This window comes from Brienomyrus brachyistius, chromosome 7, assembly GCF_023856365.1.
Source record: "Brienomyrus brachyistius isolate T26 chromosome 7, BBRACH_0.4, whole genome shotgun sequence".
Taxonomy (NCBI): Eukaryota; Metazoa; Chordata; class Actinopteri; order Osteoglossiformes; family Mormyridae; genus Brienomyrus; species Brienomyrus brachyistius.
This window is the reverse complement of record NC_064539.1, coordinates 15332857-15454752: the sequence shown is the minus strand read 5'-3', so window position 1 is coordinate 15454752 and position 121896 is coordinate 15332857. Positions and strand designations below refer to the sequence as shown.

Below are 121896 nucleotides of genomic sequence, written 5' to 3'. Positions count from 1 at the left end.
TACACGTCTCTTGCAGAAAAGTTAATCATTTTTGCTTGCAAGTTACAGTCAGTCCTGCTTCAGTGCTCTCACACTGCAAGTCTGTTCTAACATGATTGTATTAGTATGTATGTATTAGCACCCAAGTACAACTGGTCTTTGACAGATGACGTTTCACTGAAGTGCATTTTTGTGGTATTGTGTAGTCGTATCTTTTCTGCCTCCCGTGTACCTTTTCATGTCTGAGTATGTCACAATCTTGTGTTAATGCCTTGTCAAAATGTCTGACTCCCTCCGTATTGTTCCTGCTTCAGGGTGTAGCAAGGCATATGCCTTGTCTCTGGATAAATTACAGTCCAATTAAGAGCTCAGAATAAAAGAGTGTTTTGGCAAACCCAGCTGTTGTTAGCTTCATGTCTCTGGCACATCAATGCTACAGTGGTGTCTGGAGCAAGATGGCTGAGGAAATCACTCCAGCAAACATCCGAAGACTCGACTGGGACCTGGAAGAAGAAATCGCAGTGCTCCAGTTGGAGATAGAGAGGAGGAGCAGGTTTTTTCTTACTGAGCCGGACCAGCTGAGAACAGACTGAGCAAGTACTCCCAGACAACCCAAGTTGGAAAGGCGGGCCACAGCCCCCAATGCATGCAGTGTCGTCATTGCCCCTGCCATCCAGGAAGCACTGGATAGGCTGATGAAATCCAGTGGGGAGCAACTGTAGGAGCCCTATGAGGTCCAGCTCTATTTAGCAGCCAAGCAGAATGCTTGGAATGAAGAGACCATAGCTGTCCACATGGGTCTCTCTCTTGAAGGCAAGGTGCTTCAGATCCTTCTTGGTGTGCTTCACAAGTGCATCCTCCTCCAGTAGGAAATGCAGTTCCTGGGCATCGCCATAGACCCAGGGAAGGAGGCAGCAGTGGAGTATTGGTCTGTCTCACAGCCACAGACAGAACTGTGTAGCTTCTTGGCATTTGCTGTCTACTATCGGTACTTCATCTGCGGGTTCGCAGGCTTTGCGGCCCTTCTTCACCAGCTGACTCACAACGTTTGCCTGTCTGCTGCAGACAGTTTGTGTGTTTGGCATCGTATGTGAAATTCAGAGAGAGGTGCAGCTTATTTTTAAATTCCCAGAGAGATGCAGTTTACTGTAGGGGATTCTGTTTGGGGTAAGTTCAGTAACCTCTGTGTTAAACTATCTGTAAATAATTTACTCATGAAGTTGAAGTGCTCTTCTAATGCCATGGAATGATGATCAAGGGAATTTTCAGTTTTGCTTTCTGCAGTATTCAGTTACTCAGAGGAGAGTTTATTCTCTCAGGTTACACTTTAGAAATATGATTTGTATCACTTATTGCTAAAAAAATACTGCAGAATTTCAGCAGCATGTTGATTTATTGAGAAGTCCGTCTCTGTTAATGAACATAGTGAAAAATGTATTTATAGTAGATACATTATTATAATGATATCAGCTTTTGTCCCTGCGCTTTTGTCCCTGTGCCCTGTGCTGCCAGGAATATGCTCCAGGCCCCTGGGGTCCCACTGACCCTGACCAGCTTTAGCAGTTGGAAATGCATGTTGGGTGGATATCTACTTGGGGGGGCTAAGTGTTCAGCAATCCAAAATAAGCTGTCTGAGACACCATGGATAAGAACCAAATCTTGTCATAGATCAGCATGGTCTGAGACAATGGAATGGGAGAATTGTAGTCACTGTCTATGGTAAATTCTACTCTTTGAATGTGAAGCTGCAGTACACACAGATGTATGTGTGGCTTGTGTATTTGTGCGCCCTGTGGTGGTGTGGCACCCATTAAACGGGTGTCTTATGCTCACCACTGTGCTCCCTGGGATTAGACCCAAGCACCGACCCGTCTAGGATACTGTAAGTCATCAGAAGACAGACATATGCTGCATACATATCACAACAAATAAAGCAGTAGTTACAGTATTGCATTTTGTATAATACTGCTAACAGAACCTGACTCTTACCACCTTTTGAACTGCTTCCCTCTATCGTATATTTAAAGTTATAAAATTCCATGAACCTGACTCGGATAAGCAGTTAAAAAGTGGTTATATAATAAAACAGTGATTAAACAATGGTGCAGTACACTTTTATAAACTTCATCGGGCAATTCAGATAGCCTAAATAACATACCTCCTCAAATGGAGACTTCTAACAGGGACTGTTTACACTAATGTCATTATGTTTAATTTTGCTTCCCCAGTTTAAACAAATATTGAGTCATTTATTCTGGAGCAAGAGGACATCTGCAGCAAAAGAATTCTGAAATACATAAAAAATACATTGTTTATGAAACACTATTGTAGTAAAAACTCCTAGATAGTCCTAATCTCCCCACCTGATGGACCTAAACCTAAAATTTTGGAAATTTTGCAGGTCATTATGTACCACAAAAGTAACAGTTTCAATGATGTGTATCAACAAAATTTGGAGAAAATTTCCCTGTTACATGGACAAGATTAATCACTGTCCTGAGCGTATATGTGCTTGTTGCTAATTGACAGCATCACGCACTTCTCCATAGTTGTAAATAAATATTCCCATTTTCTACTATTTCCAGTTTGTCAGCTTCTCAGAGGGCACTTCCAACATTCCTCACCGATGAGGAATGAGATGAGAATTGTGCAGACTGACCTCTTAGTACCCAACTCCCTCCCCATTAGCAAAACTTAAGTTCTGCTTCAAACAGTCACTCTCAGGTGCTTCTTGTCCTTAACCCCTCTAATCTCAGGTTAAATAGTGTCCACATTTAACAATGGCAACCCATTAAGACACAATTCAGACACAGCACATTCTTATGAAATCAAGAAAGTGAGAATTTGTTCAAAGGTATATAGAAGAATAGTTTATTTTTACCACTCTTGCAGGATTTTATTTATTTCTCCCTCTGAAGAGACTGTCCCTTTAGCTCTATAAACCATGAATGCTGTCAGTGATTAGCTGACTTGGGGAGTTTTGTAGTTGCCCATTATTGCCAACAGAGGGAGATGTGCTCTTCAGTTTAAAATCTCCTTTAAAGAAAAATACTATTTTTGTTGCCCTTACCTTTAAAGTCTTTTGGTTTGACTAATATTGTATCAATTTTCTTAAAAATACCTAAGGGTAAAATAATCTGTAAATATTATTGCATTATTGACTCATTTAGTTTATGACCAAAAGTCACATCACATTTTTTTAAATCAAAACAAAATGACCTTGGTTCACACCAAAACAAACCAGAAAAGCAATGTGTTTGCACAATTGATCTCTAAGACTAGTTAAAGATCATTTCCTTAAAAAAATAATTGAAAAACACATAAACAACATGGATGTTTTACTTCTAAACAGTTAGATGGCATACAGTTAGATGTTTTACATGATAAAACAGACTATATGTGAGCTTAAAAGGAAATTTTGGAGGCAACATATAAGAGATGATTTAATTTTCAGCTTGAGCATATTGCATGTACTAATTCTAACAAAAACTTAACTCAGTAAGGTAATTCATAAAGAGGCATATTGCAACAGTAATCATTAAAACAATTAAAACTAAGTTAGGTTACTCATTTAACTATTTAAATGGCAAGTTTAAATATTTTCAAGGATCAGCACATTAAAAACATTTTTCTTTAATTACACCTAAAAGGAATTTTGGTCATTTGGATACAATTATCCCTCAACTACACTGGGTGTCTGAATACTAAAATATAAATTGCTGTTAATACTAATAATTGACTAACTGTTACAACGCTATAGTTTAAGTGAATGTAGCTGTGAATTGGAGGGCATGGTTGTCATATAACAGGCCATCCTTCACTTGTACGATATGTTCAAAAGTAACACTAAGAAAGAAGGAATAGAAACCGCAGAGAACGTAGTTTCTTCTGAGGAACTGAGAATGCAACAGAAAGCAGCACTGATGTTCTTCCAGGCTTTGTCCATCCTCACATAGAACCAGGGGAATCCATGTGCTTCATTTATATATATATATATATATATATATATATATATATATATATATATACACACACACACTCCCCTACTTACGAACTTTCAGACATACTAATGAAAAGGATTGTAAGTGCAAATTGTGTTCATTGGGCTCCCATTTCCTGTCTGTAACATGCATTTTCTTTCTGCCTGCATTACACAGAATATGTCAGCAGAATAAGCAATGGGAAGACTTGAATGATCAACAGCCTCCAGTGACCTGATATCACCAGTGATCCTTTCACATTGAGCTCACAGATTGAACATGAAAGTCAAACATTCTAAGTTACTCTTGTTTTGTATCCTTTTAATAGCGAGTATATTCACAGTCGTGTTAGACTGTCAGTGCCTCACTACTGCCTTCCCCCTTCACAATAAAGGGGCAATTCTACTGATCCTGGGTCATTGCTAAAATTGAATTAAGGAGATCATCTCTGCTTATTCAGCGACAGTGATACCAAGATTACGTCCGTGATTTGACTTATTTGCTTGTAAAGCAGGCTTAACATCTGGGAATCCACACAATTCACAGTGAAGCTTAACTGTTGTATTACCAAGCCCTAGGGTGTTTCTAGCTATCAAAAATATCAGGGGCTAAGTGAACTTTACCCAGGGCTTGACTTGAAAGAGTAGCATCGGGGATATTGCCCCAGGTGATTGGACCTAACGAGGCCCACGCCCTGCCCTTGGCCGCGAGGCGAGGAAGCTGCAGATCCTGGCTTCATCGCATTTTCAGCAACAAATTATTACATGAATAAAGAAAATTGTTCACAAAATCACAAATGTAACAGCTGGATATCTTTCCGTCATGATGATTTACGATGATTTTTTCGCACGCCTTCTCCAGCATATAGATGTAGAGGGCTCATTTTATCCACTGACGATGAGTTTTGTGGAAATGCTATATAGGGTGGGTGCTTAAAAGATCAGTAATTTCATATTCAGGTACTTCTATCATCTCACATTACCACAAAAAAAGCCCAAAAATAAGAACTAGACATGAGGCCCATTTCCTGTCTCTAATCTTCATCACTTCCTGCAATGTCCCCAATGGTTTTTTACACACACCATAAGGTGGTCTCTTCTGTTGACATAAAGTACAAAATAAGGAGAAAATAGCCAATGGGGCTCAGACAGCTTTGAAGGAAATGGCTCTGACAGCTTTGCATTAGAACTCCTGAGGGGGGTTAGGAAGCGGCAAAGGGAGAGAAAAATGTTTACGTTGTGTGTCAGTGGTTTGACACCTGGGCTCCATCTCCACAGTAAAATAAATACAGTGAACATCAGTGGTTTGACACCTGGGCTCCATCTCCACAGTAAAATTAATACAGTGAACATCAGTGGTTTGACACCTGGGCTCCATCTCCACAGTAAAATTAATACAGTGAACATCAGTGGTTTGACACCTGGGCTCCATCTCCACAGTAAAATTAATACAGTGAACATCAGTGGTTTGACACCTGGGCTCCATCTCCACAGTAAAATTAATACAGTGAACATCTGTGGTTTGACACCTGGGCTCCATCTCCACTGTAAAATTAATACAGTGAACATCAGTGGTTTGACACCTGGGCTCTATCTCCACAGTAAAATTAATACAGTGAACATCTGTGGTTTGACACCTGGGCTCCATCTCCACTGTAAAATTAATACAGTGAACATCAGTGGTTTGACACCTGGGCTCTATCTCCACAGTAAAATTAATACAGTGAACATCAGTGGTTTGACACCTGGGCTCCATCTCCACAGTAAAATTAATACAGTGAACATCAATGGTTTCACACCTGGGCTCCATCTCCACAGTAAAATTAATACAGTGAACATATTACAGAATACAGGGGATTAACTACAAGCAACAAGATTGTCCTCTAAAGCTGCCGTTTGCTTCTGTTCCCTCATTTCACTGCTGCTTCATTTTTGGTGCAATTTGTCTAAAAATGAAAACAGATGTAGATCTTCATCCATATAATGTTTTTGTGACACTGTAATAAGATGCATCAAATACTTTTTGTGATCTGCTTTCACCCTTCCCTACACTGTCAATAAGCGTCACTAAGTTTGAGAAAGATCCATTCAATGGTTTTTGAGTTATGAGCTGGCATACCAAAGTTTCTGTGGCAGTGGTAGAGACAACGGTGGTAGACTGGGGCTGACACCATATAGCCTGAGGAATACAATGCAAACTGCGTCATGCAGTGCAACCAGAGTTAATTCTTCAAATGTTTTTTCACTCGCTCTTTTTGAAGTCCTGGGTATGATGTTAAACTGCATCCGGCCCTGCAATGGTCCTTCAACTTGCAGTGAAACATTTTGGGGGTTGGTAGTGGGATTGGCACTCCAGCCACCGTAAAACAACTCACAGCAGCTCGATCTAGCCAGGCCGGACACCCTTCTGCTCTCTGTGGGAGAAGCTCTGCTGCAGCCACTCACAGGAAGGTTCAGCTGGTTTGACTTTATGATGAACGAGTGGTTGCTAGAAGCATGTGCGGAGCGTCAGTTACGGCACTACAGCCATGTGGCGCGTTTCCCTGAGGGTGATCCAGCTCGCTGGATCCTCATTACTGAGGACCTGAGTGGCTGGACCAGGCCGAGGGGACGCCCACGTAACACCTGGCTGCAGCAGATGGATAGCCATTTCCGGAGGGTGGGACTGGACTGTGTATCTTCCTGGGACGTGGCCAGCCGGGATCCCGAGGAGTTTCGCTATGTGGTGGGGGCGACAACGTGCTGCTTCAGTGCATGCTCCCCAACTGGACCTGACCATTTTCAGTTGGCAACCTAGGCAATGGCTTATCTCGCCTATGGGGGGGGCAGCCTAGGCAATGGCTTATCTCACGTATTGGGGGGGGGGGGGCAGCCTTAACTTCCAGCAATGTGGGAATAGAGTCTTTGCTATTCACTTTTTGCTAGTTCAGCATAATTAGCAGCAGAACAACAAACAAAATAGTTTGAATGAGGGTCATAAAGAGTGAACTTGTTTGCCTTAATTGCAAACAAGATTAAACTTAATGACCCTTCAAAAGTAATTTTGTCCTACAAATGCTTAGACTTTGCTGTTGTGTCAAGATCTTGTTCAATATGACCAGTGGCATCATCTATGCTCAGAGAGAGTTGAAATATCCAGCTACTGCCGTGTGGTAAAAATTACACAGCTTTTTTTTTTTCAAGTTTAAAGTTGCTTTCAGCTATTTCCTTGTTGTCAGTGAGGGGATATAAATGATGTACATTCCCATGGTGAAAACCTTTGGTAACGGGTTATATAGTCACACTACTTGTGTTAGATTAGTCTTATTAACTAAACTATTTCAAGGATTAAAATAACCACCATTCTTATAAGATGACCATTCTTAATATATTAAATATTGATATCAGATATGGAGATAAGGGAAGGTATATAGTTGCCTTCAATTATCTACTGCCCTTTAGAGTGATTCTGGGCCAGAAGCTAAGCTTGTAATCTATGAAGCAGCGTGGTGAAAGAAAACAAAGAGCTATGAACAGGAAGAGTGAAGCAAGTTGCTAAAAAATACACCTAGAAGCAGCTGAGAAACTCGGGGCTTCAATGGGAACCCCAGGCTTCAGACATCAGCTCAGAGTCAACATCAGAATCAGCTGGGTTTTTTTGTGGATTTTCACCAAAAGACCTCATGCTTTTTGGTCATACTTCTAGGTCATTACAATATCCATAAATCCTACTCAATATTTGAAAATCCAGAATACATTGCAAATGTTTTATTCTGCTCCTTCACAATCTGAATATCATACCATCTGCTGTCAATAACCGTTGAACCCAGTATGTATTAAAAGCTGAAAGACAGCTCCTATTTGATCATAGTGAAACTGTTGACAACTTAATAGCCTGAAGTCCAAGGCTGTAAGAACCTAAAATCCTGATGTAATGGAAAAGGGATGTGAAGGGGTGAAGGGACCATTAATGCTCATGGGAGGGGCTTTCTCCCGCTCTGAGGCACATCTAAATAAATAATGGATTTATCTCTAAGTGTTTACCTTTGTGTGCTAGTATCCAACAAACACTAAGAACTACAACATGTTTCCCATGGAGATGTAGGGAAAACACAGTCCATGTGAAATGGATGGTTGGTGAAAATGTACGATAATCATCATGAGTATAGCTGTATAATGATAATCATCATGAGTATAGCTGTTTGTCATTATCATGCACTAAATTTGTACTTTGTTCAAAATATTTACAGCATGCTAATTAGTCAAACAACTATTTTTCTTAACACTCATTATCAGGGATGAAGGATTTGCATTGTTACATACTGTATGTTACTTGTGCTTATAAGACTTATGAAACCTCAGTAATGGTGATACATACATCAGTCACCTGTGAGATCCATCTATGAATAATTACATGAATAGAAATGCGAACGATTTTTCTAAATAATCCACGATGACTGATTGTGTGGTTAATACCAAAAACAAGAGTCTCCCAGTACATAGAGGATAATTAAGTCAAGCTGGTGGACCAAACGTGAATTTAATGTGCAATCATTCTTGCATCTGCAAGAGTTATGTTTTCAGCAGATCAGATTAGTCTTTTTGGGAAGTGGCCAGCCTGAAATGAATTATGGTATTTATTTTATACCATGTGATCTCCAGATATACCATGAGTGCCCTGGCAAAAGCTCTGAATCATTTCAGTCAGGGATCAGCAATTCATTTTCATGACTTACTAATCACAACACAAATGAACTGCCGTCTTTTACAATCACCTTCATGCTTCCTAATTAAGCTTAATAAGAAAAGTATCCTAAGAGCAGGTAAGAAATGTGATTTAACATACCTATGAACAAGCTGAATATCACACCAGTATACTGTACAACTTATTCATTTTATAGTCAGGTATTTTCTGTTATTAGTAACCTCAAGTACTGAAGTAGCTGTTACATACTGAGGAAAAACTCTTGAGGTGGAAGATTGAGGTCTGTGTAGGAGAGAATGCAAGCACCATCAAATATGTATAACTTAGAAATAAGTGTCTATTTAAGACTACAGCTGATGGATTGGGCAGTGAATAGGGGAGTTGTGTCATCATTTAAAAAAATGCATGGAATGGAATGTTTTGCACGTCACCCCGAGTACAGTATGTTTTGAACTTCAAAATGAATGATTAATAAGTAATTCTTCTTCAAGCACTGTTCTTAAGCCAGAAATACACTTGGGGAAAAAGAAACTCACTTGCACACCCCAAACACATTGGAAATTAAGAATCAACATTTTACATCATCGGTCTTATTATTGGTAAAGCGGTTACATAGTATATCATTCTAAAATGGATTGCACAATATTTTTGGCAGCTACTGTAGTAAGCAGTTGTTATAAGTCATTACTTCATCACTTCAGTTTTTAGCCAAGGCCTTTGGTTAACACAAAATAATACTCATTCTAATATCACTTCAACCTAATCTTATCTTTCTGGTGTGGATAACTCCTACATTGTTGGCATTTCTTACTCAGCTATACCACGTTATGTTTCCAGTGAAGTTTTCATATTACACATATTAGTCTCAGACGTACTAGCCATTTCTTCCTTGGAGTTCAACCTAAGGAATGTAGTCAAAAGTCCTTAAAACAGAGGAAGTTTACTGGGACTGACCACTCTCTTCCTGGGAATGACATAAGACTGGTGCAAGGAAGATGTTTAAATGTGATGACTTGGGAGGAACTTTGCCAAAATGTTGTATTGGTATTTTAGCAGTAAATTTAAGAGTGCAATAAGGCCATTTTTACTTATAAAACTAAATATTTATTATACATTTCAAATTCATTACCTTGTGTACAATTTCTGAGTGAACTTTCATAATTTATTTATTAATGATTGAAATAATATGAAAACACTTTTAAGAAAGTGATCATCTGTTTTCTTTATTTTCATTTGTTAAAAAGGAAGTTTGATTTGGTTATTTGAGTTATACGTATGTGGAAAATGATATGTGAAAGGCTCCTTTAAAAAGCCACTATATAGCCGGCGATCTGTGGACTCCATAAATCCACACGCAGTGTAAAATGGGCCTGCATTAGGACCTTATTAACTACATTAGCACCTTATTGACATTTATTTGGCATTCAAAGGTCCAGTTTCTTTATTTCTGGGATTATTTTTGACTGTTTATATATTCATGAACAAGTTATCGCTACACATTTTCATTTCTATCTGCCATAGCCTTCTGAAGTATTTCGAATATGCCTGTTATGCTATTGCAACAATCAGACATTTTAGCCAATTTTCTGCTTTTGTTGTGATTATTAAAAATCTTAATGACCTGTCTCCAGAAGGCTGTTTAAAACAGTCAGAATTTAATCTCTCTAGTGAAGGGGTTATTACGCTGGAGTCCGTGCCCCGCTAAGGGATCTGCAGATAGGTTTAAGGGGGTCCCTGTACTTGGAATGGGAAGAAATTACTTCTTTATTTTCCCTTACCCATAACTGCAATTTAGGGGTGAAGCGACCCAGGGACACCACCATCTGCCGGAGGGGGGCATGGCACAAAACAGACCAATAACCTTTGCTCTACTGAAATAGAATCCAGAGACCCACTGACCCTCGGCCCTTCTCAGCACCTTAAAAAACAACTCTGGGGTATGAGAGAATTAAAGACAACCTATTAAAATCAGTTTTAATTGAGGCCACCAGCGAATGACCATTTAATATGACTTCGGGTCCAGACACCGGCACACGTGTTATTGTTCATAATTATCATAATTATTAATAGTAATTATTGTTCTTATTAGAAATAGTTTTTCCACCCATCTACCTTCCAGTCACTAATCCTCATTATGGTTGTTGTTTTTTAGGGGGGTGGGGGGGACTGGAGTCTATGCCATACAGGACACAAGCCAGCAGAACACCCTGGATGAGATGAGCACAGAACATTACAGAAGTGTCTTTTTTCCTTTACGATCACCAGCATAAAGTGAAGAAAACTATTATGTTCTGATCACCCACACTAAATATGCAGCTCATCCAGGGCACTGTATGCAGAAAGCGAGTCATCTTAAACACAGCAGCTTCTCCTTGCCCCAGTGATCCACTCTTAAGTCTGCTAGCCTGGAACAGATGATGCTCCACAGTCTGCTGGGCCAGAATGGGTGCTCTGCTCTTCCTCTGTGGGAATCCTGGAGAGAGTATCATCCTCATCGGGGCAGCTTGTTATCAAAATAAAGTATACATACTCATAGTCTAGTATGTACTTGTGTTGTCTTGACGTAATCATACTAAAAAGGTCATTTCAGTTTTTATTTAGCCTTGTATACATATCTTTCTTAATCTTCACTGTATGACCAGAGTCTTTCTGTCACCCATAGCAAAAATACGTCTTGTTAGCAAACTATTAGCTGTATCCGATAAAACCCTCCCATTGTGTTTAGCAGCTATTTAGAGCGAAATTAGTCCTTTATCTGCCAATAGCTTTTCAGTGAGTTTGAATCAAAGGGAATGTGCAAACATGTGCATGAGCACACATTTCACTCACCAGATAACTGGCGCACCCAGAGCAATCATGAGCTTCTGACAAAATGGTATTTACCCTGACTTACAAACACATATGCATGTTGCTAGGTGTTAGAATTTTAAAGTTATATAAGCTAGATCAGGAAGCTCTTGGAAATTTTCCCCACTAACTGGCAGAAGAAAGAGGGGAATCTGAGAACATTGTGCTCATGGAGAAGGTCTAAAAAGGTATGGGGTAGGAGGGAGGAGTGCGTTCGCTCTGAGAAGACTGTGCCGCTGAGATAAATGCAGGGGGGGCTTACATCACATCCGCCCTTTGTTCTGGACTTTATTTCCAAAGGCTTGGAATGCAATTCCTGTCAAGGGTGAAGGAATTCAAAACAAGCCCATTGACTCCATGCAGCGTGAGCAGGAAAGCGTATTTGTGATGTCGTGTTTGCTGGTAAGAATGTGAAGGTTCCCGCACCACACCCTCCGTGCATCCTGTACCGACCCCGTCCACTGTCTTTGAGAGCTCGACAATACCTCCGAAAGACCCCCCTCCCCGGTCACATGGGGCCTCTTTCAAATAAACGCCTCTCAGAAAAACACCACTTGATCCGTTTCATATTAGATTATGGTATTTATGCCACATTTATTATAATACAGTAGTTTTGTTATAATGTCTGCAGTTGGTTAACAAGGTGGGTAAACCTTCATTTAAATTCAGCTATATTATCCCAGGCCGTATTTACTAGCACTATCTAAACATTTATGAGTAATCTAAAATCTAACTTATACACAATCTATAAATAACTAATAGGTCACATATACCCTGTAATTTAACTAACCTGTTGTTTTATCATGAATGACGATGCAAACCACATGTCCATCAATAATTCATGGCTGTACGTGTGACACTTACTGATCCTCTCCTGAGCACTGCCAGCCTGTTTTAATCCTATAATTTATTAGGGACAGTAACACCTTAAAAAGGACATCACTGCCTTGGAAAGGGTGCAGCGTAGGGCTACAAGAATGATTTCTGGTCTTAGAGGAATGTCTTATGAGGAGAGGTTAGCTGAGCTGAGTCTGTTCAGCCTTCAGCAAAGGAGACTAAGGGGGGACATGATCCAGGTATATAAGATTCTAACAGGTCTGGATGCTGTTCAGCCAAATGGCTACTTCAGTATTAATTTAAATACTAGAAGTCGTGGCAATAAGTGTAAATTGGCGGGAGAACATTTAAAAATGAATTTGAGGAAGCACTTCTTTACACAGCATGTGGTTAGAGTATGGAATAATCTTCCTGTTTATGTAATGCTGACTAAAACCATGGGTTCCTTTAAATCAGAGCTAGATAAGATTTCACCAACTCTGAAATATTAGTTAAGTTCTCCCCAGATGAGCTTGATGGGCCAAATGGCCTCCTCTCCTTTGTAAATTTCTTATGTTCTTATCTGTCAATTTAAAGAAATTGTCAGTTTCTATTAACTATTAGCAAACGTATAGTTATTGTCTGACACTGACAAAACATAATCACAAGCACAGGCGCTTGAGGAGTTTCCCCTTGTGCGCTTAAAGACTTCGGAAGTTAAATATTGATATTGACATGATATTGATATGATGTCTATCTTCTGAGAGGTAAAAAGGAGAACTGTGCACACGTGTTTAGTATTATCCATCGCTCCACCAAAGCACATTGTAACTGTTGTTAAAACTTCTGGCAACTTTAAACTAGCAGCTTTATTGTCAGGCCAGTGGGACTGATAGAATTTCTGAGCCTGTATGATAACGGCTATGATGCAGACACCCAGTCTGACAAAGCTGCTTCCCCCATTCTCCTGTTCGTAAGTCAGCAAATTGAAATCTTCTGTAATTTCTGATAGTGCCCCAACCACACACATCTCCAGAATCACTAGGTCCTGTTTTCTTCACGGCAATTTGCAGAAGAGCAGATCTGTCTGTGCTGCACTAACTGTTGGCTTGATGGGCAACATTAACGGTACAGCTCAGAAAAGTCATCACAGGCAGTCTGCAGAGTTCTCTGGCGGGCTGCCACTACTGAAGCATATAATCATGTACATTTGAAAGAACGAGCTCTAAGCCTCTCATGAGCTGTGCTTCCTGCCCCCTCAATCGAGTTGTCAGTCTAGACTCCTCATGTTTTACCGTGGTTTCCAGCCACCGGTCTCACCCCAGCCCACCCCACAACAGCGATGCTACATTAACGCAACGTAATGCAGAAGATGCTGCCGCATGATACAAAGAAACACTGCATATTGCCTGACGTCACCTTGGAATTTGGGTTTGAGCCACGTCTTAATCTAACTCAGGGATTTAATCAGATGCTGTTGAGTATAAAACAATGCTGGTTAATGTCGGTTTTTTTCTGATAGTCAAAGCAGGTAAGAATTATATACTGTATGGCCCCCATCTTTGAAACTTGGAGTCTCTCGTGTTTCCTTTAGAAAAATCATTAGGCCTTAGACTGTAATAACCAAAATGTAAAACTTATGGTTACATTTAGTGGTAACAACAGAGCACCAGACATTATAACTGATGTCCCTAATTTAGAAAACCATTTATTTAAATTTAATTCTTTCCATTTGGTCAAGCTACTCAAGACTAAATGTAAGAAAGAGTGTGACTGCGTAGTTTGACAGTAACAGTCAGAATGAAGATTTAATAATTTAGCTTCATTAATTATATAATGAATTGAAAAAGGACAGTAAGCTACCCGATGGCAATTATCGCTATAATTATCCTGTTTCGAAGTAGAAACATTAAATTTGGCATAAAATTACTGAACCGTTGTTCCAAATATAACACACAGTGAATTTGATTACGATGCTAAACAAGCCAACGTCTGTCATATCTTTTCGGTGATTTTCAACAGAATGCCCGTGAGAGATCTTATTCTGTCCTTGGTGACAGTCCATGACAAATATTCAGTGTTTGGCAGCAAAAAAGAATTTTCTCTTTGCTCACATTGCAGAAATATATGCTTTTGCCACTAAAACAGCCAAGAACTATTTTTTTGGTTTGGATCTGACTTAGACTAGAGCAACTAGCAGCTGTACAGCAGTTGTTTACAACTGTGAAAAAATTATTGTACAGATTTTCATTTTGAAAGTGAACTTTATTTCAGCATCATGGAATTAAACCAGGGAATTATGTATTTGTGTTATGTAGAAGAAAATAACTTTTATCCTGTTCTAGTCGTCATCCTCGTCATCGCTGGTATCACGGTGCTTCTCCTGACCGGGGGTGCAATGGCAGTTTACCAAATTGTTCCCATCAGATTTCTCTGTCTAAGGCGCCTGACTCTGGCTCGTTCACTGTGCTGCCCAGATGTTCCTAAGCTAGCTGGGAGGTATAATCCTCCAGGATGTCCTGGGTCTGCTCTTAGTCCTCCGCCCAGTGAGAGGTGTCTGCAACAGTTCACTTGGAATCTGACCAGTTCGCTTCCTTATACTGGCTCCTGTTTGCTCCTCTACATCCTCCATTTCATGTTCCCTTTGGATTTTCAAACTACTCACCCATTTATGGAGAGTGAGTCCAACTACCCTACAGAGAAACAGACAATTTTTGTCCCAGGTTATTAGACAGAGCTGATGACTACAGAAGTGGACAGAGACTGACTAGTAAACCAAAGGCCTCATCTGACAGCTTCCTGTTTCACCACCAAGGACCAGAAAAATAAGGCATGAAACTAACCTGCCTGTCGATCTCATTCTCCTTGTACCATCATCATGAACAAGACCCTGAAGTACATAAACTTCTTTATTAAGGGCAGAATCTCCCCCCATTCCTGACTGCAACAGCCAACTCTTTTTGGAGGGATTACTATGGCCTAGGACAGAGGTCACTAACAGGCGGACCGCGGTCCGGGTCCAGACCCAGACCGATAACCAAAACCAGACAGTTATGATTTAAAACCTGATGGAGTGCTTTGATTTTAACGGATGGAGTGCTTGATAAGCTTTCTTGAGGTCCACAATGTCTAGCGCTTCCCCTCAACAGCAGCTTGAAACATTCAATAAGTTTGAGTCGACTTGTAAGTGGAGGTAGTAAAGGTATTCGAATTTGGTGATCATTGGTCATTGTTGACACACCACAGCACACAGTGCATAACAACGAAATGTGTTCTCTGCATTTAACCCATATGTGACATAGCAGGGGGCAGCTAATTCAGTGCCCAGGGAGCAGTGCTTGGGGGCGGGACCTTGTTCAGGGTACCTCAGTGGTACCTTGTTGGTCGAGGATTTGAACCTGCAATCTTTTGATTACAAGTGTGTGTCCGTGAGCTTATGTAAATCTATTAATGTCATTCTTTTGCAAAGACAGAAAGAACTGGGCTAAGGTTTTGATTGTACTGGATAAAAGAGTTCCACTCTTATTGTTGGATATCTAAATGAAATTACATGCATTTGAACCCAGTGCCCTACTTTTAAGTCTGAGTCTGATTTTTTTCATGGCAGAGAGGTGGATGGGGGAGGAGTCACTGATGTCCTCTCTGGTGCCTTAAAAAGAAAAAGATTCATTTGGGTCTTTTTGGTTAGGGAGTCCTGTTTATACCACTGTGGCAACAATTGTGTCTGCACTGTGGCTGAGTGGAGGACGTGGGCGTGGCAGTGCAGTGACGGCAGCTCACTGCAGTCCAAGAGTTAAGGCACAGATGCCGCCTATAATCTCTGAGGATGTCGAAGCAGATGTGTGACTTAAAGCTTGTGCTAACAAATGCAGTTAAGGTGAAGGAAACAGTAGGTGTGTCTGTAAAGATGCCTAAATTCTGGCAGACATATCAACCAGTTTCTGAAAATTTCAACAAAAAAAAACAATTCTTAAAAATACTAGAAAGAAGGTACTGTGGTTTTACAGCCATTATTATCATTGCCGTTTTTTTGCATGTGTCACAGATGTTCCACCTGAGAGCCAGTTAAGCTCGGCTAAGCGTGGCCCAGACGTTAGATTGGGGATTATGATGAATCCTTTATTTGCCATTTGCAGATGTATCAGTACCGATACACTGGAGTTCATCTGATCACGATCACAGAGAATACAGGGATATTATCATCACCTGGGCAAAGGTCACGTAAAATGCTAAAATTCAGAGATATTAGTCCACACCGTGAAGAGAACCAAAAAAGTAACACAGAAGCAGCCTATATGTATCTTGCGAGTCTCGTTGGACAAAGAGAACCTTTCAGGCCTCAGTCCCACAGGAGGTTTCCGCAGGCAAACTGCTCACAAGACCAGAAACCGCTTCATTCATGTGGGACAGTTTTGGAGTGGAGAAGAATGAGTCTGGAGCATTGTCTCCCACAATGTTCACTGCACACTGACACGCGTATTTGCTCGGACAGAATGAAATGCTCAGCTTTAGCACTAAGTATTGCTGGCAGCGCCGACATGGCATGGGGTATGACTCTCTGACTCTCTGGCTCCGCCTACAGCCACTCATTCAATCAGAACGGAGTGTGCATTACAATAAATCACTCACATTGTGGCATCCATGCTGGGAACGATGACTTGAAGGGAAGCCAGTGCTTCAATCCACAAGCAAAACCTTCTCAACTTGTGGTTACAAAAGTGCAGACGCCTTGCCAGTTATTGAACCTTAGTCCTAAAGAACATTTGTGGGACTTTCCAGCTGGACCAGAGGATCTCCTAGAAGAGAACTGATGCCAGAGTCAGAGCAATCAGAGTCTTTGTCGACTCCTAGTCTCAGCACAGCTTCGGCATGCCGGCCACATGTGCTGAGCCAGAAACCTTGTGGGTCCATACTTTTCTGAAAACGTTTGTTCTTATATTTCAGAATTACTATTAACTGGCTTAACAAATCCCTTACTAAACTAAAAGGTATTTAGGTCCACTATCTCTGAACTTTCTTGAAAGAAGTTACAGACAAATACGTGCTAGAAAGCACACACATTTTCACAATGGGAAGATGCCATATTTAAAATTTATTTCTTACCAAAAATAAAATATTCCAATAATGTAAACCTTACAACAAATCTCCTTTTGCAGTGGCTATTGTTTTTAAATGACAGAAGTGGTCTTTGTGCTCTGTGGGAGTGCAGAGAGCTGGACTAAAGACTTCAGGCAAACAATCATATGCTCATGTGCCCGCTGGGTCATTGCTGCCGGCCTTTCAAACACTCTGTCAGGTCCCCTTTGACGCAGGTCCGTTTCCTTCACAAGTAAGATTTTTATTGTTTTGAGGGAGCAGACTCCAGAATCTCCCTCCACCAGCCACTTCCTTCTTCCTCTCTCACAGGAAACACTGCAGCAACTCACTTTTTTTCCTTCTACTTCCTTTTTTTCTCGGCCAGATCTGCAGAATAGAGTTCAGAATTACCCCACACGGGTTCAGCTTAATGGAAAGAAAAGATTCCTTGAGAAGAAAGATAGCAAAGCCACTAGTGACAGCAAACAGCTTGACCCGAGTGAATTTTTACCACGGCCCAAGGACAGTGCGTCCCCCCAGTGCTGGGTCACACACACAGCCCAACACAAACAGCAGCCAGGAAGCCAAAGACACTGAATGGCTACAAATGTCTTTGGGAAATATATGTGCACATAACCAAGCATATCCTCACTCATTCAATTCATTAAAAGCATAACATTTAAATACCTTCCAAAATAAAACACAAAATGGTAACATTTAAAACATTAAAGATAATGCCAAACTTGTATGCATCATTACAGTACATGCAGAGTGGCACGCTGGCTGGGGGCTGCTGTCTCGCTCCTTGAGCTTTACTTTAATTCCTGCCTCTGCTTTGGCTGTGGAGTTTACATATTCAGCTTGTTCTCCTTCTGTTGTGTGGATTCCCACTCGGCTCTGCTCTCTTTCCTCCCAAAGTCCAAAGACATGCAGTTAGGCTAATTGATGTCTCTAAATTGCTCATAGTGTGTGTGCGTGTCGGTGTGTGTGTGCATTATGTTTTTATTACATTGTGGGGACCAAATGCCCCCCACAACATGATAAAGAACAGTTATTTTGACATCGTAGGAACCATTTTCAGGTCCCCACAAGGATCTGTGACTGCAATCAAAAAATTAAAAATCAAAAGACTAAAAACATTTTGTTTGGTTAGGGCTGGGTTGTCATGTTGGGATTAGGGTTTTCCCAATAGAAATTAATGGAAAGTCCCCACAAAGATATAATTACAAACCTGTGTGTGTGTGTGTATGCACACTGTGATAAACTGGCATTCCATTCAGGGTGTCCCCTGCCTTGTGTCCTGTGATGGACTGGTATCCCATCCAGAGTGTCTCCTGCCTTGTGCCCTGTGATGCCTGGCATAAGCCTCAGCCTCCATTTGACAATGTATAGGAAGAAAGCTGGAAATGTTCTGGGTAGATAAGCACAAAATGTCAAGGTTTTTCAGGTGGCCTGTTAACAAGCCCTTTAATAAACACACTTAGACCATATCCTGTACTAAATGCCTTAGCGAATAAAAAACAAATTTGGTTGATTATTTATGCTAACTCCTCTGGTACGTTGGTTTGCATGAAAGAATAATGTGGATAAAATGTAATGGTACATAAAACATAGATTGTAAGTAAAGAAAATGTGAATTGTACTTTTGGATTAATGCAGGGGTGTCAAACTCCTGGGGGGTCGGAGCCCCGTGTAGCTTAGCTCTTTCCCTGTTCCCACGCAAATGATTCAGCTCAAGAGCTGTGTGATAATTAACGCAAAGAGTCGAATCAGGTGACTTAAATGAGGGAAAACCCAAAACTGTGCAGGGCTCCGGCCCCCCAGGACTGGAGTCTGACACCCCTGGGATAATACCATGCATTGCTAGCAAACTTGTTGACTGTAACCTTGGTAACAGCACATTGTTGTGATTACTAATTGGCAGCATAAATAGCATTTTGTCACACCAATAGACTATGAAACAGATGTTTTTGCAAAGGTATGTAAAAGCTTCAAACTAATCAGATTCTTCCCTGCTGAAGTTCACCTGCTTTGGCAAACCAGCAACTGGAATGTTTGCAGCTTGACTGCAAAAATGAACAATCATTCACCTTCTCCCCCCCTTTCAGGGACCTACGATAAGTAAGCTGTGCGTCCGTCAGGTCACTGTGACAAATGGATGACAGCTATATTTTAACCTCCTTCACTGATTGTCAAAAATAAGGCCTTATACATGTCTATTAGTAAAGGCTTGTGCAGATAGTAAAACTTCGGCCTGTAGTTCACAAGGGCGATTGTGCCCTCAAGCACATTTCCTAACTTTAAAAGGTAAAAGAAATAAAACTGCATTCTGTCGATAGTACCCTTAATTGTTTATGCATATTTTATTTTTTATTTAAAAAATATTTTAGTTGGTAAAAACATTAAAACGGTCTTGTCGTGATGCTTAATTGCCAAAGTATTCAGTTCCATTATCGCGCTTCTCCGTAAGATAACTGTCTGGAAGACTCCGTATCTCTCCATAACTTCACAGACAGACATATACAGTTTTCATCCTTGCTTCCTTTGAGAGGCAACCAACTTCCCTTTACTTGCATTTATGAAATCTAAGGACTAAACACATAAAACATTGCATACAGAATAAGCTGTTCCTAAAGGGGGTAATACGCTAGACCATCACGACTGGAAATGTAATCCTTTTCCTAGGGAATTTTAAAGTCGTATATTCACTTGTTTTTCTTCAAGTCATATTACGGTTTCGTAGCTGCGTAAAAAATAACATTGTCCTTAAATAATTTATAAACGGTTGTACTAAGTAGTACAGATATTTCTGCATAGAAAGCCCACGCTGGCAAACGGCATTTTTAATGGTGAAATTTTGATTCATTAAGCAGTTTGAGCAGGATGGGGCTTGTTTGTTCTGTAAAGACGGTTTTATCAGCTCGAAACACACACAGGAATTCCGGTTTGGGATTGTCCGTCCAATTCCTGACTTCCACAGGAAAGCTTGCATAAAAAGCAACTGAAAAACGCCCAAAGGCATTTCATTTCTTTCCAGGCGGTTCACGGGGCACATCAAGCAATTTACCCGTCGTCCGTATCATAATAAAAAACTTTGGGATGAGATTAAAAGAAACTGAAAGCATGGAAGAAGAGGGCAAATGGCCCGTCAGACGCTACGGCTGCTGTCAATGGCAGCTGCTTTTGGCAGGACGTGAAGCTCCTGCAAGCTGGGGGTGAGAGACGGTAGGCGTGCTTTTATACTGGGGTAAATGACTATTACAGGTTATTTCTTATGTGCATGCCTCTTAAATTAACGAAGTTCTCAATAATCATACAGTTGTATCTATTTGATGTGACTGATTCCTCTTTGCTTCATGATTTGTAGTGTTTTTTATTCTATAAATACTCTTGTAAAATACCGACACAACCGATTTAAAAGAGATATATTAGTATGAAGTACTGAAAGGATTTCGTACTTTCTCCATCCAGTGGTGTTCGTAACCATAAGTCAGCTATAGTTGTGTTTATGAGAGATAACTAGTAATTATTTTCATTTGGTTTCATCTTACAAGGCGGTACTCGAATTAAACTGTCGTTAAATAAATGTGGAAAAATATATATTGCGTGGAAGTTGCGCGGTTGTTTATGAGTCGGGCCCCGATTAAAACTGCTGTAAAGAGGAGATCATATACGGTCCGTTCTGTAGATATTCTAATGGGACTCAGATGATGGAGGTGGCCGTCATCTTTATTATAGCAAAATGTTCGCCACATTAAGACAGCGCTTGGGCTGCGATAAGGGTAAAGTATACAAAAGCCATAGGATCACGCCCAGATAGGCTTCCTGAAGGCGGTAAATGGTCAGGGGATTGGGGGGGGGGGGGGGGGGTGCAGGACCGACTTCTAAGCTTCAACTGATAAGGAAACGAGTAGCCGAAACAAGCCTAAACTTTTCGAATCGACTGCTGAATCTGTGCGGTAACCAGCCATAAAACAGTATAATATCATAACCTGGGTGTCAGACTCAGTTACTGTGAAGATTTGGCAGAAGCGCATCCTGTCCGCGATCCGCTGCGTTTTATAAATGCACTACCAACAGTACACATTTCAGCATGGAAAGGCTCATTAAAACACAAATAGTGTGTAGACTAATGCGTGACTCCTTTACAAGCATCAAAGAACTGCCATACTTAACTGTCAATAATGTAAAGATACATTTTACGAATATTTAGGCTAATTTAAGCACGCGTAAGGTATCTCTTCCCCAGTTTGCATTAAATTGCTGTATAGTCATCAATTGTATAAATAACGAATCCTTTATATATTGTGTAGATCCTTCGAAGAGTTTATTTTGCGTAAAGTATACACTTACCTGAAAGGTAACTAGATGGTGGACGGTAATATCCGTAGCTGTTTATTCTTTAAGCAATGGATGGTATCGGTTTATTTTTTTTGTAACAAAAACTGCTGTTAATAGACAGGATTGTCGCCGTACACTGATCTCGCTTTAACGTTGGGGTGTTTCTTTGACCTGTTGCTCAATCATAGCGCTTTAAAGCTGATTCGGTGGGAGGGAGATGGAGGTGCGGGTCCAGGGTGCCCCCCTGCGAGCTCTGATATTTTTCAGCAAAAGTCTTCCGAGAACGACAAGCTGCAAACGGGAACGCAAAACAGCAGGTTTACTAAAGAAAATATTCCAACTTGGGAATTCATTACTTCATTCTAGATTCGTTGGTGCTCATCAATTTTCCGAGATTTTCGCATTTAACACATTACAGTGGGAGTGTTTTATTGCTTGCTTTGCTGGGGATCGTAGGATCAAAGAAATACCAGCAACCTCACAGAGAAGAGCGCTCCCCAAGTGAGTTTGAAATAATCTTTTTTTTGCAATGCACTATGCCCGAATGTATTATCTGTAAGTTCATTTATATCATCAGACTTCTGTCGCCGATTTAATTATGTCACAGTTTGTGCTTGAAAAAGCAGAACACATGGATATACAGTGTCCTTGATAGTCATAAAGACGTAACTGTAAAACCTGGCACTTAGAGTCAGTAATGTGCTATTGTGGTTTTTACTACCTCCCAAGATGACAAACTTCATTCATTCTTTTTTTTGTAGTGTCCCGCACGGTAAAATAACAAAGGGATGCACAAAGATGTGCACGTAACTTACAGAAAGTGGCTTGTGAAATAGCGCCCACTGTCGACCGCTGTTTTTCATAAGCAGCCTACAGTTCAAAGGGCGGCGAATTTGATCTGAAATAATAGTGACAATCGTATTTATAGATTTCTGGTTTAGGCACATGGTTCAGGCACACACAGATATTTATGTGTGTTGCTTATTACAGTACAACTGCTATAGTTTAAACAAAAACAGTTTTAAAAATGTGTTTTCATGTTTGATAACCATGTATTTTACAGAAGTGTTCAGCAGCTGTTTAGAAGTGCTACATATTTCTGTCACTCTGATCTTGTACTGAATTTAACAGTATGTCATATCAATGGATATTCCTATAATTACTATAATTTTTTTCTATTCTTGGGAGATTCATTATGCATCTCTATAATATATATATAATATAATTTTACTTTTGATAGAAATTTAAAACTTTAACTTTATCCATCCATGTTCTAACCGTTTAGACGGCTGCATGCTTCAAATGAAATCGAAGGAATTGTTTTAGCAGTACGAAGTCATATGACCGGCAATCACTACGGCGATCACCACGGTGATCACCATTTCAGAGCATCACCTGTGTAGCCTCCCCCCCAGAAGCAAACTTTTCTGCTTGTTCTGATCCCACCCACTGTACGGGATTGGCTAGACAAAACGAGCACTCCCCCGCGTCACTAGTGCCTCGTAATGCTCAGGAACTAACAGGCTTTGCAATGGCGAATGCCTTGGAAGGAAGGAAGACTTGCTGAACATGTGCAAAATTATCACCATTTATATGACGGGCCATGTCAAGGTTTTAAAGATGTCCAGACAACCTGCAGTACATGGGAAGGAATTGCTCATTCTGTATGTGGATCTGCTGTATGAGAAATATTTTGCTCCTTCTAGTGTTGTGGCATGACATAGAACGGTCAAGGCGGTGTGGCCTTAAGATCGCTCACACCTGGGGGGGCTGGAACCTATTCTAGGCAATAGGAGTACAGAAGGCATGACTACGCCCTGGACAGGATGCCAGTCTATCACAGGGCACTTACTCATGCACACACACATAATTGCATACTGCGAGTACTCCAGAGATACCAGTTACAGGGCACTTACTCATGCACACACACATAATTGTATACTGCGAGTACTCCAGAGATACCAGTTACAGGGCACTTACTCATGCACACACACATAATTGTATACTGCGAGTACTTCAGAGATACCAGTTACAGGGCACTTACTCATGCACACACACATAATTGTATACTGCGAGTACTTCAGAGATACCAGTTACAGGGCACTTACTCATGCACACACACATAATTGTATACTGCGAGTACTCCAGAGATACCAGTTACAGGGCACTTACTCATGCATGCACACATAATTGCATACTGCGAGTACTTCAGAGATACCAGTTAGCAAAACTGCATTTTTTTGGACTCTGGGAAGAAACAAAAGTGCATGGAGAACTTGGGCAGAACCTGCAAACTCCACACAAGCAGAGCTGAGATGGAATTTCTGCTCCCAGTGTTGGCGGTGTGAGGCGGTGGTGCTGTCCGGTCATGCCATAACCTTCACACTAACATCGGCAGCACGCCTTCACGCTAACATCGGCAGCACGCCTTCACGCTAACATCGGCAGCACGCCTTCACGCTAACATCGACAGCACGCCTTCACGCTAACGTCGGCAGCACGCCTTCACGCTAACGTCGACAGCACGCCTTCACGCTAACGTCGGCAGCACGCCTTCACGCTAACGTCGACAGCATGCCTTCACGCTAACATCAGCAGCACGCCTTCACGCTAACGTTGGCAGCACGCCTTCACGCTAACGTCGGCAGCACGCCTTCACGCTAACGTCGACAGCACGCCTTCACGCTAACGTCGGCAGCACGCCTTCACGCTAACATCGGCAGCACGCCTTCACGCTAACATCGACAGCACGCCTTCACGCTAACATCGGCAGCACGCCTTCACGCTAACATCGACAGCACGCCTTCATGCTAAGCAGTCAGCTTTAGCTAATTCGCCTGGAAGTGGCAGCCGCATTCCTGTTGTAGCCGCTCTTGCCTACATTTCATTGTATGAAAAATATGTTTAATATAAAATTGATGTTGCCAGACTCTGTCTATAATACTTTCTGTAGCCTCCTTTTGTGGCTGATGTGATGTTGCTAACCCCCATCTTGAGTCAGACCCCACCCCCATGGTGTTCCCGGGAGTATCACGTCTCATGCAATAAGTGCTGATAACTGCCTCAGAAAAAATACTCACTTTGGGAGGCTTTCCCTGAACAACTTCTCTTTGCCAGATTTGTAGCTTAACCTCTCTATTGGGCCATGCTGCACTGATTACCCCAGCTGTCCCTGTCACAGTTGCAGTTATATTTTCCCTGTCATTTTATCACCTCCATTCGCCCCCTTAAAGCTGACGGCTCTACCAACACTATTGTGAATAATTGGGTCCAATATCACTGCAATGGCAGTGAGTGGTGAGCTTGGAGCGCAACGCGGAGCCTGTTTTCTACTGGCTGATCTGGAATCCGCTATTTCAGCAGCCCGAGGCTATCCCTCCCCCAAACCACCGCACGCCCCATGGCCCCTGCTTGGACCTCCATTGGGGAGACCATTTATTTATGGCTCTGTGTCTGTGTGAAATGAAAAAGAGAGGAACATAAGCAGTGGATCCAGAACAAGACATGGCAATCCTTCACAGTTAGCCTGTAGCCGTACCAGACTTGTGAAATATGCAGAAGACCACCTACCCAGCAAAAGCAGCCTTGGGTTAAAGTAAACAGGTTTGTTGTGCAAATACCAGGCAGTATTGCAGTTTGCAAATATGATGTATGTTAACTAGATTTTGATGTTTTATTTCATGTTAGTCCATTAGCAAAAACAACATTTATCTTTCAGAGGTATTCAGTAGAACTTTAGCATCATGATGAGTTTATTGCCTCCTTCAGCCAGCCTATTTTTGGCTGATATAGAAAGCAGACTCAGCAGTCTGCACACTAACCCGCATGACAGTACGCCTTCACGCTAACATCAACAGCACACCTTCACGCTAACATCGACCATCGACAACACGCCTTCACGCTAACCCACACAACAACACGCCTTCACACTAACCCGCATGACAGCATGCTTTCACGCTATCATCGACAACACGCCTTCACACTAACCCGCATGACAGCATGCCTTCACGCTATCATCGACAGCACGCCTTCACACTAACCTGCATGACAGCATGCCTTCACTCTAACCTGTGCCTTTCCATGTCATGCAGCTTTTTATGGGATGGAATCAGGTTCACACTTTTAGGATTACTGCTGTGTCACCTCCAGTTCCAGTACTCAGCAGATCTGTTCCATCCAGTTAGGAACCAATAACAGGTTCCTAACTGTGAATAGGAGCTGATCGATTAACTGGCGCCATTCCAGGTAGAGGACCACCACAAACTGAAGAGGCACGCTGTCTGTCCTCTGGTGCTCAGCTTTTGCTGAGGGGAAACAGGTTGAGGCAGCTGCCAAAACCTCTCAGGGGGCCTCTCTCTCTCTCTCTCTCTTTCACTCTCTCTCCATCCCACCATCTCCTTGCTGTGGTAGTGTACCATGCTGAAGGGCTTGCAATGTGGGAGACTAGGGGTGTAAACAGACGCTCAGTCTGCTACATTGCAGTGATGCAAACAGATATTGATTAGAAGGATTTGATTGACCCATAAACTCCAACTGAATTAGTAAGCTGGGATTCAAGACCTTTGATGCTGACTATGAACCGGCATGTAGATTCTGCTCCAGTGTCCCATGGAGAGGAGCCACTGGCGTTCTTCACATTACTGTCCTGACCACCTTCTCATAATCAGTGAAAGCTTCTTATTAAAATGGGCCAACATTTACAGTTTATCTAATGTAGTGTTTTTAGTTGGGTATCAATTTGACCCACAAACCTTTTTAAAGTTGTGTGTAGTTTTCCTCCATAGTCAATTTCCTCTTGCTGTCTTTCCATGCATATCCATGCATTAGAGGATAGATGTGCATTAGAGCGCATCTCTTGCAGCTTACAGGCACATGCTAGGTCCAAATAAGGGCCTGATTTATTTATTTCAACCAGGAGACATTAGAATTAATACTTAAAAGCTTTTGGGTGGAGTGTCATAAATGGCTTTTTCATGGGGCACCCACCCCCCCCCCCCCCTTCGGACAGGTGATTGTAAGTGCTTGACTCCCAATCAAGCAGTATTTCTGTTGTTTCGTGCTATAATGCAGAAGACAGAAAGAGGGGAAGTGTAGAGTCCAGCAGTGTGTGAGCCGTACGAGTCGGAAAGCTTATTAAAGATTCAGTGCCAGCAAAAGTCAGAAGCGTCGTCGTCTTTGGAGCAAGTTATCGTTTCCTTATAAATACCCCAATCAAAGGGCCCAGTGGAGCTTCATATTTTAAGATACAATCGTTTTCAGGAGAGATACATTTCTAAAGCAAAGAAAAAAAAATAATAAGGGAGAGTGATGAAATGTTCAGCTTCAGTGGAGTTCTTTAGTGAAAATTCTTAAATGACTGGGATGATGAGCGATTTGGGGAACAAAGAAATAGACAGAGTAAGGCGATACATCTACTGTCGCTCCAGATACAATGTCAGGGAAAGGAGAATGTTGGCTCATTCTGGCACAATCCAATCACTGCCTCCTCCTGGACGCCAGGACTTGCCGCCAGGTCTAGCTAAATTGGCTTTTCTCTCAGGGGCCTTTTCGTTATAGCTATGGTATGACACCCTTTGACTCTATCAGGCTGGCACCTCCCTTGGCCTGTGCAGTGGAATTGATTGATAAGTGACCCACCAAATGCCCGCGTTGTCTCAGACAGGGAGGTATTTACAGCCGCCTTTGCTCAACACGTGGGCCTGTGGGATTGTGGTGGAAAGTGGCCCCTTTTATTTCAGTCATGCTATTGCTCTCCAGGACCTTGGGAGCCATTTGCAGTGTGTATAGAGAACCATAAACCTTTTAAACGGCAGTCTCCAATGTCCCATAGATCCCCCCAGTCTCGGCTTCACTTTTTAAAGATGTTTTATTCCTGGTGAGGGAATAGCTTTTATGTCTTTTTGCTGTCCATAAATTGCCTGCCACTGCAAATTCAGTTACAAGTTGGTTACTATAAGCTGTTCGACATTAGGTACGGTTAGGGTTTAGTCCAGAGAGACACAAGATTAGGACTTAGTCACATGTCAAATATGTAGCAAAAATGGGACAGAGAAGAAAATACCTCTGTAAATGTTACATTTCTCATTTTCAGTTAAGCATAATGGATATCAGACTCTGTGGTAATTGCTGCCACATTTTAATAACATGGGTGCATGTTTCCTCTGCCTTTCGTCAGAGCCTGGACATGGGGACCAAACTTCTCGGCTGCCTCAGTGTGGTAGCAGATGCAAATTTTGATCCCAGAGAGATGTGGGAGCAAACTCTCCCATGCCTTTTAAGCATCACAGTGTTAAATCCCCCCTTATCCAACTGTGGAGGAGGAGAGAGGCGCTGAATTTAGTAAGCTGTCCTGGAAAGTTTTGCTTTTTCTTTTTTAGCCTTTTAGCGTCATGGTTCTTTTCAGTCTGCCGCTGACATTCTCCCCGTATGAGCTATAGGTGAAACACAGCTGGGACTTGTCTAGACCTCCTCAGAGGCCAGAAGAGTGTAGGCTCAGAGTTCTCAGTCCAGAATACCCTTAGTTTGTACATGCGCTCATCAGGCCTAATCAATTAGATTAAATTCTTCCAAACCTGTCTTGCTATGCATGGCAATGGCTGCCATTTAGTGACCTGAGAACTTTGGCCTTTAAACCCTCTCTTGATGAACTGAAGAATAAACTTTGCTGACAGAAAAAAAACTGAGTTTTAGAAAGTTTCAGCAATTCTGTCTCTCCTGGTGCCGCTTTGACGGTCCCGCCTGTCTTTCTGTTTGCTGTGATACCAGGTAGCTGCAGCCCTGTCTTCAAATCCATGTGAGACGCTGCCTGAGCATCCAGCGTTCCACTCCTTCTGCCCACGCCCGCCTCCAGCACTGCACTCCCCCGGCTGAGAGAGAGCGGGAGAGCCAGGCAGAGATGTACCCAGTTTTCCTCCTCCTGTCTTCCTTGCTCTTTGTTCATACGTCCTGCACATCCCATATCTTCAGGAACCATGGGTAATGAGCTTCTGCTCCTCTCAGCATGTGCACTATATTGGGGGTGGGGGGGGGCGGGGGGCGGGGGGCAAAGCACTCTGTATAAACCCATATTGGGGCAAACATTTGTATGTAAGGAAGATGACCACCCTGATACATAATAAAAGAAAATGATAATCTTTAAAACCATTGTTTAATTTAATTTTAAAAATTCATCCACATAATATTAAAAGACATAGAACAAATAGCACTTCCCTGGGTCTCACACTTAACCAGTCCAGTCATAAAAAGGTGCTGCTGTTAATTTTATGTTACCCAAAATCATTCATTTAAAATTATAATAATAATCAGTTTGGGCCTTTTAAACAAACCCTGTTTGTGTGGTTATTGATTTATGGTTAGTCTGACGGTTACTCTGCTGTATGTTCCAGAGGAGGTGGACATTATTATCGCTCATGTTTTTGGGCTGTCCCCTGCACACAGGCGGAGAGTGTGTCTCAGAGATGCCCCCCAGCACAGCCCTGTCCTGCACACGGAGTCCTTTGTCCAGACAGTCCATAAACCTTACTTAACCCTCTGTCACGATCATCGACTCTGCAGCACATACAAGTAAGCCCCCATTTTACACTTAATGGCCTGTTCTGTCTTCTCATTGGTGTTTACACTCTTTGATGATGTTTTTCAAATTTAATTGGATATATATTTGGTATCCATTCAAGCAGCATGCCATGTTAAATGTATCTCTGCATCCTGTCCCTTGTTATGTGTGTATGGATTATACTTACATTACATTGTGGAGACCAAATGTACCCCACAATGTAATAAAAGCCTGTTTTTCAAAGTTGTGGGGACCATTTTTCAGGTCCCCACAAAGATCTGTGAATGTAGTCAAAAAATTACAAAATGCCAAAAGTCTGATATTTTGCTTGGTTACATATGGTTAGGGACAGGGCGGGGTGGGGCTTAAAGTTGTCATGTTGAAATTAGAGTTTTTTTCAATAGACAGGGAGTCCCCTCAAAAATAAAATTCCAAACCCGTGTGTATGTGTGTGTGTGTGTGTGTGTGTTTGGAGTTTGCATGATCTCCCTAGGATCCAGCCAAATATTTCAGTTTCCACAGTCCACAAGCATGTGATTGGGAAAAGTGTGTGCCTCATGCAAAGGCCTGGCACGCCATTTGGGGTGTCCCCCGGCTCGAGTCCTGTGGTGGACCGGCACGCCATTTGGGGTGTCCCCCGGCTCGAGTCCTGCTCTGGACCAGCACGCCATTTGGGGTGTCCCCCGGCTCGAGTCCTGTGATGGACCAGCATGCCATTTGGGGTGTCCCCCGGCTCGAGTCCTGTGATGGACCGGCACGCCATTTGGGGTGTCCCCCGGCTCGAGTCCTGTGATGGACCGGCACGCCATTTGGGGTGTCCCCCGGCTCGAGTCCTGCTCTGGACCAGCACGCCATTTGGGGTGTCCCCCGGCTCGAGTCCTGTGATGGACCGGCACACCATTTGGGGTGTCCCCTGGCTCATGTTGCATGCTTCCTTGGCACAAGCTCGCCCTGACCATGTACTGGAGGAATGGTTATGGATTATCCATGTGCATCTGGATGATACTGAAGTAGTTCTGGTTTACAGAAGAGTCCACTATGGAACTCAAATCAGCAGCAGTAAAGCTGCAGCTCCTGCTAACTCTTGCTCGTACCTAAATGTAAGCTGTGGGTTCAAACGGAGCTGGGGTAAGCACTTTAAAATCACTGCAGTGAGGCAGCTAAGGAGCTGGGGGAGAAGCAGCCAGGCCTGCTCCAGAACTGAGTCATGGAGGCGGAGACATTTGGGGACTCAGAGAACTAAGCACTTTCTGGATATCTACGGGAAAATAACTGCTGAGACTTCAGCTTGGTTTATTTTGGCCAAAGTCCTGTCTGGGCTTATGGTCTTTTCACTGTCGGTCTGACAGCACAACAGGAGCAACGACCATGTTCTGATCTGCTTCCATTCAGGACTTCTTACTTGCTGAATATGATATTATTCATTAACTCAGGGGTGGGGTGGGGGGGCTGTGGTTGAGCCCCGTAGCGTGTTTTGACCTCCCACTGCGGTTTTGTTACACTTACTGAAACACCCTGAATGTGGACCAGCCTCCTCCATGAAATGTCTCTTCATATCACTTTACTTGCCACTTCACCAAGGTTCACTTCCTTTGCTGTGCCCAGAATAGGATGGCTTCTGCACTGGCTTTTAACCAGCTTTCACCGCCTCAGAGTACATGGAAGGCAGCAGCTCTGGAATAGCTGTGTTCTGCATATATTATTCAGCATAACCCAGCTCTCGTTACCCACAGGACGATGTACAGAGTATCATATCGGCAGGTGAGCCTCACCGTACCGGTGTCATACTCCTATCCAGAGTGCTGTCCAGGATGGCGGAGATTCTATTCACACAACTGTAACCAAGGTAACGTGATAGACACCTTTACCACAATTGTAAATATCTTACCGTAGCCATAGTGAGTGTACAGGCCTTCACAAACAGTGTTCACTATTCACCCATGTGGTGATTTTTTTTTTAACATTCCCTCACCCAAGACCCCAGCATTTGGTCATGAATTGTATCAGTATCTAACAATTGTTTTTCACAAGTAATTTTTATTATCAGATTTGGACTCATGAAGGGACATACAGAGCCATTGTAATCCTATACTGCAGCAATATAAAACATAATTTGGCAAAAAATTATAACAGCTAGATATGTTGAAATAAATCATTCGTAATGTCATGAATATTGATTTTATCTTATACTATGTTAAGTCGTCATTTAAATCCACAGGTAACAAATGTAGCATGTCCTGCATTTAAAACGATATGCCCCCTCCCACAGCGGTGTGCTTCCAGCCCTGTGTCAATGGGGGCACCTGCATACGACCAGATCATTGTTCCTGTGGCGTGGGCTGGACCGGACGACGCTGTCAGACAGGTAATGACTTAATAGCCATTTCACCACCTATTTCACCACCTATTTCTAATATATGCTGAGCTGTTTTTTCTTGGTTTTACTTAAATATGAATGTTTTGAAAATTATAAAGCTATAATTTATTTACTGAAGGAAATATTGACTTTACATGCACAAAATATTACCCATGATTTACACATAACTAGATGATTTTGTACTTTAGTCATTTATATTTTAAATCTATTTCTGACATTCTCAAAATCTGCTCATATCAATTAATTTAGCACTTAAGCAGCCAGGGAAAAGCCATACTAGTTGTCATTTTTAAGCAACGAATAAGAATAGCAATAATAATAATAATAAAAATCTCCCGTACTTAGACCTGGATGAGTGCAGTGGTCCACACCCCTGTGCCCAGCAGTGCTTTAACACCCCTGGCAGCTATCAATGTGGCTGTCTGGATGGCTACCAGCTGGCCAGGGATGGGCGCTCTTGCCAGGCGATTCCTCTGCCTGTCACCACCGCTGTTCCTACTGCCACCCCAGAGAGTGAGTACCTTCCATTACATGCCAGTCAGTGCTCTTCATTCCTACTTACATGGGAAGTTAACAAGGTTTGTGATATGCCATGCAGTGTTCTCAATTCCTACTCATATGGGAAGTTAACCGAAGTTAACAAGGTCTGTGATACGCCATGCGGTGCTCTCCATTCCTACTCATGGGAAGTTAACAGAAGTTAACAAGGTCTGCGATACACCATGCAGTGCTGTATATTCCCACTCATTCAGGAAGTTAACAGAAGTTAACAAGATCTGTGATATGCCAGGCAGTGCCCTATATTTATTTACTTCTATATATGAAGCACTACTCTGCCTACAACAAGAACATCACTGCCAAAGGCAGCCCTAATGCATGTCAGTATTCTCTCCATCTCTCAGCAGTCTCCTTCCCAGGGATTCTGTGTGGTTTTGCTAGAGTCTCCAGGGTTTTCCAGCCCAATTTGTGACCAAATACTGCAAATATTGCCAACTATAGTCTCCAAAGCAATGGCAGAATCCAAAACAAGATTAATTTACTCTGAGTATAGATTACAAACTGAAACTGATGAAGTTTCCAGTGTAAACAAAGACAGGCGTAGATTTTAAGCCCAGTAGTGGTCAGTATGACCTGAGGGTAATAGGTTTGTCAGTATTATTATAACTCCCTCTAACTCCACAAAATCAAACCTAAAGATTTAATGAGCCCCCCACTCCCCCAAAGAGGCCCAGTGAAAAATGGCACTTTGTCATAGTAATTATCATTGTTTCATTGGATTTACATCACAACACAGTTTAAGTTTTTTCAATTCTTTCAAATTCACAACCTTTGCCAAATGAATTTATCTGGATAATAAGTATATGTTTGCTTAGGAAAAAAAACAATAAGAGAACATATGCAAATTAACACAATAAAAACTAACAAGCTTCTGTTCTATAAAAAGTTAGTTATATCTTGTTGGATGGCTGATGAACATCACTTTGGTTCCCAAACCTCTCCTCAGGGGTACCTCAGCCATTACAAGAATTCGTTAAATTTCACTACCAGCTTATTAATTTATCGATTAAGCCTGGAGCTTGAGCTTTGGTGATGTCACTGGAGAGCAAACCCCTAGATTACCTTCTCTGTGTTTACTGCCAGGACATTCTCTATGTATGGCTATCAGTCATGGTCTGAGAAAAGCATCAATGGGCACTTTTCTGCATTTTTTTGTGTGGCTTTTTTGTACAACAGCAGCTGTTACTGCAGAGAAGATGACCAGCCAGCTCCATGATCCATTATTACTTTTGGTACGCGCTATGCCACTATCAACTCGTACCGTGAGTAATAATGCATTGTGGCTGGCGAACACCACCGAAAGCAACTCCATGCACTTCACAAAGTCCCTGCAGAGCTTCGTAAATTTCTGCTTAATAAATAGGAGCCTCTTACATGCGAACGGTTCCAGGTGGCACGTGCCCCTGTGTCCCAGCGGGGAAGTATCAAGCGTTTGTCACGCTCTTCAATCCGCAACCTCACCAGGGCAGTTGTGAAAACGACCACGATTCATCGTATACGGCTTGTCTTCGGCTCTTACCGTAGTGAAGAGGCATGAAAAACAAAAATGTAAAGCAAAACCCAAAATATATGAATATATATATTTTTTTATTAATCAGAGGAAGGTCTAGGTGGATGTAAATGTTTCACTCATGAAAAATTTGCATGAGTTCTGGTCCTCAATGTCATTTACGCTGATGGGTACCAATTTCCATTTTTGTGTAGTGCTAGCTAAACGACTAGCTAAACGACTAGCTAAACGACTAGTTAAACGACTTCATGTATAGCATCCTGACTACTGCCAAAGATATGCTACTAAGTAAGGAAACATTTACGATTCATCTCCCCAATACAGCACGTCCTTCCTTTTTATGCCAAGCATAATTCCTAAAAAACAGGATGTCGGATGGGAAACTCACTGAAACAATGCAATGAATCGTCGTTCGCAATGAATAGAGTATGTATTTCCGAACATACAGCAGACTTTGTTTCGCAAGCCAGGCATAGCTGGTAATTGCTAAAGTCCTATGCAAGTGTCATGCAGTCCGCACTCCAGATTAGATGAGGGTCTTGGCTGCGAAATACTGTTACACTAACAGATTACTTTTTCACCATTTTAAAAGTGAAAACGTTGAGGGTCACATATAGTAATTAACAACAGTTTTGACCTATTGGTGTTCAAAACTATATTTGGAGATTTGTTCACCCTTTAACTTGTGAAGCTTTTATTAGCTCTCAGCTCTGGGACAAGCATGTTTATACACGAGGAAAAATGTGGAAATTTTAGAACATCGTGGCCCCAAACAGGCACATCATCAACTTCCGGATAAAATACGAGAAGGCTACAAGAATCTCTTCAGCAAGAGGCAGACACTGTTTTTAGAGAAATAAGGCAGGTTGCTGTGGAGATAACGTTGAGGAGAGCATGGCGGTGAGGACAGAAATGTTAAATCGTACTCTCTCCCTCCCCTGCTCCTCTTGGTCTGTTGGCAATCAATTCACTTCTCATTCTTGCATCGGCAAACTTGTCTGCTGGGGGTGACTTAATACTCCCAAGTCCTGGTGCAAGTCTCGCTTTCAGCCAACATCTGGGAAAGATCACAGATCTGTGAGCTGTTAGATTTTCTCAGCCGCGGTACAGATCTGCACCACGATGTAGCTGATAATCACTCAGAATGACCTTTTGGATGAGGCCACTGAAAATCAGAGCTGGCGCAGTGATCAACACACAAAAAAGTGATATGGTTACATAAAACTTGGTTTGTTTTCCCCATACTTTTGACATTCCATGATTGTTATGTTACCAGTGTTATCTGTCATCGTGTCCCTCATCTAGCCATCAGTTTGTTAGTACTTGGTGTCCATATTACAGTGATGTTTGAAGTACAGATCTCAGAGAAATTGTAACTTCTGGAACTAAGCCAAAGCCTATTGTGATTGATGAGAAACTTCTTTGTCCTAGGTGGGAAGGCCAGGGCAGACGACGCTGTTACAGAGGAGGTGCAGAGCTTGAAGAACAGAGTGGAAGTGCTGGAGCAGGTACCAGTGAATTCCATATATCAACTGCAAGGTGCTGGCCTATTCAAATCCATTAATAATCTATAATGAGAATAATAAATTATTTCGAAAACCTAGGAAAGATACATAACATAAAGCCATTTTAGTTAAACTGCTAGGCTGAAACACTTGGTTATCAGCTGTGTGAGAACAGTCTGTGTTGAATAGTTTCCAAAATTGCTCAAAAATGCATTGCCCCTCTATTTGCATATTTAAGGTGGTACATATTTATATTAAATGGATAGACAGTTCCAAGCAAACATACTCAGTTTCAAGACACAGCCAGCCAGGCAACATGTGCCAGATGGAAGCAAATTCCAGCTGTTTCAGGAATGGGAAGATGGCAAGATATCTGATTTTGAAAGCAAAAAGAATACTTTTCTAGCAGATTTTCCACTGTATGTAATGGAAATACATAATGGATGCACAGCAGTGTTGCTTAACACAGGCTGTAGCATGTCGTAGGAAAAAGTACCAGGGGAGCAAAAAGAGGCCCGTTGGCCTTGGGAACAGGGCATCTGACACTGCGACATTTTCACAACAGAAGCTGCAGCTCGCCCTGGCTCCTTTCGACAGCCTCTTCTCACGGTCTCTGGGCGAGGACGTGGCTGAGAAGACCAGCTTCCTGACCCACTCCTTCCAGCAGCTGGACCGCATCGACTCGCTGAGCGAGCAGGTCGGCTTCCTGGAGGAGCGGCTCGGATCCTGTGAGTGTTCCTCCCCACATCGCGGCTGATACAATCCATCCAACCCTTTTGGGAGATCTTTGCCTCACTCTCTCCCAATATCAGCATCAGTCCTAATTTTTACAGAATAACCTTTTCTGAAACTAAGTGATGTACGGTTTGGTTTACGTTCTTTGCCAAAACTATCAAAATGACTTAGTGTTTTACAAGAGCAGTGACTTGGTGGTTACCTGGCCTGTGGGTTTGATTTCCACCCTCGCTGCTGTCTGTGCCCTCCTACAGCCAGATATGCAATGATGTGATTGTCTGTCTCTAAACTGCCCGGAGTATGAGAGTGAGGCCACATGAGAGCTGGCATCCCATCCAGGGAGTGAATGGATGTTTTATAGGGTTCAAAATAATCTTTTGAACTAAGCTGCCACTTACCATATGAAACAGCTTGTTAAACTTTTACCAAGATAATTTTTCCCTGAAGTGGCAAAAGAAGGCAGCTGTTAAAAGGTGAGATACATCTCTGAATAATCCCCGGTAGAAAAGAGAATTCTTGTGACTGTGGGTAAGAGCATCTTTGAATAAATGTGATGCAGAAATATTAAAGGCTTCTGTTCTGTTTGTACTCCAAGGTTCCTGCCAAGAAAATTAAATGCAGAAAGACAAACCTGACCAGAGGAAATAAAAAAAAGCTCTTCGTTTCCAAGTTGGCTTCTACGGGTTTACAAGCCTTCATGCACCAAAAGCAGAGTCTTTCGGCCAGGATGAGGAAAACAAAGAACTCTGCCTGAGCAAAAAACATCTATGTAGCCTATTTATTTGATAGGTATTGGTTTCTAAGTGTAACCATGATTTAAATGTAACCAGTTCTTAATTCCCCATATTTAGGAGCCGAACTGTGAGGAGTAAGTTTGCTTAGTCTCCTGATCGTTCATTTTTCAGAACATAATTCCCCTTTAGGAGGATCTTACTTTATTATATTGTTTAATGAGCAAAATGCACAAGATGCTATTGAAAAGGATGTGGTGGAACTATGAAGTGATAACTTGGCTTGGTTTTTGTTAAAGTTCTTCACAGGCCACCCACAACCTGTGCAAAAGCTCTTTCGCCCATTCGGATGTTTGTACTTGTATTCTCGCTTAAATAAGAATGTGATGCACTACCTGTAATTGGTTGTTTTTTTACTGAAAATTATTTTGCCAATAAAAGCAGAAAATTACCTCAAAGATCTGTTATTTGTGTGTGGAAAAACATCACAGAAGAACATCTGCCGGGTTTGAAATCGTACATGCCAAATGACTAATACTATTTTGATAATACAATGACCCGAGTAGAAGTTCATTTATCTTCCGTTAAAGGCACTATGAACACAATGCTCAGAATTAAACCCGCATGTCCAAGCACAGAAAGAGAGTATGCAGCATTCCCATAGGAAAAATGAAATTTATTTTCATCAAGGCATTCTTAAAACAGTTTCAACCAGATTCTTTGAAATCAAGAGCATTAAATACATCTTCGGACATGAGCAGATTTACTCCGGGTTTGTACATCACGTGTGTGCACACCAGCACGTGGCACACCACACGCAGTGGGGCTAGCTGCTAAAAATGCTGGGCCTACAGGTATTTTACCTAAAGCTACCGCAAAATTGTACACTTTCACTAGTTTTGGTGAAATTTATAGTACATTTTGTGAAATTTTCCATGTAATGCTCATATTTTTTCTCTATTTTGGATCTCGCGTAAAATTCTTATATTTAAAATGTTATATTTCTTAAATCTGAGGTTTACATAGAGGGTTTTATAAATGTAACGCAACAGAAGGCAAAGCATCAACATCTGCAGTAAAAAAAAAGGTTAGGGCAAACTAAAGGTTCCAACGGAGCGAACGAAGCCCACCCAAGGGTATCAAAGAATCACCCCCCCACCAAAAATGCATCTTTGTAATCATCCTTCAGGTGCAAAAAGCAATTCACGCCCCACCAGCAAATCAGCCTCCGAAGTGTGAATCAAACAGCAAATCAGCAACTTGCAGACACCTGACAAAGTTAGGGAGGGTTCTGTAAATAGCTCCGGAATAAGCAGCTACCACCCCCACAGTGACTGAAAAAACACCATAACACCTGTAATAGCTAAGCCTATATTAATTAAACAAAACACATTTTGGCCTACAATTCACAGTCAGTAAAGATAAATACTATTTTAAATATTCTGGGAAACCCTTTAGACTATAGGGTGCACTTATGCCTATGCAGTGACATGCTGATACCTTATCATAAATATTACCCAGATATCTGTTAATGTGATCAAAGTATTGTCTTGGTCAGCACATTAGACTTCACGGACAGAAACTGTGAAAGCCAAGAAAATAAGTTGCAAACTGCTTTGCAGAAAAAGCAATTCATCATTGTATATCATAATTCGAGACTGTTACTCCTTCTGGGATCTATGTTTCTACTACACAGACATTAGCACAAGCTTCCCGTGAACAGCAGCATCAGTAGTAGAATGCACACCCCACACTTGCCAGATATGAATTGCAGCATCGCCAATTCACTCTAGACTGCATTCTGGGAAATACCTCACATCCTAACATTTTAACATGGCAGTCAAATGGCAAAGGATCCATGTTGTAAAGGGGCCCCTATAGCTGAAAGTGGTCTTCACACAAGAACCGTAAAAAGCCAACTTTAACATTACATGCTGCAGTTTCACTTCCCATTGCATGTTCATCAGACCACAGGACGTGTTATAGGATCCCAGTAAGGCTGCAGTGCTCTATAAGAAGTGTGCCCGGTAAGCAGGCAATGTGCAGTCAGCTAAAAAGCCAGTTTTAGCCTTTTTTAGCATGCACTAAACTGCACATTCCTGCTTCTGCATCCAGGCGAATTACAGTGTTTGCCTCTAACGGCCGCCATCTTTCCCCCAGCCAACCTGTAGATGTGCAGTATCTGAGCAGCAGTATAACACTAACATTCTTGTGGCCTTGGATGTGATTCCATTCCTGCTTTACATCAGAGTCTTATATCCAAAAGCAACTTACACATCCCCCCCCCTCCAAGCATACATCTTAAATCAGTCATACACCGACGCTACATGCGTGACCGTTCAAAAAGTTTTACTTCTCATTTAAGCCCTGGTGTGAGAGTGAGAGCAGTCAGTAGGTTAAATGGGTCTGCAAAGCAGCTAGCAAGCAACACGGCACGCGACTGGATAACAATCCTCTCAGTCACTGTACCGATGTCAGCAGCCTCAAGGCCCAGCAATTATTACTGCTTTAGCAAAGAAGCACCGGGCTTTGCAGTTTATAGGGTAATGGGGCAGCAATGATTTCTTTAAGAATCTTGTTTGCTTACACTAACATAGCAGAGCAACTTAAAAACCCAAATTGATAAACAAGGAAAACATGCTTCTGTTAAATAAAAACTTTTACAGAATATTACTCAGGCTGCTATGGAGCTCAATGCAGCAGGTAGCCAAAATCCACACTTCGCTTCAGATACACGTAATCATACACAGCAGAGTGCTATTCACTAGTCATACTGCCTGCTGACCACATAGAGCCTCACAATTAGTATCAAAGATGCAGTGCTTAACTAATCATTCATTGTCAAATACATTTCTGTAAAGGTATATTACTTAGGAACACCTTTTTCTTGCAGAAAGATGTGTTTCTAATGCAAAAGTTGAATATAATCTGAAGTAACTGACCTCTGTTTGCACAAGGACCTGTTTTTGCATACTTCACTCCCTTTTTCAATACTAATACCAAAGGCAGAGGTATTTTACAAGTTAGTAACAGATTTTTAAAAATTATATATCTATATATAAATAAATTAATTTGAAATTGGGTGGGGAAAAAAAAATCCAAATGAATCATACCATTTAGTATAAAACACAGAAAATGAGCAAAGGCGCTAACAATTCAAATTTAATAATTTTCCTGCTTTGCCAATTTCAAAAACAAAGAAAAAACATCCAAGTTTGCAAATCAATTAAAACAACGGTGCATGACACAGGCTTCTTCCCCTTAATATGGCCGACACTAAACTTATCAGATGCTGGTACTCCACTCAAGGGTAAAACAGCCTCCCTCTCCCTCTCTGAAAGCCAGAAACTCTTAACACATTTTAAAACACGTCCTTAACTATTAGATGGACATCGGTCACTGGAATTAAAAAACTAAAATGACATAACACACTATTTATTATGCAGTAAATTCCTTAATTTCCTTTATTTTTGACCTTCATGTAACACCGCGTTAGAGGACAGGAAGTGATCATGATATCGAGGTGGAGGTAATGTGTGCCCACGGCTTCCTTTGAACTCTGATGACATTATTATATGGTTTTCATTGCAAATACTGCACCCCCCCCCCCATCGTCATGCAACAAGCCCAAGCCACTCCATGTTAGGATTTGGACAAAAAAACTCCCACCGACCCCTTCAAGTATATTAATACGAAACCAAACCACTTCAAACTTTGGCAAAAGCCTCTGGTTCACCAACCTGACAGCAGCTGCCACAAGCAAGAAATACTTTGTAAATTTAAGACTGAATGATAAATAACTGACCTGAGTCGTCAGAATATTAATTTGTTAACAGCAATATACAGAACAGCCAAGAAAGAAATCTAAATTCCAGAGATCCATTTCCCTTTGCTCAGTCACGTTAAACAGGTAACAATGAAACAAATTATGTGTGTAAACTTTAATTTTAACTATTTAAGCCCCATTCAAAACAGTTAATAACCCTAATTAAATTTATTCATGCCAGAATGTTTGGATTATTTTCTCTCTTCTGTTATGCTCGTCTTGATGCACTACTTAGACAAAAAAAATAAAAGACAAAAAAATAAATAAAAAATCAGGAAAAGACCACCAGCCGTGTCCCCATGAAGCACGGTGTGTCTGGACGGCAGTTTTAAGTGCTGTAGCAGGGCGCTTCTCCGCTTCACACAACTAACCTCACACCTGTCGCTCACAACATGAACAGTTCCATTCCTACATTTAAGATTAATATTAACATTAACACTGCGCAAGTACTAATGTCAGTCCTGAGAAACTGATGATTAAACTGACGGTTTTCAATTTTAGTGAAACGGTGGTAATATTCTAAAGCAGCCGTAACTCAAAGCTGAAACATTGGCACAACAGGAAGCCTGCACTTTGGAACAGTAATTCTTTTTGTACAATAAAAATTGCACTCAACAAAATGACCTTTGACACATTTGACAAGTTCACGGTTGGGGCTACCAAGACAATACGAAAGCATAATCATTGTAAAAAGCATTGGATATATAAATTATCTTTAACTACAAGACTTGGAGATACTTTCTTTTCAATTACATGCAGAATCTTGCAAGACTGTTGGGGGAAAAATAACAGGGTCCACAAATAATTCACTACAACATCAAACCAGTCACTTATGTTCATTTTCTTTCCATTTGGTTGAGCACGCTGACACCCACGATCTTCTGTTTTGGGAAACCTCAGACAGGTAAGGCAACAGGGGAAACGACACGTTGCTGGTTGACTTGACACCTCTACCAGACTCACTCTCCTCTGAAAGGTGCCAACACCCGGAATGTACCAGCAAATACGGGGCACAGAAAAAGTCGGAGTCCATCTTGACGCATCCTGTACATCCGCAAGCGAGAAAAGCGGTCAAATGCACACACAGCCAAAATAAAATTTTTAATTTAAAACTGAAGACAGTTAAAATGAGAAACCTGGGGATACAATGAAAAAATATATGGTAGGATCAGAACAGTGTAAAATGAAAAAATATATATGGGGGAAAACGGACGTGAGGAATGCACAATAGGCACATGTCCATTAAAGAGTCCACATCTTCAGAGCAAGCCATACAAAGCAACACGGCTCCTGGAGGGTGGACTTAGGACATATGCAGCCCTGACTGCCCTAACTGCACTCAGAGCGCTTGTGAACCAGTAAATATTAACTGCAAAAAAAAAAAAAAACAAAAGAGGAAAAGAAAAAATAATTTCCTCCATAGGTAGCAACAAAACTTTGAGCAAAATATCTCTTAGGTGATGTTTGAAATTCTGTAACATTGTACATCTGCCGTGCCATGGTGGCACTCTGGTGGGGTGGGGGGGGCGGGTTTATTGTTATTGTACATCTGCTGTGCCATCTTTACTGAGGTGTCTGGTTTTTGGAGAACAGATTGCCACTGCACTGCCCTGTGTGTTCAGGCGCTGCTGGGGGGGTGGGGTGGGGGGGAGAGACGAGAGCAGTCAGAGAGTGGACGGGCCGTTATTCTGGCTGCCTGCCCGCGAGAGCTCCAGGAATGCTGAGCGCATGATGCTGTAGGATTCATCACAAAGAGTGGCCACATCATCTGACGTCAATCCTTTTGTCTCAATCTTTGGGAGGATCTTCAACCTGATGGTTCCTGAGGATCACAACAAACATCTCAGTATATTCATACCGTGGACGTAAGAACATAAAGAGGGCTTTAAAGCCTAAACTGCGATGACAAATGAGCTTATGTAATCCACAGGGGGCTGAACTTAGCACACACACAGTATGAACCCAGTTTGAACCCAGAATATATTAAATCAATCAAGAGCCTGATTTTTACCCCTCAAAACAGAACATTTTAGTCAACGCGTTTAAATACCAATGAGAGAAATGAGTTCTTCTAAAATCATTGAATTTTCAGGAAACATCAGGCAAATAAAGTGAATGTAAAACTCTTTAGCGTGCTCTATATATGTCAAATCAAACATTGAAATTATTACACTATGATTTGCCTATATTATGCATAGAATAGATCAGGACGTCTGTTTAGCGGCTGAGACGTTTCTGAAGATCAGGACCTGGGGTGAACACTGGCCACTGAGAGGCTGCTGAATGTGGGAGGGATGTGTGATGGTCGTGACGAGGATGGAAAAAATCATCCAAGCTTGCAAACTCAAGTAAGCACACAAAGTTTCATTTCAGGAAATACTTAGTCTGTTCTCTGAGTTCTTAGCCCTTTGTGTTACTGCACATCTAGTGAACATGCACATTAAATTAAGGCACAATCAAGTCCTGTGCGGAAATGACAAGGTAAGCAAAGCTCCCAGCAAAGGACATAATGCACTACGAAACTGCGTAATGAGTAAAAGAACCACGTGTAATGCTGACAAAAGCGCTTGAAATACGATGAAAGGATACGAGGCGGAAAATGGACTGCATCTTGCATGTGCATCTTTTAAGAACCGTCTTCTAAATTTCTTGTTTAGAAAACAAGTATGGCATGCAGGAAAACACAGAAAACTCATACCAGATTTAAACTGCTTTTCTTTTCGTAAGTAGAAGTTGCTGTAGGAGGAGAACACTACGGGTACGATGGGAGCCTGGAGGGAAAGACAATATGTCACGTGCAATGAAACCAAAAAAGGCAGATGTTGTTTTTCTTTAGGGTGACTGTTCACTGGAAAGAAAACCCCTGAGGAAAGGGTACAAATGCAAACGATCCCTCAAAAGGTACAGCAGCACCACTAGACCTGATTGTGTACTTTCTATAGTAGCTGTAACCAAATCACCATTTCTCTGGCTGGGAGAATCAGAAGGAAGTACGACTCTTAGAAACGCAACAAAGGAATTCCAGAGATTAAGTATATATCCTCCTGATCTAATATTAGCATGAGAATTTCTCACAAGTACAGAGCCAGGCCCTGAATCTGCACTGTCCCATGGTTTTCTAAGGGTGGGGGAGAGTTCCACTTAAAATATGACTTCTGAGATGTACAGACCATGAGCTCCCAGACCATGAGTGGTGCGTGGGGTGGGGCGTTCTTGCGCTCAACATTTGGTTCCCAAGCTCTAGGGTCAGGTCGCATGCTCAGGCGCAGAGGCTGGGCCTGTGGTTTTCCAGCACCTGATTGGCCAGCCCTGCCTGGGTAGTAATACCACTGAGGTCTGGATTAACCAATAAGGGAGCTGGAGAATAGCAAGAATCTGATGCATTTATGACTGGATGTATTTTATCAGATTAATGAAGGGCATTTTTTTTTGTAACTTCCACCCTAAAATTCACTTTTGCATTCAAAAGGCTTACGACCACATCAGTACAGAAAGATTTCAAAGGTGTGTGAAACTGGTTCAACGGTGCTTTAACTGGTTCTGCTGCTCCTGATGATAATGAATTAATTTGTTTGCTTAATACTGAAGCAAATATAGAATTATGTTCCTGCGATGCATATATATTTTCTACACAAATATTTTAGAGCTTATAAACTTGTAAACCAATATAAAAGAAACAGAGATCATTCATTTCAGCATCAGCAATTTCTGCATGAACAGTGTGATTATAAAAATGGCATAAAAACTGTTAGATTGAACATTAGCTGAAATCTTGAAAATCAATTTTAAAAAGCTCAAAATTTAGTGTGATGCAAGTACAAAGCCAAGGCTGGAATGGAAGTGTTGCCTTCCCTTTAATTTTGTCCGAAGCAGCTGAAAATAAAACAGCAATATAACTTCATAATAGTAAAGGCTATTTATTCGATGTAACTAATAATTAAATACCAGCAAAACTAATGAATATGAGGATCACCTCCGACCTGAGGAGAAATTAAGCACTAATCAGGGGTTCTCAGCAGAAAGTGAAATTAGCACAGAGAACGTTTGATAGAGGAAATAACTGTTATGGGGAATTACAAGGTGGGGAACAGGGGTCTCGTTTACAGATCTGGAACAGGGCCGCATCCCCAATGCCCCCAGCAGAGGAGAGGAGAGGAGGGAGGACTGGCTTCTTGATTAAAGAGAATGCCCCCCCCCCCCCCCCCCACTGCTCCACAGGGAGACACACACAGCGGCGGCTGGAATGGGCAAGGACATGGCGGGAAGGGCTCCTGATCTTTACATAACCAGGGTAGGGCTGAATCATTTTAGTCTAATATAGTTTTCACATTCATGTAGAAAAATCGGCTATTTTCCCTTTCCTGTGCAGACCTATAGTTTTATAAATATATTAGGTGACCTGCTGACAAAAGGGGGCATTTCTGTGGGGCACTAAAACATATACAACACATATATTTGGGAACGCCATAATAATACAGTCAAACGAGACATAAAAAGGGGTTTGTCAACCACATTTACAGTGTCCGTATTCACATTTACAAAATCACACTGTTCTTACTATAGTTTAATCTTATACACATGGAGAAATTCAACCACATTGGTTGTTAGCTCCCCCTAGTGTATTTAAAATGAACTGAGACAATACAGAGCATTATTTTCTGATTTTTAACAAACAAAAATAAAGCTCTCAGTTCATGGAATAAGACAGTAATGCACAAGAAAGAGCAATAGCTCAAAGTCGTTGACAGGACTCATGCTAATCCAGGCCGCCAGTGAGGCAGCATATGAGAGGCAGCATATGAGAGGCAGCGAGGGAGTAAAGGCCGGGACTCACCTGTGCCTGTATGGCCAGGTGGAAGGCACCCTTCTTAAAAGGCAGCAGGTCGCCTTTCTGGTTGCGTGTGCCTTCCGGAAAGACCCACAGGCGGATCTGCAGGTGGGTGAAGCACAAACAAATGTGGCGGCAAAGTGGTCATGTGATGGTAGAGTGATAACCCAGCAAAAATAACACCAGCTGGGGCAGGTGGAATAACACTTAAAGAAGCAGGCTAGTTTGCTGTAAGGTTACAAGAAAAGACGCCAAAAGACGACCTTTAAGCTGGAATTGCTCTTGCAAAATATTTAACTGTATAAACTGATAAATACAGACTCAATAAAATGATCTACCATTTTCAGGAACTGCTTATCCTATGTAGGGTCATGGGGGACCAGAGCCTCTCCTGGAGGCTACAGGCGCAAGGCAGCGAACAACCCAGGACAGGGCATCAACCCACCACAGGGCACAAGGCAGCGAACAACCCAGGACGGGGCATCAACCCACTACAGGGTACAAGGCAGGGAACAACCCAGGACGGGGCATCAACCCACCACAGGGCACAAGGCAGCGAACAACCCAGGACGGGGCATCAACCCACTACAGGGTACAAGGCAGGGAACAACCCAGGACGGGGCATCAACCCACCACAGGGTACAAGGCAGCGAACAACCCAGGATGGGGAGTCAATAGGCCTGTCGCGATAAATGATAAATGAATTAATTGCACGATAATTAAAATGAGGTCGATAATTTTTCCGGCTGCGATAATTTTCATTTGCATGCTTGTTTGTTTTCCTCGAGTCTCTCTCTACCAAATGGGAATATCGGCTCTTTTTAGCAAACCGGCTCATTTGGCTCAGCTCACCAAGAAGAGCCGGCTCCTTCGACTCCTAAATGGCTCTTTTTTAAAAAGCCCGCCCGATTCGTGAGCGGGCTTTTTCGGAAGGCAACGTGTTCTGGCCACTGTTGTCAATGTTTAAGCAGCTCAAAAACCTGGACAATTCTATAAACATTAATAAAACAGCTCTAGAACAGGAGCTGGCTCCCATCGTTCACTAAAAAGAATCGGCTCAAAGAGACGTTTTGTTTGCGAACGGCACATGACTAGTAATGAGGCGCCAACCCACCACAAAGCACAATGGCAGGGAACAACCCAGGACGGGGTGTCAACCCACCACAGGGCACAAGGCAGGGAACAACCCAGGACGGGGCGTCAACCCACCACAGGGCACAAGGCAGGGAACAACCCAGGACGGGGCGTCAACCCACCACAGGGCACAAGGCAGGGAACAACCCAGGACGGGGCGTCAACCCACCACAGGGCACAAGGCAGGGAACAAACCCACGATGACACGGGGAGAACATGCAAACTCCACTCTCGAACCCAGGACCCAGAGGTGTAAAGCAACAGTGCTAACCACTGCACTACTGTGCCAACCAATGAGCAACACAGTGTTCCCAAGATATTAAAAGGGTTCTTGAGTGCATTGTGGCCTCATACTAGATAAGCAGTTATGGAACATGGATGTTACCTCAAGTAATTTCAATGATTTTAAAAAAGTCAGTCATCGTTACTCAGTTACTCAGTCCATGTACTATATCCCCATTTTAAAAATGCAGTGAAAAAATGGGGCAAGCAAAGTAGCCGGACAGAGGGGGGGCACCTTCTGATCGAGCATGGTCTGCGCAGCCTGGCCCATCACACTCTTGGCGTCGCTGGTCTTCTTGCGGTTGATGAAGACAATGCCACCAAGCCAGCAGACGATGCCAACCGTCCCGGCATATACAAGCTCCTTCTTGGCGATCATGGTGCAGCGGTCGGGAAGGATCTCCATCATGCCTGAAATATGTGCGGGGGGGGGGGGGGGGGGGGGGGCAAGCCAATCAGACATCCTCAGAAAGACAGGACAGAGCTGGGAAATATAATCCTATTCCAAGGGATAATTCTGCCCCCTGTTCCACTCAAAGCCCTTCTTATTTAATGACATTACGTACATTATTAGGCTGTTTGATTCTGACACTACAAAAATTCAAAAGTCAAGCAGTACTTCAGAAAGGGGACCTCAGAATTAAAAATATTTACTGCACCTTCAAAACTTTTAAAGGTTTAGTAATACGATTTCATAAGGTGCAAGAAACAATGATGTATCACGTGAAAACCCATCCCTACAGATTTCCTTTAATAGCAGACCGTTTTTTTTCTGAAAACACCTAAAGGACTCCGTGACCTGGAAAACCTTTATTAAAAAAAAAAAAAAAGAATAGAAAAAAACAATGCTACCACCTGCGATACCTTTCTCAATTCTTAATTAAGAACAAATAAACATACAAGTTATAGGGGTGTGTGTAGTCAGAATTAGTCAATAAAATTACCTACTGAAACTATCCATTTCTGAACCAGAAGCATGGCGACAGTATCCTAGAGTACAGGAGACTTAGTTGCGAAGGGGAGCATGAAAACCCAGAGGAACTAGAGAATCCCAAAGAAGGAAGCCATCAATTAAGGCAACTATAAGGGCCATCAAAATAACTAAAAAACGTTAGTCTGCTAGTCTTTCTGGCTTGTTTCTGCCAAAAACAGCCCAGCTCTTCCTCACTTCATGCAAATGTTTTTGCAAAGACCCTGTAAAGGTTTACCTCAGTCCAACACAATGCAACACAATGTAAAGTTAAATGTTTCAGTAAATTCAGTAATATTGTTACTGGTTTAATTAGTAACCAGGTCCTACGAGTGTGCTGGTGTGGTTTGGGAGGCAGCGATCCTCTCATCCCATTCACTCACATGACCTTTTAAACCAAGCACATTTACACCTTACAGGTCAACTTTATATAACATTCTTCTAATCCAAACATAGTGCCGAATTTCCCATATGAATCTAACTGGTTAATAATAATCATTTTTAAATTAAAGCTATATGGCTATGCACTCAAAGTTATAATATACCATAATATAAAATGTATTTGGTCTCAGGCACCAGCAGGAATTAACATTCAGACGTGGAAATTTCATAACCAGAAAAGTACAAACGAAGACCAATATTTTGTTTCAACCAACCATTTGAGTATAAAGAGTCACAGTGAGCGAGTACTCAACTAGTCTTAATTTTTACTTTCTGGACCTGAAATGGCCACATATGCTGCTGTTGGTAACTATGACTGACAGCACTGAACACTGAGGGTGTGTGTCTGCAGCAGATGACAAGGGGAAAAGTCTTACTGGTGTTTTCAGAGCATGCTGTGCCTTCAGGGGCCCCTCACACACATCTTTGAAATGAGACACAATAATAGCAACAGCCATCTTCAGCCAGGAACTGCCACTAGATGGTGACAAATACCTTCACCTGTCACAATGGAAAAAATATTTGCCTTGCGCTCAAGGTTTTTTTTTCCTTTCCCCCACAGCTGGATATATACTAGAATGGCCAGTCATTACATGATAAAACTAAGCAACTGAATCAATTCATAGCTCTTATTAAGGATAGAAAACATTAAGCACTGAAACCCAGGGATGGTGGGGTTACCAATGTACTGTTATCCCCACACAGCAACATCATGGCCAGAAATAAAGCAAGCTTGACATTTAGTGGTGACTGTCCACAGGATAAGGGTCACGAAGCATGGCAGATCTAGCATGGCAGATCTAGCATGGCAGATCTAGCATGGCAGATCTAGCATGGCAAATGTACACGAGTGAAACCATAGCCATAAAAAAAAAAAAAAAACAGTCTACAAATTAAAGCTATTTTCATTACTACTGTCAGCATGCAAAGTGCAGCAAAAATATTCATATCTATCAAACATGCTCGTTTAAAGCCAAGGATTTAGATGCTGGAGATAGAGTCAAAGAAGACCTAGAATCAGCACTGAAGCGTATTTCCCAGTGACTAAACAAAAGCCAGCTGCATATTAACCAAAACATTTTACCACATGGTGTGTTTTAAAAGCCCACATTTTTTGCCCTTGCAAAAAGGGAGGGAAATTTTCTTTACATTGCATTAAAAAGAAATATGTATATTATTTATAACATTTATATCGATAAGCATGATTCCCCATAACAGGGGTTAGATAAGTTACTCTTACATGCATTACCATGCATAGCCTGAATCACATGGACATTAAAGCAAATAAGAAAAAGCAGTTAGAGGAATTTTACAGACATTTATACGTATTTAATGAAGTGACCGGTAACCAGTTCAAAATATAGAATCATTAAACAAGCTGATTCTTCAATGATCCATTCAAAAGATTTGAGAACTCAGATTTTGCTGAAGTGTGTAATATTCCTCAATTGGGAATGTTTAAGTGTCTCAAGTCTATTCAACTTTTTTGATGTTATTTATTTCTGCTTTCTTACTTGATCTATATCAAAGAACTACCATATATTGGGGGGGGGAGACAGAGTGTGTGTGTGTGGGAAAGGCTTTTAAACCCTTTCTAATTATCTTTATTTCTACTGAAATAGCTTCCACAATGTGATTTGGTCTTCAGCTAAGTTATGAAGCAACACGTTACGCTACCGAATCTTTACTGAATAAATATTTTTTAAAAATCAGTCACTGATGTAAAAAGTATGTTCACCCTTATACTCAATAACTAATGGAACCTCTTACACACAATAACCTCAGTTTTCTATAGTTGCTCATAGAACTATGCAGAAGTTAGGAGGTATTTTGGTCAATTCTTCTACACAGAACTGTTTCAGTTTGTGTACATTGTTGGGATGCTTTGCCTGATTGGGCCTGCATTAGATCAAACCACAGAATTTCAATGAATGTCAGGTTCTTCTGATGCAGCTAGTCTGTTGCTGATTTGCTGCTGTGTTTTGGCTCACTGTCATATTACGCGGCACGACTTCTTTTGAATGTTATATTGCAGGCATATCACAGTGGAATTTCACTTGGAATCAATTTCTCTCTCAATGACTCCAAGCTGTCCAGGCTCAGAGGCCTCAATGTACCTCCAAACCATTATACTCTCTCATTCTATATGGCTTGCATTTAACAAAGAAAAAAAAATGAACTTATGTCCCATCTACAGAACATCACTTGCTTTAGGATGTTCATGCAAACGTGAGACAGGCAGAACAGTCTGAAGAGCAGTCCATTCCTCTCTATTAACCTCCAGAAACTCCATTCACATCAATAATTTTCTAATAGTGTACAGGTCCATGGCCACAGACAGCTTCAACTGTAAGAGATGCATGCAGATCCTTAGACGTCACCTGGTGTTTTTGACGTGTTTGGATTCCATGGTGTGACCTGCACTGACTGCGCTGACCTGTGTAAGACACTCATTCCAAGGCCGAGGCACAAGGGTGCTGAATTTCTTCCATTTGCAAACTATCTGCCTGACTAGGGAAGTGCAGAGACTCGGGACTTTAGAAATCATTTAGTAACCCTCAGATCACATTAGAATCCATTAGAATGCCTCCAATGATCCCGAAGGTTCATATACGTGTCCAGTGTAAATGCAGTGCATATAGTTTAAGTAAAGGTTAACTATAAGAGTGAAGTTTTAGGACATAACACACATTCTGGGAGGCACTAATGCAGAGATTCAGTCTCACAAAATTACACAACTGTAAAATGCTTTTTTTACATTACAGTGCTCACAGAAAGTCTTGGGACACTTGCTTTATTTTGCAAAAAAATAGCAAATTTATTGGTTTCATAAAATTCCATTGACAAGCAATGTTTAACATATCTGGATACATCTTTTGCAAAGAAATTCTATTTTCATTAACGGTCTTTTTTTTGATTGACTCATTCAGTTCTGTTCTTGCCTTTTTGCTGTTTATTGTATTTGTAGTCACTGGCTCCCATAGGAAATACTAAACACAAAAGTTTGGTGTTAAATGTTATAGCAAAGGCGCTACTACTTACAAAGCATCCAATGAGACTGCATGTCATTGATCTTTTTAACTCAATGACAGCTATTTTAGAACTTCAGTTTATTACTACTTGAAATTTTTTACTTAAAATTATTGGTTGTTTCTAATGTGATATATTTTTTGAAAGCAAAATTAATACAAAAATGTTTTGTGCAATTAAACTAATAAATTAGCAATATTTTAACTGAATTAAGCAAGCATGTCAAAACCTTCTGTGATTACTGTATATCCTGATCAGAGTAAACATAAAACCTCATGATTACAATCAACATCACTGACTTGCACTGAAATCTATTTGCAGCAATAACACTGTCAAATATCTTTTACTGCAGAAATGCAGCTGGCTGAGGAGAATGCCACCAAACCTCTGCTACTGAACATGCAGGAGTGCAGTTTTGCATGGTGGAGCTGACAGGGAGTGAGATGGATCCGTCCAGGCAGTGTTTTTATGAGAAGAGGTCAGGGTACGCACCGAGGACATCCAGGGAGCTCTGGTGGTTGGAGATGATTACAAAGGGCCCTTCAGTCTGCAGGTGTGCCCAACCGCTCACCTCGAAACGGAGGCCAAGGAGGTACTTCACATGTCGCACCAAGAAACGGATGACCCTGCCAATAGAATATTAGGCACTTTTCACACATTTTAGCAGCTGCATGTTTTATACAAATCAAAGTAATGGGTTTGTAGAACATTCTTTTTGGTTTCTCCACATTGTGTTTCACAGATGTGTGAACAAAACATAGATGTGTAATAATTTATGGATCATCGTGATAAAAGTAATATAATATAATACTTTAGCAACAGCCTTGCCAATACTGGACCTCAGTATGACATTTAAACCCATGTTTATTCATTAGACTAGTCTGCAGTTAGACTGCTAACGAAGAAAACAAGAAATAAACACACAGGACAAACTGGAGCCTGATGAGCAGAATACATACACTCTACAGAGCATCTGATCATTTTAACTTCATTTCCATGTATTAAGAGATGAGAAATCAGTCAGCACTCATGCACTACTTAACCCCGTCCACAAATTAAGTAAGCTGAACACAGGGTGCTATCATTGTAGACCTTAAGTAGATACAACAGAAGCTGCCATTATAAACAGGAATGTTCAGCTGTGTTAACTGAAAGGCAGACTACACCCTTATTCTTAGCATTTTATGGTGACAAAAACAAGCTCTGTTTTTGGCTAATCACTGTGTGGGGGTGAGGGTGTCACATGCTACTTATTTAGTTCTACTGGTAAATCACTGGCACAAAATCTCTCTCTCTATTGCGTTTCAATCTCAGTCTACCCAAGATGAGTTTGCTATTGGCACCTAAAGCATTATTCCTGCATGTGGCGTCTCGTGTGTCATCTTGCTTCCAGTCATCCTTGAAAACTTTATAATGAACTTAATGGTCAGTGTAGTGTCCATGCATGGCCATGTCTGCTGTTCTGACCAGAGACCCTTTCACAATGCAACTTGCACCTCCAAATCTGTCAAAACGGCGGCTTGGTGCATCGCACCTCCAAGGTCGACGGTCTGAATCTCTGCTTTGCGTGTGTAGTTTGGAAAATTGGTGTCCTGTAATAATGCAGTATGATTGTGTATGTTCTCTCGTCACTCCATCCAGCACCTGCTAAGAGAGGCTCCAGGCCCCTGTGTGTGCAACCTGAGTGCAGCAGACCCCAGCCCCACGTGCGTGCAAACCGCCCCCGGCCCCACGTGCGTGCAAACCGCCCCCGGCCCCACGTGCGTGCAAACTGATCCTGGCCCCAAGTGTATAGATTTCTCTATGTTCTCCACAGGCTTCCTCCAGATACTCCAGTTTCCTTCCTCAGTGGTCAGGATAATTAGTGTCTCTAAATGATCCATTATGTTAGTGCACACCCTGCAACATACTGGCAGCACTAGCCAGGGTTTCCTTGTCTCATGCCAAGGGCTTCCGAGATTGGCTCCAGTAAACCTATTCTAGGTAAGTGGTGTAGATAACTAGTGGATGAATGGACAGGGGATCTGTGATGGGAAATATTAAGATTCAAACCCTACAGAAGTAGGATTATCATCCAACCATCTGTGGTAACCCAGTTCCCAGAGCAAACTAACAGTGTCATTTTGGTTAAACCAGAGTGAAGACCCATGAAATCTGGGTTTAAAAACCTCCCTTCATCCATTACAATTTCAAACAAGTGTAATAAACCCGGTGGAGAGTGAAGCACGTTGGATCACAACACTGTCTTTCCCCGAACTTTCGCATAATTCTTATCACATTCAAGTGCCAATGGTCTTTACAAAAGCAAGCCATCTTCTAAAACAATTGCTCACTGTTGCTTTTTTAAGCTAAATTAAGCAATATACTGTAACAATTTACAAACAGGCATTTAAATTTTATTGGCACAAATATATATAATTTTCACAAGGTTCAAACTGGAATCAGTATTTTTGCACTACCCTTGTTCTCCATTTTTCGTTTTCTGACTACTTCACTGCCAATTATGCTGTTTACAGAATTACTAGGCAATTGTGTATTTTGGTTGCATCTTCACTGCAGACCAATAATTTCAGTCCAGATTAATTGGCAATTAAAAATGGACCGTTTAAAAATAAATCATGCTAAGTATTTGTTCTGAGTATTTTCTTATTTGGAGTAAAGCAGGAAACCAGAGGTACTTCCCTGTGCATAATTAAGAAAACTTATTAAAATGGGTCTGAAAATGGACCTGAGAAAGAGTAGGAAAAAACCTGAACAGTATAGTGCCAGTCAAAGAAATGCAGGAAACTGCCAGACATTTAAAACATGATCACTGTACAGTCAAGTGTTTCGTGCCCAACAGCCAAAGAAGATGGACGTCGCTAGGCCTGTCACGATAACAAATTTTGCTGGACTATAAACTGACCCAGGAATTATTGTGATAAACAATAATATTGTCGTCGTGAGACCATTTTCAACTCATGTAATAATAATGGCATATAAATGTAAGTACACCCTTTCAACGATCAATAAACTTTAATTTCTAAAGAACATTTAACACTGGGACTGGAAGACATTTTTAATATCCAAAATAAACAAAACAACCAAAAACAATAAATAATATGGATTATGAAGTCTCTAAACAAAATCTACCTTAAAACATTAAGCATTAGCCTCAGACAGGGAAAACTGGCAAAACTGCCAGTTAGGACCTTTGTAAGCAAAAAGTGCTAATTAACAACAAAACACTCCATATGAATAAAAGCAGCTGCCTCGATAGGCCATATGAAAATCTGTAACTACTTCAGTCTGGCAAATTCCGTGCAAGAAAAATCAACATGTTGACTTTATATTGAACATGTCTGCCTGGGCAAAATTGATCATTATAATTGGTTGATCATCATAACTGATTTTTTCTTCTTCGTATCTAACACCAGCCACAAAGTTGAACGAATAAGACTCCCCTTCTTATCCGTGGATGTAAGACAAGGCAAACATCTTAAAGCCCTTCTCTAATTTACTCGTTGGTACTTTGAAGAAGGATTTATAAAAGCGATGTACGTCGTTGATCATAAGGTCTGGGCAAGTCCTGTAAATGGCATGTCATTATTCACAGACCGGAAATGAGCGAGCCGCATTTCCATGAACACGGAAGCTGACGCGCAAAGAGCTCACTGACACGAGAGTTCACTCCTCATTACTAGTCATGTGTCGTTTACGAAGAAAACGTCTCTTTGAGCTGACTCTTTAGTGATCGATGGGAGCCGGCTCCCGTTCAAGAGCCGTTTTATTAATGTTTATAGAATTATGGGTTTTTGAGCTGCTTAAACATTAAGGGCGACAGTGACCGGAACACGTTGTCTTCTGGAAAAGCCCGCCCACAAGACGGCGTCTTATTTTTAACAAGCTCAAATCAGGTCACGCTAATCAGCATCAGGTTAAATGAAGAGAGGGGCTTTTAAAAAGAGCCGCTTAGGAGCTGAAAGAGCCGGCTCTTCTTGGTGAGCTGAGCCAAATGAACCGGTTTGCTAAAAAGAGCCGATATTACCATTTGGGAGAGAGAGACACGAGGAAAACAAACAAGCATGCAAATTAAAATTATCGCGGCCGGAAAAATTATCGACCTCATTTTAATTATCATGCAATTAATTGATTTATCGTTTATTGCAACAGGCCTAGAAGTCACATGTAAAATGAAGACAAACTGACAATGATCCATGTCAAATTAAAAGGGAAACTTCCAGAAACACTTTAGCAAACCCATTTTTAAAACTGCAATATGAATGGAATCTCTGGAAGCACTATGTGCAGTTTGCAATATGACTAGAGTCACAAAGGCACGACCTCCACTTAAGGCACACAAGCCAAAATGTCAAGAACGAGCATGGACCTGTCTTCATACTGATTTTACGAAGGTTTTGTGGACAGACGCCACCAGAGTGACTCGATGATGCAGATAGATTGGCCTGTGGATGGACACCTTTTCAAGCACCTAGAAGGAGGTAGAGAAGTCAAGGTGTGGACTGCAATTATCAGTGATGAACTTGCAAGACCTTTCCAACTTTGCAGATATTGCTAAAATGAACCCCAAAATCTACTGCCAGTTTCTAGAAGATTCCATCTTCAACTACAGTATTGGCACAAGAAGTCAGCAGCTCTCAAAAAGGTCATGATATTAATGCAAAAAAAATTCCTGGAGCAAAAGAAAACTTCTGAACTCACTTTTTAAGTTTTTCAGAAATTATCTCCAGGAAGAGTACCTGCCTAATAATTCTGAACACCATGTACCTACAATTACGTTTTCAGGATTCACTTATCATCAAGAGCATATGTAATTTGAAATAAGATTTTTCCAAAACATAAAATAGCCAGCTCATCTTTTTTTTTTTTTTACCAACTTTTACTCCTGCCTTCCATGTTATACACAGTTTCATAGATCAGAGCACAACGTGTTCAATGACAGACAACACTACAGGAGTGGAGCAGACAAACCATGAACCTAATATTTGTTTTAACAGGAACAAAATGGTCAAAGGGCCATTGAGATGATAAGTATGGTAGTTCTGCTGGCCTCAGAGATTATTCAGTTATGGCAGTAGGAGAGAGAACCAAATTGATTCTTCTTATAAAGGACAGTTCACTGCTACATGCAGTCAGGAATATTCAACTGGATCAGACTCATAGCACAAGTCAGCGTCAGAACAGCATGATCTCCACCCTGCAGGGTTTTTAGATGCACTTCTGCTTTCATTGCCCTTCAGTGAAGTTACCCTTGAATGCCTGTTTCATCGTGTCTCTCCTACATGATAGTACTTCACTGAAAGATCCTCACAAGCAAACAAATAACTTCTTGTCCTTAGCTAGATTCAAAATTTAATTAACATGTTATTATCAGTGTCACAGCATTGCTACATTTAAACTGGATGTAAGGATTAACAAGACGTTTATCATTATTAGTTTGATGTGGGTTCCTGCTAAGCATATACATAACACTCCTCCAGAATGATCTACTTCCTGTCTAGGTCACCCAATGGGATTTTCATGGTTGTGATAACTGCATCAAGCCATCTTGTTGCAGGATGTCCTCTTCCTCTTTAACCTTTCTAAACCTTATGGTCTTCTCTTACGGTCTTCATATACATTATATACAAAATTAGATACATTTAGTATGGTCATGTGTGCTTTGGCTAAAAGGTCAGGCTAGACTTCATCAAGAATCCACTCCACTTTCTTCACTCCCCATAGTTTTTGCAAGCACTACAGTGATACTCTCTTGTGCTGCATATTTAACATCCAACTTTCACATGCGTGAAAGTTAGAAAAACAGGAATTTGGGAGAAATTATCAAAGATATGGACATCCATCCATTTAAAAAAAACCCAGGTTTTCTTTGAGGGTGGCTATGATTCAGATCTTGCAGAATCCTTTTATCGGACACAGACTACCTCGTAAACCAGACAAAACTGCAGGGAAAGCAATGGCCAAATCCATGCCACCTGCCCAATTTGTACCTCATATGTCTGCACAAGAATACACTGCATTATATTGTCTAGCATTGCCTGATTCGTTCATCCTGACATTTTACGGCAAATAATATTGCCTATATTTACAACAAACTACAGGTCTCGCTTTATTGTTGAACAACTGGTGTTAACGATTTCACTGACAAAGAAATCAGCTTGTGAGGGATCTCCACCAGAGTTCGTAAAATGAACTTGAGAAATATTGGCAGGATTGAGTTGGGTCATGAAAATGTCATGAAACAAAGTGGTACAAATGAGGCACAGTCATGAAGTACATCATAAAGTGTAATGCTGCACATGTGCAAGTGGGAAAAGTACAAACTGGGCAGCTCGTACAGACTGGGCGTTTGTTTATAACTGTAGTAGAAAAGTGTTTCCATTTATCGTTTTGTATTTCATCACTTTGTATTTTTGAAGGCATACATTGTTTACTCATTATATTTCATATATTTACACGGTAAGCCTTATTTTCCTGCTAAGGTTTAAACTTGAACGTGTTCCATGTTTACATTTCAAATTTCATGTTGCAATATTTAGGTTAAGATTATATTTATTTTGTTTGTAAAGTTCAATAGTTAAAAACTATTTTACGTCCACCTTTTTATAGTTTAGAATTCATATTTTATGTTTTGCTATATGCTTAATTGAAAAATGTGTGCAAATATTCTGAACAAAAGGAGAAAATCAAACACAAGTGCCTTTATTTGCTGAGGATGTAATTCAAAACATAAGAAATAGACCTCTCCATGTGGTAATTTTATATAATGCATTAATTGAATTGACAGAAACTGTGCTATATTGTGATATGTATCGTGATCAGTATATGAAATTACCTGTACGGGGATATGAGATTTGGGTCATATCGCACTGCCCTAATCAAAAAAACCTGGATGCAAGACGGCATTTCTAGACAAAAAGGAAGCCTCAAAACCTCACAGCATGTGCACATTCACAACGCAATCTGACTAGAGAAACAAGCAGGCATATGTCTCCAGGAGTTTGAAAACCACCTCTGCGTGTGTCGATTTTGTACGTTATGCTAGTGTTCACATGGGTTTCCTTTTAGAAGACATGTGCGTAGGTAAAAATGCCTCTCTAAAATTGTCCATGGCGTGTGTGACCGTGAGCCCTATAATGGACCGGTATTCCAAACACGACATCCCATGACGAGCCCTATGAGGGGCAGCATGCTCAGTGTAACCCTGTACTAGATGAGTGATAATGAAACACTGACGGACGAATGTAAATTCTATAAAACGTACAAGCGTTATGTACACCTATGATTTTGTCTCAAAACATATTTTTTTCAGGTCACAGCTGATCTGGATACAAGCAGTCAAACAGAAACACACAGTCAATGGAATCCATATCCAACCAGCACTGTATTATTTACAAAGGTATATCTATACACCCATCCATTCAGGCCCAGAGCCTGTCTCAAGCAGCACAGGGTACGGCAAACACCCTGGACGGGATGCCAGCCCATCACAGGACATACCCTATTAATTTGGATGCAAAATGAATTCCCAAAGTTGTTCTTCTCATTTACTGGCAAATGGCTATTTTAAGAATGGAGCACTGGGCCACAATTGGTCTGACAGGCTCTGGGATGGTGCAGATTTAAAGTACAGTGCATTCACTGGAGGAAGGGCGCATCTCTTATTAAGTGAATTAGTTTCCAAGTAATAGAGAGACAAGAAAAATATTTTCCCAAATATGTACGCGGAGCATATTACCACTACACTGTAGCACAGTTGCTAAAAAAAATAACAATAAATATTTGGGATCATTTTTTAATGCTCGTATACAAAGTTATTTTAGCAAACACGTTTAAATAAAACATTCAAAGCTAACTATAATTAGGCCTACATTTATCTAATACTAATACATAGCCATTGTGTTTACTACTTACAATCAACAAGGCGACTAAAGTTAAGGCTGCATTGACTCAAACTTAGCTGGACGCCAACAATAATCGACAACTTGTTGGTGATTATCGAATAATCCTACAATCGAAAATAATCGGCAGGTGGCGTCCTACAATACCGCCTAAATGACAAAAGATATACGCAGCAATTTATTATCTTAAACGTGTGGATATTTAACTAACATATATATCAAACCAATTTCATTACGACCCTGCAAATCGTAAGAGTAACCGTGGGAAAAATGACAAGCAGCGGCACGTGATTCACCACAGAAATGTCCATCGTTTGGGATAACCTACAGTATTACTTATTAATGATATATACATCGTGTATTTAAATTAGCTATGTTATAAGGACGACTCATTTTAAAGCCACCTAAACAAATTTAATATACGGCATATTCCAGGATTAGATGGATTATCATTCGTGTCATATTTTCATTATTGCCCAGTAATGGGCCCGAGACGCCTCACTGCCTATTTCTGTCCCCAGCAAAGCGTCAGAAGACCAGTAGTTGCAGCATAACGTTAACTTCTTAGCCGAAAAGAGATAGAGACGGAACACCGTTATGTCCCATCAACGCTCATATTCAGCCATGATGGTGCTTGAACGGAGTCATTTCATAAACGGCAGAAGAGAGCTCCATGGCTGGTGTGGCCGCTAATCCAAGCACCTATCGACACTGACCCTCCGCCACACGGAGGAATCCCGCCTGCCATTGCTTCTATGAATTTCCTTACCTCATGTTTTCTATGTCTCTGCCTCCGCTCTTCAGAATGCAGATGGGGATTGCAAACACGGCCAGAAACATCATCCATGCTACATAGAAACATTTTTTAAAATAAAAGACAAATGTGCTGCTTGTGAAGCACAGGAACGGAACCAGCAGCAGCAGCACAATCATCCAGAAAGCATCCATCGTGAGCCCGGAGACCGGACGGCGGAGGCTTTAGCGGCGCCGAGCTGCGGGCGTGATCTGCGGCGCCGCTCCGGCGGACATTACAACTTCCTAAGCTAAGCCTTCAGCAACTTTCGCGGCTCACAATCAAACCTTCCCCCCCCTCAAAGACACACAGCTGTCCGGAGCAAGTAATAAACGTGGCTGATCCAGGCAGATTAATAATTTAAAGTGAATTCACTCGCGATCTGATGGAATTAGTGTCCGTGAAACCGACACGTTACATTCGCCGAAGGAAATTGCCTCGTCAAAGAAAGAAATTTCCCATTTCCGGTTCTAGGTCTAGATATTTCTTTCAAAATGGGAGGGGAAGGCACTGTGTGTTAAAGGGACCCTAAAATTCCTACCACCAACGAACATTTATCTCCGTTACATTATGTATCTAGATGTTGGCGTAGCATGTTAAATATTTCCGGAATTTAAACAAAGTATTCATTCCGACGGCGACTTGCGTTAACCGGTCCGCTGCAGACTAAAGGATAACAATAACTATGTTAAATAAATTATACAGGTGGCTTAATTTCTTCGGCATTTCACAGCAATGGGCTCAGATGAATTTCTGCTGACTCCGTCTGACATAAATTATTATTTGTAGCTTTCACGGAGACAGTAGAAAATGGGGAAGTTTAGTAGCAAGTAGGCCATCCTCTCAGGGTCCTAAGAGTGTCAGAAATCCAGCACAAAAATAAAACTATTAAATAAAAAGTGGTGTCAAGTCATTTTTCCTGTGCAAAAGTCATCTGCTTTGTATATTGCTGTTATAAAGAGTTATTTCGATTCAAAACATATGTAAAACTGACCACTACCATGGCTAATTTAAAATTCACACATTAAAAAAGAAACACTATATAGATCATCCTTCTTAAAAGAAGGATACAAGAAGAAATTACATCAGATTACAGTAGGCAATGGGTAATAGGATTAATTTCTTCAATCTACTAGTGTAATCCTATACTCCTGTCCACCTCCTGAGCTGTTTAAAGATATTCCACCCTGGAAAATTTGGTGTTTTTCCTCAAATAAATGTTATTTATTATTATATATCCATGCACTTTCCACAGTCTGTTATTTAGTATCGGACCATGATCAGCTTGGAGTCTGTCCAAAGACACCAGTCCATCATAAAGCACACATTATGGCAAGTGGGAAAACCATTTACGCTAATCGCACATTTTTAGACTGCAGTAGAAAACCAGAGTTCCCTGTGGAAACATGCAATGGGAGAACATGTAAACTTCACAAAGTCTGAGTGGATTTGAACCCTAAGACCTGTTACCCACAGGTCATCAAGTTAGCGCATTTGATGCAAAGCAGGTTATATTATCTGTATGAGTATTTTTTGTGAAATGACACACAAATACCTGCTGACAAGTACACTAACAACCTGTAGAGCTAAAGTAAATAATGATTAAATTACTTTGAAATGATTAAACCCTAAGGAGACATGGTGGGCTAATGGGCACCTCTGAACTGCCAAAAGTGTGTGTCAGTGTGTGTTTCAGTGTGTGTGTCAATGTCTGTCAGTGTGTGTTTCGATGTGTATGTCAGTGTGTGTGTAAATGTCTGTTTGTCAGTGTGTGTGTGTGTGTCAATGTGTGTGTAAATGTCTGTTTGTCAGTGTGTGTGTGTGTGTGTGTGTGTCAGTGTGTGCATGTCCCCTGTGATGCACTGGGTTGCCATTCCTGTGCCCTGAGCTGCCTGGGATACGATCCAGACCCCCTTTAATCCTGACCAGTATGGGTTAGTGGAAGATAGATGCATGTTCAAACCTGATATATATTATGAAATACTTAAATGATCATTTTTTTCCTCTTTGGACTGTTGTAGTTTACTAGAGGTGTTGTCTGGTCCCATCTGGTGGTCTAACACTGCAACAGCACTCTCTATTACTATGAATTAGCGGATCATAATAATAAGAAATTAAACTGTACTCAAGTTCAAGGGCTTGGATACACTAATAAACTGTCGGCACTAATTTACAATTTGCCAACAAAATCTTAACTAACTATCTTAAAGGATCTGCAGTTTAGGAGTATTTGTTGGTAAAGTAGGAAAGTACAACTCTAACAGTTTTTGCCATGTAAATAAAATATACCAATACAAAAAGCATATTAAATACGTTTTGTTTGTTTGTTTGGCGTAACATGAGGACATTTTCAGAAATAAATTCATGCAAATAGAGCTAAGTAACTCATCTAGGCCATAATTTAATAACAATTCAGTCAACCCTAGTTATTTAATATGTTGGTTGTGACAAAATCCAGCAGACTGACGGTTCCTGCTGGACCACTGAGAAACCTCATACTAAATCTGTATTATACTTATTTTTAGTTGCAAAGTGAGTTATTATCCCTGAGAAAGCCATTAAATCTGAAAGTATTCTTCAAATGAATTACTCATGTCAGATTTAGTTGTGGCAGATATGTAGACAAATTCCATGAAGGAGATCAATTCCGGTCCGGTCGACCTAACCCTAACCCTCCTGTCTTTTCTCTCACGGAGCACCACAATCCGGTCGCCTTAACCCTAACCCTCCTGTCTCTTCTCTCACGGAGCCCCACAATCTGGTCGCCCTAACCCTAACCCTCCTGTCTCTTCTCTCACGGAGCCCCACCATACGGTCGCCTTAACCCTAACCCTCCTGTCTCTTCTCTCACGGAGCCCCACCATACGGTCGCCCTAACCCTAACCCTCCTGTCTCTTCTCTCACGGAGCCCCACCATACGGTCGCCTTAACCCTAACCCTCCTGTCTCTTCTCTCACGGAGCCCCACCATACGGTCGCCTTAACCCTAACCCTCCTGTCTCTTCTCTCACGGAGCCCCACCATACGGTCGCCCTAACCCTCCTGTCTCTTCTCTCACGGAGCCCCACCATACGGTCGCCCTAACCCTCCTGTCTCTTCTCTCACGGAGCCCCACCATACGGTCGCCCTAACCCTCCTGTCTCTTCTCTCACGGAGCCCCACCATACGGTCGCCCTAACCCTCCTGTCTCTTCTCTCACGGAGCCCCACCATCCGGTCGCCTTAACCCTAACCCTCCTGTCTCTTCTCTCACGGAGCCCCACCATACGGTCGCCCTAACCCTAACCCTCCTGTCTCTTCTCTCACGGAGCACCACAATCCGGTCGCCCTAACCCTCCTGTCTCTTCTCTCACGGAGCCCCACAATCCGGTCGCCCTAACCCTCCTGTCTCTTCTCTCACGGAGCCCCACAATCCGGTCGCCCTAACCCTCCTGTCTCTTCTCTCACGGAGCACCACAATCTGGTCGCCCTAACCCTCCTGTCTCTTCTCTCACGGAGCACCACAATCTGGTCGCCCTAACCCTCCTGTCTCTTCTCTCACGGAGCACCACAATCTGGTCGCCCTAACCCTCCTGTCTCTTCTCTCACTGAGCCCCACCATACGGTCGACCTTACCCTCCTGTCGCTTCTCTCACGGAGCACCACAATCCGGTCGCCCTAACCCTAACCCTCCTGTCTCTTCTCTCACTGAGCCCCACCATACGGTCGCCTTAACCCTAACCCTCCTGTCTCTTCTCTCACGGAGCCCCACCATACGGTCGCCCTAACCCTCCTGTCTCTTCTCTCACGGAGCACCACAATCTGGTCGCCCTAACCCTCCTGTCTCTTCTCTCACGGAGCACCACAATCTGGTCGCCCTAACCCTCCTGTCTCTTCTCTCACTGAGCCCCACCATACGGTCGCCCTAACCCTCCTGTCTCTTCTCTCACGGAGCACCACAATCTGGTCGCCCTAACCCTAACCCTCCTGTCTCTTCTCTCACTGAGCCCCACCATACGGTCGCCCTAACCCTCCTGTCTCTTCTCTCACGGAGCCCCACCATACGGTCGCCTTAACCCTAACCCTCCTGTCTCTTCTCTCACGGAGCCCCACCATACGGTCGCCTTAACCCTAACCCTCCTGTCTCTTCTCTCACGGAGCCCCACCATACGGTCGCCCTAACCCTAACCCTCCTGTCTCTTCTCTCACGGAGCACCACAATCTGGTCGCCCTAACCCTCCTGTCTTCTCTCACGCAGCCCCACCATCCAAAAATACATTTTTGACTGGAGGATATCTGTTATTTCTGTCAGCATTAGGTAAAAGGAACTTGGTACGAATAATAAAATCCTTCTGTGCAGAATACAGTTTTATTTGTTTTTCAGTTCAGTTAACTTCTATACAGGACAGAAAACCATTCTCAGTACCTCAGACACTGAGTGATCATGCTTATTCATCTCATCCATTTTATGATGCATGATAATGTCATGTGTGTCACGCCCACACGGGAGGACACCCCCAGCTGCAGCTCATTGCGAGTAACAGAGCTGCTGCCAAGTATACCGGCTCTCCTGGTACCAGCCCTCTACTCGGGGTACTGGACCCTCTGGTGAGTCCCACGGGAAGAGCTTGGGTTGGTAGCCTAACACACACTGGAAGGGAGAGAGGGTGGTAATGGGGCTCACCCGGGAGTTAAGGGCGTATTCCACCCACACCAGGTGAGTGGACCACTTGGACGGGTCGGTCCGGCATGCTAGTCGCAGAGCTCCCCAGCTCCCCGAGGAGTACCGGGACTACAGGGACGTCTTTAGCAAGGCAGGTGCCTTTTCCCTTCTGCCTCACCGTGAGTGTGTCTGCGCGATTGAGATCGTAGAGCGAGCTAAACCTCCCAAGGGGAGATTGTACCCTGTTTCACTCCAAGAGGAGGAGTCCCTGGACACGTACATCCAGGAGAGTCTGAAACAGGGGATCATTCGACCCTCCAAATCTCCTTACACCGCGGGATTCTTCTTCGTGAAGAAGAAGGACGGAGATCTGCGCCCCTGCATTGACTACCGGGCCCTGAACGCCATCACGGTGAAGTGAAGAGAACCTCTTCCGCTAATTCCCTCGTCCCTCGAGCAGCTGCTGGAGGCGCACGTCTTCTCGAAGCTCGATCTTCGCAGTGCATACAACCTTGTTCGGATCCGAGAGGGGGACGAGTGGAAGACATCATTCATAACCAGTAAGGGGCAGTACGAATACCTCGTGATGCCTTATGGGCTGGCTAATAGTCCCTCGATCCTTCAGGCGTTCATGAACCAGGTGTTCGGGGACCTCATTCATCGCTGTGTAGTGGTGTATATTGATGACATCCTGATATACTCACCAGACGTGCAGTCTCACCACCAGCATGTCTGCGAGGTCCTGGAAAGGTTGAGAGAGCACCACCTCTACGCCAAGCTTGAGAAATGTGAGTTCCACCGAAATCGGATCCAATTTCTAGGGTACGTCCTCGGACAAGGAACCGTTGCCATGGAGGAGAGGAAGGTGGCCACGATCCTCAGCTGGCTCCCTCCTCGCAACCTCAAGGAACTGCAGCGCTTCCTTGGTTTCGCCAACTTTTAAAGGCGGTTTATCCATAACTTCAGCCAGGTGGCGGCACCACTCACCTCCTTAACTCGCAGTACAGCCTCACGGTGGATCTGGTCCCCGGAGGCGGAGGCCGCCTTCAGGGGGCTAAAGAAGGCCTTCTGCACCGCCCCTGTCCTCGCCCAGCCGCGGCACGAACTCCCCTTTGAAGTGGAGGTGGACTCCTCTGAAGCTGGAGTGGGCGCGGCCCTCCTTCAGAGAGATCCACAGACCGGAAGATGTCACCCCTGCGCTTTTTATTCAAAGAAGTTGACCGCTGCCGAACATAACTACCCGGTGGGTGAAAGGAAACTGCTCGCCATACGACTGGCGTTGGACGAATGGAGGCATTGGCTGGAGGGGGCCCGCCACCCATTTGAGGTATTTACCGATCACCGCAATCTGGAGTATTTGCAGTCTGCCGTCCGACAGGTCCGTTGGGCCCAATGGTTTGCCAGGTTCGATTTCCAAGTCTGCTACCTCCTGGGCAACCGCAACATAAAGGCGGATGCGCTCTCTTGGCAGTTTGACCCTCCCACCAGCACCGAACGGACGGAGCCCATTCTCAGCCCTACCTGCTTCGCCTCAACCATCACCTGGGACTTAGAGGAGGACATTTGCAGCGAGAGCGAGAGAGGAACAACCCCTGTGGCTTGTCCCCCTGGGGTTCAGTACGTCCCAAGGAAGCATCGCGGGGCCCTATTGCAGTGGGTCCATGCCCAGTGAGGAACCAGCCACCCAGGTATCGCCACCACGCTCTGTCTAGTTGCTTGTAGGCACTGGTGGCCGAATTCGTGGAATCCTGCCCTGAGTGCACCTGGGCAAAAAAGCCACCATTGGCGCCCGCCGGTTTGCTGCTCCCGTTACCAGTTCTAGCCCGACCATGGTCCCACTTGGCCATGGACTTTATCACCGACCTCCCACGTTCGGCAAGTAGGACAACCATCCTTACCGTGGTGGATAGGTTTTCGAAGATGTGCCGCCTCTTCGCTCCTCAAAAATTGCCCTCGGCCTCTGAGGTCACCGACCTGCTCATTCAACACCTCTTTCGCTACTACGGCATACCGGAAGACATAGTTAGTGACCGGGGACCCCAGTTCAACTCCCGGGTCTTCAAGGAGATGTGCCGAAAACTCGATGTGTTGCTCAGCCTATCATCCGCATACCATCCCCAGACCAATGGTCTGGCCGAACGCACTAACCAGGAGGTGGCCAAGGCTCTGCAACTAGCATGCCGGACCGACCCGTCCAAGTGGTCCACTCACCTGGTGTGGGTGGAATACGCCCTTAACTCCCGGGTGAGTCCCACTACCACCCTCTCTCCCTTCCAGTGTGTGTTAGGCTACCAACCCAAGCTCTTCCCGTGGGACTCACCAGAGGGTCCAGTACCCCGAGTAGAGGGCTGGTACCAGGAGAGCCGGCATGCTTGGCAGCGGGTCCAGCAGGCGCTAACCTCTCAAGCGCAGAGGGGAAAAGCCTGGGCAGATCGGCGACGCCGAGCAGGACCCACGTATCGGGTAGGTCAGTTGGTCTGGTTGTCCACACAGAACCTCCGCATCCCGGGCTGTAAGAAATTGACGGCTCGGTTCCTTGGACCCTTCCGCGTCCTGCGGCAAGTGGGACCCATGGCCTACCGCCTGCAGCTACCGAAGGTATACAGAATCTACCCCATGTTCCACGTCTCACTGTTAAAACCCGTGAAGCTCAGTCCTCTGCGGCCCGAGATCCCTCCGTTGGAGGACCCGCTAGTGGACGTGCCAGAAGAAGGTCCAGCCCCTTGGATCCGCTCCCTCCTTGACTCTCGTCGAAGGAATGGTCGGCTCCAGTATCTGGTCCACTGGGAGGGAGAGGCCTCAGAAGACAGCAGCTGGGTGCCGGCCGACACGGTGACCGACCCTGACCTCAAGGCGTCTTTTCACCTGGCATACCCCTCCCGTCCAGCTCCGCGCCCTCGGGGTAGACCCCGCAAGCACCCGTGGCCTCCAGGAGGCGGCCGTTAGGGGGGGGGGTACTGTCACGCCCACACGGGCAGACACCCCCAGCTGCAGCTCATTGCGAGTAACAGAGCTAGGGATAAAACCTGCGAGTACTCACCAGTCCGACGCGAAATATTGAGCTGATGTTTCGAAGCCTTACTGAGCACTCTTTTGTCCATCGTCTTACCCTGCTTCCGAGCTGTTTGCCTCGTGTTCTCCCCTTACCTCTCTCTCTCTCCCGTTCCAGACCCGTTCCCGTACCTGACCCGACTGCCCTGCCTGTCCCGGCTCGTCTTGTTCCCAATATCCTGTGTGTTCCTGTCTCGTCCCTCCTTGTAGGATTGACCCCCTGGCTAACGAACCCCTTGCCTGTTTTTTGACCCTGCCTCTCGCCTGTCACTTCTGGTGCCTCTGTTTGGTTGTTCAGAATAAAGCGCTTAGCGGCTTGCATATTGGGATCCTGGTCTTTCTGCCCCGTTTACCGTGACAATGTGTATGTTATGTTACATTTATTGTGTAATGTCTGATGCCATGACTCCTCAGACTTATATTTCCTTTATACATACGTCCCCTGTTCACAATCTGGAGCCTGGCAGTAACACATGCCACTGAACATCAAACTGCGTATAACTGCTTATGTGACAAATAAAACTTTGGACATGGACCTTTTTTCACTGTTTCTGCTTCCTTTTCTGCTCTTGCATCTGCATTCAGAATTTCTGTAAATGGACAATGGGGACCAACAGTGTGATACGACTGCTGGATGTGCCTGTAAATGGACGTTAGTCACCTTGGTGACTCGGGTATTTCTGCTGTTAGAGAATAATGTATCAGCGCTGTCTGAAAATGATCAGATTCCCAGTGCCCTCATAACCTCTATGAATAATAAATATACTATTCTTGGATGTAAAGTACACCTGGAGATCAGCTGATCTCAAAGAATATTTTGTTTCCAAAGAAATACAGATAACTTTGCACATAGTAGAGGAGAGACAACACAGTAAAAATTATACTTAACAGGAACACTGTACCTCAGCAGGTGAGTCCTGCTTTAAGACACCTGAATAGATACAGGCTGCCAAGCACAGTATCAATGACCCCCCCAGCCCTGAGGTGTCCCTATCCTGGTTCTGTTATTGTGGGATATGATAGGGGCTGCGGTCAATTAAATACGCAGAGACATTTTTAAAGACTTTTAAACTTACTTAATAATTACCATTATTCATTTATTTACTATTATTATTATTATTATCATTATTATTATTATTGTTATTATTATTACTCAATATTCCCTCAAAATGCCTGTGTTGTGATTTTTGGTATTCACAGAGGACTAGTAGTAATTGCAGGCTGCAATTTTTACCTGTCTTTTATTCCATTACTCAATTAAAGTAAGAATTCCATCCATCCATCCATCGTCCAAACCGCTTATCCTATTGGGTCGCGGGGGGTCCGGAGCCTATCCCGGAATCAATGGGCACGAGGCAGGGAACAACCCAGGATGGGGGGCCAGCCCATCGCAGGGCACACTCACACACCATTCACTCACACATGCACACCTACGGGCAATTCAGCAACTCCAATTAGCCTCAGCATGTTTTTGGACTGTGGGGGGAAACCGGAGTACCCGGAGGAAACCCCACGACGACACGGGGAGAACATGCAAACTCCGCACACATGTGACCCAGGCGGAGACTCGAACCCGGGTCCCAGAGGTGTGAGGCGACAGTGCTAACCACTGCACCACCATGCCGCCCCTAAAGTAAGAATTCCTGTTCACAAATAACTTTAATGTTCCATAGTGTCATGCCCGGCTTCGTCCGCTCCTCGTGTGTGCCACGCCCCCTGCTTACCCACGTGTGCTTTCTCGATTGTACCCAGCTGTGTCTAGTTACTTTGATCAGTCCTGTGTATTTAAGTCCTGGTCTTGCTTGTCCCCCCTGTCCGTCATTGCAGTTTATTGAGGATCTTGTGTGGTTTGTTCCTGCCTGATGTTCCTTTGTCCCTCTTCCCTGATTAAACCCTGAGTTTACCCCGATCTCGACCTGTCTGCCTGCTCCTTGCACGCCTGCCCGCATGATTGCCGCTTACCTCCGCCGTGATCGTGACAGAATGACGGACCAGCTCAACGAGGCACAACAGCAGACCGAGAGCCCACGTCTCGGTCTGCTACAGGAGGTACATTACTGGCTCCTCCACCCCGATGTCCAGGAGGACCCCGGCGCGCTGAGGTTGGCCACTGACAGCTGCGACCTCCTGCTGGCGATGTCCTCACAGGAGGACGGGCATAGCTTGGAAGTGGTGCGCTCTAACCTCTACCAGTTGGTTAGGCACATGACCACGCGGAGGTTGGGGATGGACGAGCCAAGTGTCGCGGAGGTCGTTCCCCAGTCGTCCGTCCCAGCGGACGTGGAGCAGCCCCCTGCGACCGCCGTGACGACTAAGAGGAGGAGGAAAAAGAAGCCCGCAATCGCCCCGACGATCGTGGTAGGGGCATGCGCGCTCGTCCCCGCTTCCCTTCCGGCCGGGGAACTAGAGGACTCCCCGGCCGCTCTTAACGTCACCAGCGCTGTTAAGCTGCCTACGCAGGCAGCTTCCCCCCTCCGGGGAGAGCGGCCGACCTCCACGGAACTGCCACCGCCCCTCGAGCGGTATTGCTTCCGGCCAAAGCGGCTGGCCAACAAGGGGGCCAGCGCAGTGCGGGATGCCATCCCGCGTGTGCCCCGGAGACTTAAAGGGTCAACGCCCATCCTGCCTGCACGGGACTTACCGGTCCCGCCCCCTGCAGCCCCAGAGCCCGAGCAGCCGCCTCCGCTGCCCCCTGCGGCCCCAGAGCCCGAGCAGCCGCCTCCGCTGCCCCCTGCGGCCCCAGAGCCCGAGCAGCCGCCTCCGCTGCCCCCTGCGGCCCCAGAGCCCGAGCAGCCGCCTCCGCTGCCCCCTGCGGCCCCAGAGCCCGAGCAGCCTTCTCCGCTGCCCTCGGCAGCTACTGCGCCCACGCCCGAGGCGCTCCCCCTGCCTGCAGCTCCAGCGCCCACGCCCGAGGCGCTCCCCCTGCCTGCAGCTCCAGCACCCACGCCCGAGGCGCTCCCTCTGCCTGCAGCTCCCGGGCAGGCACCCCCCCTCTGCAGCCTGCAGCTCCAGTCCCTGGCCCCACTCCAGTCCCTTCTCCCCCTTCTCCACTCCTACGCCCTCTCCCCGGCGAACTGGACCCCGACCAAGGGTCATAATGTCTGTGTCCCGTAAGGGGCGGGGACACAGACGCAGGGCTGGGGTCCCACCCGCCCTGCCCCCTGGCTCACCCTCCCTCGCCTGCGCTAGGGCTTGGTCGGCTCCTGCGAGTCCTGGCCCTCCGAGTCGGCTGTCGCCGGCGGGTCCCCCTCCGCGGCTCCTCAGTCGCGTGCTGGTCCTCCCGCTCTGGCGCGTTGGAGGACGTGGCCGCCTGCTGCGGCTCCCCCCCTGTCCTTGCCCTCACCAGGGTCCCCTCAAGCTCCCTCGTCCCCTTCACTGGTGCTCCCTCCTCAGCCCCTCTGTCGGTCCCTCGCCCTGCCTCCTCTGCCCCTCCGAGGTCCCCTCCTGCTCCGGCTGCCTGTGGCCCCTCCAGCTGCCTCCCATCGCCCGCTGGGGCTCCCTCGGGCTCCCCTGTATTCCCCCTCCTTCTCTCCCTGCTCTCCTGCCCTAGTCCCTCCGTTTGCTCCTCCTCCCTTCTTTGTCCATCCTGTCTCCGTTCCTCGTCCCTTTGTTCCTCCCGTCCCGGCTCCTCCTCCTGTATTCCCTCCGTTCACTCCTGGCCCTTGTGTCCCGCCTGTTCCCTCTGTGTCCCCTTTCCTTCTCTGTCTGTCCACGTTTCCTGTCCTCTGTCGGGTCCTGTCTTTCTTTATGTCTCTCGCTGTGTTTTGTGTCTCGGTCCTGTTTCCTGTGTCCTGTTAATTGCTCTGTTCTTTTCCAGGTCCGGTTTTCCCTCGTCCCGTCCGTCGCCTCCTCCTGGGCACGCCCGATGAAGTGTGGCTTTGGGGGGGGGGGGCTCTGTCATGCCCGGCTCGTCCGCTTCTCGTGTGTGCCATGCCCCCTGCTTACCCACGTGTGCTTCCCCGATTGTACCCAGCTGTGTCTAGTTACTTTGATCAGTCCTGTGTATTTAAGTCCTGTTCCTGCCTGATGTTCCTTTGTCCCTCTTCCCTGATTAAACCCAGAGTTTACCCCGATCTCGACCTGTCTGCCTGCTCCTTGCACGCCTGCCCGCATGATCACCGCTTACCTCCGCCGTGATCGTGACACATAGTGTATTTAATGTATTAGACATAACTAAATTATATACTTGTGAAGTAGTTTATTCATTAGACAAGAATGGACTGTACTCTCTATCATATATAGGCTAAAAATAATTTATTCACCCAAATTGACATTGGGAACATTATTTAATTGATGATCCTGTACTTTTTTTCCCACAATGACTTTAACCCAGGGCCCCCATCCCCCTGAATTTGGCCCCATTGCCCAGTAATGGTGGCTGGACTAGGAGTTCGTTTTTAAAGGGGGACACTGTAGATGCAAACCAGTGGGAGGACAGAAGTAGGGACACATCAAGCAGAATTCCTGAGACTTCAAGGTCTCTGTTTTCCATAAGAATAAAAGCTCCTCTAGCGGAAAGTTCACCTCACTGCCAGCAGCCGTGTCTCTAGTCATGACAAAGGAGTGACTCACTACTCATTGACTTGTGGATCAGCTTCAGTAGGTCAGGGGAAAGTTGTTCTCATTTCAACACTGATCACATGAGTGTAGCAGCTTCCCGTTTGTTCAGCAGCTAAGCATTAGTTTAACCCTTGAAATTTTATGCTTTTAATAAGACACATTTTCTTTAGAAAAAATTATGGAAAGCATATGTTGGTAATATCAGGACAGTGATACTTTTCTATAAGAAATTCGCATGATAGTAATGCATGTCAGGAATAATTAACTAACACAGTGACACGATTAAAACTAAAGAGGTCATGTGACAGTCATGTATGCCAGGAATGACTAATTACACAGTAACACATTAACATAGAAGGTGACCTCTCTGGTGGGAAAGGAAACCATGGGGAGCGACTCCAGACAGCATTGTCTTTGCTTATAGCCCCCCTGTTCAGTGCCAGTGTGTTGGAGTTTTCCGGTGGATGAAAGTTTCGCCTCCCTTTGACTTCCAGTGGGTGGATGGGCTCTGACTCTTGTCTGCGGGTAGGTGCAGAGTATCCCGCCTTCTTGGAGACCTTGGAGGGGGGCCTGGAAAGTTCTGCTGGGGGACTCTAACACTCACATGTTATGACAGTGAAAACTGGAAGGGTGTGATTGGGAGGAATGTCCTGCCCGATCGGAATTTGATCAGTTATCAGTTATTGGACTTCTGTGCTAAACATAGTTTGTCCATAACGAACACCATGTTCGAACATAAGGGTGTTCATAAGTACACTTGGCACCAGAGCATCCTAGATCATAGTACGATGATCGATTTTGTAATTGTATCATCGAATCTGTGTCCGATGTTTTGGAAATTCTGGTGAAGAGTGGAGCTGAGCTGTCAACTGATCACCACCTGATGGTGAGTTAGATCCAATCCAACTTCTATTCTCTCCTGAGGGAGTCAGAGGGTATTGAGGCTGAATGGGCCATGTTCAGGAACTGCATTGCTGAGGCAGCATTGCAGAGCTGTGGCCGTAAGGTTGTTGGTGCAGTGGCTGTCCCCGAACCCAGTGGTGGACACCATCAGTAAAGGGAGCTGTCAGGCTGAAGAAGGAGGCCTTCCAAGCTTGGTTAGCAGGGTAGGTTCTGAAGCAGTTGACAGGTACTGGTAAGCTAAGCGGAAAGGGGCTTTGGCAGTTGCTGAAGCGGAAATTTGGGTGTGGGAGGAGTTTGGAGAGGCCACGGAGAAGGATTTTCGGTCGTCCTTGGAAAGGTTCTGGTAAACTGTCAAGGCTTTACCCATGCTTTTTACAGCAGGGATGGAGAACTGCTGACCTCAACTGGGAATATAGTCAAGTGGTGGAAAGAATATTTTGAGGATCTCCTGATACCACTGATGCGCCTTCCTTGGAGGAAATAGAGCTGGAAATAGAGCTGGAAATAGAGCTGGAAGATTCAGTCGGCTGGTGACCTGCAGCACAGACTGGGGTGGTTTGCAGCTGAGTGTGAGGCTGCTGGGAAGAGGATCAGCACCTCCAAATCTGAGGCCATGGTTCTCGATTGGAATAGGGTGGATTGGCTTTTCCTGGTGGAGGATGAGTTGCTGCCCCAAGTGGAGTGAATACGAGCGGTTGAAATGGTTTTCCTCCGCAGGGTGGCTGGGCTCTCCCTTAGCGAGAGGGTGAGGAGCTTGGTCATTTGGGAGGGACTCAGAGTAGAGCCGCTGTTCCTCCGCAGGGTGGCTGGGCTCTCCCTTAGAGAGAGGTTGAGGAGCTCGGTCATTTGGGAGGGACTCAGAGTAGAGCTGCTGCTCCTCTGCATTGAGAGGAGCCAGATGAGGTGGCTCGGGCATCTGGTCCGGATGCGTCCTGGACGCCTCCCTGGTGAGGTGTTCCAGGCATGTCCCACTGGGATGAGGCCCTGGCGAAGACCCAGGACACGCTGGAGAGACTACGTCTCTCGGCTGGCCTGGGAATGGCTCGGGATTCCCCTGGAGGAGCTGGACGAAGTGGCTGGGGAGAGGGAAGTCTGGGTCTCCCTGCTTAGACTGCTGCCCCCGTGACCTGATCCGGAAAAGCGGTAGAAGATGGATATATATATATAAACACACACACACACACACACACACTGGGATTGGGATTGACACCCTCCCCCCTCCCATTGGTGTGCAGAGAAGCTGATATTTAGTTACATGCACAGTCACCATTTCAACGGCAAACAATCCTTACATTAATACAAGAATAATAACAATACTTAGTGCCACCAGAGGGCTCCAGAACGCCATTAATATTTTAATATTATAATGCTGTAATTCTAGGCAGCGCTGCTTCAGTGCTGAACATTTTTAAAAAACTTCAAACTCATGGCTTATGCATCACTTGTGATGATGCAATGCACTACATTTATTCACTGTTATTTCAAATTTAATTAGCAAAGATCACATCTGAATCTTTTATTTGCTGAGCCATTTATATACTTAAGGGACAGAAAACCATCCTCAGTACCTCAGACACTGAGTGACCATGTTTATTCATCTCATCCGTTTTATGATGCATGATAATGTCATGTGTATGTTATGTTACATTTATTGTTTAATGTCTGATGCCATGACTCCTCAGACTTATATTTCCTTTATACATACATCCCCTGTTCACAATCTGGAGCCTGGCAGTAACACATGCCACTGAACATCGAACTGCGTATAACTGCTTATGTGACAAATAAAACTTTGGACATGGACCTTTTTTCACTGTTTCTGCTTCCTCTTCTGCTCTTGCATCTGCATTCAGAATTTCTGTAAATGGACAATGGGGACCAACAGTGTGATATGACTGCTGGATGCGCCTGTAAATGGACGTTAGTCACCTTGGTGACTCGGGTATTTCTGCTGTTAGAGAATAATGTATCAGCGCTGTCTGAAAATGATCAGATTCCCAGTGCCCTCATAACCTCTATGAATAATAAATATACTATTCTTGGATGTAAAGTACACCTGGAGATCAGCTGATCTCAAAGAATATTTTGTTTCCAAAGAAATACAGATAACTTTGCACATAGTAGAGGAGAGACAACACAGTAAAAATTATACTTAACAGGAACACTGTACCTCAGCAGGTGAGTCCTGCTTTAAGCCACCTGAATAGATACAGGCTGCCAAGCACAGTATCAATGACCCCCCCAGCCCTGAGGTGTCCCTATCCTGGTTCTGTTATTGTGGGATATGATAGGGGCTGCGGTCAATTAAATACGCAGAGACATTTTAATAGACTTTTAAACTTACTTAATATTATCATTATTCATTTATTTACTATTATTATTACTCAAAATTCTCTCAAACCTCCTGAGTTGTGATTTATAGTATTCACAGAGGACTAGTAGTAATTTATTCCCTGTCTTTTATTCCAATACTCTGATAAATTAAGAATTCCCATTCACAAAAAACCTTAACATCCCATAGTGTATTAGTTATACAACCCCGCTTCCAAAAAAGTTGGGACGCTGTGTACGAAATAAAGTCAGAATCCAATCATATAAGCGCACATTTAATTGAAAACGGAACAAAGATTACACATCAAATGCTGAAACTGTGAAATAATATAGTTTTATGAGAAATACATCTTCAATTTGAATTTGATGCTAGTGACAACATTTTAAAAAGTTGGGATAGGGACATGTTTACCGCTGTGTGGCATCAAAATTTCCCTAGGGGGCTCTTTTTATACCCAATCATCTTTCTGGCCTGTTGCAAATTAACCTAGTTAGTTCTACAATATTCAACCAGGTGTTTTGTTTTATCATTATGCAACTTTTTCAGACTTTGATTGACCAGGTTCGAACAAGGCTGAAAATAATTTATTCACCCAAACTGACATTGGGAACATTATTTAATTGATGATGATGTTCTTTTCCCCTCCAAATAACACTGCAGCCCATGGCATTTTTGTTATTATTTGGTAGTAGTTTCTTTCTCGGTTATCAGGTCTCTTGAATTATGATCTGCTATGATATTAGGCTGAAATCCTCTTTGCACACATGCAGGGTAGTTTGCTGGCTAATGGATGATTCTGTCAAAAGATACTGTACCCAACGAGACCAGCGTTACACAAGGGTTGACCTGGGTTGTCTGTAGCTGCAGCCCCTGATTTGTAAGAGGCCCCAATTTCTTTTCTGGTTGTTACAGTAGCACTTCATGCTGCAGGCATGTCCTTACAATGACTTTAATCCAGGGCCCCCATCCCCCTGAATTCGGCCCCAGTGCCCAGTAATGGTGGCTGGACTAGGAGTTTGGTTTTAAAGGGGGCACTGTAGATGCAAACCAGTGGGAGGTCAGAAACAGACACACGCCAAGCAGAATTCCTGAGACTTTAAGGTCTCTGTTTTCCATGAGAATAAAAGCTCCTCTAGCGGAAAGTTCACCTCACTGCCAGCAGCCGTGTCTCTGGTCATGACAAAGGAGTGACTCACTACTCATTGACTTGTGGATCAGCTTCAGTAGGTCAGGGGAAAGTTGTTCTCATTTCAACACTGATCACATATTCACAGATCATTGCAGTCACATGGCAAATCAGTGGTCACGGGAAATGCACATCTATTCCACTTAAATCTCTGCCATTGTCTTTATTTCAGACAGAATGCTTTCTCTTTCCAATTGCTTGAAAATTACCAACCAACATTTCAAAATGAAAACCACTGCAAACTGCATGTATGAGTTTATTTAGGGACATTATTATTATTATTATACTGTCAGAAAGCAAATGCAGTAGGAATATATATACACACACAGCGTTAAATAAAAAATGACAAAGTTGCTCTCCATACAAAATGGTTCTGAAAACACATTAGGAAAAATGGACTAAATGGATTTTGCTGCATATGAGCAGCTGTGATGTGTTCAGCTGAGTCTGTAAACACTGACACAGTTTAAACAGCCTCGTTATATTATGCTCCAGTTCAGTGAGGCAGGAGAAATTAACATTCTAATCTGGCTACTGAAGCACCAGACAGACAGACATAAATATATAGCAACAGAATGAGACACTAGTTAGTAATGAGGGATAAAATTGTATTTCACTCTTTGTTTGAATGAATTGCTGCCAAGGTGGATCTTCAAAGGCGATCAGTTAACAAGGGTAAGGCAGAAGGTTAGCTTCCTGTTACTTGTACAATGAAGTCCAGCCTGTTGTGAAAGTTCAGGCTTTGTATTTCTCCTCACATTGAGAGCCTGGATTGGGCAGGGGCATACTGGCAGAAAAAAATTCTTACTCATACGCAATTAGTAGGACAGGAGGATTCTTCCGCCGGAATTGCCAAGGGGTTAAATGTCGGTGGACTAAAATCCCTTCCCCTTTAATTAAAGATTGCCCCCAGTCTCTGCATCATCGTGGTTTGTGCCATCTGGGGGCTGTTGTGACCATTGTGGTAGCTATCTCTCTATGCACGGGACCGTACTGTGCATGCATAGCGCCGGAAAGCTTATCGCACATGCTTTAGAGAGCCAGTGTCAACCAGTATGGTTGCAACATTATTCTCTGCAGAGGCATCTGTTCATATTTCGTAACTGTAAAATAATATTTGCATTTCACTTTCGTTGCTACGGGATAAGGAGTTTTTTGTTTCCTTGGGCGTCTATAGCGTATTAAGCTTAAATGCGACTTTTACCAGAGATATAGTGGAGTGCATGCCTTCTGTAGCCGGGTGCCAGGGACTGCTGTCTCCACCACCCGCTGAAATGTCTGCTTGACATGATGCTTTTCGTGTTTTCCGCCGGGTTAAGACGACTTTAAATTTGTATTCCTGGACGCATTTAGGTCAGCGCCTTGAATGAATTGGGTTACGGCAGTAAAAGATTGTGTGCGAGGGCAGCTTGTCGAGGCGTGACTCCTGAGCAACAAGGGCAGGACGTATGATGCGCCAGGCATCCGCATCTCCGAGCGCTTCGCGTGTCCGGGACCACATACAATGACCAGTGTGCGGAGACTGGTGCATCTGGTGCTTTTCTGCCCCTTGTCCAAAGGCGTACAGGTAAGAACCTTTATATTTAATCCCAATGTCTTATCACACGTCAATCGTTTTCACAAAACTACAACACACCAAGCTATTGGTCATTTAATGTAGTTTAAAAAAACAAACAAAAAAACTAAACATTAAATAGCACTGTAGCTGCAGATTAAGTATTATTATGATGACTGACGAAAGTCCGTCACTCTGAGTTTACCCATCTAAACAGATTGGGTTGAGTTGTTTTCTCTCTACAGATATGAAATCCCACATAATTAATTAAGTTGGCGTGACTCACTTCACTGTTGCGTCCTTTGCCTATGGCAAAATGAAAATGATATAACATTTGAATCTATAAACAATAAAATAAGATTTTACTCAATTAACTCACTGTAAGCTGGGCTATTCTAAAAGCACTCATTGTTAACACTAAACAGAACAGCGCAATAGAGATCTCTTTTGATCTCTTCTTATGTCCGATCCTTATGATCAAGGTGCAAGCTGGCAATCTGGATTGCAGTTTCAAAGTTTTCAGTAAGTGTGATGTTTGAATCACATCAGAAGTCTCAGCTCATTTGAATGATTTTGTGGTGCTGTTCGGTTCATTTGAATGCCATATTTGAATATGTTTTGCACATGGGCAATTTCGTTGTTCAGCCCCATTTGGCCATGATAGCTCTAGCAGGCAGAATCAGATGCTGTCATCATTTTTTGTATGTGTATCATATTTATTAGGAATGATCTTTGTCCTTAGTTAGTACCCTGCTTGAAGGAAACCCCCTGTTTCTCAGCTTTCACAATAACGAAGTTCAGGAAAATCTCTTACCTTCGGAGTTTGAATTTAAAGTTTGAAAAATAACACACATGCACATCAGAACCATCAAGTTTTTGTTTATATTAAAGCAGGCCCACAAAACCAGCACGTTAATCCCTGCAATTTCTCAAAAAACCTTAACGTGTTAAACATAATGCAATTTAATTGCAAATCTTTTTTTCTTCCATAAATACAATGTATGCAGGCATGCATAACTGATAGCCCCAAAGTCATGTTTGTGATCAGGATGAGGAAGCAGAAACCTATTTACCTTGATTCAATGGATGCAATAGACGCCTTAAATGGAGCTCTTGTAAATCTCTGGATAAAGTTGACTGTACGTGCTGTAGTGATGAACTGTCTTATCACTGCAGTACCACAAGCTTCAGATATCACTGAATGCAAGGCACACATTTGCTACCGATGTCAGCCTGAAGACTGGTCAAACTGGAAAAGCCGTACTTGAGGAAGACCGGAGAAGAGGTTCCATTCATAAGGCGACTTTGGCTAATGTAACAAATGCTGTCACTAAATGGAGAGTAGTAGACTAGTGTCCTATTAACATTGTTGAAGATGCAGAACTCAAATAATTCACATGGCCAGGAAAGACCCATCAACAAACCCTCTTAAGATGTACAGAATCAATGACTTGTACAGTGTTGAAAAGACATAAAGCTGAACAGTTAGCACAAGAATCCGCTGTTGCTTTGACTAGAGGTCACTGGATATTAATAAGCAAGCACAGCCATGTGAGTCTAAGGGCTTGATTTCATCAACAGGCGCCTCCTGCCATTCGCTAGAACGTCATGCATTGCATAGAAAGCAATGTTTGATGTTCCCACTGGTGCACTGTGTTGCAGTGCATTTTGAAAACACACTGCTGCACGCATTTCTCTGCTCTGCTTTATAAATGCATAAAAGGCACCACAGAGGTACCCTGAGCAAGGTCCCGCCCCCAAAGACACTGCCCCCCCGGGCGCTGAATTAGCTGCCCCCTGCTATGTCACATTGTCACATATGGGTTAAATGCAGAGAACACATTTCGTTGTTGTGCACTGTGTGCTGTGGTGTGTCAACAATGACAGTTAATCAAAAAATTCGAATTCTAAAACATCCCCCAATTGATGTCAAGAGGCTTGGATGCCTCAGCAATGGACTAACTGAAAAGCCTAGATGTGCTGGATATGACATGCAACAGGCCCCAAACATCTACAAGCAACGCCTTGAAAGGGAGCAGTTTGATTATTCTCATGTTATTTTGCATTTTAGAACTGTACATGTGTTCATACGCTATAACTGTTTCCAGTCGCAATAGAGAAGCTGGGGATGTATTCAGCAAAGGTCTGCTTCAGTTGACATTATTTAAGAGAATCACATTGATCGACATCTGACATTTTTCAGCTTGTGTTAATGTTTTACTTATAGTAGCACTTATTAAATGTGCAGTTCATCAGGAGTATAAATATGAATTGATTGGCAGGACAACTGTACAGTGACGTTAACCACCAAATGTTTGTATCTGCTTCTTGAAGATGTTTGAGCTTTGGCCAAGGATTATAAGAAAGTAGAGGTACGTCAATTCCCCAACTGATGTTTTCCAAATCCATACAGAAATATCTGTTTTTACCACATGTGTTTTTTTTAGTGATATCCACAGGAGTTCAGTAGTACCTGGTCCAATTGGTATCTGAGATCCTGAGACAGATGATACTACATTTACTGTAATGCTGTTATTCATCATAATCATGTAGTCTTATGGGTCTTAATGTAAATACATGCTAATAAGATGACAGGTCAGAAATATGCCTGATGCATAAAAGGTTTTATATGTTTTATGGGATCAGCACCCGCTGATGTTAGTCTGAGTAGATTTTGTCTACTTCTAGCGTTCTATATACGTCGTTGGCCTACCATTACTACTGTCAGTACAGCGGCTGCTTATGAATGCTCACTTTCTTCAAAATTAATTACAAGAAAGGTCATGGAACTGTGATTTCTTCAGGATCACATTACGCTGTGCTAGCTGGGAGTCAGGTAACACAAGGTTACCGCTGGGCGGAAAAATGAATCGCTTGTATCAGTGTTGGGATCAGTCCATGCTGTCCTGTTTCCCGGTTCCCTGCTTTTGGCTGTCATGCGCCATTTCCTAGAGTCTTTAGTGTTTGTTAAGTGTTTACGACCCTCACCTGTTCCTTTAATTAATTGTTCCTACCTGTCTCTGGTTTAGCCCATGTTCTTTATCAAAGTTCTCACCCCTCTGGGACCAGGGTTCGAGTCTCCCCTATGGCCCCATATATGTGGAGTTTGCATGTTCTCCCGGTGTCATCATGGGGTTTCCTCTGGGTTCTCCGGTTTCCCCCCACAGTCCCAAAACACGCTGAGGTTAATTGGAGTCACCAAACTGCCCGTAGGTATGCGTGCGTACAGTGAATTATGCAGTGAATATTGAGTGTGTCCCGTGATGGGTTGGTGCGCATAGACTCTTGGTGCTAAACAGGACAAGTAGTTACAGAAAAATAAGTGGATGGGCTTCTGAAATATATGAATGGACTGGATGTCTCAACATTTAAACCCAGAGGAGCATCCCAGCCTCTGCATTACTAAATGGACAGGTTATTTCATCACTTTCACCTCAAGCTCAGAGCTGATATGGAGCCACACAGATAAAGATCACATCCATACGAAAGGCTTAGCCTTTACCTCACTTTAATGCGGATTGTAAGCTGAAGCGCTGGGCGGAGGACAGCACACCTCTTTTGCATCTAATCATATGAAGTAGCTTCCACAAACATTCTCTATATTATTTCGCAGTATTATAATATGACCAATAAAAACAGTTTCTGTACTTTTTTTAAATGTGCAGAAAACCCAAGTAGCACTGCTGATAATTGACATTTGAGAATAGCGTGTGATATTAGAATATTCAAATATAAATAATAAACATTTGCACAAGTACAAGTACACTGGAATGCTTTTCTTCGCCAAACGCATCTTGCTCTCCATACCTTGGGGGGGGGGGGGGGTCCACAGCACAGGGTTAGCTAACATGCAGTGCCCCTGGAGCTGGGGGGTCAGGGCCTTGCTTGAGGGCCCACGGACATGTTCTGTCAGGGCCAGTGTTCTAACGATCACAGGTACAGAGACTTTACTGTGTAAGAATCAATGGAAAAGTTTTACTCCCATACTTTGGCAAGGGCAGAAGTGTCTCTTTTCTATTGTTTTAATTAAACTAAACCAGCGTTTCTTCGTTGACGATGCCTCTGTAGCTCAATCTTAACTCTGGACTCCTGCGTTTTGACTCTCCCCTGCAGGGTCGTCTCCCAGTCAAGGTGAAGTACCTGTTCCTGGCCTGGCTGGCCATCCTGGTGGGCAGCTGGGTCACCTACATGCACTACTCCACTTACTCCGAGCTCTGCCGTGGACACATCTGCCACGCCATCATCGTGAGTGGCCGCCATTTCCCATTGCTTTTCCTCATGCCGCCCAAGTTTCAAAGCAACATGTGGCCTTAATGGCTGTTTCCAAAAGGACTAAGGTGTGTGTGTTACATAAATACAGGACTTCAGGATTAATGCAGCCGTTTTTGCTATAATGTGGCAGATTCCTGCAAAGCCACATTATACAAAACGCAGTTAATGAATATTACAGTAAGATCCATACTACATAAATGTATTTTGGCGGATAAACAGCTTTAAGCATTTCTTTTGACTGCCTGAGACTTTTGCAATGTACTGTAGATAATAGCATATTTCATAAAACCTACCAGCTACACATATTGTAAGTTGACATTCATTGCATAATATTTAGAACAACAATTTGATTTGGTTTATTACTTTCACGTTTGCCTTAATTTATCTATGCATAAAACTAATCTATTAAAATACACCATACTCAGTAAAATCAATTGTGTATGGGATCAGCTCAAGTTTCATTTTCAAATCTTATTGTCACGTGTGTTCTGAGGAGTACAGTAAAATTGTTCTAGCATTCAGGTTACCCTACATTAATGTTATGGATTAGGATGGAATCAGATGGAGAGGAGGAATGCAGGCCTTCAAACTCCCCCTAAGATACTCCTTCTGTGGGTGCAGGAAGCAGGACGGCTGTGTCTGTTCATTAGGCCTCCAGCTATGACAATGCATTTGTCAGATGGAAATAAAATCCTCAGAGGTTGGTTATTTTTGTCTTTTTTTGTAGCAGGACAGCTGCAGAACATGGCTTTCATATACTCAGGCTAACGCCACAAGATATCACTAAAGTAAAACAATACTTACAGTCAGTGTGGAAAACGAGATCTTACTTCATAGTGATGGTATAATATAAAATAATTAAATGATGCGCTAAGGGAAAAACTCTCCATGGGGTCTAGTTAAAAATAGTATGTTGTACATTCATACTGGACCTGTGTAATTTTTGGCTGATGCTTTGTATATTTTAGGTTCTCTAACATTAAATATTAAATCTGGTGGACTGTACTCAAATAAACTATACTGAGGAAAGGTACTGCACAGTGGCTGCAGCCTCACAGCTTTCAATGCTTTGACTATGTGCAATTTGCGTGCTCTCTGTTTCTTCAGTCACTTTCATTTGCATTCACAGTGTGTCAGTGTGGCCCGAAATAATCAATAATGCATAATCAATAATGTATCTGACATCAGGGTTAAATAGGAGGCATACATTTTCTGTACTGGGCTGGTTTCCAGATTGATTGATACCTCATTGTTATTCAGACTGTGTTCTGCACTGCTGGCTCTGTACAGTGAAAGGCACACTGGATATTTATGGAATATGACCACATTGCTGAGTTTTTTGTGGCGTCCAAAAAACTGTAGGGTATATACCCAGAGCCTAGTAATTCTTCTGTTCTAAATAGCTTTTCTATGTTTCCTAAAATGCCATAGGTACCAGACATACTTTTCCTTGTGTGTTTTGGATGTGCTGTTCTCATATAACACGGCATCCTCTGCAGGGTGGTCTCCTGCCATGTGCCATATACTGCCTGGAATAGGCGCCAGGCCCCAGTGACCCAGATCAGCATAAGTGATGGGAACATGGGGAGATATTGTAATACACAGTGTACTCACAACCAACTCAAACCAACCCAATGGGGGAGGAGGTTTATTTAATTGGGTTTAAATGGTGGTCATTATCCTCTTCATTACCCAGTGTACAGCTTTGTTGTACAATGACAATAAAGATATTGGTTTAATGATACATGGTACATGGTTTAATTGAATACATTGAAAAACTAGATTTGGGGTTTTCCCAGCACTAATCCCATGTATAATGCTTTTAAGTTTTGGGCGTCTTACTGAGGATATTGGGGGTGACTTGGCTCTGCTTCCTTTGTTCATTCTCTTTGCTCCAGTGTGATCATTACAAGAGGGGCATCATCTCTGGATCATCCTGCAAGCCTCTCTGCGAAAAGCACACTCTGAAACTGCAGCACTGCTTGTCCTCCTCGCCTACTCATCAGGTAGCCCATGGAAGCTTTAATCACAGGCTTTTAAAAATGCATTAGAGACATTAAAAAGAAAAAAATTCGAAATAGGCAAACTAGAATTAATAATAAGACACAGGGCATTAACCACCCACATTCTTGGTAGAGAACTTTACCTACTATCACACCGGGGACTCTAGCTACTAGTTTCATATCCTGGCAATTTGACATGCTTCTCATGGTTACATTCAGTTGTACATCATCACATATTGGAAATCTGTTGCATTAATCCTGATGAGTCAAGGATGTTAAATCTGCATAGTTTGCTTTCCAATCAGCATTCAAATGAACATGAAAATCACTTCAACAAAAACACAAGAGACATGAATTTCATTATTCTCTGGAACGGTATTGTCTTGCAGGTGTACAGTGGAGTTTGGAAGGAGAAGTCAGTGGTTATAAAGTGTGGACTTGAAGATGGCTCAAGGCGGGATGGGAGTCCAGACTCCATGCTTCGACATGAGATGGCCCTCTTCAACAAGCCAAGCAGGGGCACCTCCATGGATGAGTTTCGGGAAATGCTGCAAAATTTCCTCAAGGTTCTGTCCCTTGTCATTTCCACGGGAAATGTAAAAACAAATGTCATTCATTTTATTTCTGATCTTTCAACTAAAACATTCTATTTTCCCTGGAATTTAAAAGTCAAAGGTTTTGCTTTCTGATGCCAGACTTATTTAGTTTGGTGAAATTTAGTGTTAACAGTGTAAATACAGGTTTGATTTCTCAGTCTTCTCATCCATATTGCAGGGAAATCTTGGGGACCATTCCTCACTTGGAACCTTGGTGAGTCGTATCATGGACCTAGCTGATGTCAATGAGGATGGAAAGGTCTCTCTGGCAGAGGCAAAGTCTGTGTGGGCACTGCTGCAAGTCAATGAATTCCTTCTGATGATGGCTTTGCAAGAGAAGGAGCACACCCCGAACCTGCTTGGCTTCTGTGGAGATCTGTATGTCACAGAACAAGTGGGCCACAGTACCCTGTACACGTTGGAGATTCCTCATTACCTGCAGCCACTGGTTCCCACGGTTATAAGTACTACTATAAACCACTGGTTAGCTCCAGCCTGGCCCCGGCGAGCTCGAATTACAATCGGGCTCCTGGAGTTTGTGGAGGAGATCTTCCATGGCTCTTATGGCAGCTTCTTCATGTGTAATGCGAGCCCGCGGCACGTGGGCTATAATGGGAAGTATGATTGCAAGATGGCAGACCTGCGTCACGTGGCGTCTGAGGTGGCAGTACGGAGATTCCTGAAGGGTCGCCACTGCGAGACAAACACAGACTGCACCTATGGCAAGGACTGCACTGCCACCTGCGACAAGCTGGTCAAGCAGTGCAACACTGAGGTGGTGCAACCTAACCTGGCCAAGGTGTGCAGGCTGCTCCAAGACTACCTGCTGTTCGGTTCTCCTTCAGACTTACGAGTGGACCTGGAAAAGCAGCTACGCACCTGTGTGACACTCAGCGGCCTTGCCAGCCAGATGGAGGTCCACCATTCGCTTGTTCTTAACAACCTCAAGACCCTCTTGTGGAAGAAGATCTCTGATACCAAATACTCCTGAGGCTGAAGAAAATAACTACTGGTGCAAGACGACTTATGATGCGGATATTTTTGACACCTTCATATTAACAGCTTTCCTTCATTGAGGAAGCAGGGATTTACCATTAAGATATGGGGCATTGTTTGACTATTAAATTACCAGGGAATACTTCCACACCAAACTTATGCTTGAATTCCACATAACATATGAATATGCAACATACAGGACATAAACAGAGGATGAAAAACAACTGTCAGATCATTTAAAAGTATTATCATTATTCATAGATGACGTCTGTGTTGTTAGTTGGTACAACTCTTTCTCGGGTCTGTGAATGACTTGTCTTGAGTTGTAACACAGGATGTAGTTAGCAAAACAAGGCCACTAGAACCTCAAAATACCCAAGGGCAAAAATTATTTGGTGGATAGGGTGGTGGTGTGGTCTACTGGAAATGGTTGGGGGAAAAAAACGAAAACATTCGTACGTTTATGCGCCTTTTGTGCACAATCTAATTTTGATAAAATTAGTTAAATGCATTTGATGACAAGACTTAAGTAACCAGAAGTATGGGCTATTGTTTTTATGCTACTATAAATAGTGTTTGCTCAAGGTTTCGTAATTATTTGTGTCTTAAGCTTTTTAAAGAACTGCCTAAAAAGAAAGGACTTAAGGTAAAACATCTCTTTTTATAGGAACATTTTTATTCTCAATCCCTGTATTAATGCATTGTGTGGAAGGAAAATTCATGTTGCCACTTGGGATATGAGAAGGTATCACTGCAACTGTTTATGTCTTGTGAAAGACTACCTGTTGGTTTTATTTTTCCAATATTTTATTGTGAAATGCACAAGAAAAATATGTAATTGAAATCCAACAAGTCTGCAGTGTTAGTGGATTTATTCAGTGCATTTCATCGGTGAGAATGACTCGTTTCCACATATAAACAGTAACAGTTTTTAAATCTAAGCCACAAATTCAACTTTAAATCCCATCTCAAAGGAAGAACACTGCAAACGGTATATACTGGTTCACCTAGTTTTAGAAGCAAGTTTTAAAAATGGTCCAGGATCTTGAACACCAAATAAGAAATAAATTTCTGATCCTCTGTGTTCAACTGCACCATGGTACAATAGCTGAAGTGTGTTTCAAGCAAGGGGATCCAAATCCTGGCTTGGGATCTTAGGTACAGATTAACAGGATCAGGTTTCCATTCTAGTTTGCAGCTTGAGCAGGAACTGCAAGTCTAGCAATAATAAGTGAATAAATTCAGTGAAAGCAAAGGGACAAGACAAGTCTACAGGCAGGATTCTCTGCTCGTCACATGGACCACTATTCGCGTGGTACCACTATAAGCGTTTTAGAAATTAATTCATTATAACAAATGTTTTCCTTTAATATCACTCCGTAATTGAGAGGTGGTTTTACACTGTATAAATTTGTCGGCATACTACAGCAGCACTAGTCCTACGCCAGAGCGCCTGGAGAGAAAACACACATGATGGAACCACCATTAAGCGCCACTTATTCATGTCTATTAAACTACCATTAGGCCTTTTTAATATCTTTTGTCCTTGTAGCTACTAAATACACTCATTATTAAAGCCATAAAGTTGTCTGCCTGTCACTTCAGAATATCTATTGAATAATAATGTTTAGGCTAAAATCTAGGCTTATTCTATGTGGACTGATGGTGCCAGTGTATGTTTGTGCGCACTGGGCTTGTTGGGACCAGTGTTACCATCGTAAACTAAAGCCGGAAGGAAAATGGACACTACATAAGAAAATGTGTGAACTGAAATAAAACTATATTTACCAAAAAACGTGTCAGACTTTAATCTGCAAAAAGCTGTGCCACACCACCATCTTTTTAGCTTATTTATTCACAATTTCTCATCTTTTAAAAGGTTTTGTGGTTGCTAAGCTGTCCCTTCACTACCACTTACGTCCTTATCGCTTCCATGATTTACCAAAAAAGTAGCATGTGGCCTGCTCTGGCAACTGAATTAATGAACATGATATGTCGAATTTATACAGATGACCAACTTTTTGGTGTCACAATTAGCACCTCAGTATTTTATGCATACTACCAAATTGCTCATTGAATTGTGGGTTAACATAATGCCCGTATAGTGCCGAAAATCTGGCATCCATTATCTGAAGCCCTGTAACAATTTCATTCCAAATTAAATGGTCTGTTTCATTTTTTGGAAGAACATAATTAAAATTAAAACCGACCAATCTGTAAAAGTTGATAGATTAAGCCACTCAAACAGTCGCTAGTGGCAGCCCTACAACTTTGCATTGCAAATTTCACAGATGTGTGCAACTGACAGATTCAATAGGAACACTAGCAAAATGGCTTAAAACTGAAATGCAAACAAATGATAATTGTACAATTAAGCGGCAGTAATTTAAAAGCATACGGTACTGCATAATAACAATTTGACATCTTGAAATTGCGCTCCCAAATGACGTTCAAGGCACTGTTGGCTCTACAGGACATTTATATGTTAGAAGACTAAAATATTTACATTTCCATATAACAATTTAAAAGATACAAGGCTAATGCAATTACAACATTACATTGTTTTAATGCAACAATAAATACCAAAAACTTATAACTTAGTTTACAATGAGGGGAGTAGTTATTCCCCTGGAAAATTTACACAAGATCTAAGGCATTGGCCAACACTGGTAGAACAACACACACACACAAGCCTGCCCCTAGTGCTGTTGCTTAATCATGGAAGAGGCTGCAAAGCCTTCATCTATTGGGTGCAAAAATGACTCTGGAAACAGCTTTGATTTATACTTTATTAAAACACGGATCAGAATTACAGAATGATTATACAGTAAACATTCAACTAGTACAGGAACATAACCCGAGTTAAGCAGCATCCTACCAAAGATTCTGAAGAGCTCTCCCCCCCCCATATTCAAAACTACACAAGAAATATGCCTGTTTGTGATATTTTCAAAGTGGACATCAGTTCACATCGTACAGATTAGTTACATGGGGCGAATGAGCCGCTTGATTAGTCTAATCATCCATAAATGTAGTTTTATTGTCTTCGTAAATGGGATTTAACTACAGCATAATTGGTCTTCGATTCAAATACCCCACCCAATAACAAGAGAATACTGGGTGGATTTACATGGAGTTCTTACCTCAGGTCCTAGAAAAAGGCAGCAGACTTCAGACATCAAGCCTCATCCCTCCACCTGATAAATAATTTCAGATTAATAGAAGCCTTCCAATGGTCCTGAACATTTTCAACACATTTCAATCTAATCATGCCCCTCATTGGTAGGAAAACGGCATTGTGCAATAGTGCAGCATTCTGCACTCAAAGGATAACATTCAAAAACATCATCTTATCTGCAGGCAGCCTGACCGTTATGTCTTACGCAGAAATCCCACAACTAGCTGTACGGCTACAAGTCATTCTGAGCACCCATAAAATCCTGAGCACTGTCTGTAGTGGCAGCCCCTCGCTCTGCGCCACCTACTGATAGACATCACACCTCGTCGCACTGCGCAGCCTCTGGAGGGCAGTCTAACTGCAAGGTGGTAAAAAGCAACAAACTCGCTATTGCACTGTAAAAAGGGGGGGTCCAAAAACCAGACTCATGGCTGACTGAACATGACATCTAGTGAGAAAACCAAATGACACACTGATAAACAGTCAACATGAAGACTTACGGGGCACCTGGAAACAGATCCAGACTATGTGACTGATCAGGTACTGGCCATATGTGACCAATTCACATCCGATACTTTAGTTTTCGGCAGTCTGTACCAAGACACCTCATAATCCTTAAGTCAATTTGTACAATCAATCGCACAACAGTTTTGTGGCATTGAAGCTGAAACCGCGGAAACTGGAGTATTTCTGCCACTTGGTGTGAGTGCAGTGATCCTGCCTGCTGACATAATGCGCATACCACTGGCAGTAGGTGCACTGCCATTATGCAGAGACAATCAAGCGCATTCCACATAAGAATATTCTAAAAATGTGGTCCCAGTTACTACTTGATCTCTAACAAAACGTCGGAGAATTGTTCCGTAATCCTCTTGGAGTTAGATTAAACTTTCCTTATGGGCAACACTGACGCAAATCAATGGCGCTACTCAAAGACCTATCACTAATGCGTACGAACGTAGCACAGTTACAACAGTATCATCCACATCTCCCACAAGGACCAGTCACTCACTCGGTACCTTTGTCCTGTTAGCTTTCTGTTCCTATCTCATGATAAACGCGCCGGTGCGGACTCGTGCCTTAAATCAGCCACAAAATAATTATTATCCAATGTGTTTCTTATCTCTTGGTTACCTTGTTAGGCTTCCTTATCCATGAAAAGATTGGTTTTGATATTTTTGGTGCGGCTTTCTGGACCTCTTGACAACATACCTCTCGTTTTCAATTAAAAAATAATGGTGAAATAAACCTCAAAAGAATTATATAAACTGAATTGGTCTCATCTTGCCTTGCACGTCTGGGCATGCCTTGCCTAATGAAAAATAATAATCATTTTGTTTAAATAGAGCTTCCTGACCAAGTCAAAAAGCCTTGATGCAGTACACAAATTTCTGTGGTGCTTTTATGCATTTTAAACTTACAAACGGGTTGGTGCCAACCCCAACACGACAGCAAGGTCAATACAAATACAAAATAGCAGAAAAGTAATAATACAAAAAGTAGATTTGCAAGGTCAAACAAACAAATCAGTCAAGCAAATGAAACCAATAGAAATGAAGTGGCAGTTCCAAAAAAAAGTGTGCAAGAACATGCATGTGTACATGTGTGCGGTTAGATGCATGTAGGTGCATTTCTCAGTACGATTGACACGATCATGTGCACTAACATATATCTACTATGTGTCAGCCTCTAATTTTTAAACATTTTGGAAGCTGAGTGTTACGCAAGTCAGTAATTTTATCTTTTCTTAAAGAAATCTATTAAATTTGATGCCTCTGTAAAGGCTGACTGGCACTATTTTGTGATCGGCTCTAGGTTCAGGTGAATCAATCAGCAGCAGTGACAAGCAAAGGTACAAACTGGGTCCTTTTCTTATGAGAGCGAGCCATAACATTAAAACCACCTGCCTAATATTGTGTAGGTCCCATCAAGCTCTGACCCATCAAGGCACAGACTGCACAGGATCTCTGAAGGAATCCTCTAGATGCATGTCGGGCAAAAAGAGACACTTTCAGTGTGTTCTTTACAAAGATATTTTTTGCAGTGGAAGCACAATGTGTTTGTCTTTCTGTCCTTATTGCTAGGGCAGACCTGACACCTCTTCCTTTTAGAATCTGGTGGCCTCAGTGGGGCTGTGCTGGTGGATTTTGAGGAAGGGCTGGCTGAGGAGGATGCCGGCCCTGATGTTCTTCGTCTTGCTGACGGCGCAGAGGGAGTGCTGGGTGAGCTCTGCAGCTGTCTGACTAAGGCCGCGGCGGCTGGGTCTCGGGGCACTCGTTCCCTTCGCTGTATGTGCTCCTTGACAAGAGAATTTCCTAGCTGCTCAAGAAACAGTCTCCGCCTGTGTTTTTTGGTTGAGTTCCACCCTAGGTGGATGTGGGTCCACAACACGAATGCATTGTATGCAGACACATCCAGGATATTATAAAACACAACCATTGGCCATCTCCTGGTCATTCGCTGGCATGTGTAGGTGGCAGTTAGCTTGTCCAGGTTGTCCACGCCTCCTTTGTTTTTATTATAGTCCAGGATAATCATGGGCTTTTTGTCACTTCCTGGTGACACAGCTGCATCTTTGTGAAAAGTGGACATAAGTATCACATTTTGGCTTTTGTTTGGACAATATGAAACAATAGTGGTGGTGTCAGTAAAAGCAAATTTTGAAGAAAGTGGAGCCCTGTCCTTCACCTGCAAAATTTCAGTGGGCAGTTCAGGTTTATGTTTTCTTATTGCACCCACCATGGTAAGTTTCCTCTTGAGAAGCTCTTGCCCAAGGTCATAGCTGGTAAAAAAACTGGCACATGTGATATTGTGACCCTGGAGTCCAGCAGTCATATCGAGCACTACACGTTTTCCTTGGTTCTTAGGGATGCCACCCGCAGGCTTGCCTGTGTAAATCTGTAGATTCCATGCAAAGCTGGTTTTTGCGTCACAGACCGCCCAGATTTTTATACCGTATTTGCCTGGTTTACTGGGCATGTATTGCCGGAAGGGGCATCTTCCACGGAACGGGACAAAACGTTCATCTACTGTCACCTCTGGCCCAGGGTTGAACATCAGCGAAAGGCGCTTGACCCATCTCTCCCAGACATCTCTTATGGGAGCAAGCTTGTCAGATCTTGCTTTAGTGACTTTGTTGTGAAATCTGAGGACTCTCGTTATCATTTGAAAGGTCTTAAGTGACATTGTTGCCCGGAAAATATTTCTGCCTGTCGACGCATCCCAGAGACTTTCAGTGGCCTCATTGCTAGATCTGTATACTCCCAGAAGAAGAAGAACACCGATATAAGCATCCAGCTGTTCCTCATCAATGTCATGCCACATGTCACTGTAGACTTTTTTCCCCTCCAGGTTTGTCATAGCAATGATGACTTTTTTTAGTGACAATGGCATAAACAGGTCAAAACAAGTCTTGATGTCACTTACTCTCGTCACAGCAAACCTTGTGATGCCAGGGGTCTTTCTGATTTTTTCAGCAGCTGTCCTGCCATGTACATCAGGAGGTACTGAGCTCCAACAGATGTTCTCAATTTCGGATTTTACTACTGGAGCAGCTTCAGCACCGGTGACCTTCTCAGACTCATCAGGTGTGTCTATGTCTGATTGATACTCCACAACGTCTTCCTCCTCAGATACCTGCTCATCCATATCACTGTACTGCTCTGTGTCCTCTGCCTCATTTTCAGCTAAGACATGATCCATTTTCACAGGCTGCAAACTGGAGATGTGCACTCTGCAAGTCACCAGCTCTAAACTGAATTGGTCTTATCTTGCCTTGCATGTCAGGGCATGCCTTGCCTTTGGGTGTTTGTTTTGCTTGCCCTCTCAGGGAGAGACAGTGTTAGTGAGCTGACAGTGTGTTTATGATTTCAGTTTGTGTACTAATTGTTGTTTTATAATCTTATTTTATAACTGGGACATGGCCCAAACACCATAGCTGTTATAATCTTGACCAGAGCATGTATAATTTAGTGAAAAATAAATACATTTTGGTTAAATATATGTTCCTGACAAAGTCAAAAAGCCTTGATGCAGTACAAAGATGTAAGTGATGCTTTTATACCTTTTAAACTTAAAAACAGGTCGGTGCCGACCCTAGCAGCACCTACTTATGGTCCAAAACCACGGCAGATTTGATCTTCCCGGCTGGTAAAACTCCGTCTACAATCGGAAGCAGAGAATACATTTACTACCAATTACAAGGGTTGAAAACATATGGATCGAGGATTTACATGCATCACGTAACTTTGATGTCGAGCTAACAGTCATGCCGAGTCCCCATTCATTTAAGAACTGGGCGTAGATATAGCTCTAGTTTACTTTCCGCCAACTAATGAAGCAAATGCGACACCGAAAACCGCACTGCAACGCCTCTAGTGGCGGCTTTCGCATTTAAGAGTGCAAAAAATAATCCAGTTTACCAATCTTTATCCATCCATCTTGTACACCAAACGTTAATACATTAGTATTTACGATACATAATAAACGGCACCCAATGCCTGAGCATTTCAACTATATGGACAAATTCCGTTCAAACAAAGCCCAAGTTTTTGAACAGGCAGGAGGGCTAACATAAGAGTCAGCCAAGATTTCAAGTCTGATTGCGCGCCGAATTAAGTCTAGAATACGTATATTTAACATCGCGTTTTGCAGAACTGCTTAACAAAAGAGTTAAATAACAGTACGTGACTGCAACCCGACACGCTTAGCGATCAAGGAAATCTCAAACTGACCTACACCCGCAGTCCCCGCCGGAAAGAGGACAGCAGCGTCTTTACATCAGACTTTATAGTACACGGACTACGGCAAGCGCGAAGGACAAACCGTACAAAGCGATTAAACCTTCGGCGATGGTGACTTGTATTTATCTATCTATCTATCTATCTATCTATCTATCTATCTATCTATCTATCTATCTATCTATCTATCTATCTATCTATCTATCCTTTATTTTACCAGGAAGGTTCCATTGAGATAAAATATCTCTTCAAGGACGTCCTGGCCAACATGACAGCAAATAAGAAAAGACAAAAGTTTCATAGTTTCATAAACATACACACAGAGATGATTAATATGAACACAAACTAAAACACATATAAATACTCTCCAAAAGCGCATAGAATTAAATTAATTTATATGAAACGATGACACTGTTCTTTAAGCTAAGAATTTAAGAAATTTTTAAACACATTCAGAGAAGGCAAGGAGTCTAAATTCAATATATTTTGTAGTATGTTCCACTCGTGGTGCATAAGAACAAAAGCCGGATTTGCTCAGTTCTGTGCATGTGGTGGGAGGCTGAAGGAGAAGTTTAACTGAGGAGCGGGTTCTGTATGCATTGGTGTGGAATGTCAGCAAACTACATATGTACTGAGGTAATTTGCCCATTAAAGCCTTTGCAATAATAACCAGGCAATGCATTTTCCTTCTAAGATGTACTGAGGTCCACTCCACCATCTCATATAGCTTCCAGTGATGTGTTCTTGCTGTTGCACCAGTTATAGACCTCAACGCTGCATGACATGCATCATCTAGTTTCTTCAAAGAAATAAGGATATTACAAAAAGAAAGCACTGTGTTACTCTTCTGTGGTCAGCTAATTTGCGGATCTCCTGAACTGGACCTCTAACAACAAAAAGTTCTAGTGTATTTCTTGTAATGGTGTTGGTACTATTGGCCAAATTACTTTTACTTTGAATTGCAAAAAGAAGTTTGTCTTAGTCACACTAATCTACATGTAGTAGTAATTGTAATTATCAGTGCCCAGAGATTTATAAACTGTGCCTATGGATTTACCACACACCCATACTTTTGTAATCCGTACATATGGTTTTATAAACTGTGTGCACGTAACTGGATTTGTTTTTCAGAGAACATGGACTAGTACAGAACCCCCTAGTGCAGATCTAATTACAAATCAGGAGCACAGACATGAGAACAGCTCTTTTTTCCACATCTGACACTAGGGGGCTCCATACAACAGGATAAAGTTGTAGGGTTGCCGGACATTTTCCCCAGTGCATCATGTTGTACTTCAAGTAGACCAAGCCCTACTATGCAAAATTCAACAGTTTTAGTTCAACCAGATGTATTTATTGTTCTACACACAACTGTACATAACCTTTTTCATTCAGGACATCACATTAGCATACAGGTCACTAATGTTTTTTTGACGCGATACACTCTAAATGGGTAATAAAACAAGCCCACATTACATGCAGTAGGTCAAAATTGACAATAAAATGCAAAATACATTAATTTAACAGGGCATGAAAGACAAAAGGTATTGGTTATAGGCATTTTAGGAACCATGAAATTTAGAAGCAAACGTTCTGGCTTACAAAAAGGATTTCCTTATATTACTGTAGCTACATAAAATCAGAAGAGGATGTTGTTTTATATACTCATTATTTGCAAATATTCCTTCCCTGATGACAGAGTAGCTGTTTATAAACGTGATACATTTTTAACTTGTTCTAGGAATGTGGTTCTTCAGAACCTGGGTTTAGGAAACCATGTAGCAGATTCATCTGCCTCCTTTTGTCCTTGGCGCGGTTGATGGTCATCTTGAAGAGCTTGCAGTAGAGCTCCACTGCACAAGGAGTGTCATCATTGCCAGGGATAGGGAAGGTCACTAGACTGGGGTTACAATTGGAGTCCAGCACTCCAACAGTGGGGATATTCATCTTAGCTGCATCGCGAATAGCTACATGCTGCTGGAAGACATTATTTAGGGTGGAGAGGAAGACGATGAGGTCAGGAAGACGCACGCCTGGGCCGTACTGAATGGGGGCATTAGTGAGCAGCCCCCCTCGCCAGAAGCGTGTGTGAGCGTACTCCCCACAGTCTCTCGCCATGCTCTCAACCAGGTGACAAAACTGCCGGCGCCGACTGACAAACAGGATCACCCCGCCCCGGTACGCCACGTGCGCTGTGAAATTCAGTGCTTGCTGTAGCAGCTCCACAGTCTGGTCCAGGTCAATAATGTCCTGATCCAGGCGGCAACCAAATAGATAAGGCTCCATTAGCCTGCAAAATTAGCAAGAAAAAAATTCAGACTTATGTCTGACAATAAAGTATTGTATTATATTACATCAAATGCTGTAAATGTGAACATCATAACTGAAAATGAACAAATTAACACCCAATGGTTACGCCTGATAAAACTGAAGTAATCTGTTTTTTTAAACAAGCATTTTCCCAAAACAGAAGCTTACAATATCTTGGCTATGCTAGAAATTCAACAAATAATCGTGTAAATTACTTTACAATGCATGTTACAAATACTACATATTGCCCAATGTATCATTTTGAGTTTGCAATGTTTAAAATACATTAAATCTAAGGCTTCATTTTCAGAGTGACAGTGTACTAGATAATTAGTTATGGAAGATGGATGAAAGGATGAGCCGAAAAATATACAAAAAGAATGCATGAAGTATTACTATACCGATGTCTGCAGCCTTTTTTATGGCCGAGGTGAACCCTGGCCTCAAATAAATCCTTCAGGGAAAAAAGTTCGGACAGGCGGAAGAAGTCCGGGTGACTGAGAGGTTGAGTCAGAACTCTATTTTCACCTAAAGGTAGGAATAGGAATAATAGGAATGTTACAGAAATAAGTGGAAACTACAGCGTATTAGTTCTTACCTACAGGTATTTGCAATACATTTCAAATTTTATGAGATGAATACAAGAACATGGCGCTTATGTGCACCTGGGATGTCACTGTGAACAGGCTGAGCGACCGTCGCAGATGCGTATAGCCGACCATGAGCGTGGATGTCGGACACTCTGCCCGATAACTGTGCTGGACGGCCGAACCTCCAAAACGCTGAATTAAACACAGACATAATCGTTTTATATATGTAATCATTTTTATGTCACAAAACCCAAATAAATGCCACCGTTAACATGCGTTAAATCACCCTGATCATAACTAAACCTGTCGTCACTTAAAAGCAAATACACTAAAATAAAAGTACTTTACCAATCTAAACGGTGTGTTAATACAACATATAAAAACACAGTAAAATTCAAATCGAACAGTTCCATTTCACCTTTAACAAGCTTTCCCGTCGCCATGCTTTCTCGAGTCGCCGGCCCAAGGGGATCTAAGGGCAAGGCTTGTCGGGAGTTGATGTCATTGGTGGGCAAACACAGGCGCAGAACGTGCAGTAGCATACGAGTTCTATCTGTCATATAAACTCAGTTTCCCACAATCCTCTGCATAGTCCAGGTTAAAGTGCACGCTCCAAAGCTTTATTTCTTAACTACCTCAAAAACAAACGAAAGTGATGTTTAAAATACAAATGCAAATATTTGTTTATATATAAAATATTGCAGTCCCACAAGAACAGAAACAAGGCTATAGTGTTTAATACAAATATTTAAGAGAGGAAGACTGGAGTACATATTCTGTGAAATATCAGTTATTTTTATTCTAAATGCATGATGCATTCTTCTCAATGTATTAAATTTTAAACCTTATGTATTCTGAAAATGGGAGGAGTCATGGAGCTCATTCACCTCTTTATAATTTCCTGTTGACTTTACATATCTTTATATTAACCTGTTGCACAAGTGCACAACTCTGTGTTTCACAAACTAAAAAAAGGTCACGAAAGTCTTTTTATTGTTAGGATGAACTTGATTTGAAATGTTGATGCTAGAAGCATCACGGAGTTATTGAGTGTGCATACTGGCTGTCCATACTTTCTGCACACATATTACACATGAAAAAACAGCTCACTATCTTGTCCCTTTAAAAATTGATTTATTTGAAATATTCTTATGAATTACTAATCTATTTACTGAGGCATGGGGCAAATTGTTTACATTTAAATTAATAATGAAGTTTGACAATAAATTCACTACATGATGGACACCTACAGGGTTCTGGTGGATCAGAGCAGGCTCTTTATGGATGATGTCCAGACCAGTCATCATCATACATGTCGTTGACTCCAGATGCTGTGGGAGCTAATCTTGCAAAGTTAGTGTCATGGTTCCCTAGACATAAGGACATCAGGGGTAGGCTGAGATTCAGTTGCAGTTCCAAGTTTTCCTGGTCCCCGATCCCAGTGATCCCAAAGACATGAACCACTCAGGTACAGTCAGAGCCAGGGACAACTGTCAGTACTACCATTTGCCCCAATGAGGGCAGTTAAACAGTTCAATACGTCCATTTTTTTTTTACAAGTCTGCAAAAATGGCATTATTATATCTGTGCAGTGAAGAATTTTTTCAACTGTTTTGAAAGCTTTTTTAAAGCAGATGATTCATTGATTCGAAAAATGTAGCTGCATTATATTTTTAAGCAGCAATGTATTTTTTTATGAATTCTGGTTCCACTGACCCATTGTATATTGTATGTTAAAATCAATGCATAATTAAGGAAATGTCATAATTGTTTCATTTAATCCAATTCACTTGCCCAGTAAAAGGTAGCCTGTATCTCATCTTATGTAGCACATGGCACAGCCTGAAGGAAATACCAATCCATCCCAAGAAACATACAGTCTTATTAGACACTTATTAACTCATGCAAGTGTAGGGAGTACAAGTAAAAACTATACACACTGGGACTCACACTGTGTTGCCTCTATGTTTGTTTGGGAACATAAACCTACAGTATGAACTAGAGCTTGATTTGACATTACCATAAAAAGAGGCAAAGTAAGGCAAATTAATCCATATAAAGGACAATTTTATTTGATAAATTCTGGAGGTAATTTTAAGTGCCACCTAAGCTACACTTGCATGTCTTGCTCAATTAAATGCATTTAGCTAACATTTTTCATCAAATAAAAAAAAAACAAACATATGAGTAAAATCAATTAAGCTAAAATAATTTAAACACCATGCTCATTTTAAAGCCGGTATAAATTAATATTTAAGGATTCTCTTCTCTCCAATGATTAAGAGTCAATGTGCTTTATATTACAGGAAAATACACAAAATATCATCCAGCCTCCATCACTCCTAATGAAATAAGATATTAATAATTTATTCTGAATTTGACCTTTTTTTGGCAGCTGAATTTTCGATCCATTTTGAGCAGGATTAGCCTACTCAAAATTATGAGGATTTCTCCAATATATGCAACCCATGCACAACTGTTTAGTCGTTGGTGAAGTCATTATCAACATTTTATTATAATTTCACTCTTTATTTGACAGCTGCTCTTTAAAGATACATACATGTTTTTCCTCCTCAAACAGGGAAAAGGGGAAAACTTTTTTGCAAAATATTTATGAAAACTGGCAATGCACAGCATGGTCAGTAAAGTCTCTTCTTTTGTATAAACAAAAATAAATAACATTTTTTTCACATTAGGAATTCAAAAAAAAAGGTTTTGCCATACACATAGCACAACAAAAGAATGATTAAAAACTGTTAATGAAAATCAGTGGGACAGAGAGATGGTCAATTAATTCAATGCACATAGGAGTTGCTACCCATCAGCTGATCTCATTGGCTGTTCTGTAAAAACAGCAATAAATTACAGTACTTTTTACATACAAATAGGAATGGCAAGCACTGCCAGACATTACTCAACATAAAACGATGAAACAATGGATAGGGCAGCCCTGCTAAGTTTGCATACCATTACCAGTTTTAACCAGCAAGAAGGATACTTTTTACAGCTAGTTGTATATCACTCAATAGCAGAAGGATTTAGTTATGGGGGGAGAAATAAATACATTGTGTATAGTCTGGTAAGAAAGTGAAAGGATGTCGATGACTGTTCTAACCCATCCAGATTAGTATACAATTAAATGAGAAAAAGTAACAGCGGGAAAACAGAAGAGGTAATAAGGAAATGCCAAAGGAGAGCTGAAGAGGTCCACGCCTGACTCATTTGGAGAGGCTAACAGAACACACAAATACAGACATACACCTGTACCCCCAGACTGACTGTCCAGTTTTGTTTAATGATCTCTAAAAGGCTTACAATGCTGCAGATGTTTGGAAAAATAAGATCAAAACAAGTACTGAAATTCTTCTACAAAAGAACCAACCAGACACGTCTTCTTCCAGGGAGTTTTCTGGATGTTCCAGGCCATGGTGAAGATGATCTTAACACAAATCTGTGCACAAACTTTTAGTGTACCACAGAAAGAGAATTTCACAGTGGTTATTCTCATTGGAGTGGCCTCTTGTTCCCAGAAGACCAGGTCTCTACAAAATTCATTCTCTGTTTCACTACTCATTTATAAATGCTGTTGTCAGCCCAAGTCTTCAGGCTGTGTTGTTCTTTCACTCTGGCATCAGTGAATTCACCATTTTCCCCAACACCAGCTGGGTAGTGGTTTACTTGCATACAAAACAGAAAAAGCAAACTCAGACAATAAGATTAATGTAAGTCACAGCAAGCAGAATTCTTTCTAAAACCATAATAAGTAGGTAAGAAATGTTGTGATGACTGCACAAGAAATTGTAATATTGTTTCATAATTTGTATCGGGATGGCAATCATTCTATTTAGTCAGACCAATATTCAACTATAATTTTTAGGTACCAGTTCCATTTTTGTAGCACCCTTTTCATTATTAAATCCTAGTTTGTACTGTGACTATTTTTCCCCCTGTTATATTGTACATAAGGAAATCTTCATTTCACCTGCCAAGTTTAACATAAATGTACATTATTGGTCCTTTGATAAGTTCAAGCATATACTTGTAACATATGCAAAAAACACATTTAAGCTTTTTACAGACATATACCGGACTACCGACCAAAGCATGATCGTTATACAAAGAAAAAGCACAAGATGTATAAAAAGAAACCTCTCTCATGAGAATATGCTTGTTTAAACAAAAACTAGACACTGAATCGGTATCAAAATCATTATTTATATTAGGAGTGACAGTGGCATCCAATCTAGATTCCACCATTTACAAGGTTCGGCATCAAAAAATTGTTTGTAGCTGCTTTGACAACACTATAGTGAGTATGCTATACTACTTTGGCAATACATACATTGATAACTATACAGCAAAATCTGTGTAGATTATAAATTATTGTACTACATAGAACATAGTTCTGCACAAAGCTCTCACAGTTTGTACACTGAAAATATCAACTTATTTGGTCTGGGATACAGTGGAGTGAGAGTGTCTCAAACTCCTGGTGAGCCACAAGTATACAAGTTTTCATAGTTTCAGATTGCTGAATTTTACCGTTTAATGAAATTTCTCTGTATATTTTTCCATTTGGGGCATGGACAGAACAAATGGATATTAGCAATTATCAATTACAGTGGAATGGATTGTACTGAAATCCAGTATGGAAATAGCCCTCTAGTACATTAGACATAAGCCCATTTTACACATAGACATGGCACAGTATGTATAGTCAACGTGCCATCCATTTATGGAAAGAAAAAAAGCATGAATAGAATGAGAGAGGTTACTGACTAATGGCGTCTTTGAGTTCTGAATACTAAAAAAAAACTGCATATTTACAATATCACCTTAATATGTATGAACATGTTTAAATAACCCTTGAAATGTAAAAATATACAAAAAACCTGTACTACTTATTTTCTCATATTTCTTGCAATCTAAGCATGAAAGTGCTGGAATAAATGAACATCTCAAAAGGAAGGCATTCCAAAGGTTTACCGTAACGGAAAAACCCAAATTAATATGTTACAAAATGCACTCACAATCCAGGATGCTGATTCCGACTCTGATCTGACCTCTGATCAGCACTCATTCTCTCCTCACATGATTCAAAACTGTTCTCCACACAGTCCTTCCTTTCCTCTCTCACCTGCTCTCCCTCCACTTGCTTCCTATTTACTGTTTCTCCATAGCAATTCTTCCCATCTTCTGCCCCAATGAGATCCCTATTCCTGACCTGAACACAAAAGAACTCATGGGGTTCTTCTTTGGAGAATGTCAAAGGTTCTTTCTTGACTTGCACCACGTTCTCCAACAGAGAGGTGCCTTCCAGATGGCCCCGGTCCGAAACAGTGTCCTGCTTGAATAGCCTGTTAGGCAAACAGGTGGAATATGGAAGGCTGGCAGGTGAAGCAGTTTCAGGGGAGCGCTTGAAAAGGTTCATTAATGTGTGCTTGCACATGTTCTCAGAGTCACATGTTAATGAGCACATGTTACATGTTTCCTTTGCAGACCCGTTACCTTTATCTTGATCCTTGATGACTGCACTTTGCAAATTGGTTGCACTGGTCACATTGACACTCCTGTCACTATGTGGGCTGAGTTTGCTATAGCAGAACAGGTTCTGACTCTGTGACTGAAAAGGCGACATTTCTGCTGAAGGAATTACTTGATTTATCGGTCCAGCTTCTGTGATACAGTTAGAGGTGAAATTCTGTTCTGATTTGCACATTTCCATCTCTGGCCTGATACTCGGAGTCCTACTCTCCTCCAAAGTCATTATGCTTCTCTTTTGCATTTTAGGAGCATCCACTTCCCTACCTGCCTGATCATTTTTACTGGATTGAGAAACATAAAAATCAGGTGTACTTTGTAGCATCTGTCCATCTTGACTTCTGTCCTGTTCAGATCCAGATCTCTCAGACAGTTCAAAATATGGAGCCTTTAAGGTAGGAGAAATCTCAGCCTGCTGAGCTTCCAACGACATACTCCTTTGCAGTGGGAAATCGGTAGTGCTGACACTTTTGTTTCTGAACTCCTCGGTACTTATGCTCATTGTGGACACCTTTGCCTTCTCCGCCAAGAACTTCCTGATCTCTTGCTCAATGCTGTCATCGCTGTCTACAGAACTACTGTCTTCCACTATTTGAGATGCACAACCTGCAAACATTTCCACACCAGCCTGCTCTTGTGCATCACCACTCTTATCTAAATTAGTGCAGGGTTTCACCTTCTTATTTATGAGCTTTGAGCTCACATTGCTCAATTTGCGTTTATTAACTACAGTATGTTTAGATGTTTCATCACAGTTCTTGGGGATGGTACCGATTTTACTTTCAACAAGAATTTTCTTTTTCTCAGAGTCTTCCTCATGGGATAATTCCATATTACCAGAATGAAACTTTTTCCTTGATTTCACCTTCTTGTCCTTTGTCTTCTTTCTCAGTCTTCTTTTGGTCTTTAGCAGATCTTTTATTGCAGCATCTAAATCTTCATCACTATCTAATGAGCTGCTCTTGTCTCCACTCTCTCCCAATCTATCTGTCCATATTGTTGATTCCGATACTTCATTTTTTACACTTTCTAAAGGTGAATCTCCTTCATTAAGTACTGAACCAGTAGCATTATTTAGAATCTCAGGATAGCACTTTTGCTCAGGATTTTTCATAATTTCTGCACTTTTTGTTGTCAAATCAATTGCAACAAAAGCATCTATAACACTTCCAGAAGCTTGAATGCCAATGATTCCATCACACTGTGTCTGAGACACTGCTTCTTTTATCCCTTGTTCTGGAGCCTCCCTCTGGACAGCTTTAAAGTTGTCTTCCTTGCGTTTTCTTTTACGGGGTAAAGCAGGCTTTAGCTTTTTGTTCTGTGGCGAGTCAGCGTTCTTCTGCCAGATGTCATCTTGATTTTTCTCATGTTTTGTGTCAACAAGCTGCTGCTTATGCATTTGTGCCTTTGATTCTAGGAATTTCCTTATTTCCTGCTCAATGCCATCATCACTGTCAACAGAGCCATCATTACTTTTGTTATCAGACCAGTTAGGGCAGTCCTCAGTGGGTAAAGATGGAGACTCAATACAAGGGTTTGAAGGAGATAAAGTTTCTTCAAAGGACCGAGGCATAACAGCTTTAGAAATGTCCAGTATAGCCTCGGCACACATAAGTTCAGCCGTTGTGTTTACCTTCAGTGGAAGTGGAGTTTCAAGAGGCAAAATAGGGTTATTCTTAAATAAAGACACCTTGTTGTCAAATGGTGTGTCCACTTGATCCAGAACCACAGCTGATGGAATTGTACTTTTAGGCAGCTTCTCAGTAATCTTTCTTTTGGATGACGTTTTCTGTTTTTTGAAAGCTTGATTACTAGGTTTTTCTGAACTCAGTGCGGCAGTTTTACCTACTTGGGTAGGCTTAGGATGAGAAGGTTTAAAGGCTTTTGTGGTATGTTCATGCTTTTCCTTTTGCTTTTCCAGCTGGTAGTGCCGAATAGCTTCTTCAATGCCATCATCGCTACTGGAATCAGACTCTTCTTTGGCTTGAAAGACTTTGGATGTTGTTCGGGAGCCTTCATGTTTCTTGTTCTTCTCCAGCTGGTAGTGCCAAATAGCCTCTTCGATGCCATCATCACTGCTAGATTCTGGTGTCTTTTCCTCTTTGACTACTGAAGGAGGCTGAACTTTTTTGGACAGTGAAATCATGTCAGCTGTATTTCTGATGACTTGAGTCTTGTTGACATCAGTTCTGTTGGGAATAGGGAGACTATTCCCATCATGCTTTTCCTTGTGGAAAGGTTTTCTTTCCATAGTCATTGAGTAGCTTGCTTTCAGATTTTTTGGAGCATAGTTACTGGCAGTTAGGATTTTATTCCTATCCAAATATTTCTGTGTTTCTGATGAAGAAAAGTTTTTTTTCAGCTGTTTGGACATCTGAAGTGGATTTGTGTTTAACTTCATGCTCTGTTTGGGGTCACCCTTTTCCTTCAGATACTCTTGAATTGCTTCCTCAATTCCTCTGTCCACAGAGTCATCACTATCAGAATCCTGGCTCTGGGATTCAAACTTTAAGGCCTCTGCATTTTGTTTCTGTGTTCTGTCAACACTCACTCCCCCCCTCTGTCTTGCCTTCTGTACAACATGGCTTGTCTTTCCATTGTAATCAGGGGCCCGGGATTCACCTGTCTGGAGAGTTCCACCATTCTCCTCATTCATGTCGAGAGAGGACTGGGTGCTTCTTAGGCTGTCAATAATCATCTGGACTTTCCCAGGGATCAGAGTGCTAGTGGTAGATGTGACACTGCTTGAGTCATCAAAGCACGAGGGCATGCTAAAGCTTCTAGCAGGACCGTAGGATCTCCATTCTGTATGCATTGCAAATGCAGGCAGAACATTCTTCAGGAACATTCTAATGTGCTTGGGTTGGATGTTGTCATTCCACTGATGTTTTAAGCCATATTTGCACCCTGAAAAACATTTAAAAAGTACATCATTTGTCAATATTAATTTACTTACACACATACACAAACATAACAAAATATGATCATGCTATGTAGACAAGTAATTTTTGACCCCTTTCTTTTCAAAATGTAGTCTAATAAGAGGGCAGTACATCTCTATACCTCTTCCTAAGAACATCTAAACAAACTGATTTGTGCCACTGTGTTGGTTTTAGATGATGTAGTCAAAAATGAGTTGTATGTGTTCCTAGAAAAACATTCTAGTTTGGTATAACAAAGCAGACAGACATTCTTAGTCTTATTAGTCTTACTTACTCACTCACGCTCTCTCATATCGGTTTATTATGAAGCCAAAATGTTCCCAAACAACTGATTTAAGTGATGTGGGAGGGGCTTTGAGTTCTCTAGTACTAGCTGTAACCAACTCAAAGCCACACTTGGCTCGATGTTTTCCATGTTTAACATCTACTTGTGAATTTAGGTTCCATGTGAAGAAATGTGTTAATTCATTTCATTACTTGTTTCAGACTGAAAATGCTGCAACTGAAAGGCACACAATGTGTGCGAATGTGTTCACACTGTTACAGCCCTTGTCTTTACTTTAAATGTAGACCTGAAATGCTCTTCAGCAAAATTTGTTTAAAAATTTCAATACATATGAAATCAGCAATATAATATTGATTGGGGCGGTCACTGCCCATTCAAACCCCTAAACAAATTTTAATTTGATCTCACAACAGTTTATACTTTACATATTACATTTCATGTTGTGAAACAGCAATAATGCAATAAACACTGCAATCACTGTTTGAATAAAATTTTAGAAAAAATATTAATTTAATATCTATAGGTATGGACTATTGGCAGATCGGAGCTGCTTTAAACAAAAGCATCTTTTGTATCGCACTGTGATAGTTATGTATGTATGAGTGAACACTAACATAATACTGTTATTTACTTCATGTACTGCAGGTACTGTATGTAGCTAATTGACCAGCAGGTGTAGGCGAGTCACATGGTCCGTCGCGCTCGGCGAATCACAATCCCGATCGAGTCCGAATCAATAGAAACGCTCAAAAGTGCCATAAAATTCCATATAACCTAATCCGAAGGGTACCAAAAACCCCTGGGCAGGGCGATGAACTTGCACCGTAGCAAACTTCAACATTGCGACCCGCTCAACAAATAAACTAAGGGCTTAGAAAATGCCTAATATGCCAGCAACCAAAAATACCGAAAATAAATAAAAGCTTCCGATACTTTAAGCAGTTTGGGTATAAATATTATACACCGTCTCAGCAACACTGCCGTCCAGGTGTCATTTACTGCCACTTTCCGGCTATAATAAGATATAATGGCACGGTTTTCAGCATCAGCCGTAAGCCATTTTGACGCCAGCTTCGGAAGCAATTTTGCAGACACCGAGCCCGGCTGTCGCATTGCCGCACAAGGATGTCCCGTATCCCTCTAGCGGCTCGCACTGCACCGATGCCCGGTGAGAATGACTAAGAGACACCGCTGAGAAACCAGCTCTCGCCGTCGGGCGGCCACCATATTTTCCGCTAATCATTTGCAACAAAAATCGTCCGGTCCGATACCGTATTGCCGTACACGTTCACCAACAGTGATATTTCCAAACAGTAACTCGTTAATTAATGACAAAAGTTATCGTCGGCTTCATTTCATTGTCTTGAGAAATATAACGCTAGCTAGCTCCGGGCCTCTGCACTTCCATGCCGGTATTTCTGCAAAGGGAATTTTCAATTCTAGTCCTCATCCACCTCCAGACATTACTCCTAATGTGAATAAATGAACGGAAAAACGGGTTAAGTACCTGATCAGAGTCCACTCGCCCCAAGCATACGCCCTTTTGCAAGTGCTTCCTTGATAAATTTAAGTCCACAGATTTTGAAGTGTTCCCACACGGCTCGGGTGCGCGCATGTTACATGCGCGCGGCTCTGTACGCCCAGCGCGCCCACTCGCCTTAGGAGGCTCCGTTAAAGGCGCAGTTTGCTTCGCTCCGGTGGGGCTGCAGTGGGGCTCCAGTGTGGCTGTACTGTTCCTGCCGCTTTTCCTGCCACATATTAGCGTTACGAGACGTATTGTGGCCTCCGTTTGGAAGTTGCACTGGGGTTTATATCGAATATCTCTTCACAGCAATCGTTTGGAAAAACAGCCGTAACTGCAGCAGCGTTTTATGCCCATTACATTGATTTTTTTTCCTTTTGTTACTTTCTTGTAATATTTTTCCCCACTTAATTTAATATGGCTTTGATATTTTGAAGAGTATTTCTTGGGACATTTGCTTCTTAAGAATTATTAAACGTTTTCAAATCTACAACAAAGTGTACAGTACAGTGCTTTAGAGTGAAAAAGAATGATTGCAGCTTAATTGTAAAATGAGCATTTATATTAAAATATGTTGAAACATGCTTTTAAAATATGTAGCTTGCCATCCTCTGTTTAAAAAGTAAATGTCATGATGGTTTAGCGTACTAATGTTAATGTTCATTAATGTGGAAAATGTACTGTACAGTATAGTGATATACCACGAGCCATATGAATTTACATGAAAAGTTCTGCGAAGTGTGAATGTTTCCATGCTCTAGCAATGCAGCTACTCAGTAGCTGATACTACCACTGGTATGGACAGTTTGCACATTTCCTTTTTACTTTAGTTTTTTTCTTAAATATTTTGACTTGTACTTTTTATGTCATTTATTTCTCTTATAACACTTACTATAGGAAGCTTTTGAGGAAACCCATTTCATTGCCTGCATTGCTGTTTGTTGCACTGTTGTGCATTTGATAAATAAACTTTGATTTGATCTTGGTTCTAGGAAGCCACTGTCTGTATTACTGTATAATGAAGCTTACATCACATATATAAAATAACTCAAATATTCTAACTCCTTTGGACTTTACCACATTTTATAGTTGTACAACATGGAATTAACCTGGAGATACTGTGAGACACTGCCTGTGTCTGTAATCAAGAGGTCACCAGTTCAGATCCAGTGGCTGGTGGAGTGATGCACTGTTACAGTGTTACGGACATCTCACTTCAGGTGGGATGTGATATACATTAATAATGTACATTAATAACAAACATATGATTAAAATGTTTGTCATTACGTAATGTTTGTTATAACGTATATGAAAGCTGAGAAGTTATGTTAGGATGTTAAGGTATACTTACATGTGGCTTTTTAATATTCTATCTATTATGAAGGTATGAATGCATTATAAAGGCATTATGAAGTTGCAGTCTATGTAAAGAGTTACCGCATATCTTTGCTGACAGAGTAACGCAAACATATTGAAATGGGATAAAATCGGCTGTGCGATTCCCCTACGTTTAGCCATTGACCGAGGATACTGTATTACTATGCTCTGCTCAAGTAATCAGATGTACGTCATCAATTTTATTTTAAAAATCACCTTATTTGATCTTCATCTCATTTTCAATTTCACGTTCATTTAGAAACTTCCCAATCTATAAAACACCATGAAGCCACTCCAACGTTTTATGACTTCTGACCAATAGAGAGTCATTTCACTCTTTTGAGGAACCAGTTAAACTTATTTTAGCACTTTATTACACTTTTTATGAAGGAAAAAAGTATTGATGTACAGAGACTGTTGTGTGTTTTTCAATGACAAGGCGCTGGAAGGGACATACATGTCATTGGTACCATTACTGTTATATATAAGGGGCACACGTAATTCTTAAAATGTCATTGTTGCCATGTGTTGGCTTACCAAGCTGTTACTATACACAACAATAAGGATCGGGGTCCCACTGCTATCTCATATAAAATAGAAACTAGATTATATTAAATTATCACCTACCCCAGTGAAAACAATGCAGCAGATTTAGTACAGAAGGTGATTTGTCTAAGACTTTGCACAAACCCATGGCCAATGAATCAGATACAGAAAAAAGTAGAGAGATTTTCCACAATGAATTCATTATTTATTATAGTCACCATTCTGTATAAAATGCTCTATATGTTCCGCCATTTGGGGCATGCCTTTGTTTCCCGACAGTTCCAATCTAACATACTGGAAAGACACAATTCAGCTGTTAAACTCATTGGTCCATCCTGGCAGAATTGTAATACAAGTCCATCTGTGAATTAGCTATGATGCAGAGTTATGCAGCTGCACTTGGTGGGTTTGCTGTGCATTGGATGCTGGACGTTACTTGAGGATTGTTACCCACATCTATTATGGCTTCACATTTCTAGTTCTCTGGTTTCATCCTGCAGTGTGAATGAATGTCTTTAAAACTGTTAACTATTCTGCTGGAGATCGAACTGCATCCCATCCAGAGTGTTCCCTGAATCATGCTCTCAGCATCCTGGGATGGCTCCAGGTTCACTGTGATCCTCTGCTGGATTGCTGGTGATGGATGAATGGATGGGCGGATGGATGGATGGATGGGTGGGCAGATGGATGGAAGGATTGATAGACGGATGCTACCCATGGCACAAAGAGTGAATTAGTAATGACTTATGAATTTTGAGTTTTACCTATAGGGAAATTTAAAAAGTGCTATATGTCCTACATAGTATGTAGCCTATATGCTTTTTTATTATGTATTTTGCTAGTAATAATTATGACATATTTTGTTTTGCATCTTGGCAATTACTAAATAGACCACAAGGTGTTGCTGTATACAAAGGCAAAAAGAACTGCCAGCTTTTAGTGAATGTCTGTAGTGATCAACAAAGGTCTCTATTAGATTTTTGTTGGTTTATTATTGTACAATATAATTAATGCAGCTTAAGCATATAAGCATATAATTGTAATATTTGAATCATAACAATCATCAGTTTGTTATTATTTATTATTAAGTATATTTATTTTCCCCAATAAAAGATGCAATTGCGTTACAACATGCAATGCTTATGGTGGTGTGCACTACTAAACGTTTAGTAGCTTTTAATTCCAGAAAGAAAATAAGAATACACTTTAAAGTAAAATAAAAAAGATTTCTATTTTAAGTATTTGCTTTAAATATGCACTGCAACTCAAGTTATATTTCAATAAAGGCAACTCTATTAAGGTCTTAGAATTAGCAACATGTAATGAATAATATTATATATCTTTAAAATGTAACTTTATGTAATGTATGACGTAACTTTATATTTATACGTATCAAATTAATCTGCAATTTTAGTCATTTTAATAAACTTATGACAAATATGAATTAACAGGCAAACCTCCATTACACATATAAGGGAACCAGCCACTTAACCTCATGGCCAGTTTACGTGTTCCGATACTCGTCACTTTATACAGTTACAATCCCAGGTCTTATATTACGGCTGATATATGGTGCTGCAACACTGAAATTTCCCTTCGTGGGATTGACAAAACTTTCTTGTCTTATCTTATTGTGTATTTTCTCATCTTGTCTAAAACAAACAGGATTTTCATTCCCTAAGACCAATTTTGGACCTTAATTTTAGAGAAAATGCAGCACATAAATAGAGTTGATTTCAACAACTTTTGCCCTAAACATTTATAGTTTCTATCTTATAAAGAACATGTTCTTTCTCAATGACTGTGACACTGTGATTCTAATCTTCCATTCATTGTACCAAATAAATCCAGTGGCAAGCCTTTCAAGCTTATTAAAACAACAGCAGCAGCAAAAACAAAATTGCCTAGAAAAGTAAAATGTCCTCAGACTATATCCATACACTGTCAGGGGAAAAGTACCAATTTGTACTTTTGAAGGTACAACTATTTGTCACTGGGGCTGCACCCTCAAGGGTCTGTCAGTTGTACCCTAGCTGCAGGTAATTGTACCTTTTAAGGTACAGAAATGAACTCTGAGGAACAGTTTTGTACCACTGGGGGCACCTTAATGTTGTTTGTACCTTGGGGTACAAAATTATACCAGGGCGGTACCCTTGTTTCTGACAGCATGAGTATAGTCATATGACCGAAAAGTATAGGACAGTATGCTGCTTTAGCATATTAATGAAGTGAATGAAGTTAATTCTGAAGCAAAATATTACAATGGCATTTTTCTAAGAGCAGGGCAATATTGTCAAGATATTTTCTCAAGATATTTCTGTGCTGATTATTACATTTTTTGAAGATGTTTGACAAAGCAAATGCTATCTTCAGACTTGGTTAAGCTCATGGTGTGCCATGTCAACACAATGCTTACGGTAGTTGCTTCTCGAGGTAATGGAACAGTACGGCTCCCCCAGAGCACAGTGCTGAACCAATTCCTCATCAGCCTTTCCTATGTGTAGATATGCATTACAAAAACTTCTTATATTGATAAAAACCTGTTATTTTCATGTTGTAGGGACGATTTTTTTAGTAAAATCTGTGACTGCAGTCAAAAAAATAAAAATGTCAAAAGATTTGTATTTTGTTTGGTTACTTATGGTTAAGGTTAGGGCTGGGTAGGGGTTAAGGTCGTCTGTGTGTGTGTGTGTGCGCGCGCGCACGTGCGTGTGTGTGTGTGTTTGCTCCTCATTAACACTGTCAATGTGTGGTGGAGGATGAGATCACCTGTGTGAATCTCTGTAGGTAGAATACCAATTTGCTTTCCTCTAAATCACAGAAAAATCATATAAAAGCCTGAAGTTCTTTTTTCCTAACAAATACCATGATAGATCAATTAATAGTATGGATTTTGCTTATGAAAAACATCATTTCTAGAAACAAATTTCACTGATACTGACCATGGGAATATGGGAATCTCTTTATATCTGACCATGGCTTTTAAACCTACTTTATACTGTACCTACCTCTGATATATAAAAGAATATAGCAATGTACTCTCTAAATAGACATATATGCATTTATTGGAAGTATGGAAGTAAATGTAAAGATTTAAGATTGCTTTGTCAGGTCTTTTTGGAAGTGCAGAGGGAAATGTCAGCCTTGTCAATAGCTTATCCAGACTGGGCCCCACAGGCTTCAGAGAGAGCTACAGGGAAAGGTGACCTACAGAATGTGCATGTCATCATGGAAACCAGCAAGGGATGCAGCTGGTCGCACTCTTAAAAGGCTTTAAGTACGTTTAGCAAGGCTTGGGTTGCCAAGCTCCGTTACTGGCACCTGCTGCAGTACATGTGGCTGCTCATTACTGCCACCACACAGCTGTTATGACAGTTAGTCTCAGACCAACCACAATTCTGACAGCTGCTGTCACAACAGAGCGTCATTATATCACCCAAAAACACCCGCCCTACACTCTATTACCCATGATCTGCTGGAAGAGTCATATTGTCTGTTTCTCCTACAAGGTACCAGAATTCACATGTTGCTGGTGACAACAAAGAGCAAATTAAATTAAGTGAAAATGTGCACACGTAAAATGTGATGCGATAGATGAAACTATAGTATCCCTGGACCACCATCTTCCTCTGGGTTTTTGCACCAATAGACAAATTGAAAAGTGGTTTCTTCACTTATCCTGCAACACCTTGCAGAAGCCTTTCATCATCCACGACGAAAACGCAGTGCCGTCACCTGTCACCGTTCCTTACAGCAGTCTCACCTGCCGGAAGACCTGGTTGAAGAACATGTTTTTAGCATTGTTCTGATAGCTGTATCTTTCAGTGTCTTAAGACCTTGCGGTACAGCACAGCCAAGCTGCTGTTCCTTAAAATTGCATTCGAGGTAGAGAATTTCACACTTTGTCCCATAGTGAAGGTGTGGAATTTGTTGTTGCATAAACAGTCAGCTACCTTGTCTCATTCAGCTTCTCTGGTGGGTGACGCTCTTCCATTGTCACAAGCCGAGAGTGCGTACCGGTACTAAAAGGATCACAGGGTGGGAAGCTGTCTCTGTTAGAGATGGCAGACGGAACCGTAACATGGGGCGTGGTGGGGAAACGGGATCTTTACTTTGGGGAAACGGTGTCATTTTCTGCGGGAACGCCGTGGGATAGGAAAGGAGCTGACAGCTGAAACTAAGGACTAACTTTGGGTTTGTAGGACAGACTCCTGCAGTTTTGTATTGTATTAGACTGTGTGGCTTCCTGCAGTTACTAGGGCCAAAAAAAAACAAGGTGCTTATTTATACCTATCACAGGTAATGCAGGACAGGTGGAATATCATCAGCACAGCAACCTTGATCACCTGATTTTCCCTCCGAAGGCCGCTTCCACCCAGGAATCTGTGCACAACTCCAAGTAGCAGCTGGAGGAGCGATTGCACACCTACTTTCGTGCTTTTCCATCTCAGAGTAAAATCCTCCATCAAGGAGGGCTGGTGGTTTTTCTCTACAGCAAGACTATTCCCCTTTAGCTCAACAATAGCCCCATTCCCCCAAACCATTCCCCAAAAAAATGCTATAAATAATCAATCAGGTGCAAGAAGAAAATCCAGAAAAATAAGCACTCAATGTCAAAAGTGTATTCTGTTTTGGTGCAATAGCTGAAAATCAATTCTAAGTAAAGCTTGCTGGCTTGTCGCTCTTAAAGAAAAAAACAAAAGTCTCTCATACTTAAATGTGAAAATAATTCTATATTTTACCATCTGCCACCATGGTATTGGTTTTCATGTGACTACACTCCCTCAATGATACATCGTCATTTGGTTGGCTAGAAAATGTATTAAATGTTAAATTATTGATGCTCTAACTTCAAAGAAACAACTGTTCCTCTATCTTGGTACGGTCAACAAGGACAAGCATTTCCAGGCAGCAGTCTCCTTGAATTTGAAAAGATTTTAAGATCAATTTCTGTTGGTGCTTTGATGCTCCTTTTTACAGTAGAAAACACTGTTTTACTTACTAAAACTCTATCTGACTCGGTAACTCATAATACCGCCACAGATTGTATCCATTGTAAATAGTTGATTAATATGGCAGCGTGTTGTCTTGCTTTGCTTGGATGTGTGTGTGCCAGTGTGTTATGTTGTGCCGTAGGATGGGTAAAATTAGCCGGCTACAAGGTCTAGGACCAGTAGTAAGGCAGCATAATTTTGACTGCTAGGGCTTCTGGGAGTCTGTGTATAATTTGATATTAGCAGGATGTACTGGTATTTGGGTAGCCTGGTTTGTGAGGAGGAGGTGTGCGTGGACACCCCTGAGAAGGTTCCGTTTGCTGCTGCGGTGATCGGGCATTGCTGTTGAGAATGTGCATTACATAGTCTCCTCTTTCATTTCACGAGCCCAGGGTTACCCTAAAATGCGTAATTTGGGATACCTGCGATAAAGGCAGAAATGATCTACTGTATAAAGACAAATGACATATACTGTTTATGGTCTAGTAATAAGACCAATTAAATAATGATTGGAGGAGAGTGTCAGCACCGCTGCCTTACAGCTCCTGGGCTGGAGATGCAGATCCTACCTCCATTCTGTGTTTGGAGTCGATTGCCTGCCCCCCGTCATCCAAAGACATGCAGTTAGGCTAATCTGATGTCTCCAGTCTGCCATTAGTGTGAGTATGTGAGTGTGTGTGTGTGTGTGTGTGTGTGTGTGTTTAGGTTTGAATGGATCACATTTGTGGACCAAAATGTCCCCAAAGTGCGGTAAAACCTGAAACTTCCTTACTTGTGGTGACACTTCTTCAGGTCCCCATTTGGATAACCTCAGTTTTATAAAAATCTGTAAATGCGATCGAAAAAGTAAAAGGGCCAAAAGTCTTGTATTTTGGTTGGTTACTTATGGTGAAGGTTAGGGCTGGATGGGGGTTAAGGGTATCGTGATTGGGATTAGGGTTTTTCCCATAGAAATGAATGGTCCCCATTTAGATAGGTAGACCAAGTTGTGCGTGTGTATATGTGTGTGTGTGTGTGTGTGTGTGTGTGTGTGTATGTGTGTGTCTGTGTTCCCTATGACCAAGTGTCATCCCAGCCAGAGTTTACCGCTTTCTTGTGCCCTGTGCTATATACTGATAGGTTTTTTTTTATGACAAATGATAATTTGAGGAGATATTTCACTTTATTTTTTATTCTATGTGGTAATAGTAATAATTACACCAAACATATTTTGACACATTTTGAGTTCCATTTCAGCAAATGATACCATAAAAATGACTAAAACTATGGAATTAAATGCTGAAAAAATAATTAAAAATTCGAATAACATTTGAGAGTTGAATAATATCCCGCTGGGAACTCTGTTGTGAATATTATTGGTTTTTAAAACTTTTCACCATCATATTCTTATTTATTTAGCAGATGCTTTTGTCCAAAGCAGCATACGATTGAAGATCAGAGAGTAGGGTTAGGGTTAGGGTTAGGGTTCGGCAGTCTCCCCTGTAGCAATGGAGGTTAAGGGTCTCGCCCAGGGACCCACTGGAGGAGAAACTCTATCAGAAATAGGGTTTGAACTGGCAACCTTCCAATCACAGAGTCCTAATTCAGGGAGCCACACACTGCCTTGTTTGCTGGGTATAAATGATTCTCCTTTCTGCTAAAGTTGAGTCACATGTCGATACAGCAGTCTTGGCTACAATCGAGTCTAGCTGTGTTCAGTCAGTTGAATCTATTAGCTAAATTTGGTTTACGGTTTTATTAATTATTAATTTCAATCACTAAGGGGTAATTCATTTTTCACATACGTGTTATGGATGTTGATAGTGTTGTTGATATTATTTCATTTATTTCACAATAATAATATAGTGTTATTACTTTTGGAGATGGTTCCCTTTGTCTTATGTTACATTTTGTATCTGAAATCTTAAATCATTCGGTATGATAGATATGCAGTTGCAGAGGAAATCAAGATAGGATGAATGTTCTTTTTTTCATTTTTTCTATATTACAGGGATTATTTAATATGGTAACTGAGATCTCCTCCCAACATGGAAAGCAAGGTTGTGCAACTAGATAAAGTTGGGGGATGCGTCACAAGGCAGCACGGGAATGGCGGAGGTGGCTGAGGGCTGGGAAACAGCAGCGCGGACACCAGGGTGAGGCAGAAGCTGGAAGGGATCTGGGAAGGTGCTGTGAACCCAGTAGGAGCTGGTCCCAGGCCGGGAAACAGGAGCCCACACTAAGCAGTGAGAGAGGGGCAGCTGTCAGAGCAGGCAGCAGGGGGAAAGTCGGGGGAAGGACGAAAGAGGGTCAGAAGTTACAGAAGAATAAGGTTTGCAAAGGGAGAAAAAAAAATCTTGTAAATATTTACAGTGGAAACTACTGGGAACCTTTTACAGCTAGACTTCCTGGGAACTTTGGAACCATCTACTTTCTCCTTAAACTGAAACGATTCTGACCATCAGCAAACCACACTTGACCCCAAAATAGCTTGTACACAGAGTCCTTTCATCGAATCACCTCAACAGGGGGTGCAATGCAGGTTCAATTTTCTGGGAGATATCATGAACCTACAAACCCCACTTAAGAAGGCGAAAAGGGTCACGGAGAATCAGTAGTCTCAGCTACTTTTAGATGAAACCAGAATAAAAAACATAAAATAGCTCTTACATGGTCCATCACTAGCGGATTGGATAGCGTGTACAAGTGTTCTTGATGGGAATTATTCCTGCAAGAGATGACTATCCGGACAGCCCTGGAAGTGGACACTGTCCAGAAAATTCTGCTTGATGGTGTATTTTGGGAACACACACAGAGCAGTCTTACCTTTCTTACTGCAGGTTTATCAGCTGTAAATTAAGTGAAGGGAAATGTTTTATCTAATGTTTTGAGGGCCCTTACTAGCACTATCTCTGCTTCTTCAGTCGCTGGGGCAAGACTGAAAAAAGCTGAGTGTTTTGCATAAAGCCAATCCATGTAGCTTCAAAATGCTGACAAATAGAATATTGCAGAAAAAGCAATTTCTTGAAAACTCAATATGTTTGACTGAATTAAAAGTGCATTAACCCCACTTGAAAGTAATTCACAAAATCATTTGAGAGGTAAAGAGCAGGCACTGATTACAGCACATTGCCGCATCCACCACATGACGAACCGCCTCAGGGATGAGAACCTGAGAACAGCCATGTAGCGGGTGATTCCTCAGCACCACACTAGTCCAAATGGACCAAAAATCACTTGATCAACATATAAATACGTGTTGTCTCTGTCTTTTCAAAAGGCAGTTGCACATCGAGGCATATAGCTTAAGTTCCCGATTGTTATTTATTTAAAGGAGCTGCAAGACACCAATGTTTTTGATTAGGTTAAATTTATAACATTAACAAGGGCATGTTTAAAGTTTCTACATGTGATAGAAGTTAATAAATACTTTCATATCAATTTATTGAATATACTGTTTTTTCCATCTTTATTAGTAAATAATCGAAAACTCACTGGCTAAATATGATTTATGAAATGATTAGATGTTTCTATGAATTGTTTAGCTTTATGTTGGTTAGAAGCCACTATCAATGGGGAGTGATGTGATGAGCATGAGGCCTAGTGAGACACAGACCGGAAATGCTAATGTGATAATGCGTATCTGTGGGGCTGCATGCCTTATTTATTATCATTGATTGAGGTAGGCATTTAAAAATGTCCCTCTTGATTCTTAGTAAACATCATTAACAATGATCAAAGGTCAGTCTCTCACAGGAACAGTGTACTACAGCTAAATTAAGCACTATAATAAGGGCTATTTATCTAGTATTAGCTGTTTGAATGCCACACTTAATAAAACAACTGCAAATGACATATTTCACGTTTTAAGTGTCTCCCAGAGGTATTTGTTACACATTTACTAATGGTTGTCTAGGCTGGGATTATTTTGGATTGAATCTTTTTTTTAGAATAAAGTTTTTTTTTGGAGGTTATTCATTGCTGCGATTGCACAGGCAGAAAATGTTTTTGCCAATGGTCCTCTGATTAGGTATCCCACACATCAACTTAAAATTACAAAAAAAATGGCTTCTTTGGATAATACCCACAGAGTTTTGTTCCGGCAAAAAATAGAACCCGCACACTGATAGTGGATTGGCTGTCAAACATGATCAAGTCAAACTCAATGTGCAAAACAAGAATTTCTTTTGCTTTTGGTGTCCAGTTTGCCAGAATGTGTTGGCATAGAACTAAGAAAAATAAGTGGAAAACTGTATTCACTTTTTCATTTACGGTTTTTGCAGATGCTTGCATTTGAGGATGAAAAAGCCATGTGGAATTGACAAATGTATTTTGTTTATCACTTTCTCTCCAATGCACCAGGACATGACAATAGAAATGCTACATATACAGTTGGCTACGCTAGTGTGTCTCTGCGCACAGAACTCTTAGGCAAATGCTTTACAAGGGCTGGAATGTGAACTGTAAAAGATATTTTTTAGCAAGACTAGAGTCTCACTTCCTTAGTGCAGGTTGGCTCTTTTTCGTTATGAGTTATGGCTGGGATAAAAGCATCAGATCATCCGCTCTTACAAGACGGCAGCCCGATGGTTTATTCCCTTATGCTATCTGAGTCGGTAGAACAAACAGTGTTGATTATTAAGACACAGGAAAAGAAGAGCAGATGGAACAAATCAGTGTAAACAAAGGCAATCAGCCCACCCACTACTTTTCGCATGACCACATATGTACATGACAGTCATGACAGAAATGATGTCGTATGAAAGTAACCCACCGCGTTTCCCGCTCTACAAGAAACTGTTCATCTACCGTACTGTACTTGTTTGTCTTTTTTTTTATTAATAGTACATAAAAGAACCATTTCACTTTAGGTAGATTTAGTCTATGATTAAATAAAATTCTTTAATCAGCTTGAATGTTCTACCGAACTTCTGTCTAAACTGTTAATTTAGTCAACATCTACATAATATTGAATTCAAAATTCCTGACCAAGTCTGGATTTTTTTTTTTTAATCATCATCAGATGAAGACATCAAGAGACGAAGACTGGACTCCTTCAGTACTGTGTCTCTTTGGAGAATCCTTGGGTCCAGCTGGTTTGACTTTGTGTCGAATGAGCGGCTGCTAGAGGAATCCCAAATGACCGGAGAGTTTAATCCATACATATACTGAACAATGTATGAGTTACATATTGTCTGTTAAAGGGTTGTGAGAAAATAAGCCGTAAGAGATGACATCATAATGTCAGTTGCACAACATACAAAAGGTATGCAATGACAGTTTACTCCTGGGCAGCATTTTCAAGAAAATGTGCGACTTGCTCAGGTAATTTAGTTTTTGGATAAAGAATTTGGAGTTTTAACATTCACTGTATTTTGTAATATTTTCTACCTTATGTGGCTTGGTGTCTCAGTGGGTTGTCCTGTTAGGTCACACCGTCAGGATTGGGGGGGTTGTGTATGGAGTTTGGATGTTTTCCCTGTAGTGGGCGGGTTCCCTCTGAGATCTCTGGTTCCTTTCTGCAGTCCAAAGACAGTGCAGTCGGGTGAAGTGATGACTCTAACTTGCGTGTGTGTGCACCCCGCAATGATCTGGCAGCTTGTCCAGCTTGCATCCTTGCCTTAAAACCCCATGACTCATCGGTCACCCCCATAACTCATGTCCTGGATTAGAAATTGGAAGATGGATTTTTAAAAAAAACTTTGCTATGTTTGAGCCTAAAAATTATACATTTTAAAAGAAATTATATATTGCACTGAGAAATGCGGCTGTATTTTATTAATGAAATGTTGTATGAAGACCACTGTGAGCTGGTGGGAAGCTGGGCAGTTATGCCGGGCTAAAGTTACATGTAAGTGCCCTCCTGTGTTGTCAAGAGTGATAACCGGCCTTGGGGCTGCAGGTCACCCAGTTAATAAAAGCCAGGTGGCATTTGCTAGCTTAAATACACTGTTAAGGCCATACAGGCCAATTGGGTGGGTGGTGGCTGGTGGGTGGTGGGTGGCCTATTATGTCTGGTTCCTTTTCTTATAGGATCTTGTCTGGATTTGAAATTGAATGTCCGTCTGTCTGCCCATCTGTCCATCATCCAGAGCTAAATGAAACTGAGTTTATTCAGTTAAAATTCTGTTACCGTTAGGGATTGCACCAGTCGGCCATAATGTCATAAAAGTTAAGTTGAAGGCAACCAATCGCTGATGATATCATTAATAAACCCAATGAAGGAGGGATTATTTTACAGTAAACAATCTGTATTCACACAGCTGTGTGCATATGCTGACCACAGACAGCTCAAAAACGTATCTTTTACGTGAAACATAAACAAGTAGGAACAACAACAGGCTGCAACTCAGCAGCAACAATTTATGCAATAGTTACATTCAACATCAAACTTAAAGCGTCATTATAGAAAAGTCAACTAGTCTTGCAAGCCCTAGTTACCCTGCCCTGTAACATGCCGCATGACAGTCCCTAGACTGGGGTGCTCTGGGCAGCCAGGTGCACACCTGACATTTTGATATCTACCTCATGTTGAACTAACCACTGTATGAAGAGCTATAAGTTTTATTCACAGTTATCATGGCTGCTCTTCAGGGTGCCACACACACGATCACAAATATTATTTCATCAGGTAGTTTTGATTATGAATTATAATTAAGGTGAAAGCAAGATTTTGTAATGATTTAATACTACATTTGATGACTCTGGTACATTTTTAATAACATAGTGATTAGTTTGGAGCGTATTGGATTGAGCCTCTGGAAAAATGAGAAGGAAATGTAACATGAAGTAGTACTTATCAGTTGTTAATGAGTGTAGTAGTTCTGTTAATTTGCTCATATTTTGGATATCAACAGCACATTACAGTACATTACAATGTATACAGGAAGTGTACATACACCTTTGCTAAATTATTTATGACACCCTCGTGTCTTCAAGGATTTTTGTATAAAGATCCTACATAATTAAAGAACAGTGGATGGATTGGTGGTTGTTTGTTTATCCTTTTATACTATCATGCAAGTTCAATACATCTTGCAAGAATGCAATTCTGTGGTTCAATGTTCATAAAAAAGGCAAAATTCAGCAAATTATACTGGAAGCGTCTAATGGAAGCCTTGGCTGTTAAAAAAAAAAACTGCCCTTTTTTTAAAATTTGCTGCACCTTGTTCAGCTATGAAATGACCCCACATCTGTGGACAGGAATGTCCACTGGGCACTAGTAACACAACGGTGCTGCACATCCATAATTTATTAGCATTCATTCCAAATCCCATTCTAAGTCCAGCAGAAGAATTATTTTAAGCCTGCATGTGGAAAATGACAGTGACGTCAAGCATGGACAGTGCAGACTGAACTGCTTAACCAAGCAGACTTGCAAAGTCGACGCAGACGTGATGATGGAATTCAGTGACCACCCAGAGATGATGAGCTCAGATTTGACACTGCTCCTAATATAATGTTATACAATATAATACTGATGAGGGACTGATATTGTGTGTTTTTAGGTTTCATTGTTTATATGTTTGGTTATATGCAGATTTGGTAAACATTTGATCAGCATATTGATATACACACACACACACAAATTCCCTAATGAAAAAACAATACTGTTACCTATACTAGATGGAATTTGATCACATGGTCACTGTTCTTCATTCGCTTCACAGCACCATTGTGCACCTACTTCTGCTGTAGACGCATCATTTCATTTCAGAACAAGGTAGTAGTTCTCATACTTATACTTGATACACAGATATTTACAATGCAGCTTTTCTGGAGTCTAATGGTGGAATTTTGCTGCAGGTGATCATGGCCCTGAGGGCAGCCGCCTCACTGGCTCTAAACCGTGATGTTCTAAGCCATCAGGCTGAATCTTTCACTTCAAACTTTCATTTTTAAA

The 121896-nt window shown here is 42.0% G+C and overlaps 6 protein-coding genes, 4 long non-coding RNA genes and 1 other non-coding gene across 21 annotated transcripts; 3 read left to right on the top strand and 8 right to left on the bottom strand.

Annotated features, from left to right (window-relative positions):
• Positions 1–723: 723 nt before the first annotated feature.
• Positions 724–4368, top strand: LOC125745755 (uncharacterized). Its single transcript, XR_007398747.1, has 2 exons — positions 724–1146; positions 4137–4368. It is a non-coding gene; the product is annotated as an uncharacterized LOC125745755 (long non-coding RNA).
• Positions 4369–4464: 96 nt separating this feature from the next.
• On the bottom strand, positions 4465–6925 carry LOC125745754 (uncharacterized). 6 transcript variants are annotated; one of them, XR_007398741.1, is made up of 3 exons: positions 5758–6925; positions 5596–5703; positions 4465–5433 (listed from the first exon to the last, which is right to left on the bottom strand). It is a non-coding gene; the product is annotated as an uncharacterized LOC125745754 (long non-coding RNA). The 6 variants fall into 6 exon arrangements; XR_007398744.1 differs by having other exon boundaries at positions 5596–5649; XR_007398743.1 differs by lacking the exon at positions 5596–5703 and adding an exon at positions 5488–5541.
• Positions 6926–17365: 10440 nt separating this feature from the next.
• On the bottom strand, positions 17366–22066 carry LOC125745753 (uncharacterized). 2 transcript variants are annotated; one of them, XR_007398740.1, is made up of 3 exons: positions 21735–22066; positions 18613–18792; positions 17366–17768 (listed from the first exon to the last, which is right to left on the bottom strand). It is a non-coding gene; the product is annotated as an uncharacterized LOC125745753 (long non-coding RNA). The 2 variants fall into 2 exon arrangements; XR_007398739.1 differs by lacking the exon at positions 18613–18792 and having other exon boundaries at positions 21735–21919.
• On the top strand, positions 20091–37148 carry LOC125745749 (epidermal growth factor-like protein 7). Of its 4 annotated transcripts, XM_049018912.1 has the most exons (9): positions 20112–20606; positions 28488–28697; positions 29160–29285; positions 31008–31120; positions 31544–31639; positions 31997–32164; positions 35151–35227; positions 35790–35952; positions 36555–37148. In XM_049018912.1, the coding sequence occupies exons 2-9, from the start codon at positions 28618–28620 to the stop codon at positions 36572–36574; spliced, it is 843 nt and encodes a 280-aa protein (XP_048874869.1). In that variant the 5' UTR covers positions 20112–20606; positions 28488–28617; the 3' UTR covers positions 36575–37148. The 4 variants fall into 4 exon arrangements, with proteins under 4 accessions (XP_048874868.1, XP_048874866.1, XP_048874869.1 ...); XM_049018911.1 differs by having other exon boundaries at positions 20091–20596; positions 35790–37148; XM_049018909.1 differs by having other exon boundaries at positions 20092–20606; positions 35790–37148.
• A 197-nt stretch (positions 37149–37345) lies between these two features.
• agpat2 (1-acylglycerol-3-phosphate O-acyltransferase 2 (lysophosphatidic acid acyltransferase, beta)) lies at positions 37346–60727 on the bottom strand. The gene is made up of 6 exons (XM_049018914.1): positions 59872–60727; positions 51694–51827; positions 46996–47171; positions 45351–45446; positions 43215–43287; positions 37346–42338 (listed from the first exon to the last, which is right to left on the bottom strand). The coding sequence occupies exons 1-6, from the start codon at positions 60048–60050 to the stop codon at positions 42181–42183; spliced, it is 816 nt and encodes a 271-aa protein (XP_048874871.1). The 5' UTR covers positions 60051–60727; the 3' UTR covers positions 37346–42180.
• A 16620-nt stretch (positions 60728–77347) lies between these two features.
• On the top strand, positions 77348–87751 carry LOC125745744 (divergent protein kinase domain 1B-like). Its single transcript, XM_049018903.1, has 5 exons — positions 77348–78134; positions 82236–82367; positions 84293–84400; positions 84787–84963; positions 85172–87751. The coding sequence occupies exons 1-5, from the start codon at positions 78072–78074 to the stop codon at positions 85982–85984; spliced, it is 1293 nt and encodes a 430-aa protein (XP_048874860.1). The 5' UTR covers positions 77348–78071; the 3' UTR covers positions 85985–87751.
• Positions 84029–93234, bottom strand: LOC125745740 (piggyBac transposable element-derived protein 4-like). Of its 2 annotated transcripts, XR_007398737.1 has the most exons (2): positions 89133–93234; positions 84029–84972 (listed from the first exon to the last, which is right to left on the bottom strand). XR_007398737.1 is itself a non-coding variant. In XM_049018898.1 (1 exon), exon 1 carries the CDS (start codon positions 92867–92869, stop codon positions 91148–91150), a length of 1722 nt encoding a protein of 573 aa, XP_048874855.1. In that variant the 5' UTR covers positions 92870–93234; the 3' UTR covers positions 88765–91147. The 2 variants fall into 2 exon arrangements, 1 of the variants encoding a protein (XP_048874855.1); XM_049018898.1 differs by lacking the exon at positions 84029–84972 and having other exon boundaries at positions 88765–93234.
• On the bottom strand, positions 88765–93333 carry LOC125745752 (uncharacterized). Its single transcript, XR_007398738.1, has 2 exons — positions 93231–93333; positions 88765–89186 (listed from the first exon to the last, which is right to left on the bottom strand). It is a non-coding gene; the product is annotated as an uncharacterized LOC125745752 (long non-coding RNA).
• Positions 93334–93416: 83 nt separating this feature from the next.
• Positions 93417–93551, bottom strand: LOC125746932 (small nucleolar RNA SNORA17). The gene has a single exon (XR_007399108.1). It is a non-coding gene; the product is annotated as a small nucleolar RNA SNORA17 (small nucleolar RNA).
• A 1687-nt stretch (positions 93552–95238) lies between these two features.
• mrps2 (mitochondrial ribosomal protein S2) lies at positions 95239–97356 on the bottom strand. The gene is made up of 4 exons (XM_049018908.1): positions 97225–97356; positions 96882–96998; positions 96618–96744; positions 95239–96196 (listed from the first exon to the last, which is right to left on the bottom strand). The coding sequence occupies exons 1-4, from the start codon at positions 97346–97348 to the stop codon at positions 95644–95646; spliced, it is 921 nt and encodes a 306-aa protein (XP_048874865.1). The 5' UTR covers positions 97349–97356; the 3' UTR covers positions 95239–95643.
• Positions 97357–99297: 1941 nt separating this feature from the next.
• On the bottom strand, positions 99298–107228 carry ppp1r26 (protein phosphatase 1, regulatory subunit 26). The gene is made up of 2 exons (XM_049018873.1): positions 107083–107228; positions 99298–105254 (listed from the first exon to the last, which is right to left on the bottom strand). Exon 2 carries the CDS (start codon positions 105193–105195, stop codon positions 101833–101835), a length of 3363 nt encoding a protein of 1120 aa, XP_048874830.1. The 5' UTR covers positions 105196–105254; positions 107083–107228; the 3' UTR covers positions 99298–101832.
• Positions 107229–121896: the final 14668 nt, after the last annotated feature.

Bases quoted from the DNA above. Each gene is read 5' to 3' on its own strand.
- LOC125745749 (XM_049018911.1), top strand. From the start codon at position 28,618: ATGTACCCAGTTTTCCTCCTCCTGTCTTCCTTGCTCTTTGTTCATACG. The intron at 31,121-31,543 runs GTAACGTGATAG...CCCCTCCCACAG, and splicing joins TTCACACAACTGTAACCAAG to CGGTGTGCTTCCAGCCCTGT. The intron at 31,640-31,996 runs GTAATGACTTAA...TCCCGTACTTAG, and splicing joins CGGACGACGCTGTCAGACAG to ACCTGGATGAGTGCAGTGGT.
- ppp1r26 (XM_049018873.1), bottom strand. From the start codon at position 105,195: ATGTTCCTGAAGAATGTTCTGCCTGCATTTGCAATGCATACAGAATGG.
- LOC125745740 (XM_049018898.1), bottom strand. From the start codon at position 92,869: ATGGATCATGTCTTAGCTGAAAATGAGGCAGAGGACACAGAGCAGTAC.
- LOC125745744 (XM_049018903.1), top strand. From the start codon at position 78,072: ATGACCAGTGTGCGGAGACTGGTGCATCTGGTGCTTTTCTGCCCCTTG. The intron at 82,368-84,292 runs GTGAGTGGCCGC...TCTTTGCTCCAG, and splicing joins ACATCTGCCACGCCATCATC to TGTGATCATTACAAGAGGGG. The intron at 84,401-84,786 runs GTAGCCCATGGA...ATTGTCTTGCAG, and splicing joins CCTCCTCGCCTACTCATCAG to GTGTACAGTGGAGTTTGGAA.
- agpat2 (XM_049018914.1), bottom strand. From the start codon at position 60,050: ATGGATGCTTTCTGGATGATTGTGCTGCTGCTGCTGGTTCCGTTCCTG. The intron at 51,828-59,871 runs GTAAGGAAATTC...TTCTATTGGCAG, and splicing joins AGAGACATAGAAAACATGAG to GGTCATCCGTTTCTTGGTGC. The intron at 43,288-45,350 runs GTGAGTCCCGGC...CTTTCCCTCCAG, and splicing joins ACCTGGCCATACAGGCACAG to GCTCCCATCGTACCCGTAGT.
- mrps2 (XM_049018908.1), bottom strand. From the start codon at position 97,348: ATGCTACTGCACGTTCTGCGCCTGTGTTTGCCCACCAATGACATCAAC. The intron at 96,999-97,224 runs GTGAAATGGAAC...TGTTTAATTCAG, and splicing joins GACGGGAAAGCTTGTTAAAG to CGTTTTGGAGGTTCGGCCGT. The intron at 96,197-96,617 runs GTATAGTAATAC...CTAATTTTGCAG, and splicing joins AAAAAAGGCTGCAGACATCG to GCTAATGGAGCCTTATCTAT.